Below are 129858 nucleotides of genomic sequence, written 5' to 3'. Positions count from 1 at the left end.
GAACAAAATCGTAGTCCCCAACACATGCAACCAGTCCGGTGCTAGAAGAGGTCTCTTAAAGGCTCCCGGATGCCCTCCACATTGAGCAGTCTAAAAAGATCTCAGCAATCTCGGACTAGGGAATGGAAGAAAAGAAATGACAAGGGCAAATCCGCCATTGTATTCCCTGGTATTACCGTCACTGTCCCCAGCACTAATAGCATGACACCATTCCAGGCAACCTGGTCACTGTCACCATCCTAATCCCTATGGCATGGTCCCCATCATCTTCGTTATCACTCTGACCCTCACATGTTTGGGGGCCTTCATCACCAGCCTCCCCTCCTACCTTGGGAGGAGCAGAAGCTGCTGTCCCTTTCGCTTTTCCTTCGCCTTATAGTTTTGGGATGTTGGGGAAGGGGGATGGGGCGGCGGGGGGGGGGGGGGCAGTGATTAGACAAGCATGAATCATAATTCTCCAGGAACCTTCCCCCGGGTATAGGAGAGAGTTTGCAGGACCTGCTTTTCTCCAGCTCAGGCCTCTATTTGCGCTGCCCAAACCTCAGTGTTAATGGACCTGGGATAATGGTGTTTACTTTAGGGCGATAAAGAGATCAGCTTCCTGGGGGAGCGGCTGTAAAATTTCCTCCGGAGCATAAACGTCATAAAAAGTGGGGGCTTCAAGGGGTGGGGGTGCCCGGTTGGCTCGCAGCCCTCCCCCACCGCTCTTGCTTGAGGGAGGGCAGTTTTGGCCCTTCGGGCCGAAGACAGTTCCCACATAAATCATCAGCTCCAGAGGCTCGGGAAAAGGACCATTTTTCATCGCTGGCTTCAGGGCAACTCCCGACAGCGAACGAGAAACAGAAGTTGTCTTCAGATAAACCATTTGCCAGAGAACACTCGCTGGCATCCCGGAATGAGAAGCCCAGGTCTGTTCTGCACCTAGGACAGGACCCTCCCCACTCCTCCACCAAGCAGTCAGCCTCTGCACAACGCCCCTCTTCCCCTCCCCACACACACCCAAAGGCGCCTTCCCAAGCGCTGGATTCCTGCCTCTACTTGGGTACCGGAGGCAGCTTGAAGCAACTGTCCCCAACACTGGACTGGCAATAAGAGGGACTGGGATTCTAGTCTCGGTTCTGCCTCGACCGTGTTGTGTGACCCCGTTCAAGTCATTTGCCTTCCTTGAGCCTCTACTCCTCTGTAAAATGGAGGGTTTGGACAGACTATTTCGTATCTAAGGACGCTCCCATCCATTTCCACGATCCTAACACGCCTCCCAGCCACCTGCTCTGACCCACACCTTCTGCTCTCAGCCCAGGAGAGAACAGGGTTTTCAGTGCCCAGCCGGAGGAGAGATCTGAGCAGAAAGGAAAGCAGGATCGGTGCGAACCTCAAGATTTTCCGGGAAAGGAGGAAGTGAGGCCATCCGGTTATTGATCCTGAAACCTCAACTCTGCCTCTATAATGAATGTGACTCAGGATGAATTCTCCGGAAGTGTAGGGCCCCTTGGAATAGCTGGGGTCCGCTTCGAGCCTGGGTATTTTAGGCCCAGCTAGTTAGCTCTGGGTGAGCATCCGGCCCTCGACTGGAAGAGAAGGGAAATCCGAGGGAATTCTCCTCTCAGGCGGAACTTTTAAATACTTCTCTTGTGAATCTATGCTGGCACTTGGAACATACATGAAAGATGTGTGCACAGCGGTCTCAAATTCACACTCAGCCACACGGAGCAAATACCTTGAGACATCCACTGGGTCCATGGGTACCCAATACACACACCGCAGGAGATTCAATTCACCAAGTATCTTTAAGTGCCTACTCTGTCAGGACTGTGCTAGGAGCCTGGGGATGCAAATCCAAAAATCAATCAAGCAAGGATGTAGTCATTAGTTTCCTGCTATGTGTCTGGCAATATGCTAAAGATAGATCGAACAATTCTTGTCCTCAAGGATCTTTCTATTGGACAGATAAAATATCTGCACAAAATCTGGAAGAAAAGATGGTGTGGTGGAAAGAGGGAGTGAAGAGATCCAGGCAATGACATTCACTATCTGTGTGACCTTGGACAAGTCACTGAACCTCTATGGACTTTTTTGGGGGGACGGGCAGGGCAATGAGGGTTAAGTGACTTGCCCAGGGTCACACAGCTAGTAAGTGTCAAGTGTCTGAGACTGGGTTTGAACTCAGGTCCTCCTGAATCCATGGCCGGTGCTTTATCCATGTGCCACCTAGCTGCCCCTCCTCTATGAACTTTTATATCATCTGTAAAAGAAAGGATTGGATTTGATCACCTCTGTGGTTCTTTCCAGTTCTAATCTTATGACATGAGAACTTGAACACACCAGACATCTCAAATATTCTTGTACATACACACCCACCCCCTAATGCTCCTTATAGAACCTACCTGTATCACCTACTGGGGCTGGTGCTAAGGCACATTTAGACTCCTAGAAGTAGGGAATGTTAAAGTGGAAAGGGGCCTTGAAGATCATCTAGTCACTAGACCATAGATTTAGTACTGAAAGGACCATAGAGGTTTCATGTAGTCAAAACCCCTTCCTCCATCCCCATTTCACGGATGAGGAAACTGAGGAGCAGAATGAAACGACTTGCACAAAATTAACTAAGCATTAAGAAGAAAAGGGGGGGCAGCTAGGTGGCAGCTAGGTGGCGAAGTGGATAAAGCACTGGCCCTAGATTCAGGAGTACCTGAGTTGAAATCCGGCCTCAGACACTTGACACTTACTAGCTGTGTGACCCTGGGCAAGTCACTTAACCCCTATTGCCCCACCAAACAAAAAAAAAAAAGAAGAAAAGTCAGGATTTGAACCTATCTTCTAGGACTTCCAATCAAGCGTGGGGGGGGGGGGCGGTGTTAAAGTGCAACCCCGCTTTATGCTCTTCATTTTGCAGGAAGGGAAAGAAAGCCCTAGAAAGGGGGAAATGACTTGCTCAAAGCATTCTTAGTTAGAGAAGAAACTGGGACTAAAACTTTGGGTACCTGACTCCCAAGGCTCCGTACTACCTCCCAAAGGAACAAATGGCCCTGAATGCCACCCGCTCCAAACAGATTTAGGCCCTAAATAAATTAAAACCCACTCGGAACCGCTTCGCTCGTCCCCTGGCCAGTCTGAGGACCTGGAGCCAGAAGGTTTAAGGCCTATCTTGGGGCGTGAACGCCCTTTAAAGCGAGACTCCAGACTGCAAAGATCCCTAGGCTGGCCAGGGGCAACTACTTTAATCCGGATTAAGGGATAAAGAGTGGAGTCCTCCCAACCAACCCGGAGAATCAAAGTGGCGGAGATCCCCGCCACCCTGAAGCTCTGGGGCAGGATTAGTGTGTTTGTTTGTTTGTTTTCTCAGGGGCATTAGGGAGGGACCAGACAAATTCTCCGGATACTGGGAGGCCCGCACCTCCGGGTGATCAGAGGGATGCCCAATTAGGATTTTGTGGAAATCTAGCACCGGAAAAGGCTGCGCCCCCTCCCCGCTTTCCAGTCCAGCCCCCTTCCCCCTAACTTTATCTTTCCATTCTCCCGATCTCCCCCCCCCCCCCAATCCCCACCCCCGCCGCCCAGATCCATGAAGTTTCCTCTTTGCAGCTTGGTCAGGACGATATTTCCTTTCCTCCCAAGGTCAACAAGTGGCGTCCCGAGGAGCCCCTGTTTTCCACTCTTCCCCAGCCCGAGCCTCGAGTCCTAGAGATTTGGCTCCAGCCTTCTCCCCCTTCTCCTCCTGAGTCTCCATCCATTACTGTAATCCCCTGTCCAAACACTGCGGCCTCGGAGACCCAGACAACAAGGCGTTCATGTAAACACAGTGCTGGGGACAATTCTAATGATATAAATAAAATAACCATTAATAGCGCAAATCGCGAAATGAACTCGAGGCCAGAGGGGCTGAGACTCAGAGCGCTGTGGGGTTTGTGTACACAGGGTTGGACGCCAAGCATCCGTCAGAGCCGCTGGGAATTCCGGATCCCGGGGAAATCTAAACCGAACGCAGGTGAGGAGTCCTCATACACGTCAGCTCAGCCTCGTAGCTACCTAAACACACCCAGGGAGACACACATGCACAGCCGCGAAAGCAAGCACCCGTCCATCACGCAGATACCGAAAAACAGACGCACACGCAACAAACACACACGTACACGCATAACCAAGACATCATCCACATTTCGAAAACAAACGTATATGTGGCAAATCCCCGCCCCCTGCCTCCCAAGCACGCGCGCGCGCACACACACACACCCCAATACACCTACTTGAGAAGACTCCAAACATTTAACACATACACACCAAAAGACAAGCCAACCCCAATACATACTGTACCAAATAGATGGAGAGGGACTTAAGGTAAGAACTTTATTCCACTTCTGGTTGCCAAGCTTACCTGCTGTGCGTCGTAGGCAAGTCACAACCTGTAGGAGCCTCAGTTTCCCCATCAGTAAAGCGGGTATGTTTGCACTACTTGTACCTCAGTGGGCCGTTGTAACTTTGTGACTTAACGTTCTATATAACGTGTTATTAGCAACGCATATTTGATGTAGATATTTGTTATTGCTAATTCACACTTTATGTTATTGTCAGTAAAAACAGTCATCGTTATTAAAAGCATACTTAGTATACAAAATAAAAGCCTTCACACCCTCGAATCTTACTTAGGTATCAGTACACATCCTAGCAAATCAAATATATAGACATGACTTCAATATGTAGCCCAAACATCCCAAACACAGTTAAGTCTATGCTTTTTAAAAAAGAATCACAGGGTTAGAGGTGAAAGCCACCTTAGAGATGATCTAGTCCAGGGGTTCTTATATCTTTTGTGTGTCTTTTGCCTTTCTTTTTATCCCAAGCTCTTATCACAATGCCTGGCATGAAGAAGTACTTAATCAATGTTTATTAATTGACCCCTTTGGCAATCTGTTGAAACCTATAGTCTCCTCAGAACAAAGTTTTTAAATGAATAAAATACATAGGATTTCAAAGGAAACCAATTTATTGAAAGTTATTTTTTAAAAAATTTAATAAACAAGGCCATGGACCCAAGGTTAAAAGCCCCCGATCTCGTTCAGCTCAACTAATAAATGGCAAAAGTGGGATTCGAACCAGGTCTCCTGCCTCCAAAGACTTTCCTCCACTCCCTGCTTCCGTTTCTCAAAGGTGTTTGTACACGGCGCAGCCAAAGCATTAATAAACACACGAACATCCAAGATGTGTGAACTTAGACACAGGTTTTTAAACCTGGTTATAAACCCCAGGTTACAAAACATCAAGTCAAGGGATTTCCCTGATCAACCCTTCTCGGTTTGTGAAGGTTACATATAATGTGGAAGATGGCCTCTTTTCTAAAGTGCCTAGTGAGAGAGGCATGTGTCTACCATTCATTCCCTCGTGTCCTGTTTTTACAGGATTGGAATTTCTTTTTTTTCCTTTCTTATTAATAATAAATATTTTTATTTATAGTTTTGAATTCCAAATTTTATACCTGCTCCCCTCTCCCCCTCCCTGAGTCAGTAAACATTCAGGTGTAGGTTATACATATGCAATTAGGTAAAACATCATATTAGTAATTTTGAACCAGAAAACTTGAATAAAAGAAAAAAATGAAAGAAATAGAAAAATAGCATGATTCAGTCTGTGTTCAATCAATATCAGTTCTTTCTTTGGAGGTGGATCGTATGCTTCATCATTGGTTTTGGGGGGATTGTCTTGGATCATTGTATTGTTGAGATTAGTTGTCATTCACAGTTCTTCATCAAATAATATTGCTGTTACTGTGTACAACATTCTCCTGGTTCTGCTCATTTCACTATACATCAGCTCATACAAATCTTTTCAGGCCTTTCTGAAATTTTCCTGGTTGTCATTTCTTATAGCACAACAATATTCCATCACCAATCATATACCACAGCTTGCTTAGCCATTCCCCAATTGATGGGCATTCTTTTGATGTCCAATTCTTAGCCACCACAAAAAGAACTGCTTTCAATATTTTTGTATAAATAAGTCTTTTTTTTCTTTCTGGGAATGTCTTTGGGATATAAACCTAGCAGTGGTATTTCTCGATCAAAGGGTATACACAGTTCTATAGCCCTTTGGGCATAGTTCCAAATTTCTCTCCAGAATGGTCGGATCTTTTCACAATGCCACCAGTTTTCCCACATCTCCTCCAACATCCAGTATTTTCCTTTTTTGTTATATTTGCCACACTGATAGGTGTGATGTGATACTTCAGAGTTGTTTTAATTTGCATTTCTCTGATCAATAGCGATCTAGAGCATTTTTTATATGATTATAGATAGCTTTGATTTTTTTGTCTGAAAATTGCCTGTTCATAGGATGGGAATTTCTGGGTCCCACATAAATGTTAAAGATTCAACTGGGGGTGGGGGTGGGGGGCAGGCAGGTGGCAGGCAGGTGGTGCAGAGGATAAAGCACCGGCCCTGGATTCAGGAGGACCTGGATTCAAATCCGGCCTCAGATACTTGACACTAGCTGTGTGACCTTGGGCAAGTCACTTAACCCTTCTTGCCCCGAAAAAAAAAAAAGATTCGACTGGTCAGTAACCCTCGGAGCAGGATAAGGCCGGGTGAATATACACCTTGCAGTGGCCAAGATCAGCCTCAGGCAGTTGAGCCCCTAAAGTGGGGTTTCCAAATTGTGTATAACTGGGTGTTGAACGCTCCTCTGCTCCCCAAGTGCCTCTGTATTTACTCAATAAATTCCCTTGGAAAGAAATAAAGCTGCTCGAGTTGGGGTTCTGAATCATCTTTGGATTGGGGGAAGAGGATCTTTGGTGAGGAATGGACGTGCTCATAAGTTTATGAAAAGTTCGGTCTTTTTTTTTTACGTATAAGGTATTTTATTTTTTCCATTACATGTAAAGATAGTTCTCAACTTTTGTTTATACAAGCTTTACAATTTCAGAGTTTTCTCCCTCCCTCCCCTCCCTCCCCCCTCCCCTAGACAGCAGGTAATCTGATATAGGTTATATCTATATATCTATAGACATATAGATATATATCTATACAAACATATATATGTACACATGATAACATTAATCCTATTTCTGCATTAGTCCTGTGATAAGAGAAAAAATCAGAGCAATGATGAAAAACCTCAAAATAAAAAAAAAAAACAACAGCACCAAAAACAAAAGAAATAGTATGGTTCATTCAGCATGTATACTCCACAGTTCTTTTTTTTCCCCTTGGATTTGGAGATCCTCTTCTATCATGAGTTCCCTGGAACTCTTCTGTACCATTGCATTGGTGAGAAGAATATAGTCCATCACAGTAGATCAACACTCAATGTTGATGATACTGTGTACAATGTTCTTCTGGTTCTGCTCATCTCACTCATCATCAGCTCACGCAAGACCCTCCAGGTTTCTCTGAACTCCTCCTGCTCATCATTTCTTACAGCACAATAGTATTCCATTGTATTCATATACCACAACTTGTCCAGCCATTCCCCAATTGATGGGCACCCCCTCAACTTCCAATTCCTTGCCACCACGTAAAGAGCAGCTATAAATATTTTTGTACATGTGGGTCCCTTTCCCCTTTCCATGATTTCTTTGGGCAAAAGACCCAAAAATGGTATTGCTGGGTCAAAGGGTATGCACAGCTTTATCGCCCTTTGGGCATAATTCCAAATAAAGTTCGGTCTTCTTCCAGGGAGCCTTGAACACCTCCCCGCCAGCCTTTGAATGCAAACTCTTTTCCGGCCCCTCACTTTTAGAAGAAAGATCCTCAGCTGCCCAGCACCCTGGAGAGAGGGACTTGCCTCTCAGGCCCGACACGACCTCTTGCCTAGTCAAGAGAAGACGTGAGACAGACCCTGAAGGCAGAGCAACTGCAGGCATGAGGGGTGCAAGAAGGGAAAGAAACCTGAGAAAAGGGCGGGGGGCGCGGGGAGAAGACGTAGCAGTCAGGGAGAGGGGCTGCCTGCAGCTACTGGGGGAGGGGGTTCCTCCCCACCACGGCCGCCGCAGTGTTTATCTCCAGCCCAGAAATCCTGCCGCTTCCAGTAAATTCCGTCACTGGCTCACATTCTTCACTAGGAGTTGTTAACAGCCGCCTCTGCCTTTTATGAAGCATTAAAAGTTTCGGGGGGAGGCGGCGGGGGTGGGGAGAGTCTAGGGAGAATCGAGGGGCCAGTGAGACCTGATTAGGAATCCGCCGAGAGAGGAGGCCTTCGAGGTCCCGGCGGGACTGCCTGCCTATCCTGGGCCTGTTGGTGGCCGGCCTCCCCCACAGAGGGGAAAAGAGGAGGGAGGAAGGAGAGGAAAGAAGGGGGGGGGGGAGAGAAGGAAGCAAGGAGAAAAGAAAAGGCCAAGGGGGAGAGGGAGGAGGAGGAGGAGGATGACGACGAGAAGGGGAGAAGGATGAACTGATCAGGGTGAGCCCAGAAGGCTAAGAAGAGAGGAAAAGGCGAGCAGGCACACTCCGCCCCCCTCTCTCCCGGCTCCCTCGCCGGGCCGGGTAGGTTCTGCAGCTAACTGATTTATCTGCATTCCAGCCTGGACACTAATTGGCCAGATCTTTATCTAAACACGATAACAATGACTCGAAACTTTTGGGTTTGTTTACAGCAGCTAAAAATGATGCATTTGTGGGGGCTGAGAGCTGGGGGAGGGGAAAGAAGGAGTGCTGGAAACTGAGGTCGGACTCAAGGGATCTCGTGGCAGAAGCAATGTTTGAGGTGGGTGGGGGATTCTACACAAGAAGATGTATTTGGGGATTGATTTATTTACATCTGGGGACTTATTAAGTAGAAAATCTTAATTATGAAGGATATGATTTATTTACCTTATTTGGGGAAGAGAAGAAATGTTGATTGATAATGAGGCATTAATTTTCTTAAGGAGAAGGGCAGCGGCCTAAAGCTAGGGGGGGCGGGGAGGGGAAAGGGGGGGGGGGTTGGCTGAAAATGGCTCAGCTCAAGTCGCCTTCCTCTATTGACAAGTTTGGCCAAAGCGGAATCCGCCAGTCTCTGGGCCCACATCCGCCTGCTTTGGCAGATCGTTCAGTTTCCAGGCCCATCCTCTCCTCTCCTTGAATCCCAGGCACGCAAATGTATTAGTGTAGAAAGAGAATGAGGAAGTAAGTGCCCACTCGTACCTTATCAGTGTATGTGATTAGTGTATGAGGTGTGAATGGTAGATTGAAGGGCCCATTTCCAAAAATCACTCTCTAGTATCAGTCCCATTACCGCAGAACTCGGAAAGTCTGGGTGTGAGGAAGGTGTATTTGGTTTTTGGTTTTATGTTTTATTTTGTGTATGTTTTCTAGTATGCATATATGAATTGTGCACTAACATGCACAGAGACCTGAGACAGAGACACTTAATTCATGCGATATCTTGCACTTAGAAGTTTGCCTTGTAGATTTCTTTTTTCAGAGGGGTCTGGACCTGAGCTTTCATCGTTGTAGGAAATGTTCTTTTAACATTCATTCATCCATTCTTTATTCATTCATTTATTCTAACTGTGAGGTCCTAAGGAACGTGCTTTAATGAAGAGAAAGGGAAATTGCTTTTGTGTAAATCTCCATAATTTTGGAGTGCTTGAGGGTTCTTGAAAGTGTTCTCTCAAATAGGAGGGAGAGTCATAAAGGAAGGTGAATTTAAGCATATCTTCAAAATAACATATTTCAAAATAATAAAGTTTGCCAACTTTCTAACACAGTTACTAAGTACAGTGCAACCTAGTCAAATAGGAAAGACTGTTGATACATGCCTTAAAAAATAGGTTGGGGTGGCTCTCTGGGAGAAGGGTGAAAGAACACCCAAAGTGGAAATCTAGGCAATGTAAATACATATCAATGATGTTTATTTAAAATTACAAAAAAAAATTAGTAGCTATGGAAAATGGAAATTCACCTTATTGATTCCCCTCCTATTTTGAAGTTTCCCTCCCAAATCATGCTTGTTATTTACTTGCATTCATCTATGAAAATAAGATTTGACCAGCAAAAGGACCTTAAAACCAAATCCTTGACCCAAATGGTTGCAAATGTCAAAGTAGTACAAGTTAATGAGTTTTCATTATATATGTTTGTTGTACATAATATGTGTATATCTTACCCACTTCCGGGTACTCTGATACGCTCGTGTGTCCATTAGATTATAACTTCCTCAGAGATATGTCAAATACAGAGTTGGTTCTCCAGTACCTAGCACAGTACCTTGTGCAAAGGGGATGTGTAATATCCTTTGAATGTGTATAGAATTACATGCCATGTGTTTCCCTTATTTGTGAAAGCAGAGCTCTTAGTCTCTGGCTCTATACCATGTATTTCCAGTGTGAAGCAGCTCAAGCCACCTACATGAAGTTTGGCAGGGAAAGGGAGAAGAAACCCTACAATTTGGAAAACAGAGGAACCATCCAGCCTGCTAAGATGGGAGAGCTCAGAAATTCAGAGAACTTTGTCCTGACTATGCTGTAATACCCTTGGCACTTCTGTGCCTGTTCCCTCTCTCTCTAGAGGAGAACCCAGCTGTCAAGTCCAACTGGAGAAGTTCAGGAGTGTGTTCATTCCTTGCTTACTGCTGGGGTCCTCTTTCCCCTAGATTTCGGTGCAAATGTTATAGATTCCAAAATCTGGAGTCTTGCATTTAAACACCAGGATTAGAAGGAATGAAAACAAAGGGAGATGTTACATTTATGCTATTTCTGGAATGCGGGGGGGAGGGGGGAGGGGAACATAATTTTAGGACTGGGATCCCCCAGAATTTGCCCCTGGTAGAGGCTCCCCAAATTCCCATTCCGTGTGGTAGATGCATGGTATCTGCCACAACTGAAGGAAACAGATCTTGCTGTATCTGCAACTTTGGGGGATTTCCATGGAAAAGACTAGGGCCTTGGAAGAGTGCAGAAATACCTCTTCCTCTCTGAGAGGAGTTGGGCAGACAAGGCTGGACCTTGCCTGTTTGGGGACAGTGCCAAGAGTGAAGATTGTTTTGTGGTGGGAGAGAAGAGCTGGACTGGGGGCCTGACTTAGAGACCTGAGGAACAAATGTACCTTGCAGAGCCAGGGAAGGCAACTTGGGATATTAATGACCTGATCTCAGTGTCTCAGGATATCAAAGAAGGAGGCAAGTGTTTAGGGTTTTGTTATAGGACTGAAAGCTTTCTTCTCTACCCTCAGTGTCTGGTCTTATTCTGGTTATTGGTTCCCCCCCCCCCCAACTCCATTAATTAAATCTTAAGACTTTTTTTTTAAGGCAACTGGGGTTAAGTGACTTGCCCAAGGTCACACAGATAGTAAGTGTCAAGTTTCTGAGGCTGGATTTGAATTCAGGTCCTCCTGACTCCAGGGCTGGTGCTCTATCCACTGTGCAACCTAGCTGCCCCCATTAATTAAATCTTTATAGATATCAGGGGAAGAAGAATTAGGGAGGGAAGGTGAGAGGAAATTGGGAAGTAAAGACCCAAAGAGAATGTACTGGAATATGAGAGAACCAGGATAGCAGCAGACCAAATGATATAGCTAGTCCAACCCTGGTTTCAGCCCCGACCCCTCCCCACCCTCCACCCTGCAGTGTAGCTCCAGCTTGCATCTCTCAGTCCAGGGCATCTTAGACAGGCAAATTAAAGCTCAGGAGTCCCCAAAAAAAGCCTGAACCTGACAGAACCGGAACTAGTTCTAACTTTCTTCCCTGCTTGGGCCCGGAACCCGTTTCCCAAGCGAGCAGCCGATTCTTGGGAGAACCTTCTCTGAAACAGCTAGAAGGAGGAGAATGGGTGGGAAAAGGCCTCGGTCTGATATAGCATATACATATTTTCAGAACTCTGCTATCTGAGGCCAAAGGGGTAGGCTACCGTCTGCTTAAAAAGCTGGGATGGGCTTTAAGGACCGAGGCTATGAAACAAGGTCCTCGTGGAGGCCAAGCTGTCATTTCTGCCTCGGATATTCCATAACCCTGAGAAGGGAGCTCTTTTCATTTGGTGATTGAGACCCCGAGCTCTAGGAACATTCAGTCGGAGTCCCCCAACGCGGAGTCATACCCAAGCTTTCTTCCCAGTCCTGAACCCAGCGCTCAAGATGCAGCAGAAGAAGGTGCATCTCCCTCTCCGCTCCTGAGTTGAGCTACGTTGTGTGCTAGGGAGGGTCCTCCTTAAAGTAAAGAACAGAGCGAACCTGGAGGGCCAAGGAAAACGTGGGACTGTGGTGCGGTCTGGAAGTGCCTGGGTGGGGTAGCCAGGAAAGCAGAGTCTCCTCACGGACCCTTGGCAGGCCAGCTCCACGAAGCGGCCCTGAGGTACACAAATCTCAAGGTCTGTATATGCAGCTGAGCCTCTTCTAGAAGGTAGGGCCTTAAACCCCGCCATCTCCCAACTTCATGGAAAGCCTGCAGTCTTAGAGACGGGACTGACGGTTGGAAACTTTGTTTCTGAAGTGGGGAGGTTCTCTCATTCGCTCTCAAGCACCCCACGAAGCTCTTGACCTCAGATTCTTCCCCAGAAAGAGAGGCTCTTCTGAGGCAGCCCAGTCTGAGATCCAAAGGAGAATGAGATGTCTAGTGCATGAGGGGCAAAGGGAACTAACTGTGTTGGAAATGCGGGTTAGGAGGAATAGAGATTACTAACTACCGCTTGTCAGTGTGAATAACGACCCAGCTGATCCCGCCGAAGCGCTTAGTGCAGTGCTAGGCACCGAGCAGGCGATCAATAAATACTTAAATTGAAGGGAACCCTGAGTCCTCTAAGGACCGAATGTTTTGGTGCGGTTGTTTTCACCACCATTTGATATGAAATTTTCTGAAATCCAACGAACGCACTCAGAGGAGCCATATAATCTTCAAATTAAAAATGCACATCCAGCCCCCATTTTTTTTTTACACCCTCCCTAGCACGACTATCGGCCAATAATTGAGTTTCAGTTTCGTCTTTAACCCATCTCCTTTTGACCAAGATACACTCATCAGTCCGCGGTGAACCTGAGTGATGTTGGAAGAAAAGAATGTGGCTTGGGGGAAAGGAGGAAGTGGCACTTAATAGTTTTCTTTTAATATAGTCTTTTGGGGGTAATTAATGGAGGACTTGTACAAATAGAAGTCGACCTTCTTTGTCAGGTTGAAATCGAAACTCGGTTAATTGTCCCCTCCTGAAATTAACAAAGAACAACACAGATTACATAACAGAGAAATCACTACCTCCCGGGCAAACTACAGTTCAGTCTGGCAGGGAATTCGATTCCTAACAAAATCGAGGTGGTCTCCTGCCCTAGCAAATGTCGGGCAAAAACGATCGAAATCAGACAACCATAGAAAAAACAGTGCGACCCTCGAGCCCCTTTGAGAAAATACAACAACTAGAATGAACACATTCAATTGGAAATTCGTTGGGGTTAATGCTTTCCCGGAGTAAGACACGAGGCATTCATTTGAAAATAGAAAAAAAAAGTGTTGCCCACTTCCCACAAGTGGCAAATTGTTGCCAATATGCTATCCAAATTTTTCGAAAGCTTGCCTAACCCTTAAAAAGGAAGAAAGGAAGAGCCATCCTAGCAAAAGGGTTTAATGTTGTGGTTGAGGAGGGAATAAGATACTTTCTAAAATGACTTTTTGAAGTAGACGGTAGAAAATATTTTAAATAAATAAGTTTTCAACATTATCTTATTGTTTTGGTTCTTCCTAATTTAAGAACTTTTCTAAATGTTGTCAAATAGTTCTTTTATTATTCGCTGGTAGCGATTTAACTTTTGACCTTTTAATCTTTGCACAAGCAAATTATCTGAAGAGCTGGTAGGTAAATATAATGATACATTCGAAAATAATTGCAGGTATTTATATTCGGACTGTGATCGTGTTTGTGTATTTATTTCACATTTCCTCCAAGTATATTATAATTATAGTTGTGTGTGAGTATTTAAATGAAACCGTTTTCCTCCAAAAAGAAAACGAGTTACTAAAGATAATCCTTAATTACATATCTATCGGTAAATTGACTTGTTACTTTATAATAATGATTATTATTCTTAAAAGCGCAAAACAAATGGATAATTGTCGTGATTAAAGAAAATTAATTATTGACTACATTTGTAACGATATGTCTTTATCTGACTTGTAATAATTTAAAAGGATTGGCATCTAATCGGTCCTATTTGACAATTTAAAAAAATACAATTCTTTAATAGATCCCAAACTAATCGATCCTAAATTAGATCTTAAACTGTGATAATGAAACACAATTCACAAAATGAAACCGCTCCCACAGTTATGCTAATTGATGAAAACCGCCTATAAACCACAACTTTAAAACTGCAAATGTATTCAAATGAGGCAGTAGGGCTCCCAGAAGCTGGGAGCTCAAAGGCTGGAGTATCCTAGGTAATCGAACTCGGCACCTTTGCCGCTTTCCTAAATAGAGCAGTAGTCTATTTCTTACAAAGGCTGCCTCAGAACTCATATGAAGACCTAAGGCAAACGCTACTGGGCCTACCGAGACAGACCAAGATGAATTCCAGGCGGTGAAATGTTGGCGGTGAATGGAACCTTAAGAATAAGGAATGGGAGATGTACTTCTGCACTGGGGAGCGAATAAGGAAGGAGAGAAACCCATATAGAAGCTGATCGTGGGAGAAAACAGTCTGCGGGAGTTGAGGTGTGTGTGTGGCGGGGGCGGGGGGGGGGGTTGGGGTAATCTGGGCTGGACTGTTTTACTAAATATAAATCATCGTGAAGAGGACTCAGGCAAAAAGCCCTTCGTTATTTATACCAGGGATGCACAGAGAGGAGAAAACTCTAGGTGAGTCGGCTGAGGTTTTTAGCGCTGCTCGGATTCCAGAGGCTGAGCTTTGCTCCTCGACTCTGAGCTGCTCTGGTTATCTGGAAAGCTGTGCTAACGCTGAAGGCTAGGCCAGAGGGCTACCCGGGCTGCTACTAGCTTGCTCTTCCTACGCGGCTCCCTAACACACTCAAGAGGCTTTCGGAGTTTGGGGGTGGTTTGGGGGCGGGAGGGGAGAGTCGGACACCCTTGTCCGTATTCTCTAGGGTTTTGTCCCGGCCCGGCTGAGCAGTGGGATCCTCCCAATCCCGCGGGTTGCCTGACGCCCTCTGGATCTTCGTTTTCCTCCCAGGCGGGCTGGGAAGGATGCACTCACAGCCCACCCAGCTAGAACGCCTCGGGACGCTTAGCTTGAGACTGAAAGCGGCGCAGGAGGCTGCCTCGGGCTGGAAGTCGAAGCCGCCGATAGAAAGAACCGGGACATGCTCTTCTCCGCTGTCCTCTCCCCACGCCCGCACTAACCCTCGAGCCTGAACCCTGCAGTCCCCTGCGAAGCAATCCCGGGTTGGCCCCCCCTCTCCGAGGACGGCAGAATAACTGGGGGGGGGGGAACCGTTGCTGGGAAGAAAGGGGACTTCTGGGTTGGCGTCTCTCATGATGTGCTTCTTTAGCTTGAGGAGCGCCTTCAAAGAGAAAGCGTACTGCAAGGCCCGAGGCCGCGATTAAACGGGCGTGAGTGTACGCCATACTCCGCAGGGGTACAAGTGTCAGGGCATGATAGCAGGGTCCGAGGAGTGTAAGGGTCTGCGACTATTACCCTTTGGCTGCCCTGGCTCGCCCACAGACAACTGGGCTCCCCACTAACCAGTTCAAGGAGTGTTGTTCAAGTGTCTTGAGTCGGGAGTAGAAAAGATTCGAATAAGCAGACGGATAAATTCATAGATCCGTGAGATGCAAAGAATTTCCGTAGTTTACTTTTTTCTCCCCTCCCCCTCTTCCCCCCATGTCTGCTTTCTCTTCCAACTCCCCAGTCCATGGAGAGTCAATACAAAAAATAAGGCAAGAGTTTAAGATCGGAGTTAGGCAGGCGCAGGGATGTTTTCCGACTGAAGTCGCCCAAGGGGCCACTGCCAGATCTTTCTCCTCTAAGCTCCCCTCTTTCCCAATCCTTCCTCCGTAGCCCTCTCCTTATTCTCCTCCCTTCAAACAAACCACCTTTTCCTTCTTGCATCTTACTTACCCTAGCTCCACGCGAGACCCCAACTGTTGGAATCTGGGGGGGAAAAAGAGTCCATAGACAGTTCTTCAAAAAAAAAAAACATTGGGCTTTGTCGGACTTTTGAACATTCATCTTCATTATTATTTTAAATAGAAACAAAACATTTGTCAGATGCTGCGCTTTGGGGCTCTCCCTCCCCATTTGCTGAACTCCGCCCACTGGGGAGGGTGCACCTCAAATTCTTCCGCCCAACCTCCCCCCACCCCCCACCTCTGCGAGCCACTGCCAGCAGCGGCGCCCTCCCCTAGGCTCCTGCATTCCCCAACCCACGTGTCTAGCTCCCGTAGGCAGCCCCAAGGGCAGGGTCCCAGCGGTATTTCCGCCCCCTTCTTTGCTGGCTCCTCCCCTCCCCCTACTCCTTCCTCGACGGGCTTTCCCAAGGTGCCTTCTCTCCTGAGAGATCGATTTACTCCCATCCACCCACCCTGGTGTTTCCTGGACCCGACAGAAAACTGCCCCTAACGAAGCCTTGGTAGAAAGACCTTTCAGTCTCTTCGTCCTTTGACATAACTTCCCACCTATTCCTTCCAGCTCCAGGGCCTTCGTCTTCTCCGTCCTATGTTGTTATTGCCTTCCCACTTCCTTCCAGCTTAGTTCTGCTCTTCGGTTTGAATCACAAACCAGCTCCATACCATTCACCACCCCTTTGCCCCAGTCCTCTCGCACACCATTTCCTCTCATCCCGCACCTCCTGGTGCCTAAGAACCTTCATTTCTACCCTAGAGGTCGGCAGCATTTGGCACTTAGCGCTGACTTTTCGTCTTCCTCTAGGTGGGCGGAGTTTCCGAAAGCCCCAAAATAGAGAGAGCTGCTGGACAGAACAGGCAGAAGCAGTTGGGCCTAGACGGGCCCTGCTGTGATGACCTCCTTTTCCAAACACAGATACGCACAAGGACTTTCTATAAACCGGAATGCCTCAGTTCCAGCTGGTTTCCCGTTAAAGGCTCTGTATTTGTGTCAAAAAGCCCGAGACGATTCAAGTCAGTAAGTATTTCGTCTTTGCTCCCATTGCCAGAACAGGGTTAGTAATTTCGAGGAATAGGAGAGAGATGGTCCCCTGCCCTTAAGTTTTTCATTTCAACAGAAGACAAAGTTAACATGTGTGAAAACAATCAGAAAACCACACAAGACCCGTGCAAGCTCCTTCAGTGCTGAATTGTGTCGTCTAGAATTGTATTTGGACAAGAGATCTGAGAGGAGAGAATGCCACCAGTGTTGTGAGGTAGCATTATATAGTAGGAGGACTGAAGGGAGTGTTAATGGTCAACTCTACCGTTGACTTCCTGCGTGACCTTGGGTTAGATCCCTCACCTTTTTTGGTCTCGATTTCCTCATCTGTGGAATAGGAAACTGGTTAGTCTACATGAGTTCTAATGGACCCTTCCATATCTAAATCTGTGATATTACAACCTCTAAGCTTCCTACTATCCTCTAATACTCTGCAATTCTATAAAGTTAGTAAAGACTTCATAGGCAGCTAAGTGGCACAGTGGATAGGTCTTGGAGTCAAGAGGAACTGGGTTCAAAGCTGACCTCAGATACTAGCTGTGTGACTCTGTACAAGTCACTTAACTCTGATCCCCCCCCCCAACCAAAAAAAAAAAGACTTCATAGGAGAGACCAAATTTGAATACATAGACAATAAGTTCACTTCATCAATTAGGCCTGTAGAGTCTAATTACATTTAGATTGGGGAGACCGTGTGATGATACTGTTCCAGTAAATTCAACAGTCTAACAAGCATTTATTTAGTACCTAATATGTACTAGGAACTGTGCTAGGTATTGTGGCTACAAAGACAACCAAGAAACAGTCTTTGCCTCCAAGAAAATTATCAATATTCAATTTTTTTGGTGACTAACAACAGAGATTATTATTACCACCATCATTCTTATTTACATTATATCCATCTAGATGGACACCCAATTGCCTACTCCCAACCCATCGGATTCTCTGCCTAGGAATTCAAAGTGCCAAGAGCCCCTACTTTGCTAGAATGTATGTTGATCAACAGACAACTTACCCCTGTAAGCCTCAAACTCTGGCCTGGGGTTCATGAACTTAAATGTGTGTGTGTGTGTGTGTGTGTGTGAGAGAGAGAGAGAGAGAGAGAGAGAGAGAGAGAGAGAGAGAGAGGAGAGAGAGAAATGTATTTCTATGTAATTCGTTTTTCTAATCCTATGTATATTATTTTATGCACTTAAAATCATTACTCTGAGGTTTCACCAGACTGCCAAAGAGGTCCATAAGACCAAAAAAAAAAAAAGTGAAGAACTTTGGGGCTGAGAGAAGGTGGGAGCCAGCAGCTTTCCCTTGGGGAAAAGCACAAGCAGTTGGTACCAGCTTGGGCCAATCTTAGACCCTCTGACCTCAGCAGCCTTACACCTAGCGGCTTCGCCCAGGCCCTGCTCTAGGAAGCCATGGATTTTCCCGATTCTCTCCTTAGTCAATTTCTATTTCTGGTAGGACTGCGGGCTCTCTGGAAGGGGCGATGGGGGCGTGGCTAGCCTCCACCTAAACCAATAGAGAAGAAGCCCGGGGAACAGGCCCAGCCCCTGCCGTGACGTCTTGACCAGGGACAGAGGCAGCTTCTGAGACCTACTCCTAGTCCCTGCAGTGGCTGTAACAAAACCCAGACCCCCGGTTCCAGGCTAATGGAGGCAATTTAGACTGCAGCAGGACCTCGTCCATCGTTTGTCAAAAGTCCTATTCGGCAGCAGAGGTAGAGGCAGGAGGACAGCAGGAACCGCTTCCCCGCCCCTCCGTCGAGGATTTATTGAGTATTTGCTTTGAGCAATTAAGTTGCTCTGATGATGTTACCAAGCCCGGTCACTTCCACACCTTTCTCTGTCAAAGACATTTTGAATCTGGAACAGCAGCAACAACAGTACCACGGCGGGCACTTGCAGACGGACTTGGAGCAGCATTTCCACTCGGCCTCCTGCATGTTGGCTGCGGGGGAGGCGGCCCAATTTTCTGATGGGGGGGAGGAGGAGGAGGAGGAGGGAGAGAAACTGCCCTATTTAAACTCAATAGCCGCAGCCGAGAGCCACGGGGAGACGGGGATCTGTCCCGAGAGCTATGTCCACACGGTCCTCCGCGGCTCCTGCGGGCCCAAGGACCAAGAAGAGGAGGCCGACGGGGTCGTGAGGGACAGGAGCCAGAGTGAGTAGAGGGGGCAGGAAAAGCGCCCGCACACCTGGAACAAAGGCGGAGGCCCGCACACCTCCCATAAACTGCCAGCAGGGCCTCCCGCTCCTTTAGCCTTTGGTGGGGGTCAGGCTCCAGTCCTGTGCAGCGACAGCTCCGCCACAACGCAGGTACCTGCGAGGGAGCAAGGGGCGGGGGTTGGGGGAAGAGGTGACCCCGAAAACCTCAGCCGCGGAATGGAGAGCGAGGCTGTCACCCTGCAAACCGCAAGTGTGGGGAAGGGCGCGTTCCCGGGAGTCTGGGGGGGTCCGCTAGAGATCAATGCCACCGACGCTGTAGCTCCCAGCAGGTTTTTTGCCCCTGGCCTGAGAACTTGCCCTGATGATGCATAGTTAGGTGTGGGGTTTTTCCTTCCTTTTCCCAAAAATGATAATTTAATGTAGAAAAAGGAAGCTCCCTCTCCTTTCCGCTATCCCTTGGTGTCAGAGAGTTGTTCTCACGCCCACAGACTGTTGGTCTCCTGCCCTGGGGGCAGCCTAGGCGCTCCCACTCAGTAACCGTAATGCAGACTTGGAGGCCAGAACTGGTCGATTTGGGGAGCTCGGTTACTGGAGCCACTGCGCCGTTAGAAGGTGGTGTAAACAGACAACTCCAGGCCTGGGCCTTCTTAGCGCCCAGCCATCAAGCTTTATTTAGCTTTAGCCGAAAACTCCCAGATACTTGCTTTGTGTCACTGTAGAATATGCCCTTGACTTCCCGAGGGACCACTCAGCTGGGTTCTGGAGAAAGAGCTTTAGCAAGATCCCTCATAAGATTTCTGGGGAGACTTTGTCAAAGACGCATAGAATCATAGAGCCACACTGGAAGGGTTGATGAACTAAAAGAGCAGGCCAGCCCCCTTTTACATGAGAAACTTGAGGCCCTGTTGCTTTCCTGAGGACAGTCTGGTGTAGAGCTGGCAGTAAACTTGGGCCTGCAACCCACCTGCAGCTGACACCCGACCCCCACCCCCCCACACACATACCTCTGTGTCTGCTTCTTGTGATAAAGACCACTGGAAATTCATACAGAAATTTTTAGCCACTATGATTCTTGCTTGCGCAGCAGTAGGTCAGGAAGGTCCCAAAGTGTAAATACAAACACATCTCACAGCCTACTTGCATACTATACCGACATTGCACTTAACTGTAAATGCACAACATCATATAGACAGGATTTAGGACACTGAGGACATGAATTAGAAGTTGATTTTCCTCAGTAGGAGGTGAACTGAAAAGGGTGATGCACACTTCAAGCACAGGAAGGCACTTCCTCACCCCAGTATTGTGCCCAGGGCCACAAACGGTCACAGATATAGGCACACACTCGCACACCGACCCCCTGATAATCAGTGCCTCCTGTGCAGATGGTGCTTCAAGGCTGATTGAGGGGGACGCTAAGGAACATTGTTGTTTTTGCTCCTTCCTCAGAAAGCTGCCCGCTGAAGAAGCCGCTGGAGGCAGGAGAGTGTAAGGCCGAGGAGAGCGAGAGGCCGAAGCAGCGCAGCCGGAGAAAGCCCAGGGTCCTCTTCTCTCAGGCTCAGGTTTTCGAGCTGGAAAGGAGATTTAAGCAACAGAGGTATTTGTCTGCGCCAGAGAGGGAGCACCTCGCCAGTAGCCTAAAGCTCACGTCTACACAGGTGAAGATCTGGTTTCAGAACCGGAGGTACAAGTGTAAGAGGCAGCGTCAGGACAAGTCCTTGGAGATGGGGGCGCACCCGCACCCACCACCTCCCAGGAGGGTGGCGGTGCCAGTATTGGTGCGGGACGGAAAGCCCTGCATCAGTGGCGCGCAGAGTTACAACGCTCCTTATAGCGTGGGCGCCAGCCCTTACTCCTACAACAGCTTCCCGAGCTACGGCTATGGGAACTCGGCTGCGGCCGCGGCCGCAGCCGCCGCTTATAGTGGCAACTACGGCTGCACTTACCCCGGGAGCAGCGGCGCTGCCGCAGCCGCCGCCATCCCGCCAGCTTGCAACGCGGCAGGAGGTGGCCCCTTTGTGAACGTGAGCAACCTGGGAGGCTTCGGGGGCGCGGCGCAGCCCCTCCAGAGTCTCCACCAGGGCAGCGCAGTGCCCCCCTGCGCCCAGGGCACCTTGCAGGGCATCCGAGCCTGGTAGGGGCGGGCAAGGAGGCTCCGGAGCAGCCTGCAGGGTATTCTTCAGACTGAAGGGCGGGAAAGACCTGGCCGGGGGAAGATGGACCTGGCAGCGTCCCCTTCGTAAAAGAAATCTCCCCGCCCCAAGGCTCAGAGTGCAACTGACTCGGGACCGGAAATGGTGGGGACAGAGAGGACAAGCAGGGCTCCCCGTTTCTACCACATCAGACTGTATTTGGCATAGAGGAGAAATAATGTTCTATACATCTATACTTAAAACTATACTATGTAACAGCGACTTGTTTCAGGCCAACTGCAGCTAAGCTCAGAGAAAAGGCCCGAGGCTGGGTTGCTCTTCCTAGCCTGCATCCCGGGGCGGAGAGTGATGGGATGCATGCACTCCTCACTATGCGCCAGACCCGAGGGAATTCTCTTCCCCAGCCTTCCCTCTGCTTGCACGAAGAAATAGCATTAGCTAGGAAAGGGGGGAAAATGAAGGGGAGAAACGGGCAATGAGTGACCCGACCCCCTACTCCCTCTTTTCGCTTTGCTACTTTTCCGAGCTCTCAGCCTAACCTGGTTTCAGAAAAGGACCTATCTCCACACACATCGCCCACCTCAAACACTACCGTCCTTTAACGAGCCTTCTAACTGTCCTTTCCAGTCGTACCCTGCCCCCTCCATCCCATACCCCCCAGGCAGACTTGCTAGGCTGGGGACGGAGGGGAGCTTGTGCTGGAAAGAAGTAGGTTCTAAGAGCGTCCTCCGCCACCTCCTGGATGGCTGCGAGAGAGTCCTCGGCCTCCCCTCCAGGGACGCCCCAGGGCAGGCGCCAGCCGGGCCTCTCGGGTTTTCCAGTCCAATTTGCAGATTTGCAGAGCAGGCTACCAGATCAAAGGGTTTCGGGGGTTAAACAAATTGTGTAGCCCGTGGCGCCCTGGAAGGTGTTACTTTGTTTCTTTTCTGCTCCATATTCTGTATCCAGCACATATTATAAATATATATACCTTTTATATACACCATGTACACACCAGCCGCCATACACTACAGGAATTAATAAAGAAGGTGCAATATTTCCAAATCCATATTCGGCTACAGAAACTTTATTGGGTCAAAGGGAAAATTAAGGGATAAGAGAAAAAAGAAATGAGAGTTGCATCTCTTCCCCATACTCTTTCCATAGACCTGCTGCGTAGGATGCATGGGGTAAAATGGGGCCCCTGCCACGGTGATTCCTTATTCTCTTTTAAAAGTACATCTAATTTCAGTTGCTCTGGGGCTGCCAAATATTTCGACCCTTCTGCTGGCTCTGGCCCCCAATTCTATTGTCTCCCTGCCCTCCCCAATCTTATAGATGATACCACTCTGAGTTGCAGCCACGTTGAACTTGAGGCTCAGGCTCTCGGCCTTAAAACTCAATAGAGTCACAGCCTCCAAGGGGCCAGAGAGTAGCTGAAAAATCGCCTCCACCTCCCCCACAAGGCCGGAGCCCAGCCGGGAAGCTGCTCCTCCCTCCCCAGCCGACTCCGACACCCAAAGTGGGGGTGCTTCATCCCACTACTGCCCATGTTACCCCCCCTTCCTAGTTTCTCTCCTTTCTCCCTACTCCCCTCACCCCACCCCCCGCCCCAGCCCTGCTAGAGCCGGACTCCGCTCTTTCCCCGGGAGCCGCGGCTTTGTCGGGCTCCCAGTCACTCGCGGAGAATGTCTGTGCGAGGGCAGCCCTGCCACACGGCCCGATTGTGAGCGTGCCAAGGCGGGAGAATGGGGAGGCATTAGAGAGCCGCGCCATTGTGGGGCCGGGCCAAGCTGAAAGGCGGCTCCGGGCCGGGAAGGTGCGGAAAGAATGGCTTTTTATTGGAGTCCAGAACAAAAGGTGTGGTAGGAAGGCGAGGTCCCCTGTACGAACAAAAACCCCAGCGCGTCTGGATTGACGTCCCCCCAGAGCTCCCCTATTGCTTCTCAGAGCGGGGGCTTTGTGCAGCAGTCTACTGAACAGAGGGACAGAGAAATGCGCGGGGGTTTTGTTCCCCACTTTTTGTGAGCTGGGTGGAGAGGGGGAGGCTGGGGGGGGGGCGGAGGTTGGGGCGGGAAGCAGGGAGGGGCGCACTGATTAAGGCCACGGCCGAGCCGGGAGCCGAGAGGTTCAGCGGGAGGCGGCGGCCTGAATGCGGGGTCATTCTTGCTACAAGTTTAGCAATTTCGCTTTTACAGAAGGGGGCGGGGGAAGGGGTAGCGGGGAGGGGACAGCGCCCGGGCTGCAGCGGGGATATGGGGCTGAAGAAAAGAGGGAAAGGGAAGAGGAGGAGGGGGAGGGAGGGCGAGGAGCTCTTGGAATCTCAGTTGACCGCCCAGGCAGCAGCTCGCTCAGATAAATGGGGGGTGGGCGGGAGAGCGCGGTGCTGGAGGGATGCGGGACTTGGAAAGGCAGTGCCTCCCTCTGAGGTCGATTTCAGCGGATTCTGCAGCTCCTAGCCTCCCCTCTCTTCCCGGTGCAGCAGGCCAGCCGAGCCTGTCTACTGGAAACAGACCAGCCTGCCTGCCCTCTCACTCTCAGCCCTACAGCTGCCCATCCCCACCCTCTGTCCCTCAACCTCTCAGGCCGATCACACCTTCCGAAAGAGGCCACCCTCCAAATCTCCCGCCCCCCATCTCTTCACTTCTGATGGCGGCTGGGGCCCAGTTGGGGAAATGGATTGGGGGAGCTCCTTAGGCACGCGCTGGCAAGATATGAGAGAGGAAGGTGGAGAATAGCGGGGGGGGCGGGGGTTAGGGGACCTCCCAACAAGGACCCCTAGTAGTGGCTGAGTTGGACTAAGGGACCCCCGAATAGCTGTACCAGAGATTTTCAACCTACTTATTTCTGTCTTCGGTTTGCTTTCAAAAAAAAAAAATTCCCATCACAACCCTTCTTTTCCCATCTTCCAGTACAAAGCCAGATGGCTGGGTCCTAGTAACTGCGAAAATGACTTTGAGAAGAGGTGGAGGAGTGAGAGTACGAATTAAGAAGGAACGGAGTTTTAGGCACAACAGAACACGACTTGAAGTCGCCATCTGCGGCATCCTGGGAAGAATTCGAGAACTTAGGACAGAAATCGATGTCCTCTGCTTTTTTTTGGGGGGGGGTCGGGGGGGGGGGAAGAAAATGCAGTGCACTCTCAGAGCCAGAAGAACTGGGTTCGAATCCGGGATCTTCCATTTACTAGTCGCGTTTACCTCCCTGACCCTCAGCCCAAGTAATATTTGCCCTATGACTGACCGACCTCATAAGGTAATTGTGATGTAAATTATTTCTAGGTATAGGTTTTCCCTAGGATTACGTAAATAACTAACTCCGTTTTTCCTAGCCTCTACTCCGTGCGGCTCTGTCTCTTCCCCATCCATCCACTGTGATTCTTTTTCATGCCCATACTGATCTTACTTCCTCGTGTGTTCCACACAGCTGCCTGATAAGTTCATTATCTCTTTAGGCATTAACATATATACAGCACTCTACGTACATTATCTCACTTGAATCGCGCAGCAGCCTGGAGAGGTAAGGTATTACAAGATCCACGAGGAAACTGAGGCCCAAAAGAGTTAAATGAACGTACTTGCCCATGGTCACATCTATTCACACAGTATAGTGGCCGAAAGGGAATGTGAACCCAAGTCTTCTGACTGTAATTTCAGAGCCCTATACACTAGAACACGAAAGAGGCTTTATATCGGCAACAGAAACAAACCGTATTTTGGTTATTTGGTTTCCAGGTTATTTTTTGCGTTACCCCTTGTTTTTATTTTATTTTATTTTTTTGGTCTATGGGCCCCTTCTCAGAAGAATGTTTTCCCCCAATAATTGGAGGAAATGCTAAATTTCACTTTGAGATTAGTGAAAATTAAGATTTGATTTTCCCCCCCTCCATCCAAGTTTAGAGATCCAGACCTCAGGTTAAAACCCTCTGCGGGCTGCTTGCTCCCGTAACTCTTCCCAAAGTTAAAATCCTTCCCCTGCCCCCAGGACCGTTTCTAAACTTCTGGGCCTCAGGACCAGGCAGGGCAGTTCACAGCAAATGCTGTTTTGTTGGGCTCCCAAAGTAAGCTCAGATATGTCTATGTGGTGAAGACTTCACCCTCTTGTCCCATTACTAAGGAGAAAGAGAGGCAAAGGGTTAAGAGCTAAAGACAAATTTCCCAGGCATCTGCGGTCTTTAGCAGGGGCAGGAACGGAGAGTGCGAGTCAGGGGCAGGGGCAGGAGCAGGGGCTGGGGCAGGGGCAGTGCAGGCCAGTTGCGAGCGCAGGCATACAATAAGAAAAAAGCAGAAGTGACCTTAAGCCCTCCCCGCAGATGAAGTGGGTGGGGAGCGCCGCTGCTTGGCCCCCTCATCACGTTAGATTAGAATCAGCAGTCAGCGGGGTCTGGTTGAAGGACTTTCTATAAATCCTCTTCCTTCCCTTCCATTGTTCCTTATCCTCAAGGGCCCCAAAGTGAACTTTCAGGGCTCCTTCCCACGAACTCCTAGGGCCCTTCGCCCTAAGAAGGGAGGCCTGCCTCCTAACTTCATAGCATTTAGGACGCAATGGGTTGGGTGAGTTTCTCAAAGGCCTCACAGACCGCCGCGCAGGTGCTCGGGGAGTGGTGGAGATAAGCCCCGATGAACGGCTTCTGCTCAGGCCACCGTGAACCTCAACTCCCCGCCCGCCCTGGCACCAAGTGCGCCCAAAGTTCTAGCGTTGTCCCTTAAACCGCGCGCTGGAAATGCAACGAAGAGGCTTGGGTTTGTTCTTAGCTTGGCAATCCAAACATCAGATGCTTTGTCCTTGCTGGGATGCCCTTGTCCCTAGCCTTGGCTAACGGGAACCTATCCCAGCCGCTGCTCACTCCTGGCAGCGCCCCGACTAGCATGCCACTACCTCTTTCGACTGCAGCCTATTTACCCGGATGGGGAGCGATTCCTGGTTCCCTCCTCCTCACTCCCAAACCACCTATGGACTACAGGTCAATACAGGTGAGGGAGAGAGGGAGGAAGATAGGGGAAGTGGGGAGGATACCCCACCTCTCCTCCTTTCCCAATTCTTAGACGTGATTGTTTCCCAAGATGCATGTAGTGGGTACGTTTTCCCTCTGTTATTAATGAGGTGTACTAAAGTTAAAAAAAATCCCTTGAAGATCGAACATTGATGACTCCCAGGAGGCTACCCTTTGGGATCTTTAATTCTAGGATTTCAAGCAAGTCAGTAAGAATGAACCTGCTAACTTTTTTGTTTCTTATGTTTTATGGGTTCAATTTCAGAGAATGACAGACTGGCCGGAAGATGTAGGTTGGGAAGAAAAGTCCACCACCTATTCTGGGAAACGAGGCTATGTTTAGAAAGGAGGGGTGATTCGTGGGCCTGGCATAACTGTACCTCAAATCTGCACGGGGTGGGGAGTTTGGTATCCAGGGAAGGAGAAGTTAAGGTCTGTGCCCAGTTAAGCGGACTTTTCTGGATTTGTGGCCCTACCCGGGTCAGCTTGTATTGGGACCACTAACTCCTTTGAGACTGGTAATGTCAAATCTGTCAAAGAGCTAGCAGGAATAAGCCTTTGGAAACTGCGTTCCCACTCCTGAAACAGGAAAGTTGGGAGTTCAAATGACTATAGGGACTTAGTGGTGCTACATGTACTTATGGTTGGAAAGTTAAGTGGTAAAAGAGTCTATGGTGGAAGATTTAATCAAGAGAAATTGGAAGATTTAGGCTCTGTAAGAATATATGGTTTTGATGACTGAATGTTTTTAAATGTATGCTAATGATGGTTCTTTTTAAACAGTAAAATACATGCTAATGATGTTATGGGCAGCTAGACTTGGAAACAGGAAGATTCATTTTCATGAGTCCAAATACAGCCTCATATATTTACCAGCTGTGTGACCCTGGGCAAGTCACTTCACCCTTTTTGCCTCAGTTTCCTAATCTGTAAAAATGAGCTGGAGAAGGAAATAGCAAATTACTCCAGTATCTTTTCTTTTCTTCTTCTTTTTTTTTTTTTGGTGAGGCAATTGGGGTGAAGTGACTTGCCCAGGGTCACACAGCTAGTGAGTGTTAAGTGTCTGAGGCCAGATTTGAACTCAGGTACTCCTGACTCCAGGGCCAATGCTCTATCCACTGCGCCACCTAGCTGCCCCTTCCAGTATCTTTTCAAAGAAAACCTCAGATGGAGTCATGAAGAGTCAGACATGACTGAGCAACAACAAAGCTTAAACATCACTAAGACTTTGAGGAATACTGTGGGTTTTTTGGGCATACAGTATTTTATACTATGAGCCCTCCTAGAGTTTATAGTCCAATATAAGGATAAGATTCAGAGACAATTTAATTGCAATGGATCCGTGATCTTATCTGAGTGGCTTCTTTCACCAGCAGAGCAGAGCATCTATCCCATCCATGCCTTTTTATCCTATTCAGTTCTTGTCCATGCCCTTCTGTAGGAACTCCAAAGACCACCTAGGCAACTCATTAGAGACATTAGTCTATTTTTAAATCTTTTTTTACATTATTCTATTTTTAAAACAAATAATTTAAAGGTCCTGGGGGCTATCACATTGTTATCTCTTTCTCTTAATACATGAGAGAACCACCTCTTTTCAAATCATAAACATCCTTAATGATATTCTTTATACCCTTCTGTAGCTCGTTTGTGCCCATCATGTGTTTTGCATTTTGAGACCCCCTCTCATCCCTACAATTTTTATTGTTCTGAGATTATGGTTTTCCATAGTCTTTTAGTCAAAGAACATCCGGAATCATCCAAAGGCTAAAATAATAGTCATCTCCAAGAATAGAACAACATAGGCAGAAATGTTGAATTGACATTTTGCCACATATGCCACTAAGGAAATTTTGTGGCTTTACCACCTTCTCACCTAGGAAGGGCAAGCCTCAGAAGTTGGGCTCAGACTTGTGAAGGGCTTGAAGTCCTAGAGCAAATAGAGGTGGGCCTCCATTTATGTGATAAGTGTATTTATGGAAAGTGGTATATAAATAATTTTTGTAAACTGAATAACATTGTAAATGTACTGAGGGACTTTTCTATTTAAAGAAATCCAGAAAGCCCTTGTAACAAATATGCATAATCAAATACAACAAATTCTCCAGTTTGCTGTCTGAAAACAGTATTATTCTGTATCTTGAGTCCTTCAAGTTCATCTCTATCAAGAGATGGGTAGCATGCTTCATCAGTTCTCTGCAATCTAGTTGGTCTTAATTCTTCATTCAGTTATAAACAATCTATTTCAACCTGGCTTGCCACTTTCTATTTATGTCACCTTGAGCCCATCACTTAATCTCTCCCTGGACTCAGTTTCCTCATCTGTCTCCTGAGAGGGGTTGGACTAGATGAAATCCCAGGTCCCTTTCAGCTTGAAACCTGTGATCCTATGAATAATCACTCCTCCCCCAATTTATTTGTTTGGAAAGTTTGGGTTTTCATATACTGTATCAGAAGAGAGAAATTCAAGGCAAAATTCATCAATTTTGATGAATTGCCAAAGTCAGAAGCAGCCACCTTTGATTCAATTTTGGGGAACAGGCTCTGATTTTCTTATAGAAAGAGCAGTCTTAAAACAATATTGCTAGGTGGCACAGTGGATAAAGCACTGTATTCAGGAAGACCTGAGTTCAAATCTGGACTCAGACACTTGATACTTAGTAGCAGTGTGACCCTGGGCAAGTCACTTAACCCTCATTGCCCTTGGGGAAAAATAATAATCAGATATTCTACAAGAACAGTACTGGGGGGGGGCAGCTAGGTGGCCCAGTGGATAAAGCACTGGCCCTGGATTCAGGAGTACCTGAGTTCAAATCCGGCCTCAGACACTTGACACTCAACTAGCTGTGTGACCCTGGGCAAGTCACTTAACCCCCATTGCCTACAAAAACAAAACCAAACCAAAAAAACTCCTCCAATATCGATGTTACTTATACAATGTTCTCTTATTAGGCCCAAAGGGTTGTTGTTGTTTGTCCTTGGGCGTAGGTATCTTTTTTTTTAATTTTTTTTTAAATTTTGGTGAGGCAATTGAGGTTAAGTGACTTGCCCAGGGTCACACAGCTAGTAAGTGTCAAGTGTCTGAGGTCAGATTTGAACTCAGGTACTCCTGAATCCAGGGCCAGTGCTTTATCCACTGGGCCACCTAGCTGCCCCGGGCATAGGTAACTTAATAACTCCTTGGACATAATTCCAGATTGCTCTCCAAAATGGTTGGATTATTTTACAATTCCACCAACAATGAATTAGTGTCCCAATCTTTCCACATCCTCTCCAACATTTGTCACTTTCCCCTTCTATCACTTTAGCCGATCTGGAAAGTATAAAACAATATCTCAAAGATGGTTGATTTAGTATCATATTAACTACATTCTCTGAGCCCTATTCCTGTCCTAAGTGAAATAGTCACAAAACAATGTCTCTGGCTGATATTATCAGAGTCCCTAACTGAAATGCCTTTGATAACTTATGACGGATCCTATGCATTTGTGGATGGGTAATATAAGAATTTCTGTTTGAATAGCATTTCTTTCTAGGTCTTAATTGATATTGAACTCATTGTCCTGTTACCTTGTTTTCTTTATAAGAAGCCTTGTGAAAAATAACTTTGGTTCTTGGGCAAAGTTTGACTCTGCAGATGACTGTGTATGCCTTTGATCAGAAAATTAAGTTCCCTGACTGTGGTCCTGAGCCCCAGAGATTTCTCTTTTTGCCTTAGCTGCAAGAAAACTTAGAGCAGGGTTTCTTAACCAGGGTCTGTGAACTTGGTTTTAAAAAATATTTTTAAATTGACAGCTGCATTTCTTTTTTCTTTCTTTCTTTCTTTTTTTGGTAGAGCAATGCCCAAGGTCACCCAGCTAGTAAGTGTCAAGTGTCTGGGGCCGAATTTGAGCTCAGGTCTTCCTGAATCCAGAGCCAGTGCTTTATCCACTGTGCCACCTAGCTGCCCACTGACAACCGTATTTCAATATAATTGGTTTCCTTTATAAGTGGATGTATTTTATTTTTGTGCTTTTAAAAACAATCTTGTGAGAAGAGGTCCAGAGATTTGACCCACACTGACAGAGGGGTCCATGACACTTGGCCATGGCTAAGAAACCCAGTCTTTGAGCTGATGTTAGGATCTAATTGTTAGTCATTGGTTCATCTCAGGTGCCTGGTAGCACTGGCTCCTTCCATCTTATGATCTTTATTCTGTTTTATCTATCCCCGAAAGTCTCATTTGGGGCAGTGTTTTAACTTGTAAGCAAGCTTAAGTCTTCTTGGAGGTAGACTGGGTAAATCTTAAATCAATAAAATTTCAGTATCAGGTTTAAGACTAGAAGTATGTACTTCAGCAGCTGTTACATAAGATCCATGCCAGGTCCCTTCTGCAGCTATAAATGGTTTATTTCTGATTGCTACATCAGACTGCCTTGATCTCCAGGCCAAAACATGACCAGGGGCATTGCCACGGGCAAAACACATGGCAGGGGTTCCTTGTTTCTTACCATTTTTATGCAAGTGAAACCTGGTTATAATGTACATCAAAAGCCCATCAGTGGGGGAATGGCTGGACAAGTTGTGGTATATGAATGTGATGGAGCACTGGTGTGCTATAAGAAATGATGAGCAGGCAGATTTCAGGAAAACCTGGACTTACATGAACTGATGCTGAGTGAAGTGAGCAGAACCAGGAGAACACCTCCCCTACTCCCCTGCTGCCCCTCAGATTGCTTTCTTTCTTGGGGAGTGGGGAGGGAAGGAAAGGAGGGAAAAAATTGGGACTCAAAATCTTATAAAAAAATATTGAAAATTATCTTTACATGTAATTAGGAAAAAAATACTATTAAGATTGGGGTTGGAGGGGGCAGCTGGGTGGCACAATGGATAAAGCACCAGCCCTAGATTCAGGAGGACCTGAGTTCAAATCCTGTCTCAGACACTTGACACTTACTAGCTGTGTGACCCTGGGCAAGTCACTTTACCCTCATTGCCCCACCCCTCAAAAAAAGATTGGGGTGGAGAAAGCACTTAAACAAAATAATGTATATCAAAAACCTCCTAGACATGTAGAGAAAAGTACTAGATTCTGGATCAGAAGATCTGGATTTCATTCACCAGCACAGTGGATAGCGCACCAGGTTTGGAGTGAGGAAAATGGATCTTCCTGAATTCAAATCTGGTCTCAGACACTTACCAGCTATGTGACCCTGGGCAACCCTGTTTCTCTCAGTTTCCTTATCTGTAAAATGATCTGGTGGAACCAACTCACAGAGCCAGCTCAAACTGGCTTAGGAGATCAGATGGTTAACTTTTCAGTGTGAGCATGTACACTTCAGAAATCAGCAAATGCTACAAATCAGAGTTTGGTTTATTATTTTGTTGACTGCCTAGATTTAAGAAAGTAATGGAGAATATCTTAATAATACAAATTAAATTTTAAAATATGTTGTGCATATCATTTTCCTAGAGAGCTGGCTTTTAAATATTTTCTAGCAAATCTCTTATCCCTGGACCTCTTTTCAGAATATTTTAAAATCATTGAAAGAAATGCAAATTTTCTGTTACAGATTAGTGAAAATAAAGATGTAATTTTTTGCATATAAGTTCAGGGACCCCCTGAAATCTAACTTTGGACTTCTGGAGATATCTGTGAATACTAGGTTAAGAACCCATGTTCTAGACTTACCACCATGTTGTTTGGTTTTTCTCTGAAAGGCAAAGAAATGGAGTTTCTAGAAAGAAGACTCTTCAACAATCCAGTGACTCCCCCTCCTTTAAAAAACAAACAAACAGAGAAACCCAGAGACTCCTACTGGCACTCAGTATTATAATACTAGTGTGTGTGTGTGTGTGTGTGTGTGTGTGTGTGTGTGTGTGAGAGAGAGAGAGAGAGAGAGAGAGAGAGAGGGATGACAATGTATATGAACTTTTTTGTCTAAGAAGCTAGTACTGCCTAAGAACTTCCCTTATTTTTCTAGAAGAATGAATTCTGGAACTCTCAAAAGTGGGTTTTTTGGCAAAGTAATCTTGTAGCTGGAACTGTCCCAAAACTCTTCTTTCTTCAAAATGTGATATTTTAGAGGGATTATGCTGCCCAAGAACCCTTTCCTTTTCTAAAATGGGATTACCCCCTCTATTCCAAAACCCAGAGTTTAGGAACTCCTATTACTTAAACTAGTTGGTTGCCCCCCATGAGGGCCACCATCTTGACAGTACTTCTCAGGTCTGGGTGCAGGCACTCAGATCTGGTTCGGTGACTTTGGATCCAAAAACTCTTCATAGTCCACATGGGTGAGAATACATGCAACTCCCATGAACCTTTGCTCCGAGGCACCCATTAGGGAGATTGTTCCTTAGGACTCAATTGTTCTCTTAGCTTTGCTTTTTTTCTCTCTTAAAATTTTTCTGAAAGAAAAGGCAAAACAACAAATTCTGAAACTGATCTCCCTTTTTATATGCCCACAACAAATAAGTGACTTCTTCCACAATAATCTGAACCAATTAATTCATTCTTACTTAGCGTACACAGAGTGCAGAATGGGTCAAATAGGCATGTATAAGGCTGTCACAAATGCAACAAAAGTCCCAAACAAAGGCTTACATCTCCATAAACTCATAAAGTTAATCAGGGAACTCTACTGATTAGCCACCTACAACCACAAAATTCTAGTCACTTGATTAATCCAGGGATTTTCAGATACCCAGCAAGTACTGCACCACTCTTAGCTTTTGAGGACTCATAATGACAACAAGAGAAAAAAAAAGATGTGATTAAAGCAAAAACTAAAATGTAAATTAAACTGTGGGATTTAGGAGGGCAAGGATGTCCCTTCTTAACTAAATATGGCCCCTCACTTAGAACCTAACCCAGTGTTCTGCACATGGTTGGTTGGTTGTCTTCATTCTCAAAGAGTATCAAAATGGCATCACTATGTTGGAGTCAAGGTACAGTGTCCAACTGTGGCTGATCAGACCAATATGAGCTCAGAAGGCTCTACCACAGGTCAGGTACAAATAATCCACATGAACATTTGGAGTGGCAATGTCTCTAGATTGGCACATCTCACATTTCCTTTGAGCTACTGCAATTCTGATTTGCACAGAGCACAGCACCCTCGTTGATGTGGTCACTCCGTGCTTGGCAATCCTATGCCACTGTCTTCCATTGTCTAACAATCAATTCCAAAGTTTTTTGAGATGTCTTCGGAGTGCCCTTGTATAGTTCCTTCTGACCTCCATGTGAGCGCTTACCTTGTGTGAGTTCTTCATAAAATAGTCTTTTAAGCAAATGTATGTTTGGCATTCAAACAACATGGCCAGTACATTGGAGTTATACTCTCTGCAGTAGAGTTTGAATGCTTGGAGGTTCAGCTAAAAAAAAGGACCTCAGTGTCGGCTACCTTATCTTACCAGGTGATCATCAAAATCTTCCTAAGACAATTCAAATGGAAGCAATTCAGTTTCCTGGCAGGGTGCTGGTATACTGTCAATGAGGTCAGCACATCAGCTCTGTAGACCTTTGGTTTTGTAGGCAGTCTAATACCTCTTCTCTCCTATACTTTCTTCTGGAGCCTCCTAAACTCTGAGCTCTGGCAATGTGTACATCCCTGGAAAATATACTGCTAGAATAGGTGAACTTAGCCACAGCATTCAATATTTCTCCATTTACTATAACCTATGGTTCTACATATGGATGGTGTGGTGCTGGGTCCTGGGGAACCTCTGTTTTCTTGGTGTTAATTATTAGGTCAAAATTAGCACAAGGAACAGAGAATTGAACCATGCTTTGTTGTATCTAGATCTCAAAGACTTCATGGAATACACAATTATCTCTGAACAAATAATGTACTGTCAGTGTTGTAGGTGTTCTTGATGTCTTTTTTGTCCTCACTGAAGGCATGGGAACAAGTATATAGCCCTATTTCACTCTGTTGGTGACTCAGAAAACTCAAGAACATCATCCATTATCCATCCAGAACCCATGTAAGCATATCATCATGAAACTGACTTACAATATTGATGAACTTCTTCAGGTACCTAAAATGTTGCCATAATTTCCCACAAGCCCTCCTGACCAACAGTATCCAAAGTCTTGGTCAGATTGACCTTACCAGGGTTCATCATGGGGGAAGCATATGCATTGATGATGGTGGAGTGACACTTTCTTGCAAGGGGCAATTGCATTGTTATTAGCCTGTTCTTTCCTCCTTTTGGTAGGCATTCAAGCCTGTTGACTAGATTAGTTTTGATCGCAAAACCCATGCCAGCTTCATGACATTTCCCTTCACTGTGGCCACTCCAGAAAAACATATATCCAGCTCTGACTTTGGTAAGCTGGTCTTCATTTGCCAGCCTTGTTTCACTCAGGGGTACTATTTGGATGTGACACCTGCTGAATTCTTTTGCAACAAGAGTTGTTAATCTTTCAAGTCTACTGGATTTCATGTTGTCCATAAGCATACGCACATTTCATGTACTGATGTTGAGTGGAATCATTTTTGCAGAAGTTATTGTACTTTTTTTTGTTTCAACTGCAGGATAAGATTCCCACCTGCCTCAGTAAGCAGAACAGGGTTGGGTAAAGCAGACAATTTTTAGGGTACCTTTTCTAGCCCCTTCCTCACACCAGGAAGTGAGCAGTTTGGTCCTTAGAAAGCTGCTCAGACACTCATTGCTGCTTCCAGTGAGAAGATGACCTTATGGCCTGTGCTGCCTGGGTGCAGGGCTGTCACTACAGCTCCCAGTATGGTTCTGAGCATAAATTAGATTTAAGTGAGGCAGAGTTGCATGAAATCATTGGCCTCACTCTCTCTTCCAGAGTCATCAAAGTCTGGTGGCAAGACGATAGTCAAGATGACTGGTGATGGCTCAGGATGCAGTGGATGATCCTGGCATCATCAGTGTCTAACCAAGCTCTAAACTCTCCACAGTGCCTGTTTCAGCTGCCTTCATGGCTGTTGGAATAAATTGTTCTCATTCACCCATTCCACCACATGCTTGGGGTAGACACCCCTCCAACTCATCGAAGGGTTTGAGACCCCTCAATTATCCTCAACTTGGTTGAGTCAGTATGTTGAAATAGTTTCCAGGAGTGTGGCCTCTGCATGTGCTACAGCTTCTTGGAACCAAAGGTAAGACTTGGGTGAATCAGGTGGACACCACAGGTGGAAAGCAATCCTGAAAAGAGCTCAGCAAGCTCTCACACCAGAAGCACTAGTTTTTTCTTTCTTTCTTTTTTGGGTTTGTTTTTTTGAGAAGTACTAGTTTTCCCAGAATACCCTGTACACCCTTCTGCAAACAGTAGGTATTTAATAAATGTTTGTTGAAGCTAATTGAAAAATAGAATGTGAAGAAATTGAGATAATATTGGAAATATTTTATTTTACATTCTTTTATACCCTTTTCTATTTAAATACTTTAATTACTAAGGGAGAATCTAGCTTCCCTACAATGTCACAGTGGACATGGCAGGATAAGTCATAGAATCTAGAACTGGAAGTGATGATCTAATTCAGTCCTCTTGTTTTATAGTAGGGAAATGGGGACCCAGAAAGCTTAAGTAACTAGACAGAACATATCTGGAATTTTAACCCAAGTCCTCTGATTTCAAGACAAAAAGATTTAGAAATAAAAAGACAGGGTCAGCTAGGTGGTGCAGTGGATAAAGCACTGGCCCTGGATTCAGGAGGACCTGAGTTCAAATCTGGCCTCAGACACTTGACACTTACTAGCTGTGTGACCCTGAGCAAGTCACTTAACCCTCATCGCCCTGCAAAAAACAAAACAAAACAATATTTAAAAAACAAACAAACATAAAAAAGAAATAAAAATACAAAAATGAAACTTCTTGTCCTCAAGAAGCTTATGTGCTATAGGAAGAGAGATGTACACACAGAGAGTATTTATACAATAATGAAGTGGGAAAGGGGGAACAAGAGAAGTTTGAGGATCAGGAAGGCAGGGCTATGATGATCAAATGAGATTATGTGTGCAACACACTTTGTAATCATAAAAGAATGTAGAAATTCAAATTCAGATATTTAGGTGGCATAGTAGATTGAGCTCTGGGCCTGGAGTCAGGAAGAGACCTGAGTTCAAAATCAGCCTCAGATACTTACTAGCTATGTCAAAGCTTCTTAAACTGTGGGTCACAACCCCATATGGGGTCACATAATTGAATGTGGGGGTCGTGAAAAATTTGGCAACAGTAGAAGGTTATGTATACTTATTTTATATACCTATATGCCCGGAGTCGCATAAAAATTTCTCTGTTGAAAAAGTTTAAGAAGCCCTGAATTATGTAACCATGGGCAAGTCGTTTAACCTTTGTTGGCCTCAGTTTCCTTACTTGCAAAATGAGGATAACAATAGCACCTGCCTCCTACGTTGGTAGTGAGGATTGGATGAGATAATAATTGTAAAGCTTTTAACATGGTGCCTGGCATGTAGTAAGTGCTATATAAAAGTTAACAATTAGTGGATAGAGCACCGGCCCTGGATTCAGGAGGACCTGAGTTCAAATCCAGCCTCAGACACTTAACAATTACTTGCTGTGTGACCCTAGGCAAGTCATTTGACCCCAATTGCCTCACCAAAAAAAAAAAAGAAAGAAAAGAAAAGTTAACGGTTGTTGTTTTTGAAGAGAACCATGACATCATGACTTGTAGAAAGTGCTGTGCAAGGTCACCAACCTCTTTCCTCCAGAGCCATCTGGGTCCAGTGACAAGATATACATCAGGAAAACTGGAGATGGCCCCAGATGTTTAAGACAATTGGGATTAAGTGACATGCCTAGGGGGGCAGCTAGGTGGTACAGTAGATAAAGCATCGGCCCTGGATTCAGGAGGACCTGAGTTCAAATCTGACCTCAGACATTTGACACCAGCTGTGTGACCCTGGGCAAGTCACTTAACCTTCATTGCCCCACAATAAATGAATGAATGAATAAATGAAATAAAATTAAAATAAAGCTAAGATTTTTAAAAAGTGACATGCCTAGGGTCACATAGCTAGTAAATATTTGAGGAGAGATTTGAACTCAGGTCTTCCTGACTTCAGGGCCAGTGTTTTAATCCGCTGTGTCACCTAGCTGTTCCATAAAAGTTAGCTATTATTTTGGGGAAACCTATTTGCATGTTCCACTTACAAAGACAATGAAAGAAAAAGAGAAAATAATCTTCCCAACATCTACTCTTGTTCCTTCTACCTTGTTAAGTAAATCATCAGAGATTCAAGGTCAGGCAAAGTCTCTATCTCCACCGAGGAGATAGCACTCATTGTCTTTCCTCTCCTCCTGTCCCCAGCATTTCTCTTCAATGCCCTGTCAAACCATCTCCATCTTTTTCTCTGGCTGGACTCCAACAAATCTCTCTTTGGTTTTCCAGCATCTGGGAAACTGAGACCTTTTACCCACGATCAAGCAGCAGAGTGTGTGTGTGGGCTCGTGTGTGTGCGCACGCACATGCGAGCACGTGCGAGCGTTTCCTGTGTGTTTGTGTGGGAGAGAGTGGGCCTTTTATTCCTGTGTTATAGGCAGAATACTTCCCCCCCCATGCCTATGCAGTAGACTATACATAAGGTCTCTCTGTGGCATGCCTATGATGGTCTCCTGGTGTACATTATTCAACAGTCCAGTCTCTTGCTTTTAAATGTCCCATTCAATTTGGCCATTAACATCCTTTTGGCAATTCCTTTTATATTTATAATGAGGGTGGAGGAACCCTCCAATCTCCTGGTCAGGGACATTTTCCATGTAGCTGAGCATGTGTTCTGGTTCCTTTCTATGGGACATATTCTCTGGCTTCATGTTGAAGGACACTCACCTTGATGAGATGATGCTACAACTCTTGATTGGTCACCAGTGGTGAGGTTGCATTGAAGATGACTGGCTATAGAATCAGGAGGTGCCACTCATTTAACAGATTATAAGAGGAGCTGCTGAGGAAGAATAGTTGGCTCTCTCTTTGGGGATCTTTCCATTATTTTCTCTCTTGGACTTCCAGCAATAGTGGAAAAGGATCTTTGGTCACTGGTCTGGGTTCATGGTAGAAAACAGAAAGCAGGCATTGATCAGTATTTAAACTTGCTCAAACAAGCACATGTTCTCTTTGCCATTTTCATAGCTATTGGTGGGGTGGAGGAGAGAAATGGTCCTCTCTCTCCCTTGATATATATGATGGGGGGAGAGAAGAAGAAAGAAAGAAAGAAAGAAAGAAAGAAAGAAAGAAAGAAAGAAAGAAAGAAAGAAAGAAAGAAAGAAAGAAAGAAAGAAAGAAAGAAAGAAAGAAAGAAAGAAAGAAAGAAAGAAAGAAAAAGGAAGAAAGAAAGAAAGAAAGAAAGAAAGAAAGAAAGAAAGAAAGGAGAGAAGAGAAAAGGAGAGGGAGAGGGGAAAGGGGAGAGGGGGAGAGAGAGGAAAGAGGAGAAACAGAGAAGAGAAAAGGAGAGGGGATGAGAGAAAGAGAGAGAGGAAAGAAGATAGAAGGAGTAATAGAGGGGGGAGAAGGAGAGGGAGATGGAGATAGAGAAATAGGGAGACAGACTGAGATTCTCCAAACGCTTTGACCAATCACCTTCAATGCAACCCCATTTCTGGTGACCAGACAGCAATTGCTTATTCATCACCATAAAGTGTATGTCCTTTGGCAAGGGGTCAGAACACATGTCCTAGAGAGAGAGAGAGAGAGAGAGATCAGAACACATGCCCAGAGCCACGGGAGGTGCTACAGTCTGGCAGAACAGGAGGTTAACTTGCCTAAACAGGTGTTATACCTCCTCCCTGTATCTGGCCCTCCTAAGGACTGTGGTATACCCAGCCTGAGAGACACAGGATTGTACTTAATTATACATTAAATACTCATGGGTACTTAATGAAGGGGAAGTAAAAAAATCCATGACAAATTGGGGTTCTTTTGTTGCTAGTGGAGGGAAAGCCTTTCTCCCTTCTGGATCCTACTGGATCTTCTCATCTTTAGGAAGAAGAGGCCTGGAGTTCAGCAGTAGGACTTACTTCGCTGGGATGGGAAGAGATAAGAGAGGAGACCTGCTTCTGGGACAAGGCTCCCTCTGGCTACTGAGAAAGACATCAAAGTAAACAGGCTGTTCAGGGGTTCAGGTTCCCTCATCAGAGACAAGTGAGTGATGGATGGTGGTCCCATCTGGGATTTGGAGAGCAGCAGCAGCTGCTGCGGTTTGAAAGAGAAACCATGTCCAAGGCAACAAACACATCAATAACTGGGATGGAGGCTGGGGATGCCCGAGAGGAAAGTCTGAGACCCAAGGATTAAACTGAACAGAGTATAAAGTAAAGCTATTTCCTCTGCAGAGATCACGACTTGCAACTGGAAGACAGATTAGAAGCCATCTAGTTAATACCCTGAATTTTACAAATAAGGAAACTGAGGCTCATGGAGGTCAATTGCTCTACATCATACTGAGAGACTATAGCAGAGTCAAGGGCATGCTGAAAAATATTTAACAACCAGCTCTCAGGGATGGGGAGGGGGGAGGTATACATGATACAATTTTTTTTTTTTTGCGGGGCAATGGGGGTTAAGTGACTTGCCCAGGGTCACACAGCTAGTAAGTGTCAAGTGTCTGAGGCCGGATTTGAACTCAGGTCCTCCTGAATCCAGGGCCGGTGCTTTATCCACTGCGCCACCTAGCCGCCCCCACATGATACACTTTTAAGCTTAATCTGCATTTTTAACCTTTTATTCATCAGTGTCCTAAGTCTAGACAATCAACAAAACAAACAACCAAGCCCTGATTTGTGGCATTTGCTCATGTCTGAGTCATACATACTCACACTAAAATTTAACAATAAGCTCAAGGGAGCCCTTTCGAGACCTATTTGTACAAAAATGTTTATAGCAGCTCTTTCTGTGGTGGCTATGAATTGGAAATCAAAGGAATGCCCATTGATTGGGGGATGGCTAAACAAACTATGGTATATAATTGTGATGGAATATTATCGTGCTATAAGAAATGAGAAGCAGGATGATTTCAGAAAGGTCTGGGAAGACTTGTATCAACTGATGTATAGTGAAGTGAACAGAACAGAACCAGGAGAACACTGTGCACAGTAACAGCGATATCGTTTGATGAAGAAATGTGAATGACTTAGCTATTCTCAGCAATACAATGATCCAAAGGATGATGAAGCATACAATCTACCTCCAAAGAAAGAACGGATATTGATTGAACACAGACTGAAGCATGCTATTTTCACTTTATTTCGTTCATTTTTTCTTTTGAGTTTTCTTCTACAAAATGACTAATATGATAATGTTTTACATAATTGCACATGTATAACCTACATCCGACTGCTTACTGCCTCCGGGAGGGAAGGAGGGAAGAATTTCAAACTCAAAACTTTAAATAAAAATGTTTATTATCAAAGGGAGAGAGAGGGGGGGGGCAGGCACAGAGACAGACAGAGACAGGGACACAGAGACAGAGACAGAGAAACAGAGAGAGACAGAGAGAGAGAGCCCTTTTTTTTTTTTTTTTTTTTTTTTTTTTTAGTGAGGCAATTGGGGTTAAGTGACTTGCCCAGGGTCACACAGCTAGTAAGTGTTAATTGTCTGAGGCCGGATTTGAACTCAGGTACTCCTGACTCCAGGGCCGGTTCTCTATCCACTGAGCCACCTAGCTGCCCCGAGAGAGAGCCCTTTTGAGCTGGCTTCAGCACATCTCTAGGAAAACCCAAATTCAAAGCCAAGTCTTTCTACCTCAGATATGGTGTTCTTTCCATGACAACACATTGCCTCTTAAGGGAAAGGAGCAATGGGGAATGTCCTGGTAAGAGAATGGCAGATATATATTTCTGGGTTAGCCATGTGTCTGTTATCAGGCACTTTTTATTGAAAGTTTGCCCCTGGAGAGCAATTTGGAATTATGCCCAAAGGGCGATAAAGCTGTGCATACCCTTTGACCCAGCAATCCCACTTTTAGGTCTTTTGCCCAAAGAAATCATGGAAGGGGGAAAGGGACCCACATGTACAAAAATATTTATAGCTGCTCTTTACGTGGTAGCAAGGAATTGGAAGTTGAGGGGGTGCCCATCAATTGGGGAATGGCTGGACAAGTTGTGGTATATGAATACAATGGAATACTATTGTGCTGTAAGAAATGATGAGCAGGAAGAGTTCAGAGAAACCTGGAGGGTCTTACGTGAGCTGATGATGAGTGAGATGAGCAGAACCAGAAGAACATTGTACACAGTATCATCAACATTGAGTGTTGATCTACTGTGAAGGACTATATTCTTCTCACCAATGCAATGGTACAGAAGAGTTCCAGGGAACTCATGATAGAAGAGGATCTCCAAATCCAAGAAAAAAAAAAAAAGAAAGAAAGAACTGTGGAGTATAGATGCTGATTGAACCATATTATTTCTTTTGTTTTGGGTGCTGTTGTTTTTTTTTTTTTCTATTTTGAGGTTTTGCATCACTGCTCTGATTCTTTCTCTTGTAACAGGATTAATGCAGAAATAGGATTAATGTTATTATGTGTATATATGTGTGTGTATATATATATATATGTATATGTATAGAGATATATAGATATAACCTATATCAGATTACCTGCTGTCTAGGGGAGGGGGGAGGGAGGGGAGGGAGGGAGAAAAATCTGAAATTGTAAAGCATGTATAAACAAAAGTTGAGAACTATCTTTACATGTAACGGAAAAAAAATATCTCATAAAAAAAAGAAAAAAGAAAAAAAAGAAAAAGAAAAAAAAAAAGAAAGTTTGCCCCATGGCTTGAGCATGGGTGTGAACTCCTGGGTTTCATTGCACAGGAGAAAGTAAAATGGCCAATTTTCATGATATCAAGCCACTGTGTGGGGTTTCCCAAGGTTGATGTGCCATTACCGTCTCCTCATTTCCACTCCCCTAAAAAGCAGGTGACCCTGAAGATCCTGAGGTGGCTCACTCCCAAACCAGATGGGAATGAATTTGAATGTAACTGCTTACACATGTGATTTCATGTGTGAGTGTGTCTGTGTGTCTGTGTGTAAAAGAGACAGAGAATTTGAAGGGTCGCGGTCTCCATCTGCTTTCACCAGTCATACATACAGCTTATTCTCCTCTAGTCATCGTTATTTTGCTTATCTCAAGTATGCTCTGGTCATTTTTCCATAGTAGTTACACTAGACCTTCCCTCACCTTTATGTCCCCATTTCCTAACATTTACTCCAGTCTTTGGCACATCATCAGTCTCCATCTCCATCTATCCTTTCATTCCTGTAGTCTCAGAGGAATAAGCTATCCCTCTTCCTCTCTAAAGTGAACTCCTCCATTTGCCTCTAGATCAAATCTCTTCCCAAATCCTAAGGGACTTGTCCTACATTTCCAACCTCAGGCTCCCTCTCAGTTACCTTTGACCTCTGCCTCTCCTCTGTCTCATTGGGTTCTTATGTCTCTCCATCAACTGTGGACTTCTTTCCAGGAAGCTGCCAGAGAACTCTCTACTCAGGAAAAGGCTAGATTTCTGAACTTTCCCTGGAGTTGCTACCCAGATAACCCCTGAGGTTGGCAAAACCCAGGGAATCCCTGCCTCTCTAGCCAGGAGACCAAGTTCAGGAACTCTTCACTTTAAAAAAATCTTTTAATTACGCTTTAATTTTTTAACTAGAAGGTATTTCCTTTCCATGTCTCCTACCTCCCATTCCCACCCCCAACTGAGAAAGAAAAACAAAATCCTTTTAATAAAAAGCATAGTCAAGTAAAATAAATTCCCACATTAGCTGTGTCAGAAAATCTTTGTCTCAATTCTGCATCCTGAATCCATCACTTCTCTGTCAAGAGGTGGCCGGCATGTTTTGTCATCAGTGTTCTGGAATCCTAGTTGGCCATTGCATTGGTAAAAAAGGGACTCTCCTCTTTATCTTCATGGGTACCCATGGGTACACAGATGTGTAGCTCCCATGGTCTCCTAGAGGGGAAAGCTGCCTCTCCCACCCAGCTCTGCTACTCTGGTCTGTCCTCCAAAAGGGGAAAATATCCAGAGGAGGAAAAACTCAAATCTGCCATTAAAGACTGTCTTTTATAAAGACTCTCAAGGATAAAGGGTGACTTCTTTCCCAATTCCCTAGTCCACCATTCCCCTACAGAAATCTATGATCAAAATGCTCATCAAGTGAAATTCATCATTCCTTCACAACTGTGGAGGAAAGGGGGGTATACAAAGTAATGAAATAAATTTATATTAAAGTACTTTGAGAAGTATAAAGTATTATACAAAGGTATTGCATATGTGTTATTGCTAAAATAAGGGTTGTTATTACTATAGATTCCTATAAAACAGGTATTGGGGCAGCTAGATGTCACAGTGGATAGAGTGCCAAGACTGGAGTCAGAAAGACTCATCTTCCCGAGTTCAAATCTGGCCTCAGACACTTACTAACTGTGTGACCCTAGGCAAGTCACTTAAGCCTGTTTGCCTCAGTTTCCTCATCTATAAAATAACTTGAAGAAGGAAATGAAAAACCACTCTAGTATCTTTTTGGGTGGGGCAATAAGGGTTAAGTGACTTGCCCAGGGTCACATAGCTAGTAAGTATCAAGTGTCTGAAGTCGGATTCGAACTCAGGTCCTCATGACTCCAGGGCTGGTGCTTTATCCACTGCATCACCTAGCTGCCCACCACTCTAGTATCTTTGCCAAGAAAACCTCAAATAAAGAAGCCTGTCATAAAGAATCAGACACAACTGAGCAACAACAACAACACCAGGTAATTATAATAATTGATATTCACAGAACAATTTAAGGTTTGCAAAAAGCTTTATAAAAGTTGTCTCACTTGATTCTACCCAAAAATTCTGGGAGATAGGTTCTATTATTATCCTCATTTTAAAGATAAGGAAATTGAGACTTGGGTAGGTTCAATGACTTGTTCAGTGTCACATAGCTATAAGTGCCCAAGGTAGGATTTGAACTCAGATCTTCCTGACTCAGAGTCCCATGCTCCAGCTACAATAATGCCATGCTTGCAGCCAAGAGAAGGAGCAGTGTTAGGGGTAATCATGAGGGAATGGGAAGAGCACTGAATTGGGGTCAGAGAGTTTAGGTTCAAACTCTTCATCTAGCCTAAGTGATCTTGATCACATGCCTTACTGGACCTCAGTTTCCCTAACTGTAAAATCATGGGGCTGGATTCAATTATTTCTATGTTCATTTCTGAGTCTATATCCCATCACCCCAAGACTAAAGTCACTACCTTTTTTTTTTTTGCAGGGCAATGAGGGTTAAGTGACTTGTCCAGGGTCACACAGCTAGTAGGTGTAAAGTGTCTGAGGCTGTATTTGAACTCAGGTCCTCCTGAATCCAAGGCCAGTGCTCTATCCACTGTGCTACCTAGCTGCCCCAGTCACTAACTTTTAAACAGTAAATATTAGGCTGACCAGAAGATCCAAGAGCAAATCAGTCTGCATATTCCTAAAGGCAGTAGTATCCTTCTTCTGTTTGTCTCTTCTTTAACCCTTTCAGGCTGGATGTGCAGAAAGGACCAAGTTATCACTTTGCCTCTGCTTTCTGATCCAACCCTCCCCCAGCCATCCATCCTTCCTCCCTACTTCCTCTACTCAATTCTTTCTCCTGCCTTGTTACTTGTTCTAGCAATTGTCTCATCCTGCCTGCAAATCACCCTTCCTTTTCCCCATCCCTGTCATTTATCCTAAATTTTGCATCCTCTCTGTGAGAATAAAAGCAAACAGACACATTATAAAGCATGCATTTTCCCATAGCCTCCACTAGGATCTCAGAGGCTCATTTCAGTTGTTGATTAAAGACCTCAGCCGGCAGTTTCTCTGGGACCATAAGGCCAGTAGGCTTTTCTTCTTTTCTTTTTTCTTTCTTTCTTTTTTTTTGGGGGGGGGTGGGGGGGGCAATGGGGGTTAAGTGACTTGCCCAAGGTCACACAGCTAGTAAGTATCAAGTGTCTGAGGCTGGATTTGAACTCAGGTACTCCTGAATCCAGGGCTGGTGCTTTATCCATTGTGCCACCTAGCCGCCCCCATTTTTTTTTTTTTTTGGCTTTTCTTTAGGATGATGAGTCATGGTGTGTAGATGACTGGAGAAATCCAGGCAGAAAGGCCAGTTGGTTTCTGGCTGCCCTAGGAAGAGAGTCCAGTGATGAGTCAACTGCCCTCTGGTCAGTTACCTAGAGCAAAGGTGTATCCTGCCTCTGGGTATAGTTCCTACCCTCCTAAGCCCATTTACTATAAATTTCACTTGAAGCTTCTCCCCTCAGTACTTCCATTCCTAAAGGGCAGTTGCCCTGGAGAAGCCCTCTAGTGTCAAAGATGAGGCTCTACAAGTATTTCAGAAAATAAGTAACCTCTATCCAGAACTTTCATAAGATCATAGGGTTTTGAGGAGTAGCTCACTTTTACATAGTGACAACATTCTCCCCCAAACCCTGTGAGGCAGGTTGTTGAAGCATCATTAGCCCCGTTTTGCAGATGACAAAACTGAGGGCAGTGCAGCACAAGGGAAGAGAGTTTGGGTTTTGGAGTCAAAGCGTTTTGGAATCAATCCTGTTGTGCAGCAGGCACAACACTTGGGTTACCTTGAGCAAGTCAATTAACTTCTCTCGCCCTCAGTTCTCTAGAAAAGAATGGGGTCAAATGAGATGACTTCTGGGGTCCTTTTTAATTCTAGCTTTATGATCCTTTGACTTGCCCAGGGTCACAAAGCCAATTAAAGCTGGGATTTGAACCACAGAATATCATGAATTCTGAGCTGGTAGGGACCTCAGAGGTAATCAAGTCCAGCTACCTTATTTTAGAGGTGAGGAAACAGAGATCAGGTGATTTGTCCAGGGTCACACTGTTATACAAGTACCTGAGATGGAATTTGAACCCAAGCATTCTTTTCTTTCTCTTTTTTCTTTTCTTTTCTTTTCTTTTCTTTTCTTTTCTTTTCTTTCCTTTCCTTTTTTTTTTTTTGAGGCAGTCAGGGTTAAGTGACTTGCCCAGGGTCACACATTAGTACATGTCTGAGGCCTGATTTGAATTTGGGTTCTCCTGACTCTAGGGCTGGTGCTCTATCCTCTGGGTCACCTAGCTGCCCCCTAACCCAAGAATTCTTGACTCCAAGTCCAGTAACCTTTCTCCTCCCCAGGTGTTATTCCTCTACACCCAGCCCTCTTTCCACCATGCCCTGCTGCTTCTCTCATTGAAATATGATCTCTGGATAGATCATCTTCTCATATCCCTCTGGAGTGATAAACCCTTATGGCAATGTCATACTTTGAGCAACCCTCAGGCGCTTCCCTGAGGCAGGATACAGGTTCATTAACTTCCCTTGGCTCTGGCTGTTACCCTGCAGAATCCATCACTCCTTCCTGGCACTGTCCAAACTTTGACACCTAGGGGACTTAGCAAACATTTTGAATTCCTCTTCATGTGCTCCTCTTCCCCCAACCACACACAAAGAAAGGAGGGACATATGCAAATTGGTCCCAGGAATAGCTCTGGGTATCCCATAATTCGACAAGATAAATATGCAAATTAATGGCTCTGGGTTACATGTGTATATTAATTTCCTTCTTTATTCCCTTGTGCTTGGGGGTGGTGATGGAGGGCTGCCCCATGATTGAATTTACAATATACCAAAACAATCATTGAAAAGTGGAAAATAGTAATCAAGAGATTGTCTACATCGGGGTGGGGAGACTTCCATGTAATCTGGTCTTTAGCTTAATTTCCTTTGGTCCTCCCTCGTATTGCTGGGATCACTACCACTGTAGCCCAGAGAATAATTTCTTGAGTAGTTCGAGTGGTTATTTTATTCAAATAGGAACCTCTGAAAGTTTAAGAATTATAGTGATTGAATCATTTGTGTTACAGAAGGAGAAACCACAGTATTAACAAATCAGCCCTATTGAGCAAAGAGGTAAAACCTTTAAAGAGGCGTTTACCTTGTCTAACAGTCACCTCAGAGTCAGTCTTTCTCCCTTCCTTTTCCTCATTCTTCCTCTACTGCAGATGTATCATTCTCTTTTCTCCCTCTTTTTCCTTCTCTGTCTCCAACCTCGTCTTTTCTTTGTCATTATCTTCTGTCTCATCCTTGTCCTCCCTTTCTCCTCCTCTCTCAACTTTTTTTCTATTTTGCCTTAATTAGATCCCAATGTAGCATCGAAGTATAGCAGAATATATTTAATATTGTTTTTATTGACCAGCTATTTAAAAACCCAATTAATTGGACCTTATATGTAATCTCGCTTTCTCCCTGCCTCTAACTGTCTCTGTATCTCTATCTGTGTGTCTCTCAATCGGCATGTGACCCAAGCAGAGGTTAGAAACAAGAATTGAAGAATGCAGAAGACAAGTTTGTCTATACAAGGACTTAAATCCAAAATTACAGCCTCTGGTAAAATTCAGGAAACTGGTAGACTCTTGAAATATCTCTAAAAAGGTATTAGGGCATTGAATTTGCAGTCAGAAGAGCTGGGTTCCCTTACTAACCATGTTGGTTACTTGGCCAACTCTTTTTATTTTTTTTTTTTTTGCAGGGCAATTAGGGTTAAGTGACTTGCTCAGGGTCACACAGCTAGTAAGTGTCAAGTGACGGAGATCACATTTGAACTAAGGTCCTCCTAAATCCAAGGTTGATGCTATATCCACTGCACTACCTAGCTGCCCTGTTGGCCAACTCTTTTGATGTCAGTTTCATCATCTGTAGACTTTGGATAATAATACCTGTAAAGTAGATTGTTCATTCACAAGGTGTTTAAAAGAAAGGTTTTTGTGAGATGCAAAGGGATACATATTTCTAAGCTACTAATATTTTTCTTATTCCCATTAATTATTATCTTTTTTTGGATCTTTAAAACCCTGTGGTTGATCACAGGCACAGACAACCAACTAACCAATTGAGTTCTGAGGCTGGATTTGGGGGTAGAAAAGCAAAATGTTTATTTGGAACTAGAAACAGATACCAATAATCATGGCTAGAATTTACATAGTGTTGGGAGGTTTATAAAGCTCTTTACAAACATTGTTTCATTTAATTCTCACAACAACCCTATGATGTAGTTACTTTTATTATTTCCATTTTTATAGATGAGGAAACTGCAACTGATTTGGGTTAAGTGACTTGTTCAGAGTCACAAAGCTTATAAGTATCTTAGGAAGGATTTGACTCAAAATCCAGTGTCTAGCTACTGTGCCACTTAGCTGCTGATACAGCTTGTGCTACTGTTGTAATACACAAGTCAAGTCAGCTTGTATTAATTAAAGACCTACTATGTGCTATGCACTGTGCTGAATTGGGGATACAAAGTCCTTGCTCTCAAGGAATTTACAGTTTAATGGGGAAAATGACAATGGGGGGGGGAGATGATGGTGCAAACAAAATATAAACAGGATAAATTAGGGGTAATCTTGGAGGGGAGGCACTAAAATTCAGGAGGATGGGCAGCCTCATGATGTCATCTCCTAACACTAATATACTATTGGTGAAGCTCTGAATTAGTCCAATCATTCTCAAAAACAACTTGGGACTAAGTGAGAAAAATTACTTAACTGTCCATTGTCTTTGACTCAACAATCCCTTTATATAGTAACTGGTCATTGACAGAAAGGTCCCTAATGCAATGAAATATTCATAGCATCATCCTGTGGGAGCAGAAAGCTGGAACTGAGCTGAGTAGCCATCTACTGGGGAATGGCTGAACAAAGAGTAATATGATTCAAATGGAATATTATTGTGACATTAAGAAACTATGGGTATGAAGAATTCAGAAAAATATGAAATTTATATGATGAGGTGATACAAAGAAAAGAAAAGAGAAGGAAACAAACAATATACACAATGACTACAATGAAGTAAATGAAAACAAGACGAAAAGGCAGCTGAACATAAATAATTTGCAATGAACAATTTTGGTTCTGGACAACAAATAATGAAACACCTCCTCTTAGTAGAAAGGAAGTAGAGGACTATGGTTGCAGAATGTCATGTTGTTGTTTGTCCTTCATCTCAAAGAGGACCATGACATTGGGATGGTGTCATGACTTGCACTAAATTGGATTTAAGTGAGGGAGGACTGTGCAAGATCACCAATCTCACTCTCTCCTCCAGAGCTATCTGGGTACAGTGGCAAGATACATATCAGGATGACTGGAAATGGTTCCAGATGTTTAAGGCAATTGGGGTTAAGTGACTTGCCTAGGGTCACCCAGCTAGTAAGTATCTGAGGTAAGATTTGAACTCAGGTCCTTTTGACTCCAGGACCAGTGCTCTATCCACCACCTATCTAGCTGCCCCAATGTCATATATACTATCAGATGAGATTATTTTTGTCCGTTGGTTTTATTCAACTGATTTATTTATCACAAGCTCAATGGAAGATCAATTATTTTTTTTCTTGTGAATTTAAATATCATCAACAAACACAAACACTTCAATAAACAAAGAAGAACAAGAAAAAGCTTAATAGAAGGAACTGTGAATTTCTGATATATAAAGTTTATTTTTAAAGAAATATGTATCTAGTTATTATGTGTCATTATATTATACATATAATTTAACAAGGTAGCAATGCAGTGCTCCATTATTTGTCTTCCCTTCTGTGTGCTTAAAAATATTTATACTGTTGTAAAATAGTAATATAAAGAAAAACAATTTTGGGGCAGCTAGGTGGCACAGTGGATAGAGCACCGGCCCTGGAGTCAGGAAGACCTGAGTTCAAATCCGGCCTCAGACACTTAACACTTACTAGCTGTGTGACCCTGGGCAAGTCACTTAACCCCAATTGCCTCGCCAAAAAAAAAGAAAAACCATTTTGAAAGATGTCTTCTCTTTTCTGTGAAGACCTCTAGAAACAAATCAAATTCTGATGTTCCCAAGGGAAATCCTGAATATTGGCATAAACCAAAAAAAGAGATTGGGCAAGAATTTCCCAGGGTTGAACCTGCTCTGTGTATGCACCTAGAGCTTTGCTTCTGGGTCACGGGTTACATAACAGTTAAATCAATTCAATTAAACAAGCATTCATTAAGTACCTTTTGTGTTTATCTCTTGGTCTTGTGTGTGTTTGTTTGATGAGGTTGGGATAGGGAGCCTTGATATATGTAATTGGACAGTACCTTTTCTGACAACCGGCAAGGGTCTTTGCATAACAACAATAACAAATGCTTATGTAATGCTTCAAGGTGTACAAAGCACTTTACATGTTATTTCATTTGCTTCATAGGCAAATACTATTGATACCATTATGTAATGGAAGGTCTAGCCAATGAAGATCATGTACAATATTCTAGCCTGGTTTCAATAAAATACCTAGAATTTTGGTGGGGCTTCTTCTAGCCATAAAGTGACCAAGAGTCTAGAGCTATGTGAAGATGGGCAGAGTCAGAAATATTGGTGGTGACACCAAAATGGAGTTTGAATACAAAAGGATCAGATCCAGCTCCCTCAGTCTTTTTCTGCTTTTCTCTTCCTCAGCAGCTTTCAAAGAACCTTTGGGTAGGATGAGGGGCAGTAGCTTCACTTTCTTATCTTTCCACCCAGCTGCCATGTGTCCCTGAGCACATGGCACCTGATTCTCATCCATTCTTTCCTTATCTTGGATGAATGGCCAGAGATGGGATGGACCAGGTTGTGACCTTGTGAGCTTTCAAAGATCAGAAGTCATATAAGATTCCCCGGGAACCAGAGTATCCAGTAGAAGAGACCACCAGAGCCAGTAGCATCAGAGACTTGAGTGTGCAGAGGAGCCAGACCTGAAGATTAGCCAGCTTGGTCTAGTCCAGCAGTGCGTTCACCCTGTAGTTAAGACACGAAGTTCTACAAAGAGTCAGCTCAGCTAAGCAAGAGATCACTTCAATTCAAAGTGAACTTTGTGGGAATTCTTAGAAGGGAGAAAAGGACTCTCACTGTCAGGAGTTTTGAGGTACCCTTTAGGTCCCACATCATCCCCACACATATACCTCAATATCTTTGTTCTTCTATTTTGAGCCCAGGGACCAAGTATGTGTAAATGGAAAACCACAACTTCATGGGGGTGGGAGGAGTAGACAGGATACTTTTTGTAACTTCTGTCCATACGTCTATAACTTTTCAGCAAGTAGTCCTTTGCAAAAGCTGGTTGATTTTAGTTGATTCATAAGTCTTTCTGCGGGGCAATGAGGGCTAAGTGACTTGCCCAGTATCACACAGCTAGTAAGTGCCAAGCATCTGAGTCCAGATTTGAACTCAAGTCCTCCTGAATCCAGGGCCGATGCTTTATCCACTTCACCACCTAGCTGCTCCTGGTTAACAAGTTTTGAAGAGAAGGAAAGCATGCTAATGGGGGTTTACTAACAATAGTTATCCCTTCCACATTGCAGGGTTATGGGGTGTGGCTCCCTCTGTGATCTGGAAAATCTGAATAAAAAATGTTGACCCTCCCTTTGTACCAGAGGAGGTCTGAATTTTTTCTTTCATGTGGTATTTACAGTACCTTTTTGTAAGATCTGGGTTAAGTATTTGGTCATAGGCTCTGTGTCTTCTTCGACTTCCACAAAGCTTCCCCCAAATTCCAATTTAATTTCTTATGCTGACCCACAACATATGGAAACCTTGATAGGGAAAGTCTTGATGTGGAAAGGATAATTGTAGTATTAGAAATCCCAGCTACTCAGGGTTACCTAATGATAGAACCCTGAAGGAACCCCTACTCCCTGGGAACTCAATCTGCCATTCTGAGTAGGGGTTTGGATTGGATTGGGAGAGTACAACAAATATTTCCTAATACATAATATATTAAAAGAAACTGAACTCAGAAGTTAAGGGATTTACTACAGTCAAGCAATCAGTAAGTGTTAGAGACAGGATTCAAACCCAAGTTTTCTGAGTACAAGACCAGAACTCATTATAGGACCAGGAGAAGATTCCTGGATAACTTCTCACCTTCCCCACCACCTCAGGGAATAAGCTTAGAGTTTCTTCTTTCAGAGACCATGCTCTTGGGTCCATAATCTTTCCCCTTCACTTCTTCTATTACACTTTGCACAGGGTTTCCCTCTCCCCAGGACCCTCACTCAGCATGAGCCCCACCCACATCTACAGTCAGTTGTTGACTGAGAGAATCTTGGGTATAAACTATATTCAGGAAGGCAATTACAAGTAAAAGCTCATTATTCACATCAGCTTGTCATAGGTTAACACAATCAGCATGTTAGCAGCTGTCTTCAGTTCTACTTCCTAATTCATTCCCCAGGTCAGATGTTTCCTGCCTGCCGTTCCAGTCCTCAGGGGAGGAGAAAAAAAAAAAATCTCCTTCTTCCCCCTCTCCTTCCTTGCTGCTCTCCTCTTACTCCTACCAACCCCCTATCCCTAAGCCCAAAACAGGAGGTATTTTGTTTAGTTCTCTTAAACACTGAAAGAGTCTTGTGTCTGGCCTCCAAGCCAGCATTGTCCTGGGTCTGTGTATTTACACAATGCCTTCATTGGTTCCAGCTTCTGGACCAGCTAGTTGTTGGTCTAATTGTTGTCCTCAAAGGCATCGAAGCTATTGGAAAACAAGGGATCCTCCAGCTGTGCCTTGATCGGACCACATCTAGAATATTATGTTCTGTTGTACTCTGCGTTTTAAGAGGGGTATAGATAAGGAAGAGAACACTCAGAACAGGGTAAGTAGAATGCTAAAGGACCATGGGACCCAGCTGTGTGAAAACTGGTTGAAGATGTTTCATCCAGACAAGAGAAGACTTTGGGGGGACAAGGCAGAGAAAGATAGTTGTCTTTAAGTATTTGAAAGACTGTCATGAAAAAGATGGATTTGCCTTTCCCAACTTGGCCCTCCCGGCCCCACCCGGTCCCTGGTAGAAATAGGAACAGTAGGAGGAAGTTACAGGAACCTGGCTTTAGGTTTAGAAAGGGAAACTTCTCAGAATTAGATCTGACCTGAAGTAAAATTGGGGGAGTCCTGGGTTTGTTCTAGGAGAGGCTGGAAGACAATCTCTAAGGTGTGTTGTAACGGAAGATTCCCATTCAGTTGTGGCTGTTAGACAAGATGGCCTTAGAGTAGCTTCAGTCATTCCATGGGATTCTGTGAATTTTCAAGTGACAGCTTCCCTGACTTTCTCCCAACACCCCCTGTCAAGATTTTCTTCTCCAGATCTTTTTTGGTCAGTTGGAATAAGTGGTAGCTGGTCCCTGCTTTCAAGCCTTTTGAGGATGACCTTAGAGCTATATCAATTTAAGCTAAGCTATTTAAGATGTAGTGGATAGAGAGCAGGCCACGAAGACTGGGCTTAAAAGCCCTGCTCCTGATATATATTGTCTGTGGGACTTTGGGCAAGTCACTTAACCACTCAGGGATCTAGGAAATACGTTGAGACTAATTTCTCCAGCCTGCATTGATAGAGGGTATTTTCTTATCTGGGAATTCCCTATAGCAATGAAATAATAGGTTAAGCCTCATCCCTATTTTTAATATTAAAAATAATGAACTCTTATTCTGACCGACCCTATGGCAACAACCTACATCAGTCATTAATCTAATTTCAAAATTTTCTATGATCCATTTCTGTAAGCAGCCTTTTTGATCTTCTCATTTCTCTTATTCCCATCCTATCCTTCTAACTTTCAGGAGCACAGTCTTTCTGGTACTGTTACTGAACCCCATGGGGTAAAATAAAAGTCAAAATAAAAAGTCAAGTACCACTCTCCTGGGATTGCTGTCTGTTCATTACTAATAATTGCACATTAGATATGCACATTTCTATTCTATTGTTTGTTAAAATAGGCTCCATTATGGGCATTGTCTTTTTTCTGATCCTCCAAACAAATCCCCCTAACTACCTGGTAATGAACTACCTTGTACTCATATGTTGTTTGTCCTTCCTTTTCAAAAAGGACCGATGACATCATGGGTAATATCTTGACTTGATTGTGAATTGGATTTAAATGAGGCAGTTGCACAAAGTCATCAGCCTCACTCTCTCTTCCTGAGTCTGGGATACAGTGGATGATCTTGGTGTTTCCAATATCTCACCAAGCTCTGAGTGCACCACAGCACCTGCTTTAGCCACGTTTGTGGACATTGGAACAAATTGTTCTTGTCTGCAAGTTCGACCAGGGAAAGTCTTTGAATCTTTGGGGTAGACATCCCCGCTAGCTCACCAACAAATCTGAGGCCTGTTGGTTATCCTCAACATAGTTTAGCCCATCTGCCAAGATGGTTCATCAGGGTGTGGCTGATGTACCTGCTATAGCTTCTTAGAGCCATAGATGAGAGAGTATGATGGTAGGTGGACACCAAAGGTGGATGAGCAGTCCCAAAAAGGGCTCAGCAAGTCCTCACACCAGAAATACCAGTCCTCCTCAATACCCCATATGGAGTGTATGTACTTATGTGTGTACATGTCATCTCCCCCAGTAGGATGTAAATTTACCCCGGAGATGCCTCTGCCCTGGGGCCAGCTCCTTCTTCCCATTGGCAAGTTCCTGTCTGCAATGGCCATTTGAGAGTGTGGGCCTCACTTCTTTTCTGGCTCTGCACCTGACTCTAGGCTTTTCCACTTTGCCCCACATAGGTGCCTTCTCTGTACCCCAGCCCTTTCAAATCCCTCTTATGTGTTGTCTTCCCCCATTTAAAGTATAAGATCCGTAAGGGCAAGGACTATCATTCTTTTTCCTTGTATTTGTATTCCTAGCATTTAGCACAATGCCTGTCATATAGTGCGTCTGTCTATCTGTCAATCAGTTTGTTTGTCTGTCTCATCCACCCACCCATCCCTCTATCATCTATCTATCTATCTGCCTGTCTGTCCAATCCACACATCCATCTGTCTGTCTATCCATATGTCTCATCTATCCATCCATCCATCCATCCACCCACTTAGCTATCTAAGCTCTTTAAAGGCATGTATGGTTTCATTTTTTATCTTTGAGTCTAACCTCTGTATCGATAGTTCCTAACACATAGTAAGATGTTTGATAAATGTTTGTTGACTGATTGGCGGGGGACATTTGGCCAAATGAAATGCTAGTATTGAAAGGCTGTTCTCTAAAATCCTCTCAACCTTTTGCTTCCAGAATCAGCCTTGGGGCTAGGATTGGGAATGAGAGGGACTGAAAGGAATGGCAGGAAGGTCCTTAGTTGATTGTTATGAGGGAATGTATCCTTAAGATCATATCTTTGGCAAGTAGATTTTGACTTCCCCAGATTATTGAAGGTTGGCAAAGTTTAGATAAACTCTAATCTGTACTCCTTGAGCAGCTAGGTGGTGCAGTGGATAGAGTGCTGGGCCCGGAGTCAGGAAGACTCATTTTCCTAAGCTCAAATCCAGCCTCAGACATTTACTAGCTGTGTGATCCTGCAAAAGTCACTTAACCCTGTATACCTCAGTTCCTTCATCTGTAAAATGAGCTGGAGAATGGCAAACCACTCCAGCATCTTTGCCAAGAAAATCCCAAATGGAGTCACAGAGAGTCAGACCTGACTGGAAAACAACAATCTCAGGAGACAATGCATCAGTTACAAACTTGGTGGACAAGATGGACAAAACTGGACCTGGCACAAGTATCCAGAGATTACTAAGCAGATTCATAATAAGTATATACACACATACACACCACATTAATAGTATGGCAGAGCTGTAACTAAGAATTTCTGTGCTGTGATCATGCAATCCCAAGCAGGTGTGGAATAAATACCACACAACTTGTCCTCAGTCAATGGAGAAGCTGAATTACCACCCAGGACACTGGCTTGAGCTTGATGTCCACAGTGGTGGTTGGGGGTGGGGGGGAAGGAAGTAGTTTACTTTAGCTATTTGATCATTTCCTATTTGTGCTAACTAGGTGCTAAGGGCACTGTTGTTTCTATCAATTCCCTCTAAATCTGTCACCTCTGATAGTAGGTAGCACATGATCTTGATGTCTCCAATGTCTCACCAAATTTATACTCTACTTATACTGATGAGTTGGGTCTCCAGAATGTTGCTACTAGATACACTCAGGCCTTTAAGGGAATATCTCCAAGGGGTAAAAGGATTGTCTGTCTTAGTGCTATATTCCATAGGTCCCCACCAGTGTACTTCCCAATCTGATTATCAATTGATAATTCAAGTAGTCAGTCAGACTCAATTAGCTTTTAGAAAAGGGATATTTACTTAAGTGGTGTAATTGATACAATCATTTCTCCCCAAAAGTCTGTGACATGCTCTCCTACTAGAACACAGAGACCTCGGGAAAGTGGATTCAAGCTCAGAGGACACATCTGGCAAAGGGGTAACTCACAACCCCTGGAAATTCTTTTGCTGGAGTTTGAAGATGTTCCCCTTAGGGATATCCTGATAAATGTTTAACCACAGGCTCTCCAGGATGGAAATAAAATGTATGCATGATACACTTTTAAATTTAATTTGAATTGTCTCCATTTCTCCATTGTTTAAGTTTAGATAATTAACCAAAAAAAATTCATCAAAACTGATTTGTAGTTTTAACAATTTCCAAAGGGTAAATGCTTACACTGAACATTTAACAATTGTGTCTTGCAAGTTAATTTGAGCTGGCTCCAGTACACCCCTAGGTATAGTGTAGTTTTGTTTTTATTTTTTCTGTAAGGCTCTTTGTAGAACTATATCTGTTTATCGTTGACTCCCAGACACTGCCATCAGCTGATACAAGTACACGGCTAGGACACTGATGGGAAGATGGAAAGTCCTCCCAAACGCCAGTGTTCATGAGGTCCTCCTTCTATTAAAGGGGGTTAGGGAGGAGACCAAGGCACAGGGCTCTGCTCCTTTCTCCCCTCCCCAACCACTCAATTCCTTTTCAGGGGTTAAGCTGCAACACTCTCCTCTGGATTTGTTTGAATCTCTTGCTATCACATCCACAAAAGGTGGCCGAGTTTCCTTAGCCAATCCAAACAGTTTTCCTGTTCAGAAATCACTCCAACCATCAAGGATTTTTTCCAACCTTAGACTAAAGGCATTGGTTTATTCATTGAAACTGTCCTCACATCTTATCACTTAATCACCCCCACCCTTACAGGTATGGTTCTCCCCCAAACAATGGGGGATAGACCTACTTTTAGGCACTGAATATGAATAACCAAAGGTACTTTCTTACATACACAGGTTTTATCACAGATCTACCCCTCCACACACACACCTGCCTCTCTATCCAGATAGAGGGTGGCTGGGGGCCATAAGGCCTTTGACTTAATCTTCTCTGGGCCCATACCCCAGGCTTATTTTCAAGTGTTCCATTCCTCCTTAGCCCTCCTCTTCCTTCCTGTTGTGAATTCTAGCAGGAGTAAAGCAAATGAAAGCAAGCACTTAATTGGAGAGCAATGAGTGATCAGCTGCTCAGTTCTAAAAGGCTGGGAGAGTCTTCAACCCTACATATAGTAACCCTAACCTCAGACTTACAGTAATTTTAGACAGCTGCAACCAGGAATAGAGGAGCATTACTTGTAAGAACTGGTCTATGAGGCTCCAAATTTAGCAGGACAGTGGGAAGAAAGGACATCTGCCCACGGGAAATGGAGAAGATAATGTACACACTCAAATGAAGAGAAATTAGAGGCACTGGAATTGAAAATAGAAAAGGCTCTCTGGTCTAGCACTTTTTTTTTTGGTATGGGTTTTTTGTTTGTTTGTTTGTTTGTTTTTGCAGTGCAATGAGGGTTAAATGACTTTCCTAGAGTCACACAGCTAGTATCAAGTGTCTGAAGTTGGATTTGAACTCAGGTCCTCCTAAATCCAGGGCCAGTGCTTTATCCACTGTGCCACCTAGCTGCCCCCTGATCTAGCACTTTGAAACACGGCTTAGTCTCCCTTATTCCTTATCTAAGGAAAAAGCAATGGAAGGATGGCTATCAGTTTTAGAGAAGTACTCTTTGTTTTTACTTTACATTGCCAAGATGTTTTGGGACTGGGTCTTTCTTGGATCCTTCTGGAAATGTTACACTCCATTCTAGAAGAGATTCCAGGAAGGAAGTTGATGCTGGAGAATGAGCCGATGTCAGCAAATAGCTGTTTACCATTTGTCACAATTGGCCTCTATGGAATGACCAGTTCTTTGGAGCACTGTCAGACAATGGAAAGTACTATGTAGGGGACATTTGTGCCAATTGGTTGTGGAATTCATGGCGACAGTGGATTGAAAATGATTCTCCTGTGTTTCTCTAATATCAGAACAACCAACCAGGCTTTCCTGAGAGCAAAAAAGTAGGATGACAGCTCAATTGAATATCAATCAATCAATCAATCAATCAATCAATCAACAAGCATTTATTAAACACTTAATAAATAGTTCCTGTCTTTAAAAAAAATAACACTATGTTCCAGAGCACTGGGCTAAGTGTTGGGGATGCAAAAAAAAGAAAAAGAGAAAAGAAAAGAAGAAAAGAAAAGAAAACCATCCTTGCCCTCAGGTAGTTTACATTCTAAAATGTGAATTTAGAGGTGTGTACAGAGTAGATACAGAGTAGATTCAATGTAACTTTAGAGGTGAAGACCTGGGAGATCTGTGAGAGGAAGGGAGATACAGAGGAGGAGAGAAAAGGACTGGAAGAGACTTCCTGCAGAAGATGGTGTTTGATTTGAGACTTGATGGAAGCCAGGGTAGGCTAAGGAGGTAGAGTGAAGAGGAGGGAGAGCATTTCTGGCATGGGGAGTAGCCAATACAAAGTCAGGTGATGGAGTATCATGTGTGAGGAACCACAAGGGGGACAGTATGATTAGGCTTAGAGTTCCTGGAGGGGACTTGTGTGTAACTAGACCAGAAAGGTAGGCAGCAGTCAGGTGGCAGAGAATGTTAAAAGCCAAATAATTCATCCTACCTGATCCATGAAGATGGATTGTTTTTATTTCCTGTAGAAGTGAACATTTACCAATTATCTTTGCAGCCTCAGTACTAGCCATCCCAATCAAAATGCTTTGAGTTTGGTCAAGTGCTTTGAAAAATAGAATCCTCAGGGGCAGCTAGGTGGCACAGTGGATAGGGCACTGGCCCTGGATGCAAGAGAACCTGAATTCAAATCTGGCCTCAGACACTTGACACTTACTAGCTGTGTGGCCCTGGGCAAGTCACTTAACCTTCATTGCCCTGCAAAAAAAAAAAAATAGAATCCTCAAGAAATAAAAATTCATTTTCTCTCCTTTTCACCCCCCTCCCATTAAAAAAAAAACAAAAACAAAAGCCTTTGAATATGTATAATCAAGCAAAACAATTCTCATGTTGCCCATGTTCAGAAATATGTATCTCATTCTTCATCCCATTTCTGTTAGGAAGTGAGTTGCTTGTTTTATCACCAGTCCCTGCATTGATGAGAGTTTTTATGGTTGTTTGGGTTTTGGAGGTGGGGCTGGGGATGGTGTTCAGTCATGTCCAACTCTTGGTAACCCTATTTGGGGTTTTCTTGGCAAAGATACTTAAGTTTGCCATTCCTTCTCCAGCTCATTTTACAGATGAGGAAACTGAGGCAAACAGTGTTTCATGACTTGCCCAGCACTTAGCAAGTGTCCGAGGCTCTATTTGAACTCAGGTCTTCCTGACTACAGGCTGGAAGCTCTATCCACTGTACCACCCAGCTGCCTGTTTGTTTTTACACTTTTGTAGAAATTGTTCTCTTTGTTCTGTTCACTCTCCTCTGAATCTGTTCAGCCAAGGTACCCAGGTTTCCCTGATATACTGTGACTTGTTCAGCCATTACCCAGTTGATGGGCACCCCCTAATTCCTGGTTCTTTGCTTCTATTGTCACATACTTTTTCCTGTATTTGAGCTGGAGGAGATCTAACACAGAGTCCTTTCAGGGTCTAGTAAGGTTCTCAGGATTTTATTTCAAAATACCTATAGGGGGCAGCTAGGTAGCACACTGGATAGAGCACCGACCCTGGAGTCAGGAGGACCTGAGTTCAAATTTGACCTCAGACACTTAACACTTACTAGATGTGTGACCCTGGGCAAGTCACTTAACCCCAATTGTCTAAAACAAACAAACAAAAAAAAAACAGGAAAAAAATACCTATAGAACTTTACATACTCATGGAGAGCTCTTTAAAAATTTTTTTTTCTTTGCATTATATCTTTTTTTAGATCACCTGCATTTCCCTTTAATAGCCCTTGTTTTATCTTTTGATGATTATACTTGACAATGCAAGTTTAAACAGGACAAAAATTCATAAACTTTCTATATGTGTGTATGTGTACCCACACTGATACGTGCATCTTTTTTTTTTTTTTTTGTGAGGCAATTGGGGTTAAGAGACTTGTCCAGGGTCACACAGCTAGTAAGTGTTAAGTGTCTGAGGTCAGATTTGAACTCAGGTCCTCCTGACTCCAGGGCTGGTGCTCTATCCACTGCGCCTCCTAGCTGCCCCTGCATATTTTATTTTTAAGAAAACTTTCTTTTTAAAAATAAAAGTTTATTTTCCTGTAGGAGTTGCAGCTTTTTACAAAAAGTAATAAACATTTTTATTTATGGTTTTGAGTTCCAATTTTTATCCCTCCTTCCCTCCCTCCCCTCCCCCTTCCCTGAGGCAGTAAGCAATTAGATATAGGTTATACATGTACGATTATGTAAAACATTACCCTATTAGTAATTTCATACAAGAAAACTTGAATAAAAGAAAAAAATGAAAGAAAGTGAAAAACAGCATGTTTCCATCTGTGTTCCATCAATATCAGTTCTTTCTTTGGAGGTGGATAGTATGTTTCATCAAAAGTTCTTTGGGATTATCTTGGATCATCGTATTGTTGAGAAGAGTTAAGTTATTCACAGTTCTTCATCAAACAATATTGCTGTCTCCGAGTTGCAGTCTTTTTTTTTGCCCTAGGTGCAAATCTATTTCAGCAATTTAATTCAATTTACCAAATGGATTGAATGTCTACTCTAGACAGGTAAGGAGAAAAAAAGGGAGAGGAGCAAAAGGAGAGAGAGAGAGGGAAGGGAAGGAGAGAGGGAAGAAGGAAGAAAGGGACAGAAAGGGGCAGCTAGTTGGCACAGTGGATAGAGCACCGGCCCTGGATTCAGGAGGACTTGAGTTCAAATCTGGCCTCAGACACTTGACACTTACTAGCTGTGTGGCCCTAGGCAAGTCACTTAAACCCAATTGCCTCAAAAAAAAAAAAGGAAAAAAGGAAAAAAAAGAGAGGGACAGAAGGAGAAAACAAAGAAGAGGAAGAAGGAAAGGAGAAAGTGAGGGAGAAATGACCTTATGAAATGTATAAACCAGTGTGGGGGGAGAAATGGAAAGAACACACATAAACTAATAACCGTCATACAAAATAAAGTTTAATAAGCATAATATGGGACCCCCTTTGAACCAGGGCCTGTGGAAGGCCATCCCATGGCACATTTCTAGGGAGAGGCCAGAGCATATGTGTCATTAGAAGGGGCCCAGGGCCATCCTCACACATGTTTCAGGAGGTGGCACCCCATGCCCCAGTCCTAGAGATGAGGGGCTTCCCTGTTAGATCTATTATACTAATATCATAGGTACGAAGTGTTATGAAAAATCAGAGGAGGAAAAGTTGGTCAATGTATTTAGGCCTTGGGGAATTTGGAGGTGCTTTGATTCCACCTGTTTCTGTCTTGAGAAATTTCCAGCTTTTTGAGGTATCCTAGCACTGGAATTGCCCGTTCATAGTCCAAAGTTTTGCCAGACTTTGCCTCCAGCCCTGGATTTTACAGACTCATCCTCTGGAATTCTTCTTCAAGCACAGATTGAACTAAAATTCCTTTCAGCTCTGAGCTTCCGTGAGTCTGTGATTTGATTCCTGATTCCATTATAACCTGGGCCAAATGAATTGTTCTCTGACTTATACCTGCCTATAAACCAAGGATTAAGTCTTATTTAAACTAACAAGTGATTAGTGTTGACTACAGAAGAATAAAAAAGGACCAACACTCCCAAACTTTGTGTATGTGTGTTTGTTCAGCCGTTTTTCAGTCATGTCTGCCTCTCCATGACCCTATTTGGGGTTTTCTTGGCCAAGATACCAGAGTGCTTTGCCTTTTTCCTTCTCCAGCTCATTCTTTTACAGATGAGGAAACTGAGTTACACAGGGTTAAGTGACTTGCCCAGGGTCACACAACTAGTATCTGATGTCAAATTTGAACTCAAAAAGAACTCAGGAAGAGTCTTTCCAGGCCTGGCACTCTATCCACCGAGCCACCTAAGCTACCTGTATGTGCACAATATGCATATTCACACACATGCACATACAAGTATGTATGTTTGCATGTGTGCGCATGTATGTATGCCCAGCCTCCTGTAAGTCAACAAGCATTTAAGTATCCACTATGTTCCAGGCACTGTTTTAAAGTACTGGGGATACACCAGAAAGCAACGCCCACACACAACGAGTCCCTTTTCTTAAGGAGCTCTCAAGGATCCCATTGAAGGAGAAAACATGAGAATGACATATAGACAATATCTACATGGGATAATTTGGAGATGATTCTGAGGCAAGTCATGAAGATTAAGGGGGACTGGGAAAGACTTCTCATAGAAGATGGGGTGTGAGGTGAGACTTAAAGAGATCCAGGAAAGCCAGAAGAGAGAGGTGAGCAAGGACAGACTTTGGGGAAGGGGAGCCAGTGAAAACACCCAGAGGAGGCCAATGGAGTGTTTATTTGAGGAACAGTGTGGAGGCCAGTATCACCATGTTACACAAGAGTATGTTTGTGTTCTGTTATGAAGATATTTTTTGCTGAATTTATGATTTCTTTGGTGTAGAGAGTAGCTAATGAGGAAGGGCAGCTAGGTGGTACAGTGGATAGAGTACTAGTCCTGAAGTTGGGAGCATCTAAGTTCAAATCTGACCTCAGACCCTTACAGGCTGTGTGACCTGGGGCAAGTCACTTAACCCCAATTGCCTTAAAACATCTGGGGCCATCTCTAGTTGTCCTGATGTATGTCAGGCTCTGGAGGAGAGAGTGAGGCTGGTCACTTTGCACAGCCCTCCCTCACTTAAATTCATTTCAGTTCAAGTTATGACATTACCCCAGTGTCATGGTCCTCTTTGAGAATGAAGGACAAAAACCAACAGCCAATGAAGAATTTAACCTATGAAGGCAGATCATCACCTTCTCTGCCATTTACAGTCTTAGAAAATGGGGCCCAGAGAGGTCAGATGACTTGTTCAGGGTTTCACAACAGAAGTAACACTAGAATTTAGATTTTCCTGACCCCAAAATGAGCTTTCCATTGCACTGTAAGACCTCTATTTATTTGGTATGTATTTCTTCATTTATTTAACACCCAAGGTTTTAGCCTGGGCTTACAATTTGGGATGATTATCAATAACACATTTTGCCAATATCAACTAGACTCAAATATAAAACTAGACCAGAAGCACTTGCCATTTTTTTCTCTCTAGGTACATTAAAAAGATAATGTGGGGGGCCGGTAGATGGCGCAGTGGATAAAGCACCGGCCCTGGATTCAGGAGGACCTGAGTTCAAATTCGGCCTCAGACACTTGACACTTACTAGCTGTGTGACCCTGGGCAAGTCACTTAACCCCAGTTGTTTAAAAAATAAAATAAAATAAAAATAAATACAATGCAAAAAAAATTGTTTTAATTAAAAAAATTTTTTAAAGATAATGTACTGGAGGGTAGCTAGGTGGCACAGTGGATAAAGCACTGGCCCTGGATTCAGGAGGACCTGAGTTCAAATCCAGCCTCAGACACTTGACACTAGCTGTGTGACCGTGGGCAAGTCACTTAACTCTCATCGCCTTGTAAAAAAAAAAAAAAAGATAATGTACCAAGCATCTTGAGAGAGTAACTGCTTGCATTCTCTTCATGGCCTCCCCAAAGTCAAGAACTCTAGAATTTAACATCCTAGAAGGAACCACTACAAAACCTAAGGGTATAGAGATAAAGATGCCACGTAGGAGTGGACCATAGAAAACCACCCAGCCAAGTATTCACTGATGTCTGGGGCAGCTCTAATAGCTGACATTTACACATGGCTCTTAGGTTTACCAAGTTGGTTATGTGAATTTAGCCCTTCTGAAAGCGAAGATAGCAATGTAAATATTATGTTGTCCATTTATCATTTCAGTTGTTCTCTGGATCTTTTATAGCTCTGCTTTGTCTTTCTTAGGAGGTGGTTCTCTTCAGGGTAAGATAATTCCCTCTGTTTTATTTCTCATAAAAGAGGCTATTTCCAGTAACCTGTAGTAGAAATTTAATAATTTGAGAAGTGTAACTTCCCTTTACAAAAACCATGTTGCCTTTTTGCCCACGTTTGCTTGCAACAGTCTTATCCAGGGGCAGCTAGGTGATGCAGTGGATAGAGCACTGGCCCTGGATTCAGGAGGACCTGAGTTCAAATTCAGCCTCAGACACTTGATGCTAACTAGCTGTGTGACCCTGAGCAAGTCAATTAACCCTCATTGCCCCACAAAAAAGAAAGAAAGAAAGAAAGGAAGAAAGAAAAGAAAAGAAAAGAAAGGAAACAGTCTTATCCATTTTAATAAAAATCCCTAAGGCTCAAAAATCACTGCAAAGATTAAGACATTAGGGAATTTTAGAAAAATATATTTATTTAATAATTTGTTTTCTCTGTTACATGTAAAAACAATTTTAGCATTAATTTTTTTTAACATTTGAGTCGCAAATTCTCTACCACCCCTCTCCCTCATTGAGAAGGCAAGCAATTTGATATTGTACGTGTATATACATGTTGTGTGTGAATATATACTTGTATATACAGATTATACATGTATAGTCATGTAAACCATGGAAATAGTTTTAAAAATATTTTAAAATAGGTGTTTTGTTATCTTCTTTAGACATCATCTAGATTCCTCCCCATATCTCTCTCCTTCTTCCCTCCTAGAGATAGCTTCCCTTATAACAAAGAATTTAAAAAGGGAAAAAAAGAGAAAAACATTCAGCAAAACCTCTCAATAATTTTTTTTAAAAGACACTCTATGTAGTGTTCCACATACATGGACTTCCTTGAACTCTGCAAAGGATCTGGAGAAGTGCCATTCTTGTTCTTTATAATTTCAAAACATTCTTTTTTATTGTTTTATGGGGTTTTCCCATCTATATTATTATAGTCATTGTGTATATTGTTTTTCTGGCTCTGCTTACCTCATTTTGCATCAGTTCGCGGAGGTCTTTCCAAACTTCTCCATATTTGTCATTACAACCAGGTACCACAATTTGATTAGATATTCCCCAATTGATGTGTATCACTTTTGTTATGGAAACATTTTTAAGGTGTCTCAAGTTGGCTGAATTTAATAAATTGTCAGGTCTTGGAGTCTAACTTTTGTGACTAATTACATTTCCTTCACCAAAACAATCTTAAGGCTCCCATAAATAGGAAGTTCTGGAAAGTGACCACCAGGGGGCATAATTCCCTTATTTCAAGGATCCAGAAAGCATTTCCCTTGCTTACTGAAGTCCTTTTCCATAGAAAAAAAGATTGTAGGATCATTGATTAAGGGACCTTAGAGGCCATCTAGTCCCATCCCCTTGGTTTTCAGATGGTGCCCAACAGGACAAAAGGACTTGTTCCAAGTTTACACAGGCAGTAATTGAATATGGGGGGGGCGGGAAACAAAGGCAGGATTTTAAGCCATCTCTTTCATAGTCCTAGCCTTCTGTGGGAGACAGCTTGTCTGGTGGAAAGAATATCAACCTGGTCATCAAGAGACTTGGCTTTGAGTCCCATCTATGTGACTTACTAGCTGTATGACCTTAGATCAGTCACTTCTTTTTTTATTTTTATTTTTTTGGTGAGGCAATTGGGGTTAAAGTGACTTGCCCTGGGTCACACAGCTAGTAAGTGTTAAGTGTCTGAGGCCAGATTTGAACTCAGGTCCTCTTGAATCCAGGGCCGTGCTCTATCCACTGCGCCACCTAGCTGCCCCAGATCAGTCACTTCTTAACCTCAGTTTCCTCATCTGTAAAACTGGCATAATATTAGCACTTACTTCCTAGGGTTGCAGTAAGGATCAAATGAGATAATGATTGTGAAGTGCTTAGCACAGCTCCTGGCACATAGTAGGATATATATATATATATATATATATATATATGTGTGTGTTAACTATTTTTAATGTTTATAAAGTGCTTAGTAGAGTGCCTGGTACACAGTAAGTGCTATGAAAATATTAGTTATTATTATCATTTGTAACTTCACTTCTCTAAAGCAGTTTACCCATCTGCAAAATGAGGACTATAATGCTAATACTACATGCCTCACAGGATTATTGTTGATCCAATGAGAAGAAAATTCTTTGAAGTCATAAAACTCATATTAGTTGTTATTATCCTCTAGGCCAGTGGCATCAAACTCAAATAAAAACTAATCTCTGCAGCTATAGATTGACTTAGAAAACCTCAAACTAACATCATCTATGTTGTATTATATTTTTAATTTATTTTGTGAAACATTTTCCAATTACATTTTCTCTTTCTTTTGGGGGTGGGGCAGTGAGGGTTAAATGATTTGCCCAAGGTCACACAGCTAGTAAGTGTCAAGTGTCAGAGGTCAGATTTGAATTCAGGTTCTCCTGAATCCAGGGCCAGTGTTTTATCCACTGCACCATCTAGCTGCCCCCTTCCAATTACATTTTCCTCTGGTTCAGGCTGCACTTGGGAGTTCTGAGGTACGTACAGCTAGTAGGTGGGCTGTGAGTTTGACATCTCTGTTCTAAGTTATACCCCCACACACACACACTTTTATTCTCTTCCTTCTTTTTTTTTTTTAATAATATCTTCTTTTTTTTTTTTTTAGTGAGGCAATTGGGGTTAAGTGACTTGCCCAGGGTCACGCAGCTAGCTGCCCCTATTCTCTTCCTTCTTAATCTTCTAGAAGAGTACTATGCAGTGAGAAATATTTTTCTTTATAATTGAATTGTGCAGGGGCAGCTAGATGGCGCAGTGGATAAAGCACCGGCCCTGGGGTCAGGAGTACCTGAGTTCAAGCCCGGCCTCAGACACTTAACACTTACTAGCTGTGTGACCCTGGGCAAGTCACTTAACCCCAATTGCCTCACTTAAAAAAAAAATTTTTGAATTGTGCCAATCACTATAAAGCAATGGCCCAGAGGTGGCCCAGCATGCTGATGAGATACAGCTTGACTCACAAGCTAGGAGATGGACACAGGAGAGAAAGTTCCAGGCATGGGAGGGCAGTCAGTAAAAATGCCAGGAGAGCACCATCTAGAGTAGAGCTTGAAGGGACCTGGGAAGCCATCTAGTCTAACTCCCTTATTTTACAAATGAGGAGTTTAAGTGACTCACCCAAGATCACACAGGTAGTAAAGGTTAGAAATGGCATTTGAACTTTAAAGTCAGTGTTTTGTTTGGGGTTTTTTTTTGGCGGGGGGGAGACAATTGGGGTTAAGTGACTTGTCCAGGGTCACATAGCTAGTAAGTGTCTGAGTTCAAATTTGAACTCAAGTCCTCCTGACTCTAGGGCCAGCACTCTATCCACTGCACCATCTAGCTGCCCTTAAAGCTAATGTTCTTGTGGCATTCAAATATTAAACACAATGGGACTTGTTTGTATTGCTTTTCAAATATTGATATGTGGGATGTATGATCCAGAGCTGGCACATAGCTTCAGGGCCCGAAGCAAGGACAGAGAGCCCCATCTTCTCCCTCACCCTACTGCCTGAAGTCCATGCTTCTACAAATCGAGGTTCAAACCCTCTTAATCACAGAATGGGGCAGCTATGTGGAGCAGTGGTTAGAGCAGTGGGCCTGGAGTAGTCAGGAAGACTCATCTTCTTGAGTTCAAATCTGGTCTCAGACACTTACTAGTGTGACCCCGGGCAAATCACTCAACCCCATTTGCCTCAATTTCCTAATCTGTAAAATGAGTTGGAGAAGGAAATGGCAAACCACTCCAGTATCTTTACCAACAAAACTCTAACTGGGGTCACGAATAGTTGAACACAATGACGCTTGTTCTGAGTCTTGAAGGAAGCCAGGGAGGGGTGAGGAAGGAGAGAATTCTAGACATGAGGCCAGATATGACTGAGCAACAACAACTCACAAAGTCTCAGAGATGGAAGGGATCAATTTATCTAATCCATCAAGGGACAAGAATCTCCCTCCCAACATTTCAAATATTCATCCTTCAAGCTTGAAAAACCACAAATGAGGGGGGTCCCCACTCCCTCCCAAGGCAATCCATTCCATTGGGGGACAACTTCAATTGCTAGTTTCTCTGCAACTTCCACCTGAGCTCCCAAGTGCCCACCAGAACTCTTAGTTCTGCCTGTGGGGCCAAGCAGAACAGGGGTGCTTCTTCTTCCCCAATATGGGCCTTCAAATACTTGAATACAGTCCCCATGCCCTCCCCCCAGTCTTCTCTGCACTAAACGTTCCAAGATTCTTCAGTGGCTGCTCATGTATGTCAGACTCTCAAGGTCCCTTCGCATTCTGATAGTCTACCTCTGGACACTCTCCAGCTCCCCACCCCCACCCCCCATGCCCTTCCTAAAAGGTGCTGCTTGGAACGGAACATAATTCTCCAGTGTGATCCCACCAGGCAAAGTATAGGGGGACGATTGCCTCTCTAGTGCAGGACACTATGCCTATCTGCTTCTCTGACCCTCTGCTTCTCTCTGTCTCTCTTTCAGTCTCTCTGTCTCTGTCTCTGTCTCTGTCTCCCTGTCTCTCTCTGTCTCTGTCTCCCTCTGTCTCTCTGTCTCTCTCTCTCTCTCTCTAATTTCACTGGTAAAGGGAGTTCTCAACAAGCAAGCCCCTCTACCAACACACACCAACACTTAGTCTTAGAAAGTTGCTTGGGTCACTGAAGGGGTTAGGATCACACAGCCAGTATGGATCAGAAGCAGGACTCAGGTTTTTCTAACTCAATGGACAGCTCTCTATCAACTACTCTAAAGTAACCTCTCCACTAGACTGCTGTGAATGCAGCCTGAGATTGTATAAGAGTTAATAATTTTGTATATTATTTAAGGTTTGCAAAGTGCTTTATATATATTATCTAGTTTGGTTCTCATGACAACTCTGTGAAGTAGATGCTATTATTTTTCCATTTTCAGAAGGGAAACTGAGGCAGGCAGTCAAGTGATTTACCCAGAATCAAATACCCAGTAAGTGTCTGAGGCAGGATTTTAACTCAGGTCTTCCTGACTCTGAGTTTAGCATACCATCCTCTACACTATCGACTGGCACTGAGCTTGATGTCCACTAGAAATCCCAGATCCTTTTCAAACCAAATTCTCTCTAGCCATGGCTCCTCCATCTAATTCCACACTTGGATCACAGGAGCACTGATAGGGCAACAGCCATAGCTGACACCCACTCACCCCAATTGACTCTGTTCCCTGACTCTTCTTCTTTGCACACCCTCTCGATCTTAGACTGAATCCACTTTCTTCAATCACCTACTTCTGATTTAACACCCAAGAACTCATCTCTTTTACCCCTGCAGCAGATTCACTCACCAGCATTAGGAGAATGCTAATTTTCAGAACTGCTGCCAGTTCTTTTATAGCTGATGGAGGAGCTAGGAGGTGCAGGCAATCAAGACTTCCCCCCACCTTCCTTCAAGTTGTTTACTTTTCAGTGAGGGTGTCTACACCTTCCTTGGTTTGATGCTGATATTGTTGGGGGTGGGGGCTCAGAGTAAGTGAGGCCAGGATCTGTCTCTCTCTTCGGTTGAGAGCTGTTCTCCAGCCAATGGAAGGCCACCTCCTTCAGAGAATCATTTTTAATTTTTAGACAGCTGAATGCATTGTTTTGTGTACGTGTGTGCGAGCCCGTCTGCATTAGTGCAACAGTCCAGGGAGGGTTGAGATTGGAGGATGTAACCTCTGAGCCGCCTGCCCCAGTGTGGGACGGTGGGAAAAGCTCTGGTTCTGCTGTCAGGAAAACCTTGGTTCGAATACTGCCTCTGGTACTATCTGTGACCCTGGGTGAGCTGCTCGATTTCCCTGGGCCTCAGTTTCCTCATCTGTAAAATGAGAGGGTTGAGGGGCAGCTAGGTGGCACAGTGGATAGAACACTGACCCTGGAGTCAGGAGGACCTGAGTTCAAATTCAGCCTCAGACATTTGACACTTACTAGCTGTGTGACCCTGAGCAAGTCATTTAACCCCAATTGCCCTGGAAAAAAAAAAAGAGGGCTTAAAATGAGAGGGTTGAGCTAGATGACCTTTGAGGTCCCCTTCTGGGTCTAGATCTATGATTATATCTCTGCTTTGCTCCTCCACATGGGAGTGGGGGCAGGGATTGGGGGTGGCTCACCTCTGGAAGGTATTTGCTAACCCTCAGTTAAAGAGGTGATTCTAGAGGACAGATGATGAAACATGCCATCCATCACAAAGAGATAATGGATGTGGGTACAGAATGAAGCATATATGCCTGTATGTATATACATACATGTAGGGACAGCTAGGTGGCACAGTGAATAGAGCACCAGCCTTGGAGTCAGGAGGACCTGAGTTCAAATTCAGCCTCAGACATTTGACACTTACTAGCTGTGTGACCCTGAGCAAGTCACTTAACCCGAATTGCCTCACAAAAACAAAACAAAACATATGTACGTGTATATATAAAAGAAGAGAAAAACAAACTCCTTTCTTAAACTCATAAAAGCATTTTATTATTTTCCAGTTACATGTAAAAATAGTTTTCAATATTTGTTTTCATAATATTTTTAGTTCCAAATTTTTCTCCCACCCTCCGTTCCCTCCCCCCTCCCCAAGACAGAAAGCAATCTGATATAGGTTATATATGCACAATCACATTAAACATATTTTTGCATTAGTCATGTTGTGAAAGAAGAATCAGAACAAAAGGGAAAAACCTCGAAAAAGAGAAAAAAAACAACAAATAAGTAGAAACAATATGGTTCAATCTGGATTCAGAATCCACAGTTCTTTTTTCTGGATGTGGAGAACATTTTCCATCATGAGTTCTTTGGAATTGTCTTGGGTCATTGCACTGCTGAGAAGAGCCAAGTCTATCACAGTTGGAAAAACAAATTCCTTATAACAAATATAGTCAAGTAAAAACAAACTCTCTCAATGGCTAGATACACACACACTACATATATATGCATATATATGTGTGTGTGTGCAAATGCATACATGTTGGCTGTATTCCTGTACATGTGTATATGTGTAAATATATGTATACTATGTATAAAGTATGTACCTATTCATGATATATATAAAATACACATCCTAATACCATATAAAAACATGTACCTATTCATGCTATATTAAAAATATACATATTAATACACGTATAAAATTTGTACCTATTCATGCTATATAAAATATACATAGTAATACCATTTACAAAATATGTTCCTATCCATGCTATATATAAAATATATATTAATACATATATAAAATATGTACCTATGCTATATAAAATATACATGTTAATACTATTTATAGGGGCAGCTAGGTGGTGCAGTGGATAAAGCACTGGCCCTGGATTCAGGAGGACCTGAGTTCAAATCCGGCCTTAGACACTTGACCCGTACCAGCTGTGTGACCTTGGACAAGTCACTTAACCTTCATTGCCCCACAAAAATGAAAAACAAACAAAATACTATTTATAAAATATGTGCCTATTTGTGCTATATAAAATATACATATTAATACCATATATAAAATATGTATATATACATATACAACAAACATGTATGCTATCTATAAACAAGTATATGTGCATTATAGAGATATGTTTATTTATTATATACCACCATTAAGGGAGTTTGTTTTGCTTGCCCACTCATATTTATTACAATAAATTTGGGGTTTTTTCTTATCAATATAGGTTGGGAGAAAAATTTATTTCTCTTAAATGTTTTTAAACAGAGAAATATGTGCATGGAGGGGTTGCTACAAATATGGAATGTTGCATGTGCTTTCCAATGAGGTCCCTGTAATATTCGTTTTATTTGATTGTTTTATTTTGTTACAAGAGATTTCTCATGAAGTAATCATCTGTATTAATGTGTATAATATAAAAACAAAAAATATCAATTAAACTATTTTATGTGTTTAACAAAGATGTTATGGAGATAGTATCAACAAGACTTTAGCAACCGTCTGGCAATTGTTTGGTGGAGGTCAAGCGTGAGTTAACGATGAGATACTGGATCCAGTTTAGGAGTGAGATTAGAGCTGAATACATAGATTAAAGAAATCTGCTTAAAGGTGACATGAGCTCATGGCAAGAGATGAGACCACTCCACTAAGGCAGAGAGTATAAACCAAAAAGAGAAAAGGAGAAATGGGAAAAGAATCGGTAGAAAGGAAGAACTTGAAGACGTGACGGGGGAAAGAGATGATGCATAAGGCGTGTTCCCAGAAAATCCAGGACGGAATAGAATCAAGGAAACATGTATAGGACTTGACCAAGGACCACACCTTTCTTAGAGACTGCAGTAAAGGGGAAGAGAATACATATTAAGTTGTAAAGGAATTTCCATTTGTGGAGCAAAGTAGATGAGGGGGCTCTGGAGGGGGAGCCTTAGTTTTTTTGTTTTGTTTCGTTTTTCAGGAAATCAGCTTATTTGCTGAGAGAAGGGTGAGGAGAGGTGAGGAGATTCAAGGAGAGAGGACAGTTTTGAACAACTACTGTGGAGACTCTAAGAAGTAGCAGATCAAAGAAAAGTAGAAAGTCCTCCTGTTAGAAGAGAGTCCTTCGAGGGCAGAGAATGTATTTTCCCCACCTGAGGCTCAGTGTAGTGTCCAGCACATAGGAAATGCTTAATAAATGCTGGCTGTTATGAATGACTTAGCTCTTTTTAGCAATACAATGATCCTGGACAATTCCAAAGGACTCATGATGGAAAGTGCTCTCCACATGCAGAGAAAGAACTGATGGAGTCTGAATGTACATTGGAGTGTACAATTTTCACTTTCATATTTTTTTTTCATGGTTTTCTCTTTTGGTCTGTTTCTTCCTTCACAACATGACTAAAATGGACATGTGTTTTCCATGATTGCACATAGGTAACCTCTATCAAATTGCTTTCCATTTTAGGAAGAGGGGAGGGAGAGAGAGAAGGAGGAGAAAAAAAATGGAGCTCAAAATTTTGTAAAAATGAATGTTAAAAATTGTCTTTACATATAATTGGAAAAAATAAAATACTATTAAAATGATTTTAAAAATAAAATGGGGGCAGCTAGGTGGCGCAGTGAATAGAGCATCAGCTCTGGAGTCAGGAGGACCTGAATTCAAATCTGGCCTCAGACACTTAACACTTACTAGCTGTGTGACCCTGGGCAAGTCACTTAACTCTAATTGCCTCATCAAAAAATAAATAAATAAAATAAAATGGGGGGAGGGAGCAGCTAGGTGGTGCAGTGGATAAAGCACTGGCCCTGGATTCAGGAGGACCTGAGTTCAAATCCGGCCTCAGACACTTGGCACTTATTAGCTGTGTGACCCTACGCAAGTCACTTAACCCTCATTGCCCCGCAAAAACAAAAACAAGCAAAAAAATAAAATGAGGAGAAATGCTTGTTGTCTGGCTGTTAGCTCAGTGCTCAGGAAAAGAGGCTCAAACTTCTCTCCACATGGTGCTTATGGTAGGTTATTGAGGGTTTTTTGAGTCCAGTTCCCAAAATGAGCTTTGGAGATGTAGGCTCAGAATCAGTGGTGTAATGAAGGTTGGAAATATTTTTCCTAATTCTAAATCACTTAGTTGTTTGAGACCATGTACTATAAATCAGCTCTAAACATGGGCAGCTAAAAGAATAACCTTATTCTTAACTTGGAACATTGTGCTCACTTTTGTTAGGTGTTCTCTGGCAGGGTGTGGTGGTTCATAACCCTCATCTCTACATTAAAAGAGGTGTAGCTCTCCCCACTTAGGGAGAGGCTTTCTAGCCATTAAGACCTAGAGGAGGCAGGGGGCAGCTAGGTGGCGCAGTGGATAAAGCACCGGCCCTGGATTCAGAAGGACCTGAGTTCAAATCTGGCCTCAGACACTTAACACTTACTAGCTGTGTGACCTTGGGCAAGTCACTTAACCCCAACTGCCTCACAAAAAAATAAACAAATAAAAAGGAAGCAGTTGGCCCCAAAGAGTCCATATAGTTGAAGCCCAGCAGACATTAGAAAAGAGTTCACTGTGTATAAGACCAGTGAAGACTCTCAGAAGAGAGATATGGCTTTGAACAACTAGAGTAAAGATGATGCTCCTCAACAGAGACGATGCATTTAACTGATAATCGAAATGTGATGGTCAGTAGAGATGACATGCCCTGGCGGAAATGCGGTATTCAGAAGAGAAGAGAACAATATAGTATCAGAGAGAACATTTGCAATATAAGAGGTGGGAGTCACTTCTGCCTTATGTATACCCTGACCATGTTTCCCCTAGTCTATGCCCTCCATACTTGAGCCATGGATACACGAGTTCCTGATGTTTGCATCTTTACGTGTGTTCCTTGGTTATACATGTTCCCTGTTTGTGCTCTCTTCCACTGGTTACGTGATAAGCTGTGGGAAAGTGTACTCTGTGTATGTATGTGTGTGTAGAGAGGGGAGATCTTTCCTTGTAACTTTACTATCTACTGAAGTCCATTTTACAATCATTAATGTGTTCTCTGAATAGTTACTTTAAAAAAAATAACCACATCGTTGGAGACTCATAAGTTATAGTTTTGTTTTGTTTTCTTTTTTTGTTTGTTTGGGTTTTTTTGTTTGTTTTTTTAGCGAGGTAATTGGGGTTAAGTGACTTGCCCAGGGTCACACAGCTAGTAAGTGTTAAGTGTCTGAGGTTGGATTTGAACTCAGGTCCCCCTGACTCCAGGGTCGGTGCTCTATCCACTGTGCCATCTAGCTGCCCCCATAAGCTATAGTTTTGAATGACTAGTGAGCAGGTTGTAAGCAGGTCAGTTAGCCAATTAGCATTTTTAAAGCACCTACTATGTGCTAGGTACCTTGCTAAGTACTGGGAATGCAAAAAAAAGTGGGGTGGGGGAACCAATCACCAATCTTAAGGAAGTCCCTATAGGGCTACAAGTAAAAAGATCACTGTGCAACAATGAGAGCCCAATTGCAGTTAAATGATAGGAATTTGTAATGGACCTAGTTACCGTGGTGATATGACTTTCACCAATGGTCTTCAGCAATGTCAAAGTAGGAGGAAAGAAGGTGGATGGCAATTATGGGAAGGATGGGAACAGTGGAAGAACAAGAGGACAAGGAATTCAAGGATACGTCTGTGTATCTATAGCTATATCATCCATATCTATATCTCTCTATCTCTCTCTCTATCTATAATGTGAGGTGATTTCAAGAGGAAGACAGAAGGTGAATCTGGGAAGTCTCATGTAGGAGATAGCACCCAAGTTCTACTCTGAAAGCAGCTGGGGTTTCTATGAGGCAGAGGAGGGAGTCCTTTCAGACATGGAAAGCCACAAAAAGGGGAAGCAAGAAATCAAATATCATGTACAGGGAAGAGCCAAGTCAACAAATCAAGTTAATTAGCCTTTATTAAGTACCTACTATGTGCCAGGCTGAGGTATAAAGAAAGGGAGAAAATAGTTCTACCTCTCAAGGAGTCGAATGAGATATCTACAGGACAAATTGGAGATCACGTCCAAGGGAAGTACTAGCATGAAGGAGGATTGGGAAAGGCTTCTCATAAAAGGTAAGATTTTAACTGAGATCTAAAGGAAGCCAGGGGAAGGAAATGAGGAGGAGGGAGAGCATGCCAGGCATCGAGGACCAGAAGTGAGAATGCTTGGAGTTGGGAAATTCCTGCTATGTATGAGGAACAAGGAAGCCAGTGTCTCTAGATCATAGAGTACATAGGTGAGGGGCAGGAGGGAGGCTGGAGAAAATGGGAGTAAGGTGTAAGAAGACTGGAAAGACAGTCAGAGGAGTTTGATAAATAGACTGGAATGGAGATGATGAGATGGGCAAAGTGTTGGATAAGAGTAATAAGACTCAGGGGGTGGCTAGGTGGCACAGTGGATAAAGCACCAGCCCTGAATTCAGGAGTACCTGAGTTCAAATCCTGCCTCAGACACTTGACACTTACTAGCTGTGTGACCTTGGGCAAGTCACTTAACCCCAATTGCCTCATCCCCCCAAAATTAAATAAATAAGTAAAAAAATAAAAATAAAGTGGTTTACTTTTCAGAGAACCAGGTAGAGAACAGGGCTTTGGTCAGTGCCAGCGATTTCAGAGACTTATCTGGTGCCAAGTGCTTGGGTGAAGGAAAAACACCAGATTTTCAGAAATGCTGGAAAATACCTATTGAACTGGAGGAAAACCCCACCACCACCCTAGCTCTTTGGATTAAGCACCCTGCCATAAGAAAAAACAAAACAAAACAAAACAGACTACCAGCCTTTCTTGGTTCAAAACTGACTGGACTTGTTAGTCAACTTTACAACAGCCAGGAAGGAAGGAGGGATCTGTGTGTTAAATCCAGTTTGAAGCCAGTAGAGTAAGGCAAAAGAAACCTTCCCTGCCCCCCACAGCTTCATCTTTGCAGCAGAAAAGGGAGGGGCAAAGGACTATTATGTTGGAGTCTGTGCAGATGGGTATAGAGTATAAGGAGAGCAAACAGTGGCTCTGTGTGTGTGTGTGTGTGTGTGTGTGTGTGTGTGTGTGTGTGTGTGTGTGTGGATGTGTGTGTGTGGATCAGGGCAGGAGCTAGAGAGAGAGAGAAGACATGGACACTTTTGGTACAGTATTGGGAAAAGATCTTTCTGCCCGTCTCAGGATGCCTGTGGAACCCTTGAGCCCAGTGAATCGGAGAAATCTAAAGAGAACTAGAAAATCTTGTCTCCTAATTGATCAACCAGCACTTATGAAACACCTATTATGCGTGTCCCACTGGGTGCTGGGGCTGTGAAGGCAAGGAATGAAACAATTCCTGCTCTCAACAAGTTGGAGGAGACAATATAGGCAAACAAATGCAAGGCAGTTAGGGAGGGAGGGAACACTAGCTACTAGAGGAATGGGGGGGGGGATGTGTAGAAGATAATGCTTTTGATGCTTCTTGAAGGAAGACAGGGCTTCTATAAGGAGAAACTGCCTTCCAGACATTTGGGACGGTCAATGGGAAGAACTGGAATTAGGAGATGGAGTGTCATATCTGTAAGGAACAGCAACATACACATGAACAGCTAAGGCTTCGTGGATTCCTATGGTATGAAAGAAAGAATCCTGGGTTTGAACATAACTTGGCTCTCTTGCTCTAGAAGCCCCTCTCAAAGCCCAGCTCTGCCTGCTTACTACCTGCCTGAGGTTGGAGGATTTATTTCCTCTTTCTGTTCCTCTTCTGAAAAATTAGAGGGTTTCACCAGATAATTTTTTTTGCAGGGCAATGGGGGTTAAGTGGTTTACCCAGGGTCACACAGCTAGTAAATGTCAAGTGTCTGAGGCCATATTTGAATTCAGGTCCTTCTAAATTCAGGGCTGGTGCTCTATCCACTGTGCCACCAGCTGCCCTCAGATAATTTCTAAGGCCCTATCCAGCTTAAAATCCCACAGTCTGACTGATTTTGGTTTCAGGAACTGTGTATGTGGGTCTGGAACATTCTATGATTTAGCAGGGCCCATCTGTATTACGGGAGAAGTTGCTGCTGTCCCTTCATTTAACTGAACCCTCTTAAAAGGAATGTGGCAGCACATGTTTGGCTCCTTCACTCTGGTGAGGAGACAACCACCTGTCACAATGGTCATAATTCTTCTCTTCATATTTGAAGTAACTGTTGGTGGCGAGAATACCTCCATGTAAGTCTCGTGCAGGGGCCACGGTAATCTTCTCTGTATTGTTCTAATTTTAGTATATGTGCTGCCAAAGCGAGCACCCATGTAAGTCTTAAATGGCTGAGCAAGGTATGAATCAACTGTATGGTTTGTACTGTGACATCCACATTCACTTACTCACACACCATCATCATCAGAAATAGCTTACGAGTTGAGATGTCTGAGGAAGGTAATATGTCAACCACAGACGGCTTCTAATTCCAGAGGGAAGCCTTGCCATGAGCAAGGGCAATGACCTCTTGGGAAAGGCAACTCCTATCACTTATTTTTTTTCTCTTCCTTTAAAGAAATATGTTGATATCTTTGGTTTTGCCATTATGTTCATTTCCAAACATGTCCCTCCCTTCTCCCTTATTCAGAAAGCCATCCCTTATAACAAAAAGTAAAAAAAGAGAGCAAAAAACCCAGAGCAAAAAACCCAGTTCATCAAAATTAATTAGTATATCAATTGCATCTAAAAGAATATGCACAGGGCAGCTAGGTGGCGCAGTGGATAGAGCACCGGCCCTGGAGTCAGGAGTACCTGAGTTCAAATCCGGCCTCAGACACTTAACACTTACTAGCTGTGTGACCCTGGGCAAGTCACTTAACCCCAATTGCCTCACTAAAAAAAACAAACAAACAAAAAAAAGAATACAAGAATATGCAGTACTCCATGCCTATAGTGCCCTACCCCTGCAAAGAAAGCAGAAAAGGACATTTTTTTTTATCTCTTCTTCTCAGCCAGGCTTGGTATTACACAATATTCAGGTCTATGTGTATGTTGGGTTTTTTTCCATTTAATTGTTATAGTCATTGTGCTGTCTGGTTCTGCTTACTTCACTTTGTATCAGTTCATAAAAATCTTTACATTATTCTCTGTATTCTTATTTAACATTTCTTGGTGGCAAAGACATATTCCATTACACTAATATACCCTGTTTCACTATTCCCCAATTGGTGGGCATCTATTTTGTTTAAACCTGTTTGCTACTACAAAAAGTACTATAAATATTTTGGGGCATACCATGGGACCTTTTTTTTTTTCCTTTGACCTACCTGAGGTATGTGCCTAGCAGTAGGATTTGTGAATCAAAGGGAAGCAGGCTTACTGGATTCCACTGGACATAAATCTATGGCATCAGCATGTTGACTAAAATGTGTTGATGGATAAAACTTTAATAATATTAATATTATTCCTTGATACATTTATACAATGCCTTTGTAGTACATAAGTCCATTACCTCATAGATAATGCAAATACTATTCTGCCCCCTTTTTATGCATAAGGAAACTGAGGCTCAGAGAGATTTAATGATTTGCTCATGGTAGGAAAAAAAGCAAGTCAATGGCAGAGCTGAGACTCAAAATTCCAAATCTAATACTGTTTGCACTATACCTCACAGCCTCCTATAACAGGTAAATCACAATTGACTCAAATCCCAGAGGTTCCACAGTGAGTTTCTTTGTGTCACAGCTCCAGAATCAAGACCCCATTTCTTCACCTACTCCTGCACCCATCTCTCACTACTTGCTATCTGCTGTATCTCCTCTTGGTGAATTTAAGGTACCCACATCTCTCCCTGGATGTCCAGAGCTCTTCTGACCTAATCAATAGTTATAGCTTTTATTTCAAAATTTACAGTTCTGGAAACAACCAGGGATGTTTCCTTATTGAAGATTGTCACCTCTGCTCCTTTGCCTTTGCATATAATATACAGAGATTTACCAATGGTTAGAGTCATTGTGTTTCTGACCTTCCACAATGACACCCTCTTGTTCTGAGCCCCTTTTTGTTCTAGGCTACAGGGAAAGTGGGAGCATGGTTGTGAAAGGAGCCCTGTATTTGTAGTCAGATAACTGGTCTCTGAGTCTAGGTTCTGCTCATTAACAGCAGTGCAAACTTGGGCTAGCTATTTCATCACAATTTCCCCATCTGTAAAATGAGGATAATAACACTTGACCTACCTAATTCATAGGGGATCACAATGAGATAATATATATGGAAAGTGTTTGGTAACCCCTAAGGTTTATATAAATTTAACGGAGTCAGAGACTCCGTTCTATTAAAAATTTGGAACTCTTGTCTAATTCATTGCTCCTCACCTGTGTGGAACTTGGGAACATCACTACCTTGTGTTCCCCAAAAACTTGGTCATCAGTTGCCCTTATAAGCTTTCAGTCTCACAAGCTACCAAAACACAAAATAATCTGACTTCATCTGAATCCTTAAAGAGACACATTTCTTTTGTGAGCCATCACCAGATGTATGAAAGCAGGACTGGGAATAGCTGGTGGACCTATTTGCTTCTTTTAGTTCTCTTAGTTTTCTCCCATTAGGTCAAGGTAACCAGTCACATCCTAGTTGTCTCCTGAGTCAGCAAATTACAAAGTCCTGATGGCTGGTCATTGCTTATCCTGGACCTTCCCCAAGAAAATTTGATTTCTTCACTACCATTACCAGCCTGACTGCCTTGCCAAGCACTAATGGGTGGAAATAGCAAAGCAAAGACTAAAAACTGGAGTAGGAGATCCCAGCCTTATCTTCCCTACTCACCTCTCAGTGACCTTTTGGGACCAAGTGGTCATTGGAAATAATTTATATTCTCCAAATTATGCTCTAATTATTAACTTAACCTTTATTTCCTTAGATCAATATCAGGGATTTGCCAGTGGTTGGGTAGGGTGACATGGGTTTTTTGTTTGCTTCCATGGTTGGCTTTTGGCCTTCTCTGGGAGCTGAGAATATCTGGTTCATGGCTCAAGTGTTTTTCCAGGTCAGAAATGCACTTTTCGAAGTGTTATAATCCTAACTTGCTTTCAGAATAGATGTATTTGCCCTATACTGGACTCCTACAGTACCTCTCCTCCTGAGGACTGGGGACCACCTTCCAGCTAGAAGTTCTTTGGAACAAAGGAGAGCCACAACATGGCCACAGAGTCTCCTCATAAATGGGGTCATTACCCCAGAGCTGAGTGAGGGGAAGTATCAGGTTGTTAGAGTATTTCTTCCAGGATTCCAAATTTTGCCCTGAGACAGCCTTGAGAAGGGAGAGTTTGGCCAGAGGATAGGTGGGATGGAGGATGAGCATAGGGTCTTCCTGTCTTGTACTAGATCCCCACCCCAAAGGCCAAAGCTTCGTCATTGATGATGCCAGAGCCCCAGGCACACATCTATTGTGACTACCTACTTAATCAAAGCCAGAATGGAAAAAGGGAGGCCGGGAGGAGTGGAAGGGAGGGCAGGTGGGGAGTTAGGGAGCAGTAAATGCAGACCCAGCAAGGGGATCAGCATTCTCTCCTTTGTGTCACTGTTGTGTTGCTTTTTGCTCTTTGGGGGCATCTCTCCTTTTATCAATACTCTGCCACTCTTCTACTGTTGCTCTCCAAGCCTGGCAGGTTTTGTGGTTCCTTCTTTCTTCACTGTTCCTCCTTGAATTTTCTTCTAGCAGATATCACTAGTCACCTCCTCTAATGGTTTCAGTTCTCAAACAGCTGGTTGCTGTTGTTCAGTCGTGTCTGACTCTTCATGACTGCATTTGGGGTTTTCTGGGAAAAGATATTGGAGTGGTTTGCCATTTCCTTCTCCAGCTCATTTTACAGATGAGGAAACTGAGGCAAACAGGGTTAAGCAACGTACTCAGAGCCATACAGCTAGTAATGTCTGAGGCCAGATCCGAACACATGAAGATGAGTCTTCCTGACTCCAGACCAAGCACTTCATGCACTATAATTCCACCTACTTATCCTCAAACAACTGGACCATGGGATAATGACATCACTTTTCTACCTCCAGGACAAAAAATGGCTTTAGTTTATTTAAATCTTCTGTTTTATATTTAGGTCCCCATAGCCCCACCCATCCCATACCCACCTTCTGAGAGGTTGTGGTATCCATTAGTTTTTTGTTTTGTTTTGCAGGGCAATGGGGGTTAAGTGACTTGACCAGGGTCACACAGCTAGTAAGTGTCAAGTGTCTGAGGCCAGATTTGAACTCAGGTACTACTGAATCCAGGGCTGGTGCTCTATCCACTGTGCCACCTAGCTGCCCCATATCCATTAGTTTTTTAACTGCTCAGACTATTTTCTATACATTTCAATTCAACAAGCATTAATTAAACACCTGCTATATGACAGGCTGTGTTAGGAGCTAGGGATACTAGACAAAAGTGAAATAGTCCCTGCCCCCAAGAGCTTCCATCATCCTGGCAGGAAATAACACATGCACATAAGTAAATGCACATGGCATACAAAATAAATACAAAATGATTTCCAGTTGGGACACTAACAATTGGGGGAATCAGGAAAGGCAACTTGTAGGAAATGGCACTTGAGTCATGTCTGAGTCCTTGTGACACCATTTGGGGCTTTCTTTGGCAGAGATACTGGAGCAGTTTACCATTTCCTTCTGCAGCTCACTTTATAGATGAGGAAACTGAGGCAAAAAGGGTTAAGAGACTTGCCCAGGGTCATACAGCTAGTAAGTGGCAATAGTGGAAGCTTAATATCTTCTATTCTGGGTCAGGTCATAGCAAGTCTGTTGCCATTTACCTCTTTCTTTAGCACAGGGACAGTATTTCCTGCTCATGTCAACCCATCCCACTGAGATTCAGCAAAGCTCTCCTATTTATTTTTCCATCTGTCTTCCTCTAGGGCAGCTGGAGTGGGTTATGCAAATTACCCCAGGTCAAGATCTCAAAAGGGGTTGGGGGAGAGATGGGATTTATGGCCACCAGAAGTTCACAAGCTCCATTGTGCTTGTGACTCAAAGGAAGAGAGGCAACTTCCTTATCTCATAAATTTTGGCTATTATTATATCTGCAAATAATGAAACCCAACTCGGGGTCTTTCCTACATCTCAACTATAGGATTTGGTGATCCTTCCCCAAGGAAGTGCTCCAGGGGACTGGCAAGGTCCCTTAGGTGTTCCTTAATTTACTCTACTTGGATAGTGAACAAAGAAATAATCAAATCTCCTAGAACACAGCGAGTAGTCCTATTCACCAGCCCCACTGCATGTGAAGCGGTGCTCTCAGCACTACCCAAAGAAGACATACCTTGGAACATCTGCTTTCACTTCTCAATCAGCTTGTGGAAAGTGGGAAGTCAGAGCTTAGAATATTTGCAGTGTCTTAGCAGGGGGATGGTGGTAAAGACCCTGAAATGGGTAGTGAAGGTGGAGGGAAGTGGGGGGCTTGTACCTATGGGCCACAGAGTTGGGAACTTGGATGTTCTAAGAGCCATTAGGGGAATGATGGTTGTGTAGGGAAGGGGAAAAGGTAATGATTTTGAAATAAAAAAATCTAGGTTCAAATTTGGACTCTGTGTGACCTTAGATCATTTCCTTTTTTGGACCTTGATATCGTACTCCATAAAAGGTAGGAGATGGATTAGATGACCCCCCACATTCCCTTTTAGCTACAACTCCAAGTCCCATGATCCTTTGGTTCAAATCTTGGCTCTATCTGTTACAGCCTGTGTGATCTTGGGCAAGTCATTTGGTGCCTCAATTTCCTTATCGGTAAATTGAAGTGTGTTGAACGGGGGTTCCTTCCAGCTCACAAATCCTTTGACCTAAGACCTGATTGCTGGCTCTTTTCTGGAAAGTAGAAGATTGCCTCTCCTGAGCCAGGGGCAAGTCAGACATCATGGGGAGAAAGAAGTATTTGCGTGGATGGGTGGTTCTCTTGACTTCTGACTTCTTCCCTTGGCTGAAGTCATCTCATTTACCTTCCGGCCCCGTCCAAGTTCTGGGAAGGCCCTTGGCTATTGGGGGGGGGAATGAACAATGGCAAAGCCAAGTTAAGACTGGGTGGTACTTTGGGAGACCTGGGGTCTCTGGATGACCTGCCCAGCCTAGCGTGCAGTATATATTGTTTTGGGCTGAGTTTTAAGTGCTCTTTCCGAGTTTGTTTGTTTAATTCCATGCTTTTGTACATTATCCCTTATAAATCTCCCTTTCCTTAAGGACTGTGTTTGACAATTTCATTTCCCTCCAACTGCAGACATTTCCCCTCCTGCAGGTCAGAAAGTATGATTAACCAATATTATAGATGCTGTCAGACTGAACCCCACCAAGAGGTGTGTTCTCCCAGTAGGCTGGACAAAAGGATACAGGAACAAAATATTTGACCTGAATCCATGACGTTAGATCAGGCCAAACTGGATTCCTCTCTGAAAATGAACTCCTGACCTTGTCTTTACTGGATGAACTCTTGGCAAGCAGGAGCCCACAGCTTTAGGTTTCCTGATATAGAATGTGTGTGTGTGTGTGTGTGTGTGTGTGTGTGTGTGTGTGTGTGTGTGTGTGTGTCCGTGCTTACAGACAGGCTAGAGGAACAAAGTAAAAAAAAAAAAATTGAATGGAGCCAGGGAGAAAGGTAAGATAAACAGAAGGGTGGAGCACCAGAGTATCATGGGTCATTCATGGGCAGGGGATAGAGTTGTAGCAGGCCATGAGAATTCAGTGCTCCCGGTGATTCAGTATGAAGTGGGGGGAGTTGGTCAGAAGAAACAGGGGCCACCAAGGGCTTCTGAGTTCATGAGTATGTAGATGACAAGTGACTTCTGGTCCTATCACAAGAGGGTACTTTCCCCCAGCTCCTCTTTGTCATTGGAGGCTTGCCTCTCTGCTCAGCATCCTCACTGAAGCACTTGTAGGCATTGTCCATAGTAGTCCTGGACAAATCTGGTCAACTTTCTTCCAGGGTGAATAGACACATCATTGCTCTAGCCTCGTCCATGGTTTTCTTGTTCTTCCCCATTCTGTTCCTTCTGGGGGAGGGGGGGGGGCGTTGCGGTAATCAAAAGGGTTTTCTCCCAAGGGGTTCTGTCCAGCACAATTCTTCTTTGGTGACTGTTTCCTTCTTATTTTCATCAGTTCAGAACTTCCTTTAAGCATGACCACATGAGGTTACTGACAACAAAGTGGGAAGTAAACCAACACATTGGGTTGTATTTTAATGTGAGAATCAGTTCCCTCTCTTCCTACCTCCTGGCTTCTTTTTGCTTGTTTGAACATGGCAAGACCAGCTTGATGAGGGGTCCTACTTGGTTATTTTTTAAGTAAGTTGGCAGAGTTATCTCATAGGGTGACAAAAAAAGTCTGTCTCATAGTCCACCATACTTCTCTTGTTAGTCCTGAGTTCTTGTGGGCTGTGATGTTTAAACTGTGATGTTTAAAATCTAAATTATGGTCCCCTTAAATTAGAAGCTTTAGCACCAGTCTTTGGGCAATTAAACATTTATTAAAGCATACAGGTATTAACATGGAGTTCAGAAAGTTGAGGAAAAAGCCTATCTAGCCTAGAGTTCCAGCATGGTCTGGTTCTTCCTCAATATAAAGTTATTAGTTAAAGGCAAAAGCAGGTAAAGATAAATCAAAATAGAAAGTCCACAAAAATGAAGCATTTTCTTACCCAATTGTGAAGATCAGAAGGTTGAGGGGTTCAGCAATCCCTTCATGGTCGCCAAAACTGTGAGTTCTTAAACTAGGGTAGAGGCCATTGGGTCTAAATTTTAGGGCCCTAAAATTTAAAGGGTGCCCATAATACCTTTATGGGCATTCTTTCTTCCCTCAGCAGCTGCAACCTGGGCAAATTTCTTTCCATTCAGCTCCACCCTTAGAGAAGCTGGCCTCATCCCTATACCTAGGCTTCACCTCTTAGTCTTAGCCCACCCCAGCTTTCTGTTTCCCAAGAAAGTATCAGTCTTTGAACAGGACAGAAACCTTGAGGGAAATGCTTCTCCCCATGGATCCATTGAACCAAGGTAAACCCCCTTCCTACTTGCCACTCCCCTCCCTAATCTCCTGACCTTTATTGCCTCTGATGACTCATCCCTGTCCCTGGTACTCAAAGAGAGTGAATCCAGGTTCACAAGAAGCCCTGGTACCCTTTCCTGGGAGCTTCTAGGCCACAAAAGGGAAATATGTTTTCCACTTGGGAAGGGAGGATCTCAGTTGATCTCTTACTTTCACTAACCTGTGAAATCAGCAGCACAATTCCTAGCCTTATGCCCAGGAAACCTCTCAGCACTTCTGCCTCAGTTCTAGTGGAAATGTCTTATTGCCTTCTAAGTGAAGAAAATAAATTTAGAGAGGTCAAGTAAATGCCAATTGAGAGAGGGAAAACTTTTGTGGTTTCAAAGGCTCATCCTGTATAACCTAGCCAGTAGCTTATTCTCTGGGGTGTTTCCAAATCTGGAACATTCTTTAGAAGCTTCTGCATTGGGGGCAGCTAGATGGTGCAGTGGATAGAGCACCGGCCCTGGAGTCAGGAGGACCTGGTTTAAATCCAGCCTCAGACACTTAACACTTACTAGCTGTGTGACCCTAGGCAAGTCACTTAACCCCAATTGCCTCACAAAATAAATAAATAAATAAAACAGAAGCTTCTGCATTAGATTTTTGTTTTTCTTGCTTCTCAATGGGTGGGAGCAGGAGAAAATTTAAAACTGAAAATAAAACTGAAATTGACTTAAAATTTTTTTTTAAAAATCAGTTCTTACTTCCTCCCCTCTGTCAAAAAAGAAACTTCCCCATTAGAAGAGTCACTAGATGACCCCTCTCATCTTCTGTGGGAATGCTCTGGCTTTAGTTCATCTGCTCAGACATGTCTTAGAATTGGAACTGAGAGGAGAGACTGCGACTATATTAAAACATTATTTTAATCTGCATGCAATCCAGCACATTAATACATGTCAAATGATGATTGAAATTAATTCAGTATCGGGAACATAAACATTTATTCAGAAATAAATAATAGTATACTTTGATGCCATATTTTATCTACATAAGAGAGTAAGAAAGAGACAGAATGGGACAGATGGAGAGAAACAATATTCTCACATCTCCCTAACACGGATACCCTCCCAGTTCCAGTGGCTCAAATTTGCTACCAAGTAGGGCCCTAGGCCCCAAGAAGCTCATCTCCATGCCTGAAGCAACTTTTAGCAGCCCTCTGTGACAACCCAGGCCATTGGCACCCTCAGTACAGAGGGTTCCCTGGCATTTACATGTGTTATTGTTACACTTTCTTACCCAGGGAATTAGGAATTGCTCCTCCTTTGTTTATGAGCACAGGGATTCCCCTCAGCTCCCCCCTGGCCCCTCTCCTTTATAGTGGGCCTTCGAAGTATCACATGTCCAGTCAACTATACTAAACAAAGAGATAAGGTATAGGTATATAGTCTCAATACTTATGCTATCCTGGCAAAGCCTAACACCATGGACAGACTCTTCCAGCTGCTCGTTCCTTAGTGGGGGTGCTGGTAATATTTAAACAACTAGCTGTTACGGGGTGGGGGGGGTGTATACACACGCATACTTTTATTGTTTAATTTGTATTAGTTACATCTTCTCCATTACTTTCTTAAGTCTAGACCAACCAACAAAACAATAAATCCAGCCCTGAATTTCCATGGTATAGATTCTCACAGTGAAAATCGTAAGAATTGGCTCTTTCAACTGGCTCCAGCCCACCATGGCTGTGGGTACACGCTAGGGCTTCCATGTAGAAAATGCCCTTCATATAATCACCTAAACCTCAGTATAGCAAACTCCTTTTGAATTACAACATGAACAGTAGGGGAAGCTACATGGTGCAGTGGATAGGAGCACCGGCCTTGGGGTCAGGAGGACCTGAGTTCAATCCGGCCTCAGACTACAACACTTTACTAGCTGTGTGGACCTCTGGGGAGATACACTTAACCCCATTTGTCTCAAAACACACACAAAAACAACCCAAGGGGCAGCTAGGTGGTGCAGTGGATATAGCACTCTGGCCCTGGATTCAGAAGGACCTGAGTTCAAATCTGGCCTCAGACACTGACCTGATTAGCTGTGTGGACCGTGTGTGTGTTGGTCAAGTCATAACCCCAATTGCCCTCACACACACAAAAACAACAAACAAACAATGACATATGATGCTTTTATTTATTGGGGGGGGGCACAATGAGGGTTTAAGTGACTTGTTCCCAGGGTCACCCACAGCTAGTAAGTGTCAAGTGTCTGCAGGCTGCATTTGAACTCAGGTCCATCCTGGATCCAGGGCTGTTGCTTGATTCACTGCGCCACCTAGCTGCCGAGCTCATAATTTCTTATAGCACAGTATTATTCTTATAGCACAGTATTATAATCATATACCACAACTTACTCAGCCATTCCCCCAATGATGGTTGTCCTTGAAATCGCCAGTTCTTTGCCACCACAAATAGAGCTGCTATAAACAATTTTAGAACATATAGGTCTTTTATTTTTTTCTAAGTATCATCAGAAATGTACCAAGTAGTGGTATCTCTAGGTCAAAGGTTATGGGTAGTTGGGGCAGCTAGGTGGCGCAGTGGATAGAGCACTGGCCCTGGAATCAGGAGGACCTGGGTTTAAATCCGTCCTCAGATACTTGACACTACTAGCTGTGTGACCCTGGGCAAGTCACTTAAACCCAGGTTGACTCACCCTTTAAAAAAAAAAAAAGGGTTATGGGTAGTTTAATAACTCTTTGGGCATAATTCCAGATTGCTCTCCAAAATTAGTGTCCCAATTTTTCCATATTACCTACCGACATTTGTAATTTCCCCTTCTATTGTTTTAGCCAATCTGGTAGGTATAAAATGATATCTCAAGGTTTAGTTTTGATTTGCATTTCTCTAATCAATAATTGATCTCGAGCATTTTTATGTGACTATAAATTGTTTTGATTTCTTCATTAGAAACTGCTTGTTCATATCCTTTGACCATTTATCAACTGGGGGAATGATTCATATTCTCTTTTTTATGAATTTTTCTTCTTTTTCTTTTTTAAAATTAAGAAAAAATTAAATCAATTTTTCATTTATTTAGAATTTATTTTCTCCAAATTTAGGTAAAAACAATTTTACATGTCCATTTTTAAAACTGGTCCCAAATTGTCTTTCTCCCTCCCTACCCACTCCTCCCCCTAAGCACACAAACAATTCAATATATTATACATGTGTAGTCATGCAAAACATTTCCATATTAGGTTATAAAAGAAAACAGACCAAAAAAAATCAAGAAAAATCAACTAAAAAATATGTTTCAGTCTGTATTCAGATATCATCAATTCTTTCTCTTAGAGATGGATTACATTTTTCATCATAAGTCCTTCAGAGTTGTCTTGGATCATTGTATTGCTGAAAATAGCTAAGTCAAAAAAAGAAAAGAAAAGAAAAGAAAAGAGCTAATTCATTCACAGCTGATCATCTTACAACATTGCTGTTATTTTGTATACAGTACATTTCACTTTGCATCAGCTCATTTAAGTCTTTCCAGGTTTTTCTGAGAGCATCCTGCTCATTGTTTCTTTTTTTTTTTTTTTGCAGGGCAATGGGGGTTAAGTGACTTGCCCAGGGTCACACAGCTAGTAAGTGTCAAGTGTCTGAGGCCGGATTTGAACTCAGGTCCTCCTGAATCCAGGGCCGGTACTTTATCCACTGTGCCACCTAGCTGCCCCCATTGTTTCTTATAGCACAAGAGTATTCCATCATAATCTCATCCCACAATTTGTTCAGCCATTCCTCAATTGATGGGCATCTCCTCAATTTCAAATTCTTTGCACCAGAAAAAGGCTGCCATAATAGGTCCTTTAACTTTAATTTTGTATCTTTTTTTTGGATATTTAGTAGCTGTGTGACCTGGGAAAGTCATTTAACCTCTCTCAGATTCAATTTCCTCATTTGTAAAAATTGGGATAATAATAGCATCTAACTCACAAGGTTGTTTTGAGAATCACATGAAATAACATATGGAACGAATGCTTTGCAAACCTTAATCTCTATGTAAATGCTAGTAATTATTGTTGTTGCTACTGTTGTTTCTTATTTACATAGTAGTAGTACATGTATATATATATATATATACATATCATACATACATACTATTAATTTGGCTCTGTGTTCGTTTGCACATATTGCTCTTATTGTCATTTCTTATGGCCTAATAATATTAAATTATTACTTTCACTTACCACAATTTGTTTAGCCATTCTCTAGTTGTTGGAGATATAGATTTTGTATAGTGGAGTCTCTTCATTAATCTAGAGGTTAGGTTCTAAAGTCAGTGTGTAAAGCAAAAATAAATATAGTAAGGGGCATCTAGGTGTGCCAGCATTGAATAAGCATTGGCCCTGGATTCAGGAGGACCTGAGTTCAAATCTGACCTCAGACACTTGACACTACCTGTGTGACCCTGGGCAAGTCACTTAACCCTCATTGCCTTGCAAAAAAAAAAATAATAATACGAGGGGCAGCTAGATGGAGCAGAGGATGGAGCACCGGCCCTGGAGTCAGGAGTGCCTGGGTTCAGATCCGGCCTCGGACACTTGACACTTGCTAGCTGTGTGACCCTGGGCAAGTCACTTAACCCCAATTTGCCTCACTAAAAAAATAATAATAATAATAATAATAATACGACTGATGGGTGTCCCAACCCCCCAGGAAGTACCTTGTCTCTAATATAAGATGCACAAGTATTACAAACCTGCTGCTGTGTTCCCCTAGGTTGGTTAAGTACCACTGAGTCAACACAAACCAATAAAATAGCTAAGTATACAATTCAACACCTTGCTGAGGGATTCACATTCACAGGATCCATTTTCTTGTTTCCTAACTTAAAATAAGTCTAAAGTTGAGAGGCCCCTGAAATAGAAACAAGAACCCCACTTGGTAGCCAGGTACTTGATGGTGATTCTTTTCACCTGTATCATGACTCTCTTCTTAGCCAGAATTATAATTATGTTTCACTTTTAAATGAAGTTTTATGTGTAATAGATGTACTCCAAAAGGTAATATCATGAAGATACTGATTTATAAGATTTTTTAATAAAAAGTAACAAGCTGAGGGGCAGCTAGGTGGCGCAGTGGATAAAGCACCGGCCCTGGATTCAGCAGTACCAGAGTTCAAATCCGGCCTCAGACACTTGACACTTACTAGCTGTGTGACCCTGGGCAAGTCACTTAACCCCCATTTGCCCCCTGCCAAAAAAAAAAAAAAGTACACAAGCTTCACAATTAAAAAAAAAATGCGTGTATAAGACACATTTATGTGATCCTAAGTCATAGCCTTAGAGAGTTGCAGTAAAATTTTAGTAACTTTCCCATGGCCATGTGGCCTTCGCATATTTGAGGGGAGGGCTTGAACCTATTTTCCTGACACTGAGGCCAGTCCTTTATCCACTAAATGATGCTATCTTGTCTCCCCTAGTAGAAGAAAAATGAACAAAGACTTAGCTGACAGGAAAACTGATGATTGTGGGGGGAGGGGGTATATTTTTGAAAGAGTTTCCTACATAAGTGGGACTATATTAGGGAGTGATCACATCATTACATTACTTTTCTTCTTGCTCCATCATGAGGCAAGAAAGGAAAGAGAAAGTCAAAGGGAAGACAGCAGATATGTTCTCAGTGACTAGGGATCAGTCCTTTTTAGCACTGTCTGCCTAAATAGAATGAATGGAGATTCTTTGGGGATTGTCCTTTGCCCTTTTTTCTATCCCCAGCACTTAGCACAGTGCCTGGCACATAGTAGGTATTTAATAAATATTGACTGTCTGATTTAGGCCTATGGGCAAGAGGAAATTCCAGAATCATACTCAGCCAGGGGATATGGTTGCACTATGTGTGATAGGCAGAGAGGAACTGAGACTGATTTAAAGAATGGTATATTCAGGTCTCCCATCTCATACTCATTAGCTAACATAAGCTAATTGAATGGAATGCAGGCAGCATCAGCACACTATTTAAGTCATTATCTCTCTGTCTCTGTTGCTCTGCCTCTCTCTGCCTCTCTGTCTCTCTCTGTCTCTCTCCTTGTCTCTCTCCCTTGTCTCTGTCTCTCTCTGTGTGTCTCTCTGTTGCTTCCAGCTTCTTGGGTGTATGTTTAAAGACCCTAAGAACAGCCAGACTTGCCTGGCATTATACCCTCATGCAATCGAACCCTCATAAATTGGGGCAAGGAGATTGAAACATTGCTCAGGAACACCAAGGGGTCCTTATGTGCACCTCAGGGGTATGTCTTTGTCTGTGGACACCAGAATCTGCCAATTTTTGTTACAGGCTTAACTCCCGAAGAGCACCCCCAGAAAGTCTTGACAACCTCATGTCTCAGTCCCTATAAACAATATGGACAATGCACAATGGGATTTTTGGATCCCTGAGTAAAGGTTTTCCACAACCCCTCAACCCTTCCTGCTAATCGCCCCTTGAGAGTTAAACGGGGTTCCTGGGATAATTTTCTCTGGTGGATTAAGAAGGCAGCAGCTCTCACCATCCCTTTCATAGGTTATATTTGAGCAGGATGCCATATTAACCAATCTTACTCTGGCCATAGAAAGACTCTCGAATGAAACGGCAGCTGGGCTAGAGGATTTACAAGAGTCCCTTGATACTCTAGCCAATGTAGTGTTAGATAACAGAATAGCCCTAGACTATCTTCCAGTGGCTGAAGGTGGTGTGTGTGTGTGTGTGTGGTGTGTTGGTTCAGAATACATCTTGTTGTGTGTATATTAATAATTCAAGGAAAGTCGAGAGCCGAGTACAACATCTTCATGATATCTCTCACGCAGGTTCCTGGAATTCTTGGTTCCTTTCTTGGTCACTCCCTTCATTCCGATAGTGATATTAGTCAGTTGTTCTTTTAATCTTTGCCCTTGTCTCTTTAACCTTTTAAACTTTGTCTCTAAGCAGACTCAAGGCTTTCAACCTTATGGCAGCCACCTACCCCGGCCTACATGCCTCTTCACTCCCTGGACCAGGCCCATAATGACTTCTGCTGTACCCCTGATGATTCAGGGACATCTCTACATCCATAACCAGCAGGAAGCAGTTACAGAAGATGAGACTGTCACCCTTTTTCCCTAGATATAAGAAGGGGGGAATGTTATGAGAGGATTATGGGCCCGGTCACCCCAACATTTCTCTGGGGGGTTCAAGGAACTTTTTCCTTGAAACCTCAGGGGTTTTCCCTTGAAATCAAGTAGGCCTCTCCTTGAACTCAATCAAGGACACACACACACACACACACACACACACACACACACACACACACACACACTCACGCGCGCGCGCACCTAATGGAGATAATTGGCACAGATCAAACTGAGCATGCTCCAGGACCATCACCCTACATTCCAGTCATCCTAAGTACCTGGTAATCCAGGAGAAGACCACCTGGAACTGCCCATCAGCAGACTGCTTAGACCCATCAGGACAAAGTTGACACCCACCACCAGATCTCTCACGAGGGATTCTTCCTACCCCAGCGCAACGCAGGAAGACCACCAGCCCCTCACCCAATAAGAGACTCTTACCCACCCCATCTAAACCCTATAAAATGGCACCCCACAAGTTAGCGGGGGAGGAAAGTGTTTTGTTCTGGCAAAACCTTTCTCCCGGCCAGTTTCTCTTGTACCCCAATAAACCTGTTCTTTTATTCCTAATTAGGTCTTGTGCGAGAGTGTAATTCTTTACAGAGGAATCCTAAGGACCCACATGCTTTCTCCTATCGGTTTCTCCCCCATATCATATTGTTTCTGATTCTCCCTTTTATCTACTTTGTCTTTTGACCAATACCAAATAGTTTTGATAACTACTGTTTTGTAATATAGTTTGAGGTCTGAAAGTACTATTCTCCTTTCATTCCTACACTGGTGGCACTTCCACTTCTTATTCCCACTCCCTATTCATGGTGGTGAAATTGGAATCCTCTTTATTCCCCACTGCCACTTCCATGTACAACCTTTACTGCCATTAATCAAAAGTTTTCTCCTTGAAGTTCATTCAGTCCAAATTTGTTACCCATTCTAATTTCTGGTAGCTTTTATCCACTGACTCCTGGGACAATCTTCCCTCCTTTCTCAATGAATTCAGTACCTGGCTCATGGTCTTCCTCCCCAAGCTACCTCCTTCCTTAAGTCTTAAGGACTTCAACAAAGTATAGGGACCAATTTTTAATTGGGGAGTATTAGCTAGGTGGCTTGCTACAAAATTGGAACAAGGAAGGAGACCGACAGCCTCCCTCAAAACAGAGCAGGATTTATTTAAAAAGAATAAACTTAAAAAAACACAAACAGGATAAATAGGATTATGGGAAAGGAAATAAAATGGGGAAAGGGAAAATGATACAACCTGAACACCACCACCACCCAGGAATCAGCTGAGAACACACAGCAGTGTCCTGTCGCCTTCCAGCTTCAAGCTAGGATGGGGAAAAACCTCCCTTCTTCCCAGCAGACCCCAGGCTGACCACACACAGCCCCCAGCCAATAGGCTGGCCGCTCTGACAGTCACATGCCTGCCCTCACTGGGCTTCCAATCATTATAGTTTTGCCAGGCCCGTGTAGGCATCGTCGAGTGGTGATGACGTGAGGTGCCAGCGCCATGGTGACGGCTACAACCAGTGGGTGGAGCCCCGTGAGGTTTGCAGAGCCTCAGACCAGTGCCCTCGCCAAGATTTTTTAAAATTCTAGCCAAAAGATGGGGTCATAAAAACCTCAAATAACAATTAATTCTTTACAATACAAATTGACATCCCCTCAAACATCCAAATGTTCTTGTTGCTCAGTCTATTTGATTCCCAGGACCTCCTCTTCTGCTCCATCTCAACTTCATCCAAAGATGGTCCTCATGCCTTTGATCCTGTATTCTCCTTCCATGTTCAAGAACTCTGAATTTACTTCTCTGAGCAGAATCTTTTTACTTCCCATCTCTGCTTATGCCTCTTTCCTTCTAATCCTACTCTTCATACTCATTGTGACCTCCATTCCCTTCCATCCCCATTATGCTAGGCCATCACCTCTACTCTGGCTATACCCTTTTCCCTTCCTCATCTTGATCCCTTGGTGAATTGGTTCAGATCCACACTGTCTTCTATACTCTTGAGACTTTCATTCCCCTGTTATATCACTGATCACACCTTACCAATTATTCCTTTTATCCTACTCATATGCTGCTGAATGGGACTGGAAACAATCAAGAAACCATGCTGACCATAGGAAGTCCAGAGACCATTATAGATTTATGTTAGCTAATTGAGTCCTTGCAACAGAAAGACCATCCCTACTTCTCCCTAATTGATTGTCTATCCCACTCACCAGGGTAGCTGTTCCAAACTTTTTCTTCTCTTCTTCATTCTCCTATGCCAGCTCTTCCTTTTACTCTCCTATATTTCACTAAAGAAATGAGGCCATTGGACCTCCTTCTTTTCCTCTCATCTCACATGCCTATGACATCATCTCCTATCATCAGCTCCTTCCCTCCTTCATTCCAGTCTCTCTGATGTTAAGATGACTCTTTTGCTCATCAAGGTCAACCTCTCTCAATGTACTTTTTTTTTTTTTTTTTGGTGAGGCAATTGGGATTAAGTGACTTGCCCAGGGTCACACAGCTAGTTAAGTGTCAAGTGTCTGAGGCCGGATTTGAACTCAGGTCCTCCTGAATCCAGGGCCAGTGCTTTATCCACTGCGCCACCTAGCTGCCCCCTCTCAATGTACTTTTAATACCATCTCCTTCTTTCTGCAGCAGATTGCCTCTACCATTATCCTCACTCTCTAATCTTCAGTCTCTCCCTATCTATGGCTCCTCCCCCACTTCCTATAAATATGCCCAATCCTTTAAAAAAAGAAACTCTCACTCGGTTCAACCATGCTCACCAGCTACAGTCTTATATCTCTCCTCTCCTTCCCAGTTGAACATCTTGAAACAGCTATCTATAATTGGTGCCTCTCTTCTAAACTCATTCTCATCTGACATCTGACCATTTCAACTGAAACTGTTCTATCCAAAGTTACTAATAATCTCTTAACAAATCTAATGGCTTCCTCTCAGTCCTCGTCCTTCTTGATTTCTCTGAAGCATTGGACACTGTTGGCCACTTCCTCCTCTTGGATATCCTTTCCTCTCTGAGTTTTTGTGATGCTTTTCTTTTTTGGTCCTCAGCTTCCCTAGACACTTACTATCTCTGTGAACCTGGACAAGTTGCAACCTCCCTTACCCTCAGTTTCCTCAACTATAAAATGGTGATAATAATAGCAGATAATACTAGCACCTACAATGCTGGGTTGTGGTGAGGATCAAATGAGATATTTATAAAAAGGGCTTAGCACAAGTGCATGGCATATGATAACTGCTATATAAATGCTGATTCATTTCCCTTTCTCTCTTCCACTCCCGTCCCACCAACTATCTGACCGCTTCTTCAAAGATAGCCTCTGCTGGATCTTCATCTATGTCATACCTACTAATAGTGGATGTCCCCCCTGAGCCTTCTCTTTTCTCTCTCATTGGTCTTAGTCTCTCATTCGCTAATCTTATCAGCTCTCATGGATACAATTATTTTCTCCATGCAGATGAGCCCCAGATCTTTTTGTCCAGTCTTAGTCTCTCTCCTGAGCCCCAGTCCCACTTTACCAACTCCCCGTTAGACATTTTGAATTGAATGTCCAATAGTCATCTCAAAGTCAATATGTCAAAAACCAGAACTCATTATCTTTCCTCCCACGGCCTCCTCTCTTCTGAATTTCCCTATCCTTCCAATCATCCAACTTGTCAAATTTAGTAAAATCCTAGACTCCCCATTCTCACTCACTGCACATATCCAATCAATTGCCAAATCTTGTCATTTCTTTACCTACAAGAACTTTCACATACATTCTCTTCTCTCCATTCATATAATCACCATCCTTGTTCAGGTCCCCTCCCTGCTGTCTCTCTTCCCTGCACTCAGCTGCCAAAGTGATTTTCCTAAAGCATAGGTCATTCCCTTTCCACCCCCAAAAGCAAGCAAACAAATGAAAAAACAAACAAGCAAACAAACAAACCTCTGCTGTTGTTCAGTTGTTCCAGATGTTTGACTCTTCATAACACCAGTTGGAGTTTTCTTGGCAAAGATACTGGAAAGGTTTGCCATTTCCTTCTCCAGTTCATTTTACAGATAAGGAAAGTGAGGCAAACAGGGTTAAGTGACTTGCTCAGGGTCACACAGCTAGGAAGCGTCTGAGGCCAGATTTGAACTCTGGAAGATGAGTCTTCCTGACTTCAGGCCCAACACTCTATCCACTGTTCCTCCTAGCTGTGCCAGAACAAGCAAACAAACTAAAAACAAACCTCTAAGTAGTTCCTTATTGCCTCCAGGAGCAAATATAAAGTCCTTTGTTTGACACTGAAAACTTCACAAACTAGCCTCTTCCTATGTTCTTATCTTCTTATGTTTTGTTTCCTTCCACATACTGTACAATCCAGCCATCCTGGTCTACTTGCTGTTCCTTGAATACAACATTCCATCTCTCATCTCTATACCTTTGCATCCCATGATGGAAATGTTCTTTGTCCCAACCTCTGACTCTTAGAAGGTCAAGTTTCCTTTAAGACTCCTAAGCACTGGGGCAGCTAGGTGGCGCAGTGGATAAAGCACCGGCCCTGGATTCAGGAGGACCTGAGTTCAAATTTGGCCTCAGACACTTGACACTTACTAGCTGTGTGACACTGGGCAAGTCACTTAATCCCAATTGCCCTGCAAAACAAAACAAAAAACTAATGGATACCTGCCCTCTACTATTTATTTTTTTCTGATTTTTATATGTCACCTCCACCATTAGAATATGTTTTGTGAGCACAGGAGCCATTTTTGCCTTTTCACTGAACCGTGCCCCGGTGCTTAGTACCTTGCTGGACACATAGTAACCACTTAATGAATGTTTGTTGATTGTTTGATTCATGAGTCAGACCTGGGGCACACTCTCCCACAAATACACACACACACACACACCAACAGAAGAAAGAGTAGACATACCTAAGGACCACATGGAGAGGCACACGTGAGACCAGGGTACACGCATGGAAAGAACAATGTACAGTATGTTGGTTTCATGGCTGTTGAGCTTCTCTATACTCCCAGCTTCTGCACTTCATCCCTTGGTAACCCAAGTACTTGATAATTTTGACATGCTGACATATGCAAATAAACCTGAGAGTTTTCTTTCTTTTTCATCTATTGTGATTTCCCCTTTATAATTTTTTTTTAATTTTGGCTATTTTACATGACTTCATGACTTAATTGCAACAACTCATAAAAATGGTGCCTTCTAATGTATAGGTTTGTTTCAGCAGAGGCTGTGATGGCATAGATGAAATCACACGTCATTAGAGTACTGAAACATCTTGAACTTTACCCATAGGATAGAGCCATTGTTTAAAATAAATTAGCCAGGGGTCAGCTTGGTGGTGCAGTGGATAAAGCACCAGCCCTGGATTCAGAAGGACCTGAGTTCAAATCCGACCCCAGACGCTTGATATTTACTAGCTGTGTGTGACCCTGGGCAAGTCACTTAACCCTCACTGCCCCACCAAAAGAAAGAAAGGTGGTAAAATCAATTAGCCAAATACTTATTGAGCAACTACTGTGTGTTCAGTACACTACTAAGATCAGTGCACCCCCCCACCCCCCAAAAAAAGAAAAGACCAGTAGAAATAGATGTGCTTATAGAACTTAAAGTTTGTTAAGGCAACAAGATTTCATTCAAAACAGTTAAAAGATAATACAAAAACATAAGGATTAACTTCCATATGTGTGGTATTGTCAGCCAGTCAATAAGCATTTAAATTAAGCACCTACTATGCACCAGGCACTGTGCTAAGCACCGAAGATACAAAATGAGCCAAAAGACAGTCCCTGCCCTCTGGGAGCTTTCAGGCTAATGGAGGAAACAGCAAACAAATGTTCTGACAAGCTATGTACAGGATAAATAGGAAATAATCAGCAGAGAGAAGGTACTAGAATTAAGAGGAATTAGAAAACGTTTCCTTCAGAAGGGAGGATTTTAGACAGGACTTGAAGAAAGCCAGAGATTCCAGTAAGAATGGAGGAGGGAAAGCATTCCTGCCATTGGGGACAGCCAGAAAAAATGTCTGGAGCCAAGAGATGAAGTGTCTTGTTCATGGAAGAGCCAGAATGCCCATGTCACTGGATTGAAGTACCCGTTGGGGGGGGGGGGGATAAAGTATAAGAAGACCGGAAAGATAGGGCTAAAGCAGCTCAGAAGAAGGAGAGATGGGGGCAGCTAGATGGCGCAGTGGATAAAGCATCCAGTGGCCCTGGAACTGATCTCAGACACTTGACACTTACTAGCTGTGTGACCCTGGGCAAGTCACTTAACCCTCATTGCTCCACAAAAAAAAAAAAAGAAAAGAAAAGAAAAGAAAGGAAAGAACAGTGTGGACTAGAGTTGTTGGGGAAAGCATAAAAAAAGATATGTGTTAGGTTCTGCCTTTGTCCTGCCCTTCCAGCCAGTTTTTCCACTTCTCTGCTTCCACCAGCGAGGTGGAAACTAGCCATTAGCCACACCTGAGGACTAGTTCTTATCCAGCAGAAAACAAATAAGAAACTTCCTGACTGAAACAGAAATGTGTTTTGAGATCTCCTAGCTGTTTTTCCTTACCCCTCTTCCAACCTCTTCACTGTATGTTCAAGCATCAGCTACTCAGATTGCATGTATGTGTCCAGATCATACCGTCTGTGTTGAGGCTTTGACTTTACCATCTTGTTTTGTTCACCAGTATCCATATCCTGGTTGAAGCATGGTGGCAGGGCCAGGCTTGGAGTCAGGGTAAACTGTGTTCAAATCTGACCTTTGACATTAGCTATGGGACTGTGGGAAAGCCACTTAATCTCTGTGGGCCTCAGTTCCCCCATCTGTGATCCCAAGTCATAGACAAATTATTAGGTCTGTGTATGCTTCTGACTCTTGAAGGCTTATCTTGGTTCAACCCACTGCCTTGCTCAAATCTTTTTAAAGTCCAAATTCTGACTCTGCCCCAAATCTATGACCCATAGTCTCTCATAGACTCATTCCTCATAGTATTCTTGGCACTAAAAGAACTGGGTAGAATTTGGAATTAGCTGAGAGGAAGGAAGGAAAGAAGGAAGAGAGGGAGGGATGGAGGGAGGAAGGAAAGAAGGAAGGAAGGAAGAGAGGGAGGGAGGGAGAAAGAGACAGAAAGGAGGGAGGGAGGAAGAAAGAAAAAAGAAAGAAGAAAGAAGGAAAGGAGGAAGGAAAGAAAGGAGGAAAGAAGGGAGGGAGGGGGCAGCTAGGTGGTACAGTGGATAAAGCACCGGCCCTGGATTCAGGAGGACCTGAGTTCAAATACAGCCTCAGACACTTTATACTTACTAGCTGTGTGACCCTAGGCAAGTCACTTAACCCTCAATGTCCCACAAAAAAAACAAAGAAAGAAAAGGAAAAAAAGAAATTTTTTTGTTTTGTTTTTAGTGAGGCAATTGGGGTTAAGTGACTTGCCCAGGGTCACACAGCTAGTAAGCGTTAAGTATCTGAGGCCAGATTTGAACTCAGGTACTCCTGACTCCAGGGCCGGTGCTCTATCTACTGTGCCACCTAGCTGCCCCCAAAAAAGAAATTTTTTTTAAAAAGAAGGGAGGGAGAAAGAGACAGAAAGGAGGAAGGAAGGAAGGAAGGAAGGAAGGAAGGAAGGAAGGAAGGAAGGAAGGAAGGAAGGAAGGAAGGAAGGAAGGAAGGAAGGAAGGAAGGAAGGAAGGAAGGAAGGAAGGAAGGGTGGGTGGGTGGGTTATGGGCCCAGAGCACCCCAGAAGTTCTCTGGGGCACATCAAAGAACCTTCTCCTAGAAAGTCTAAACCAAAGGACAGACACACCTAAAGAGATAAGTGGAACCGGATTGGACTGAGCTAGCTCTGGGACCTCCACCCTTCATTCCAGTCTCCCTCACCCTTGGGGAGATAAAATTAGGTGTGGCTGCTGCCTTTGTGGTCTGAGGAGCAGAGAAATGGCTTGAGAGATATGCAGCCACCCCTCACCCTAATCCTCCTGCCACCACCAGTGGGGGATGGTACTCCCTCACTAAGGGAACTTTCCACAGTCAGATGGTCACCCCCATCAGTCCTCTATTAAAGTACCTGCCTGTCTCCTGCTTGAGGAGCTTGGCATCTCAGAGCCACACTCTGTGCCATGCCTTTCGCCCCATGAGAAGAAGTCCAAGGATTTCTCTCTTAGTTTCCCTTCCCCTTCCCCTAAATAAACTACTATCTTATTCTATTGGATTTGTGTGCAAGAGGGTGTGATTCTTTTTTTTTTTTTTTGAAATTTTATAATTTTATTTAAACAAAGTTCAATTTAGTTTTCATCCACATTGACTGTCTATAAACTTTTGAAAGTGGTGACAGGCACATAAGTAACCAAGGTATACAGCTTATTTGGTGAATCTTCATCCTCATTGCGTTTCCTGGACAAATGCACTCAGAAACAGTACGGAACATAACTTATTCCTTTGGCCCAAACAGTTTTTTGAGTCTGGTGTCAATGCGGACATCTGGAGTTCCCATTTCTTTCATGGTAAATTTGTGGATTTCCTTGAGAGCCCGAGGAGCATGCTTTTTGAAGCATACTCCATGAATCTGCTTGTGAATGTTGATGGTGTATTCTCTGGTCACCACCTCATTGATGGCAGAGCTCATCGCTTCTTTTTCTCTCCACCTTTCTTTGCGGGAGCCATCCTGCCTGGGACCAGGTTGGAAAAGAAATGGGTGTAATTCTTTTTTTTTTTTCTTTCGGGGCAATGGGGGTTAAGTGACTTGCACAGGGTCACACAGCTAGTAAGTGTCAAGTGTCTGAGGCTGGATTTGAACTCAAGTACTCCTGAATCCAGGACCGGTACTTTATCCACTGCGCCACCTAGCCAACCCCGGATGTAATTCTTTAAAGAGGAATTCCTAAGGACCCCAAACCCCTACCCCTTTCCCAAGCTCCCTACCCTATTTTTCCCATGTCAGAAGGAAGGAAGGAGGGTAGGAAGGATTAATTAAGTGCTTACTATGTGCCAGGCCCTGGGCTAAGTGCCAGGGATACAAATACAAGCTAAAAGAAAGGCATTTTAGTGGGGGAAGATAACACGGAGAAGGGAACTGAAAGGAGGGAGGAGGAAGTTCCCCACCTCACTCCCACTCCGATGGATTTGAAATCCACAAAATCAGGAATAGGGTCAGGAGGAGAATGAAGCCAGGCTGACCTGGGCCCTTCCACAAAATGGAGACTCCAGGAAGAAGTCGCCAATGGGAGAAGGGAGATAGACCTTGTGGAGGAATATTCCAGGGTGAGCAAACCCCAGGGCTTGAAGGCTGTTCTGGGGCAAGGAGGACCCAGGCACCAAGAGAAGTTCTAGGATCAATAGGGCAGGCATGGTTTTGAAGTCCGGAAAGTAAGGGTCAGGTCTGGGAGCATGATGAGAGGATTGAGGAGGACATTTGACTTGAAGGAACACCATGAGCCAAGGATGCAGAGTTGTCAATAAACAGGGTGAATTCAGAGGAGTGGTGAGAAGACTAAACTAGCTAGAGCACAGGGCAGGTAACGATGGAGTTGAGTCAGATAGGTAAGATGAAACCAGAGTGTAGAAGGCTTTAGGTTCTGAGCAGAGAAATCAGAATGCTATCTTCTAGAGTCATAACTATTTTTGTCCCTGTGGTAGCACAAACTGCACCTGGAGCAGAAGGCATGACGTGAGCCTTCCAAACCAGATCACTGGCCTGTTAGTAGAGTCTGAAGCCAGAGGGGAGTTTATCTGGGGAACAGCCAAAGCAGTGGGGGAGAGGGAGGGAGGAAATGGTCCATCTGGTGGCTTCCTCTTTTATTTTGTTTTTCAAAAATATGGTTTTTGTCATGGGCCCAGGGTACCTCAGAAGTTTTCTGGGGTAAATCAAAAGAACCTTCACCTTAAGAAACTAAACCAAAGGACAGACACACCTAAAGAGATAATCTGGACTGAGTTAGCTCCTGGACCACCACCCTTCATTCCAATCTCCCCCACCCCTCTGGGAGATAAGATTTGGTATGGCTGCTGCCTTTTTTTCCCCCTTTCTTTCTTTCCTTCTTTTTTTGATCATAAAAGTATTTTGTTATTTTCTAGTTACATGTAGTTTTCAACATTTGTTTTTATAAGATTTCTAGTTTCAAATTTTTCTCCCTCCTTCCCCCCTTCCCAAGACAGCAAGCAATCTGATATAGGTTATAGATGTACAATCACATTAAACATATTAGTCATGCTGTGAAAGAAGAATCAGAGCAAAAGGGAAAACCCTCAAAAAAAATAGAAATAGTATGGTTCAATATGCATCTAGATGCCACAGTTCCTTTTCTTCTCTGGATTTGGAGAGCATTTTTTTCTTTTTGGTGAGGCAATTGGGGTTAAGTGACTTGCCCAGGGTCACACAGCTAGTAAGTGTTAAGTGTCTGAGGCTGGATTTGAACTCAGGGCTGGTGCTTTATCCACTGTGCCATCTAGCTGCCCCAGGAGAGCATTTTCCATCATGAGTCCTTTGGCACTATCTTGGACCATTGTATGGCTGAGAAGAGTCAAGTCTATCACAGTTGATCAACACACAATGTTGTTGATACTGTGTACAATGTCCTCCTGATTCTGCTCATCTCACTTGGCTGATGCCTTTGTGGCATGAGGGGGAGAGAGATCGTTTGAGAGATCCACAGCAGCCCCTCACCCAACTTCCCCCAGCCACCACCAGTTCGGGATGCTCCTCCCAACAAGGGAACTTTCCACAGTCAGATGATCACCCCATCGGACCACCACCATCTGTCCTTTATAAAAGTATCTGCCTGTCTCCTGCTCAGAGAGCCGCGCTTCTGTGGCATGCCTTCTCCCCATGAGAAAAAGTCCAAGGATTTCTCTCTTGGTTTCCTTTCCCTAGCACCTAAATAAACTATTGTCATGGGGAAAATGGGGTTGAGGATTTGGGAAGGGAAAGGGGTTTGGGGGTCCTTAGGAATTCCTCTTTAAAGAATTACACCCTCGGGGCAGCTAGGTGGCACAGTGGGTAGAACACCGGCCCTGGATTCAGGAGTACCTGAGTTCAAATCTGGCCTCAGAAACTTAACACTAGCTGTGTGACCCTGGGCAAGTCACTTAACCCCAATTGCCTCACTTAAAAAAGAAAAAAGAAAGAAAGAAAAAAGAATTACACCCTCTTGCACACAAAAGCAGTTAGAATAAGATAGAGGAAGGGGAAGGGAAGGGAAACCATGAAAGAAGTCCTTGGACTACTCATGGGGAGAAAGGCATGGCACAGGATAGTCCCAAATCCCCAACCCCATAACAACAGAGACATTATTTTAAAACATAATATTGGCTTTTCTAACTCTGCTGAGCTTACCTAAAGAGAAAAATAAAATTACAAGAAAAGGTAAAATGTTTCCCCAAAGTAACACCCAGGTAGAAAGCAGAACACTTCCAAAGTTCATAAGAACTGATATTCACCTCCATTTTTCAATAGAGAGGTGGGGCCAGGGGTATATGTGCTTCGGCCAACTTGAACCAACTTGTGAGAGTTGATTGTCAAATTTTCAGTTTGAGCATTTACATCTCAAAAAGGCTTGGTTTTTCTTTTGTTGGTTGTACAGACTAAAGAAAATGATGGAGAAAATGTTAATAATGAAGATTAAATTTTAAAATATGTCAAGGGTACTTTTTAAAAATGAGAGATGGTTGTTAGAAACACATTCCTGTGTGGGACCCCATGAATGTGAAGTGTGGCATATGTTAATTGCCATTGCTTCAATGTTTGTCTTTATTAGAAGGAAGAACTCAATGTTGGTGCCAGGAGGGATTTTGTTGGAAATGAATATGACATAAAAATAAAAAGCAAGTAACAATGAATGTGAGAAATTCAGAGAAACATGGGAAGGTATGTGATAAAATAATGGGATTTAGCAGATACTCAAAGACCCACCTGGAGATTAATCTAAACTGATTGAATCGAGTGAGAGTGATTGACTGCTGATTAGCCTACTTCAAAGTTAACTAGATTGTAATCATACCTGGCTAGCCCTTAATGGATTTGGAGGATGCCAACCAATCAGCTTGAAGCAGTGTGTAAGGACTGCCTCTATTCCAGACCTATAAAAAGCTTCCACAATCAGTTTGCTGAGGAGTTCCTGATTAAAGCAGGCTCTTGGAGGAGGACTTGAGGAAGAACCCAACCAGGCTGGAACTCTGTTGGAGATAGGCCTTTTCTTAACTTTCTGAACTCCATGTTAATACCTGTATGTTTTAATAAATGTTTAATGCCCAAAGACTGGGCTGAAGCTTCTAATTTAAGGCGATCACACAATATAGATTTTAAACATCACAGGTATATGTGAATGGAAACGTAGTGAAATAAGTAGAACTAGGAAAACAATGTGTACAATAATTTCAAGAATGTAAATAGAAGAGGCAGCTAGGTGAAGCAGTAGATAAAGCACTGGCCCTGGATTCAGGAGGACCTGAGTTCAAATCCGACCCCAGACACTTGACATTTACTAGCTGTGTGACCCTGGGCAAGTCATTTAACCCTCATTACCCTGAAAAAAAAAAGAAAAAGAAAAAAGAGAGAGAAAAAGAATGTAAATAGAAAAAAATCCTAAGATGAACAGTGCTTTTTGTAATTTTAAGAACCAAGCTTTGTTCTGAAGAATAGATGAGCAAATAAATGAGCGAGCACCTGTCTCCTTTGGAGAGGTAGGGAATATGCATGTGGAATGGTGTCTTTGCTGTAAGTTATAATTGATGTGTTGGTTTGTTGTACTGAACTGTTTTTTTTTTAAAGCTTTGCTTAAAAAATTACAAAGGAGGGGGAGAAATTAATGTAATATGCCAACAAAAAACATAATAAAACGTTTTTTTAAAAAAGGCAACAATAAAACTTTAATAACTATAGCTTAAAATTGAAGTTTCCAAAAAATTGTTTTGATATAGAAAAACTATAAAGTACATGTTATTTAGTCATCATGGACCATTATAACCCTAAGTACTTCAAAGAGCATGAAAGAACATTCCTGTACAGCTGAGTTGTACTGCTAAGAACTGCTGGGCACTCTGGCTACACATATACTAAAATTGGAATGATGGGAAGATTAGCATGGTCCTCATACAAGAATAATATGTAAATCCACATAGCATTTCACATCTTCAACAAGACATGTAGAGAAGTTCATAGGAAACAAAATGGATAATTTTAAATTACATGAAATTAGTTTTCACACAAACAAAGCCAATGCAGCTAAAATTAAAAGAAAAGCAGGAAACTAGGGGAGGGAGGAAATCTTTGCAGCAAGTTTTTCTGTAAAGGTTTCATTTGTAAGATATGTAGAGAACTGAGTCAAATTTATAAGAAAAAGAGTCACATGATACTATATTTCCACATTAGCCATGTTGCAAAAAAAAAAGGCAAGAAAAAGAACTAAAGAGAAAAATATGCTTCAATTTGTACTCAGAGTTCATCAGTTCTCTCTTTGGAAGTAAACAGTATTTTTCACCAAGAGTCATTTGGAATTGCCTTGGATCGCTGTATTGTTCAAAGTAGTCAAATCTTTTACAGTTGGTCAGTGTTAGGATATTGCTGTATACAATGTTCCTGTATACAATGTTGTCTTTATTCTGTTTGAAGTGAGACTAGCTCTATCTTCTTGTTTGACCTCTTACTAATTGTTCCGACTTTAGTTTACCTGATTTTTGGCTTCACGGTTTGGTTTGGGAATCAAAAGAGAGAATGTGGGTGAAAGAACTTTGAAAACTCTAATCTACATAAAGGCAAGGCATTGTCATTAGTTTTAATAGCTAATGTGTATACAACCCTTTAAGATTTGCAAAGTGCTTTACAAATGTTACCTCATTTGCTCCTCACAACAACCCTGGGACGCAGGTGCAATTATTATCTGCATTTTACAAATGAGGAAACTGAGATTAAGGAAGGTTAAAATGACTTGCCCTGATAGTAAATGTCAGCTGGTAAGTATCTGAGACTGGATTTGAATTTAGGTTTTCCTGACTCCAAGTCCAGTACTCTATCCACCATGCCACATAGTTATAACAACAACATCATCACCACCACCACCACCACCATCATCATCGCTGCCAAAGCTAGGTGGCACAGTGGATAGAATGTAGGACTTGCAGCCTAGAAGTTACTCAGTTGTTTCAGTCATGTCTGACTCTTTCTGATCTCATTTGGGGTTTTCTTGGCAAAGATGCTGTAGGGGTTTGCTATTTCCTTCTCCAGCTCATCTTACAGATGAGGAAACTGAGGCAAACAGGATTAATGAACTTGCCCAGGGTCACACAGCTGGTAAGTGTCTGAAGCTGGTTTATTTATTTATTTATTTTTATTCAGGGCATTTATTTTAACAAACAGTTGACTCCTCAAGATGAACTAGATGAGGGGCAGCTAGGTGGCGCAGTGTATAGAGCACCGGCCCTGGAGTCAGGAGTACCTGAGTTCAAATCCGGTTTCAGACACTTGACACTTACTAGCTGTGTGACCCTGGGCAAGTCACTTAACCCCAATTGCCTCACCAAAAAAAAAAAAAAAAAATATGAACTAGATGCCACAACAGTTGCTCTCTTGGGTTTAGGTGTTGTTCCTTCACAGAATCCATTCCTGAATGGGCGGTAGACAACTTTTAGGTGCCACATTCGACCAGTACCAGTAGTGTTGCGTCGCTTAGCCTTTGCACTCCAATTATACTTTCTCTTGCGTTTGGCAGGATACCCGCATTTGCCGCAGGTGGACTTCTGAAGATGGTACGTCTTAGAGCCACAGCGACGACACAAAGCGTGTGTCTTCTTCCAGCACTTACCAAACAAAGATGTTCCCTTCATCATCTTCCTCCTGCCACTGGGACCAAAGAGAGCCTGAGGCTGTATTTGAACTCAGGTTTTCCTTATTCCAGGCCCAGTCGTCTATCCACTGTACCCCCTACCTTCCCTATAACCTAGATGACTAGAGTTCAAAACCACTCCAGTATCTGTGCCATGAAAACTCCAAATGGGGTCAGAAAGAGTTGGATATGACTGAGACGACTGAACGACAATACACCTAGGAGAAAATATACCACACAATACAGAGTGAAGGAGCTCTCCCATAGGGATCAAGATAATCCTGGACATTCCAAAAGCCCCTCCACCACCACCATATCATTCCTTTGTTGTCCCTGCCCCTAAGTGTTTCATTCTCGGTCTTGAGTCTCTCCCTTTGTGACCATAGAATCATGGCTCTGGAGCTGGAAGGGACCTTAGAGACCAAGAAGTCCCATTCTCTCACTTTACAGATGAGCAAACTGAGGCCCAGGGAGATAAAATGGCTTGATTACTTAATGTGTATCCTAATAAGAAGCCAATTGCTTTCTGCGTACATTACTGGGTCACATAAATTCAGTTAAGGATTGTATAACTAAAGGTCCAGAACTGTGATCCAGAACTGGAAGAATAACTTGACCTGTCAGCTCCTGATAACCAAGATTTTATTGGACTTCTTGAGAGTGGATGAAACTGGAACCTGCTTCCCCTGCCCCCGTGGAGGATGATGACCTTTCTCCACAAAGGGCATGGCAGCAACTACTGCAATGGGCACCTCATTTTGGCACCTACTTCCCCTTTCCCTCTCCCCCTTCACGGTCCAGATGCACCAGTGTATTTCTGCATAAATATCGTGCAGAGGTGAGGTGATCAGATGTACAAATAAAATTATCTAGACCCTTGCTGCCTTAAACCATAATATCTAGATTGCCATTCTCTAGGCCTAGTTTGAACCCTCTAGTTCTGGACTATATGACTTCCTCTTGACCCTTGAAGAAAATGGCAATTTTAGCATGCTTCAGAAGGCCACTCTCCAAATTTGGGATTCACCCAAATCCTAAATGGGTTGAACTGTCTGTGCTGGGTCAAATTCAATTGCCTGTTTTACCAGTCCAGGCCCATTCTCAGCCAATTAAGCAGATTCTGGATCACATGGCAAAATTTTTGATACACTCCCAGCTTGACATCACTTGGCTGACAAGGTAGATTGTTCCTTCCTTCCTCAAAGTGGACAGGGAATGAAAAGAAACATCACATGCAATTTTCCATACAACCTAAATAAATAAAATACAATGCTACTCTAAAATTAGACCCACATTTGAAGTCCCTCAAAGCTTTTTTATCTCCAGCTGGCACACAATTAGTGAAGACCATATTTTGTGGTTTTTGTTTTTTTTTTTAGTGATGCAATTGGGGTTAAGTGACTTGCCCAGGGTCACACAGCTAGTAAGTGTTAAGTGTCTGAGGCCGGATTTGAACTCAGGTACTCCTGAATCCAGGGCCGGTGCTCTATCCACTGCGCCACCTAGCCGCCCCGATATTTTGTGTTTTTACAGTTATTTTTCCATCCTTTTACAAATTACCCTGTTCTCAGCTGGACATGTAACCCATTTTTTAATTATAAAAGTATTTTTATTATTTTACAGTTACATGTAAAGATAGCTTTCAACATTTGTTTTCATAAGATTTTTATTTCCAAATTTTTCTCTCTCCCTTCCTTCCCTCTCCCCCCCCAAGACAGAAAGCAACCTGATATAGGTTATATATGTATAATCACATTAAACATATTTCTGCATTAGTCATGTTGTAAAAGAAGAATCAGAACAAAAGGGAAAAAAAAAGAAAAAAAATAGAAATAGTATGGTTCAATCTGCAACTAGATGCCACAGTTCTTTTTTTCTGGATTTGGAAAACACTTTCCATCATGAGTTCTTTGGAATTGTCTTGGATCATTGTACTGCTGAGAAGAGACAAGTCTATCACAGTTGATCATTACACAATGTTGCTGTTACTGTGTACAATGTTTTCCCAGTTCTGTTCACTTCACTCAGTATCAGTCCATTTAAGTCTTTTCAGGTTTTTCTGAAGTCTGCCTGCTCATTATTTCTTGCAACACAATAATATTCCATTATATTCATATACCACAACTTGTTCAGCCATTTCCCAGTTGATGGGCATTCCCTTGATTACTGATTCTTTGCCACCACAAAGAGAGCTGCTATAAATATTTTTGTACATGCGGGTCCTTTTTCCTTTTCTATGATCTCTTTAAGATATAGACCGGGGCAGCTAGGTGGTGCAGTGGATAAAGCACCAGCCCTGGATTCAGGAGTACCTGAGTTCAAATCCGGCCTCAGACACTTGACACTTACTAGCTGTGTGACCCTGGGCAAGTCACTTAACCCCCATTGCCCTGAAAAAAAAAAAAAGAAAGAAAAGAAAAAAAAAGATACAGACCTATTAGTCGTATTACTGGGTCAAAGGGTATGCACAGTTCTGTAGCCCTTTGGGCACAGTTCCAAATTGCTCTCCAGAATGTGAAACCCATTTTTTAAAAAATGTGCTTGATTTTCATACTCATCACAATCATGATTTGGAACTTCCTTCTAGTTCCCCAAGGTGCTACTTTCTTGCTTTGGTTTACTGCAAATTTGTCATGAACAATCTTCCGTCATCCTAGATAACATTGGGCCTGTATCCAACTGCTGCAGACTTCTCTTAGATATGTTCTCCTTGACTGACACTGATAACTTCTTATTAAGAATGACCTTTGGGGGGACAGCTAGGTGGCGCAATGGATAAGGAACTAGCTTTGGATTCAGGAGGACCTGAGTTCAAACCCAGCCTCAGACACTTACTAGCTGTGTGACCCTGGGCAAGTCACTTAACCCCAATTGCCTCACTAAAAAAAAAAAAAAAGAATGACCTTTAATCACCAGGGCACTTCCCTAGTTCTCATGCCAAATTGATGACTGATGGGATACAACACAAAGAGTCCCCAAAAGCCCCACAAAAAATAAAAGAAGTTTGAAGGATATTGCAGGTCTTGGCAGGAAAAGAGTCAAGTTCCAGGGAGGGGGAGGGGTTCAACAAAGCAAGGGAAGACCCATGCTAGGAGAGGCATGCAGGGTCCAGAGAGTCTGGGAGATGCCATAGAAACTGGTAAACGAGGCTGTTGGTCAATCCTGATCGAAGGAGAGAGAAATGGTCTGCTTTATGTGCTATTAAGTACTGTTTTTTCCCACATAGGCAGTCCCGGGATTATTTCTTTATGTGAGTCAAAAACAATTCAGAGGAAAAGGTGTTAGATACAGGCCCGGAGAGTGCTACTCACTCCTCTGTCATTTGCTTTATGTGTGTGTTTCCTCATCTATAAGATAAGGGGTATGGACTGGACCAGCCATACTTCACTCTTCAGAGTTTACCACAGTACCCCAGATGCCTTCTCCCTCCTTTCCTGCAGCTCTTTTCTCCCATGAGTGAGTTTCTCCCAGAACTTCCATTTTGAAGAAAGGCTCAGACCAGCCCTGCTTCATTCTCCTGACCTTGCCTCCCTCCCTTACCCACTCTACCCTTGCAGCTCCCTTTCATGTGTCTTCCCCTATTAGAACGTAAGCTCTTCGAAGACCATGACTGCTTTTTTTAATGTTTATGTTTTCATACCCAGAATTCAGTGCAGTACCTGGCACATGGCAAGGGCTTAATAATGCTTGTTGGCTATTGACTAGCTGAGCTCTGAGGTCCTTTCTAGCTCTAGATTCTTATGAATCTTACTCTCGGCTTAAGGCAGGCACAGAAATGCTAGAATTTACCCATACTGATATTACAGTCAAAGCAGGGGGGCATAAGAAAGATCATTTGAACTCAGTGTCAGGACACTTGGCTCCTAGTCCTAATTTGTCAGTCAACATTTATCAAATACCTACTATGTGTCAGGCACTGTGCCAAGCACTGGTAAGACAAAAAGAGGCAAAGACAGTCCTTCCCCTCAAAGAGTTTACATCAAAACGGGGAGTCAACATGCAAACACATATATACAAAGCAATCTATATGCAGGAGAAATAGGAAATAATTAAAGGGAAGGCCATGGAATTAAGAGAGGTTGGAGAAAACTTCCTATAGAGAGTGGGGTTTCAGTTGGGACTTGAAGGAAGCCAGGGAAGTCAGTAGTTGGAGCAGAGGAGGGACAACATTACAGGCATGAGAGACAGCCCTGAGCCGGGAGATGGAACAGCCAGGAAGCCAGTGACACTGGATCGAAGAGTATGAATTGGGGTGTAAAGCATGAGAAGACTGAAAAGGGAGGTGGGGGCAAGGTTTGGCTTTGATGGTCAAAGATAGCATTTTGCAGTTGATCTTGGAGGGGATTGGAAGCCACTGGAGTTTACTCAGTAGGGGAGCGTCATGATTGGATCTGTGCTTTAGGAAAATAACTTTAGTGGCTGAATGAAGGATGGTTGGAGTGGGGAGACTTCAGGCAGGAAGACCCACCAGCTGGCCATTGTAATAACCCAGGAATGAGGGGATGAGGGCCTGCACTAGAGGGATGGCTGTCAGAGGAAAGAAGGGGGTGTATTCAAGAGATGCTGCAAAGGTGAAATCGAAAAACCTTGGCAACCAATTGGACATGGGAGGGGGGGGTGTGTGAAAGAAAGTGAGGAATTCAGAATGACTCCTCTGGGGGGGATGGTGTTTCCCTCTACAGTAATGGCAGAGATAGGAGACAAAGATAGTTTAGCGTGGAAGATAATAAGTTCAGTTTGGGATATGTTGAGCTTAAGGTATCTACTAGACGTCCATTTCTAATTCGGTCACTAACTCTGTTATCATAGTAAATAAGCTACTTAACCACCCAGGACCTTCTTCATAAAATGAGGAGGTTGGATTACATGGTCTTCAATATCCCTTCCTGCTCTAATTCAAACTGCTGTGTGATCTAGGTTGTCACATCACCTCCTGGGACCTCAGTTTCCTTATGTGTAAAATAAGGGGCTGGGTTAGCCAAAGTGATCAAAGAAAGAGGGAAAGGTCCTATATGTACCAAAATATTTATAGCAGGTCTTTTTGCGATGGCAAAGAACTGGAAACTATGGGGATGTTATTCATCAATTGGGGGATGGTTTAATAAGCTATGATATATCAATGTAATGGGATACAAATGATGAAAAAGATGGCTGTAGAGAAACGTGGGAAGAATGATATGAACTGATGCAGAGAGAAATGAGCAAGAGAACAACTTGTACCATTTTTTTGCTACAGTCTAACTGAACACTCTTGAAAGACTTTAGAATTCTGATCAAGGCAGAAGTATGTGATCAATCATGATTCCAGTCAACTGGTGATAGAGAACGTTCACCTCCCGACAGAGGGAAGATGGATTCATCTAAAGAATAACACATTGGAAATCAAAACTTTAAATAAAGTTATTATTGTCCAAAAAAAGAGAATGATATACATTTTTTAGACATGACTGATAGAGGAATTTGTTTTGCTTGAGTTTACATATTTGTTACAAGGGTTTTGTTTTTTTGTTTTGTTTTGTTTTCCCCCTCCATGACTGGGGGTAGGAGTGTGTGTGTGTGTGGGGGTGGTAGAGAAGAAAAAAAAAGCTTGTTAATTTACAAAAAGTAATTTAAAAATAAGAGGAGGTAGATTAGATTAGTGCTCTCTTAAGAGAGGTAGGGCAGCTAGGTGATGAAGTGGATAGAGTGCTGGGCCTGAAGTCAGGAAAACTCATCATTCTGAGTTCAAATACTACTTACTAGGTATGTGACCCTGGGCAAGTCACTTAACCCTGTTTGCCTCAGTTCCTATAAAATGAGCTAGAGAAGAAATTGGCAAACTATTCCAGTATCTTTGCCAAGAAAACTTTAATTGGGGTCCTGAAGAGTTGCATGTACCTGAACAACAAAAGGGGTGTGTATAATATGATATAGCGGAGTACATAAAGAAAATATGAGACTTTCTATTTTATCTAAAGAGAAATAAATTGTTTATTAATATTTAATATGTGGAAAGGCAGTGAGCTCTCGAACTCATCACCCTATCACTCCAAAAAACATCCAAATAACGCCATAGGAAAATTCCTGGAGCAGCAAAACTCACAGAAGAATGTGCTGAAATCATCTTCTAACCAAGAATGGCGTGGAAGGTCAGAAGGAGGGAGCTGCTGTGCTGATACAGGAGTCGAGCCCAACCCCACAGTCACCCTGACACAGATCCAGTCCCATGAAGGCCTCACCAGAGAAGGAGACCCCCAGAGCCTCTGAATCAGCTGAAGCACCAGTATCGTCTGGAACTAAGCTCATAGTCCGGTGAGAGGGCTGAGCCCTGGGTAGGGGGGAGACTACAGTGGTCCATGCTGGTGCTGAGGCAGAACTTGGATTTTTCACCCCTGCTGAGAACCAGGAGGTAGACTTGAGTAGCAGTGGCCCAGGTGGGGGAGGGGAACAGGCTTGTCAGAGCTGACAACCATAACACACAAAGCTGCTTGATTAGCAAGCTGGCCTGTGGTCATCTACGGACCAGGGAACAGGCCAGGCCAGTGAAGAACCTGATCCTCCTTAAATCATACCCCCTGGGACTTCTTAAGCTTGGGATACTGCAGCCTGAAAACAGTGCCCCACTTTAAGGAGCTAAAAGTCAAGTAAAAGAAAGGCAAGATAAGCCGAAAGAGAAAGGTGAGGACCATAGAAAGTTTCTTCAGTAACAAGGAAGACTGGGTGCACCCTCAGAGGAAGATGTCAACATCAGGGCCCCTATATCTAAAGCTTCCAAGAAAAATATGAATTGGTCTTAGGCCATAGAGGTGCTCAAAAAGGACTTTGAAGATAAAGTTAGGTTGGGCAGCTAGGTGGCGCAGTGGATAGAGCACCGGCCCTGGAGTCAGGAGTACCTGAGTTCAAATCCGGCCTCAGACACTTAACACTTACTAGCTGTGTGACCCTGGGCAAGTCACTTAACCCCAATTGCCTCACTTAAAAAACAAAAACAACAACAACAACAAACAAAAAAGATAAAGTTAGAGAGGTAGAGGAAAAAATGGAAAGAGAAATAAGGATGATTCAGGAAAGACATGAGAAAAAAGTCAACAGCTTGAAAAGCCAAATGGAAAAGCTCTCTGAAGAAAATGATTGCCTAAGAATTAGGATTGAACAAATGGAAGCCAGTGACTTTATGAGAAACCAAGACACAATAAAGCAAATCCAAATGAATAAAAAAAATAGAGGGCAATGTGAAATATCTTCTGGGAAAAACTGCTGACCTGGAAAATAGGTCCAGGAGAGATAATCTGAAAATTATTGGTCTACCTGAAAACCATGATCAAGGAAAGAGCTTAGACATCATCTTCCAAGATATTTTCAGGGAAAATTGCCCTGAAATTCTAGAAGAAGAAGCTAAAATAGAAATTGAAAGAATCTACCGATCACCTCCAAAAAGATATCCCAAAAGGAAAACTCCTAGGAATATTATAGCCAAATTCCAGAGCTCTCAGGTCAAGGAGAAAATATTTCAAGCTGCCAAAAAGAAGGAATTCAAATACTGTGGAGCCCCAGTCAGGATAACAAAAGATCTAGGAGCTTCTACATTAAAGGACCAGAGGGTACGGAATATGATATTCCAGAGGGCAAAGGAATTGGGATTACAACCAAGAATCACCTACCCAGCAAAACTCATCATAATCTTTCAGAGGAAAAAATGGGGCTTTAATGAAAAAGAGGACTTTCAGATATTTGTGATGAAAAGACCTGAACTGAATGGCAAATTTGACTTTCAAATACAAGACCCTAGAGAACTATAAAAAATTGGAGTTGAGGGACATGCCTGGGATTGTACAGTGGGTGACTGTCTTGTGTCTGAGGCCCGGTTTTGGCTGGGATCCCCCTGGGTCCAGGGGTGATGCTTTGTCCACTGTGTCACCTACCTGTCCCATGATGACATCTTTAGGGTTAAATCAAGGGGTGAGGGGAATGCACTAGGGGAGGGGGAAGGGCAGAGGTGAAATCCTACATGAAAGAAACAGGAAAAGGCTTATGGAGTGGGGGAAGAGATGAGAGAGGAGCAGGGCAGTAAATGAATTTTACACTCATCAAAAAAGGCTCAAAGACCTTAAACTCATCAGAGTTGCCTCAAGGAGATTGTTACCAAAAAAAAAAAAAAACAACCCTTAGAGTGAAGATAACATGGATAATGTGGGTGTTGGACAATAAGAAAATGGTACAGCTGTTAATTTGGGGGGGGGCGGGGCAATGAGGGTTAAGTGACTTGCCCAGGGTCACACAGCTAGTATCAAGTGTCTGAGGCCAGATTTTAACTCAGGTCCTCCTGAATCCAGGACCAGTGCTTTATCTACTGCTCAACCTAGCTGCCCACAGCTGTTAATTTTACTAGTTAGTACAAGATTTTCATCAACCATGCTTCAAGATAAAAAGTCTCATCAAATCTGTCCAAAACTCAGGAGAAGAAAATTGGAAATGATTAAGATTATTAGAAACAAGAATTAATGTCCACTATTATTAACAATAAACTTGGATCTGAGTGTATATTGTGCTTTGAGATACACCCTTCTTTCATATTTCCTTTCTATAGCTTTTTTTCTGTAGCTTTTTAATTATGATTTCATTGATTTTTGTTTGTACAAAAACTTTTCAATTTTGTCATTGAAATTAATTTATTTTGCCATCTCTTGTCTCTTGTTTTGCCATTAGAAATAAAATAAAAATATAAACTTTTATTGCTGAAAATTATATTAAAATATCAACCTTAAAAATTCTCATTCTGAACATTAAAAAAATAAGAACTTGGAAACAATATTTTCTAATCTGCTTTTTTTTTTTTTTTAGTGAGGGAATTGGGGTTCAGTGACTTGCCCAGGGTCACACAGCTAGTAAGTATTAAGTGTCTGAGGCCGGATTTGAACTCAGGTACTCCTGACTCCAGGGCCAGTGCTCTATCCACTGCGCCACCTAGCTGCCCCTCTAATCTGCTTTTTAAAAAAAATCTTCCAAAGAATTTCAGTTGGTTTTGAAACCATTTGTTAAAAATATACAAATAAAAGACCTTCTGATTAACATTAGAGAAAGTGGAAGTTTTCTAGCCAGATTTCAACAGAAACCTTTGTATGATTTTTGAAAGAGATGGGAAAATGAGTATTATGATTTAGAAAGGGCAGCTAAGTTGTACTTCTTCCATCTGGGTCTCTGTATCTTTGAGATATTTCAATTATAACAGGCACTGAAATTAAACATTCCTTTAGCAAAGAAGCCTGTCTCTCTTTGCTCTCTGGCAAAGCCCTATACTAATTACATACAACACCAGTAACTTCTCCTGTGACTTCAATATCATAATCATCTGATTTTTCCCCTTGTGCATTAGAGAAGGAATGTTACCAGACTGTGGAGAGGAGGAAGTGTCTTTGCTTCGTTGCTAGCTGAGCAAAATTGGGCAAGTCGATTAACCTTTGTTTGCCTTGGTTTTCTCATCTGTAAAATGGGGATGATGATAATAATAGTACCTACTTCACAGGTTTGTTGTGAGGATCAAGTAAGATAATAATTGTAAAGTGCTTAGCACAGTGTTTGATATTTACATATATATAAATATAAATGTTAGCTATTATCATTATTAATGGATGTAAAAATACTTTGTAAGCAGCAAGTGTTTTACAGATATAATGTATCTGTATTATTTGGCCCACATTACCCCTAGCTGGAGATCTTTCCTTCCTTGAAAGAAAAACACCCCTTTGTTTGCACCTTTCTTGCCCAGCCCCTACAGCCATTATCTAGGAAAGTAAGCCCAGTGGAGATGGGACCTGGCCAGCTGCTTCTGCAGGCACTGCAGTCTCTACCTCCTCATTGCCCACAGCTAGTAACGATGCAGAAAAAAATCATTCTTCCCACCAAAGTCCTTGACTCTGTCAAATGGTTCAATATCAGAAACTGATATGATTTTATCAGTTGAAATGACGCTAAAGGAGATGTTTCACTATGTTGCCTCTGCTCCTTAAGGATCGTGGTGACCTTCCTTCTGACTTGCAGCTGCAACCCTGCCCCACCCCGCTTCCCTCTATGCGTTTGTTATCTCCTCCTATTAGCATGTGACCTCCTTAAGAGAAGCTCAGCTGGGGCAGTGGACTAGCTTTATGACCCTAGATAGTGGGAAGGATGTAAGAATCGCTAGTTAAAGGATTCACGTGTGAATCCTAGCTTTGCTTCTTCCTACCCGTGTGAAGGTAGACAAATGACTTGCATGGGCCTCAGTTTCCTTATTCGTAAAATTAGGGAATTGGACTAGATAACCTTTGGGTCCCTCCCATCTCTAAATCTATGATCCTCTGTGTGGTTCCTCCTATTGCCCCTTCATTAAAACAACTTTTTCTCATGACAATCTGCTTGACCTCTTGTCTTTTGTATCCACATTAAAAAAAAAAAAAGATTTAATCGGGTCTGCTCCTTCTGAGAAGCAACCAACCAATAAGCATTTATCAAGCACCTGCTATATATGTCAGACAGTATACTAAGCACCAGAGAGTTGTGAGCAGTAAATATTTTCCTCAACTCCAAATTTATTCCTCCTATCAGGGGCTAAGGTAAGAGATGACAGTCAAGGATTTGCTCTGGGAGACTGAGATGATGACCTCAGCTTCATGAACTTTTCAAAGATCAGGAAGAGATCCAGACTGTTATAACTCCAACAGCTCCCTAGCTGACCTAGTTTACTGCCTAGTCTACAATCCCCAGGATGTTGTGAGAATATAAACAATAATAGATGTAAAGCACTTTACAGACCTTAAGGTGTTGTCGTTCAATCATTTCAGACTTTTTGTGACCCCATTTGGGGTTTTCTTGGAGTGGTTTGTCATTTCCTTCTCCAGCTCATTTTTTTTTTTTAGTGAGGCAATTGGGGTTCAGTGACTTGCCCAGGGTCACACAGCTAGTAAGTGTTAAGTGTCTGAGGCTGGATTTAAACTCAGGTCCTCCTGACTCCAGGGCCGGTGCTCTATCCACTGTGCCACCTAGCTGCCCCTCTCCAGCTCATTTTACAGATGAGAAAGCTGAGGCAGAGTTAAGTGACTTGCCCAGGATCAAACAGCTAGTGAGTGTCTGAGGCTGGATTGAAATTATGCCCTGAAGCTATTAAACTGCATACTCTTTGAGTCAGCAAAACTATTACTAGGTCTCCACCTGCAAAGAGATCAATGGAAGAGGAAAAGGACCCATATGTACAAAAATATTTCTATTAGATCTTTATGTGGTAGTGAAGAAATGAAAGCTGAGGGGATGCTCACCAATTTGAGAATGACTGAACAAATTATGGTATATGAATGTGATAGAACACTGTTGTGCTATGGAGATTATTATTGTTGTTTGTCCTTCATTTGTTTGGGGGTTTTTGTGAGGCAGTTGGGGTTAAGTGATTTGCTCAGGGTCACTCAGTGTTTGTCCTTCATTCTCAAAGATGACCATGACATTGGGAGATGATGTCATGACTTGAAGTGAATTGGATTTAAGTGAGAGAAGGCTGTGCAAAGTTACCAGTTTCACACTCTCCTCCAGAGCCACCTGGGTCCAGTGGCAAGATATACATCAGGACGACTGGAGATGGCCCCAGATGTTTAAGGCAATTGGGGTTAAGTGACTTGCCCAGGGTCATACAGCAAGTGTCTGAGGTCAGATTTGAACTCAGTTCCTCCTGACTCCAGGGACAGTGATCAATCCACTGTGCCACCTAATTGCTCTATTGTACCATAAGAAATGATGAAGGGGATGGTCTCAGAAACCCAGAAAAACTTCTATGAGCTGATGCAGAGTGAAGGAAGCAGAACCAAGTGAACAATCTCTATAGTAACAGCAACATTATAAAGATAATCACCTCTGAAAGACTTGTAACTCTCATCAGCACAATGACCATGCAATTGCAAAGGGTCCTTGATGATCCAAAGGATCCATACAGAGAATTGATGGACTGAGAAGACAGATTGTGAAGCACATTTTTCTCTCTTTTTTCCCTTTTCTTTTTGTCATTAACATGGCTAGTGTGGACATTTATCTTGCACGTCCATCCAGATCTGTAGTGGTTTTCTTTTCTTTCCTTCACAATAGGTGGGGAATATGGAAAGGGAAAGGAGAGAATTTAGAACTGAAAATGAAATAAAACTGAATTTAAAGGGAAAAGAAACCAAAAGCAACAGTGAAATTGATTTGATCACTGTTCCCAGAACAAGAGTTGGGGAGGAGATATATGTGTACCACGGCAGGGCAGATGCCCAGGCTGAATGGGACATGAAGCATGATCTGGGGCCAGTTACATAGTGGCTTAGGTTTCCTTCACTCATTCACTGGTCAGAAAGGCTCATCCCTGGGGTGGGATAGAGCTCAGTGGATTGACTTGGAGAAGGTGGGGGTGGGGGAGTGGGGATGCAGGGTCTCCAGAAGCCTTGTCCTGGTGTGCAGGCCTAAGTTAAATGATTTGTAGCTGATCACACAAGCTTGTCCAAGGTGGGATTTGAACCCACATCTTGCTGACTCCATACCCAGCACTCCAAACACCACTACTCCACTGCCTCTCAAAGTCTTGATTTCCTTATTATTTGGACTGCTATCTTCTTTCCCTTTGAACCAAAAGAGTGAGCTTCTGATGTCCCACTCTCCCAAACCCAAATTTCAGCAGTTAAAGGGGGAGGGGAAGTTACTGACTCCTTTACTTCCCACTGGTTGTTGGCAATCAGGGAAAGAGAAAACAGAAAGCTGTGTTGTCCCTTGTCGGGGCCCCTGTAACCCAGAAGGAAGACAGCCTGGGGCCTGTCCTCAGAGCCTGGGCTTGTTCTGTAGCCCAAGGGCTCTAGGCCAGCACCAGTGACATAAACCTGCTGAAGGCCCCAGAGAGTAAGGGTGCTTGGTCAGAGATGACTGAAGGCCTTTAAGTTCAGAGGAGTTATTAACCAGGCAGGTTGGTCTGAACTGCCCCCAGGGGAAATGACCACAGTTGTCACAGCCACTGCTGCAGCTGGCAGCCGTGACCCCAGGCTACTAGAAGCCTGGCCACCTCAGCCTTCTGCCCCAGTTCCTGAGCTAACGCCATGAATTCTCTGGCTGCTGTTTAGACTACGCTGAGTAGGGACCCCTCTCCATCCCTTGCCCTTCTACCTGGCTTCGCCATGATCCTGCATTTAGCACAGTGCCAGTCACATAGTAGGTGCTTAATAAATGTCAATCAATCAGCTGATGAGGACCACTGAACTTCATTTCCTCTGGCTCCCAGGGTGTGTCTCTTAGGCCAGCTGTGACTAGAAAATCTTTTACTTAGGATAAAATTCCTGGAGGAGGAGGGGTAGAGAACAACACAGTAGACAGAGGGGACAGTCTGACAGCAGGTCTAATAGGGAGGTGACTTGTCCTTTATATCAATAGTGTCAAACACAAAGTGGGCCACACTCCCAAGTCCAGGTCTGAACTAGATTAAAATGTAATTGGGCAATATTTAACAAAATAAATAAAATACAGTAGAGCATTTGTTGTTCAATTCTTTCAGCTGTGTCTGACTCTTTGTGAGCCCATTTGGGTTTTTTTTTGGCAGAGATACTGGAATGGTTTGCCATTTCCTTCTCCAAAACAACATAGATAATGTTAATATGTAGTTTTCTAAGTCAATAAACAGGGCACAAGCATCCTTATGTAAAATGTAATGGTCTCCTTTCTATCTGAGTTTGGGCATTCCTGGTCTCCATGACCCATGAAGACTTCAGTCTCTGGACCACTGGAATTAAATGAGGAATCCACACCCCTGGGGCATCACCATCATCCTATTTAATGTTTATGTAACCCTTACTATGCACCAGAGGGGCAGCTAGGTGGCACAGTGGATAGAGTGGGGCTTGGGGTCAGGAAGAGTCCTCTTCATGAGCTGAATTCTGGCTTCAGACACTTACTAGCTGTATGACCCCAGACAAGTCACCTAATCCCTGTTTGCCTCAGTTTCTTTTCTTTTCTTACTTTTTTTTTTCCTGGTGAGGCAATTGGGGTTAAGTGACTTGCCCAGGGTCACACAGCTAGTAAGTGTCAAGTGTCTGAGGCTGGATTTGAACTCAGGTCCTCCTGACTCCAGGGCCAGTGCTCTATCCACTGCGCCACTTAACTGCCCCTTGCCTCAGTTTCTTTATCTGTAAAATAAGCTGGAGAAGGAAGCAGCAAACCACTACAGTATCTCTGTCAAGAAAACCCCAAATGGGGTCACAAAGAGTCAGACATGACTGAAAAAAATTGAACAACAATAGCACGTTCCAAGCACTGGGCTAAATGCTTTACAAATATTATCTAAATCCAGTTTTCTCCTCCCAGTGACAGCTCTATCCCATGATTATTTGGACCATCGACCCTGAGCTAAAACACGATTAGATACTCATATCAGAGCATAATCCTAACTTTATCAAATGCCTAATCATAAGGGAATTGGTTCAGAGCCCCTGCTAGGTCTGACTAGACACCGGGTTAGACTGACCTAGAGACAGGCTTATATGTCTTTTGGAGGAAGAATGTTTTCTATCTTCAAGGACCCTTGTATCTGGCTCTGAAACCAAGGGCATTTGTCTCTGCCTATTTGTCCTGCTGATTCTGACCTCATTCTCCCCAAGTCCTTCCCCCTACCGTACACTTAAGTCCAACTCTGCATTTATATGGGTGGAGGGGCAGAGGCATGGTTTTTACTTTTGGGGGGGGGCCGGGATGAGTAGGGAGGCTTTGGCTTTGCATGAGGACGGTGCTTCCCCTGCACATCTGGTACAAAAAGGAAGAGCAGGTCTATTGCAGGAACAGTCTCACAGGAAGGAGAAAGTTAGGTGGTCCTTGCAAAACCTGGGGTGGAGGGAACATCGCTTGTAAAGCGGAGGTGCCTGTAGTTTCTACCGGCTCATCTCAGACCTTGCAGAAAGCAGGAGAGGCTGCTGTCCCAGACTGCTGCAGCTGCTTTGGGACCTAGAGGTTTTCACGAGAAGAGGCAGGCTGGCAAATTATGATTAAAACCCAAACCCAAACCAAGAGGCCTTTATTATTATGTGTGGTTTGCCCCAGGGGATGTCTTAAGGACTAACTGGAGACAGCTGGAGTGGGAAGGAACAGAGACAAGGGAAGAGGGGCTCTGGGCAAAGAGTACATCCAGGCCTCAGTAGCGGGAGGGAGTCCTTCGGTCTCTGCCACAAGGACAGGAGGAAGAGCGTTGGTCATGCTGCCCTCGGGACCTGGCACACCCGGGTTACGTACACTAAGATCTCATTGTCCCTCCTAGTTTCATGAGAAAACACCTGAATTATTTTCTTCCCACCAAAGCACCTTAGAGATGCAAGGACATCTTCTTTTTTTTTTTTTTAAGTGAGGCAATTGGGGTTAAGTGACTTGACCAGGGTCACACAGCTAGTAAGTGTTAAGTGTCTGAGGCCAGATTTGAACTCAAGTACTCCTGACTCCAGGGCCGGTGCTCTATCCACTGCGCCATCTACCTGCCCCTGTGTGGGACTTCTTAAGGAAGGATGGGGTCTTGATTAGGTACATCTGATTTGTTTCCTATCTCTGATGCCACAGAGAGGAAGACCCTGGGAGTTCTCATCCAGGGTATGTGTACATCCTTTATCCATCATGGGGCATGAAAATTTCTAATAATGGGTAAAGACTGGGTACCATGTGCCTGGGGAGGGTGTATCTAGAGCAGAAATAATCTGGAGCACATGAACCTTATACTGTGTGATACAGTAGAAAGAACATTGACTCTGAAGTCAGAGGGATTAGTTCAGATTCTACCTCTTGACTTTCTACCTATATGCCCACGGACAAGTCACTTAACTGCCCCAGCCTCAGTTTCCTCATCTGTAAAATCAGAGTTGGACTGGAGGACCTCTGCCAACTCTGGTTTATGATCCCGTGACTTGCCCAAGGTCACCTGGACAATAAACAGCATTCTTGAGTTTGAGTAAGAGGGTCATAGATTATGAACTGGAAGGGACTTTAGAGGTCAACCAGGTCAACTCATTCATGTTATAGCTGGGGAAACTGAGGTTCAGAGAGGTTAAATGATTTGTTCAGGGTCACACAGCTAACAAGCCCCTAAAGCAGGATATGAAGGGATGCCCTTCTGGCTTCAAGTTCCTTTGGTTTCTAGATCTGTAGTGCTGTGACACTGACGATAAGATCCCAAAGAAGCCCAGGATGAAAGGTTGGTTTTTCAGGAGACCACAAATGTTATACTCTGACCTTCAGGGAACTTTGGTTAGAGGCACCACAGAATTAGGGAAAGGGCAGTGGATTAAGAGTCAGGAATCCAGGATTTTAGTACAAGCTATATTATGCATCTGCTATGTGACCTTTAGGCAAATTATTTGTTGTTGTTGTTGTTGTTGGGGTTTTTTTGTTTTGTTTTTTTTGGGTGAGGGAATTGGGGTTAGGTGACTTACCCAGGGTCACACAGCCAATAAGTGTTAAGTGTCTGAGGTCGGATTTGAACTCAGGTCCTCCTGAATCTAGGGCTAGTGCTCTATCCACCTCTATCTATCTGCACCACCTACCTGCCCCTTAGGCAAATTATTTAACCATTCTGGGCCCCAGTTACTGACCAAGTAAAATGAGGTGATCAGTCTGGATCTAAGATCCTTTTGTGTTGAGCCATACTGCTTCTACTTTTTTTGTTTTTATTTTTTGAGGTTTTTCCCTTTTGTTCTGATTCTTCTTTCACAGCATGACTAATACAGAAATATGTTTAATGCGATTATACATATATAACCTATATCGGATTGCTTGCTGTCTTGGGGAGGGTGGGAGAAAAATTTTGGAACTAGAAATCTTATAAAAACAAATGTTGAAAACTATCTTTACATGTAACTGGAAAATAATAAATTACTTTTATGCTTTAAAAGAAAAAGATCCTTTTGTGTTTTATTATTTGCATGCTAAGCTGAGTAATTGACCACCAGTTAGAGGGAACCTCTTGTAAGTTTAGAGGCTTTTACTGAAATGGGTATTACAGGCATAACCTCAGTTCTGTCCATGCCTGAGGTGGTGTTGCCTACTTGCAGGGAAATATGACTCCTGATTGGCTGAGAGACCTCTGAGCCACAGTTTTATGTGTAAACTGTTACCCTCCTCTTGAGATTGCTCAGGAAAAGCAGCTTTTGTTCCAAACCCTTTATTGTATCAGATAGATAGATGGATGGATGGATAGATAGAGAGATGGATAAATAGAGAGATGGTGTATATGTGTGTGTGATACATATCACACACACATACATATAAAATTGTGCCACAGATTTTTGCTCTGTGGTAGATAGATATAATTCTACCTCAATATCTCTCTTAGAGATAAGAGATCACCCAGCCACTAGGGCTTTGGATTCAGCATGCCTCTCCTCAGCTAAGCTGCTGGCTCTCCCCAAAGGACCCTCTTCCTACTCTCCACAAAAGTGGAAATAACAGTCTTCTTTGGAGTTAAAGTCACCCAGATCCCAGATCAGATACCCATCCATGCCACACATGGGACAGCTGTGTTATCAGACAGCTAACAAGCACAAATATCTTTCATAGGAGACTCCAGTGTCTCATGAAATGTTAGTGATTTTATAATATCCTGTAAATATTATAACTAGGTGGTACAATGGATAGAGTAGAGGCCTCTGAGTTAAAATCTGGCCTCAGATCTGTTTGATTTTGGATGTATTTAAAAAATAATAATCTCTGCCCCGCCCCCGTTTCCCCCATTTACAAAATAAGAATACAAATAGCATTTCCCTCTTAGTATTGTTGGAAGAACAAAATGAGATCATATTTGTAATGAACTTTGCAAACCTTCAAGTTATTTATGTGTATATATGTCTATATACATAAATATACATATATATAAACATTATTATTATTATCCTACTCTAATCTTCCAAGTAGAGGGGACTTGAGCTGGAACCCCCAGTGTTCCTTGGGGCAGTAAGGTGTTGTGTACAGAAACAGATCCTTGCAGTCTGCACATGAACTTAGAAAACCACTGATTAACATTATCTATATTATATTTTTATTTATTTTGCCAAACATTTCCCAATTACATTTTAATCTGATTTTAGCCACAATTTTGGAGTTTTGCAGCCTCAATATGGATGGGGGGAAGCCAGTTTGATACCTCTCTAGTAAGTAGCATGCTAGACTTTGGGTCATGAAGGCCTGAGTTCAAATCCTACCTCAGACACTTACTATATGACCCTGAGCAAATCATTGAATCTCCCTCTGCCTCAGTTTCCACATCGTTTTTTTTTTTTAGTGAGGATGATCATAACAACATCCAACTCACAGGGTTGTGATAATCAAATGAGGAAAAATACATGTAAAAATGCTTTGTAAACCCCCAAGTACTTATATAAATGCAAGCTCTTAGTATTCCTGGAACCTTGTTGGTTGCCAACATGAATAGAGCATTGGGGATAGGGAGTGAGTGTGTGTGTGTGTGTGTGTGTGTGTGTGTGTGTGTGTGTGTGTGTGTGTGTGTATAGCTGCTGATCCCAGAACAATTGCTGGACACATCATCAGTAAGGAAGATTTGGGATCCGAAAAGTGTTCTCATGTCTGTATAGCCATTTCGGGAGTAGATACCAAAGCTGACTGTACAAATTGTTGAAATTTATGTTGGGGTAATGGGGGGTGGGGGTGGGGCAGACCTCCTTGTTTCTTGTTCTCTTTTTGTAAAACCTGCTTGCTATTTTAAAGTCTTTCTGGGAGTGGGCGGGGTTTGGGGGAGGTTGGGAGGGGAGCGGAGGTGAGACATGGGAAGTGGGGTGGCTGTTCTTTGCTTTATTTCTACAGTTTTCTTCTGGGAAAGGGGAGAAGGGGGAAATCAGTCATTGAGCTACTTGGTTTTGTCCTGGCAGACAGGCTAAACCAGGTTGAGGGTAAGCAGCACTGACTGGTCGCTCCATTTGGGGGTTTTCTTGGCAAAGATCCCATAGTGGTTTGCTATTTCCTTCTCCAGATCATTTTACAGATGAGGAAACTGAGGCATACAGGGTTAAGTGACTTTCCCAGGGTCACACAGCTAGTAAGTGTCTGAGGCTGAATTTGAACTCAGGAAGATGAGACTTCCTGATTCCAAGTCCGGTGCTCTATCCACTTCACCACCTAGTTGCCCCTCCTTGTCTTGTGGTTATTCCTATAGATGTCTTAACTTCCCTACTAGGTTATAATTTTCTGTGAAGTCAGGGACTATGTATTGAATAGTGCTCTCCGAGGAACCTGAGCCCATGCCTTACACAGTGTAGCCACTCATTAAATATTTGAGTGACTGAATGACCAATGTAAGAAATTTGACTTCTGAACTTTTAAATGATCTTACTGAGTTTGATTATAGAAAGTGGAATGGAAGGAAAAATTCACTGTGTGTGTGTTTTTTTAAGGTTTCACAGATACTGTATTACATTTGCAAAAGATACCAAGGGAGTATCACTGGCCCCACTCCCACATGCCTCCCTCCTGCCCTCAACTGCTACGGTCTTTTGAGCTGGGCAGTTTTTGTCTTCACCGATTATCCTTGTTTGGCTCAGTTGTGTTTCAGTAGAAAGTGCAGTGAGCCCTCTGATGAGACCTCCTTCATTTATGTGACTCTTACCTCCTTCTCCTTCATCCACATGCAGAAGAGGCAAGGGCAGATAAGAGGGCAATGCTAGAAGCCACTTGTTTGGGCTCTGGAAGCCTGATAGATGGGCCTGGTTACAGCTAACCTGCATATAGTCCTTCCATAACTGCTTTGTGTTTCCTCACCTGGCCCCTGAACAAAGTCTACGTGAAGGCAATGCTTTTCTCCTTTCCTACTGAATTCAAGGGGGGTAGCTAGGTGATGCAGTAGACAGAATGCCAGGTCTGGAGTCAGGAAGATTCATCTTCATGAGTTCAAATCCGGTCTTAGACACTTGCCAGCTGTGTGACCCTGGGAAAGTCAAATAACCCTGTTTGTCTCAGTTTCCTCATCTGTCAAGTGGACTGCAGAAGGAAATGGCAAACCACTCCAGTATCTTGGCCAAGAAACCCCCAAATGGGGTCATGAAGAGAGACATAACTGAAAGGACTCAACAACAACAATGCAAGTCAAGTAAAATTTAACTAGTGGTTTGAAGTTTGCAAAAGGGCTTTGCTTATATGGCTAATTTAAGTAAGTACCAGAGTTTGGCAGGGGTACAAAGAAAGGCAGAGGTGAGGAAATAGAAATGTCCTAGGGTTGGGATGAAAGGGTGAGGGAATTAGATACCCTTTCTCCCAGTCCTTCTCCCAGGACAGAGCATGGACATCAGTCAACTACTAGCCAGATCCACCAAATAAAGTAGAAAAGGAGAGAACGGGGTTGGGGGGGGGGGAAGGGGCGGGCGGGGAATTGAAGGAAGACCTCCAACCTTGATTATGCTTCTGTTCATTTTTTTGCCAGGGAGCTCTGTAGCTAATGCCCTGACTCCGGATGGATTGATTCTTCAGACATTCTCTGCTCTAGAATCAAAATTCACCTAATGGTGGAGGGCCAAAATTGTTATACTTTCATTTATCCATTTCATAAAGCTGTAAGGGGAATCCTTAAGACAACTAGAAATTAAAGGAAGAGGGTGATTCAGAAGGGAGGTAGATGGTGCAGTCAGCATTAGAGGTAGGCAAGTTAGGCAGGCCCTGAGTCCATAATCCCCAGGGACCACAATAAGAGTTGCTTTTGTGTAGTTATTGTATGTATGTATGTATATGTGTGTGTATCTGTGTTTGGTCAGAACATCTTGTTCCCCATGACATTTATTTTGTAATAACATCAGTTCACAAGTGGCACATGCAGGGTTCACAGCCTCCTGAGGACAGTAAAATGGTGGTGGTGAGGGGAGAAGGACAGCAGAACCCAGCATTCATATTTTGCCCAAGGACTCACAAATAATTTTTCCTGAACCCTGGTAAGAGCCAAGAGGAAGGCCAGACAAAACATTTCATCTGGGACCCATGTCGATAGGTCTTTGGAGTCACACAATTCACATGCTTGTGCACGCACCCATCCTCTCAGGAAAAGTGGCCCTAAAGCCAGAGAAGATTGTGCTTAGCTTCCCCTTTTTGTAACTGAGCTTGTAATGACAATAAACTAAGCTCAGAGAGACTGAATCATTCAGATTGGAACCATGCCTTCTCATGAGCTGGCTCTGCTCCTCACCCTTCTTTGCTGTTACTGTTGTTGTTACCTAATCTCTTTAATGAATTTCCTGCTGGAAGGAGACTCCCTACATTGGGCATCTCTTTCTTTATTCACTTACCCTCCAGACTCAGTGTCAGTTTGATCAGTGTCTACCCCTCTCTAGCACTGCTGACTTACCCTCACTCAAATGAAGATTCCACCATCTCTTTGCCGCTTGGTCCCATGGACAGCTGGACATAGCTCTGGAGAGTTTTCTTTCAGGTCTCCACATTCCACTATCCATTGTCTTTTCTTTTTTTTTCCTAGAGAATCTCCAAACTTGCTTCTCTAGGGCTCCAGACCCACACCCCTAGCTACCTCCTGAATAGCTCAACTTTGGTGTCTCACTTGCACACCAAACTCACTCTCTCTCAAACTAAGTTTACCTCTCCCTGTCACCCCTAAACCTGCTTCTTGTGACTTCACTATTTCTGTCACTGACACCACTCACTCAGTTTCCTATATTTAAAGACCTAGTATTTTATTGGACTTTTCTGTCTCCCTTGATCCTCCTAATCTGTTACCAAGTCCCATTGATTTGGGGGGGGGGGGATTTATTTGAATAAACATTTTTTTAAAGTTTTGAGTTCCAAACCCTATCCCCCTTTCCCTCCTTCCCCTCCTCCTCCCTGAAGCGGTAAGCAATCAGATACAGGTTATACATGTGCAATTGTCCCACTGATTTTATGTCTGTAATATTTTTGCTATCGTTCCCCTTCCCCTCACCTCCCACTGCCATTACTACCAAACCTGATAATGCCTCGCCTGGAGAATGGCACTAGCCTCCCAACAGCTGTTAGGATAATGTTACTGAATTACTTCCATGATTTTACTCTCCTACAGAAGAATGCATCCCATAAAATCCAAACCCAGTCTAGCCTTCACAACCTTTAGTTTTACCAAGAGAGTCTCCCTTCCTTTGCTGACATTCCTTGAGTACGAATTGCTTGTTTCCCTTTCTTCCTTTTGATCACACCATTGTTACCATAGCCTTCCCTTCTTTCTTTCCACCA

At 43.3% G+C, this 129858-nt stretch overlaps 2 protein-coding genes and 1 non-coding gene across 3 annotated transcripts; 1 reads left to right on the top strand and 2 right to left on the bottom strand.

Annotated features, from left to right (window-relative positions):
• Window positions 1-18808: 18808 nt before the first annotated feature.
• Window positions 18809-21306, top strand: NKX2-3 (NK2 homeobox 3). Its single transcript, XM_043990119.1, has 2 exons — window positions 18809-19163; window positions 20618-21306. Exons 1-2 carry the CDS (start codon window positions 18809-18811, stop codon window positions 21304-21306), a joined length of 1044 nt encoding a protein of 347 aa, XP_043846054.1.
• Window positions 21307-25442: 4136 nt separating this feature from the next.
• Window positions 25443-107665, bottom strand: LOC122738302 (60S ribosomal protein L37-like). Its single transcript, XM_043980349.1, has 3 exons — window positions 107383-107665; window positions 92722-92847; window positions 25443-25528 (listed from the first exon to the last, which is right to left on the bottom strand). The coding sequence occupies exons 1-3, from the start codon at window positions 107663-107665 to the stop codon at window positions 25443-25445; spliced, it is 495 nt and encodes a 164-aa protein (XP_043836284.1).
• On the bottom strand, window positions 77933-78039 carry LOC122745019. The gene has a single exon (XR_006355326.1). It is a non-coding gene; the product is annotated as a U6 spliceosomal RNA (small nuclear RNA).
• Window positions 107666-129858: the final 22193 nt, after the last annotated feature.

The sequence above is a fragment of the Dromiciops gliroides genome, chromosome 2 (assembly GCF_019393635.1).
Source record: "Dromiciops gliroides isolate mDroGli1 chromosome 2, mDroGli1.pri, whole genome shotgun sequence".
Taxonomy (NCBI): Eukaryota; Metazoa; Chordata; class Mammalia; order Microbiotheria; family Microbiotheriidae; genus Dromiciops; species Dromiciops gliroides.
Note: the sequence above shows the minus strand (reverse complement) of the source record. Positions and strands in the feature narration are given on the sequence as shown.

What these genes read in the sequence shown, in the direction of transcription:
- NKX2-3 (XM_043990119.1), top strand. Translation starts at nt 18,809, where the DNA reads ATGATGTTACCAAGCCCGGTCACTTCCACACCTTTCTCTGTCAAAGAC. An exon ending in CGTGAGGGACAGGAGCCAGA is followed by an intron (nt 19,164 to 20,617) that starts GTGAGTAGAGGG and finishes CTCCTTCCTCAG; the next exon opens with AAAGCTGCCCGCTGAAGAAG.
- LOC122738302 (XM_043980349.1), bottom strand. Translation starts at nt 107,665, where the DNA reads ATGATGAAGGGAACATCTTTGTTTGGTAAGTGCTGGAAGAAGACACAC. An exon ending in AGCAACTGTTGTGGCATCTA is followed by an intron (nt 92,848 to 107,382) that starts GTTCATATTTTT and finishes TCTTATATCTAG; the next exon opens with GGAAAAAGGGTGACAGTCTC. An exon ending in TCCAGGGAGTGAAGAGGCAT is followed by an intron (nt 25,529 to 92,721) that starts GTAGGCCGGGGT and finishes CCCCTGCCCCAG; the next exon opens with CCCCTGCTCCTGCCCCTGCC.